This window comes from Oncorhynchus nerka, linkage group LG12, assembly GCF_034236695.1.
Source record: "Oncorhynchus nerka isolate Pitt River linkage group LG12, Oner_Uvic_2.0, whole genome shotgun sequence".
NCBI lineage: Eukaryota > Metazoa > Chordata > Actinopteri > Salmoniformes > Salmonidae > Oncorhynchus > Oncorhynchus nerka.
The window spans coordinates 93,624,368-93,768,546 of NC_088407.1; the positions used below are offsets into that span (position 1 = coordinate 93,624,368).

General features: G+C 47.7%; 1 protein-coding gene across 3 annotated transcripts; it reads right to left on the minus strand.

The window, feature by feature from the left end:
* Nucleotides 1-58,833: 58,833 nt before the first annotated feature.
* On the minus strand, nt 58,834-93,634 carry letm1 (leucine zipper-EF-hand containing transmembrane protein 1). 3 transcript variants are annotated; one of them, XM_029647343.2, is made up of 13 exons: nt 93,338-93,634; nt 84,239-84,296; nt 79,119-79,635; nt 77,254-77,397; nt 76,425-76,562; nt 76,032-76,235; nt 75,314-75,433; nt 73,691-73,822; nt 72,632-72,865; nt 70,563-70,697; nt 69,741-69,934; nt 64,929-65,085; nt 58,834-64,805 (listed from the first exon to the last, which is right to left on the minus strand). In XM_029647343.2, exons 1-13 carry the CDS (start codon nt 93,414-93,416, stop codon nt 64,665-64,667), a joined length of 2,253 nt encoding a protein of 750 aa, XP_029503203.1. In that variant the 5' UTR covers nt 93,417-93,634; the 3' UTR covers nt 58,834-64,664. The 3 variants fall into 3 exon arrangements, with proteins under 3 accessions (XP_029503203.1, XP_029503205.1, XP_029503202.1); XM_029647345.2 differs by having other exon boundaries at nt 64,929-65,067; nt 79,119-79,638; nt 93,338-93,633; XM_029647342.2 differs by having other exon boundaries at nt 79,119-79,638; nt 93,338-93,633.
* Nucleotides 93,635-144,179: the final 50,545 nt, after the last annotated feature.

The window sequence follows — 144,179 nt, forward strand, 5'->3', positions numbered from 1 at the left end:
GACCACCACCTATCAAACACCAGGTTACCCTGACCAGCCCAGACCACCCCTCAGCCCAGACCACCACTACCCTGACCAGCCCAGACCACCACCTATCAAACACCAGGTTACCCTGACCAGCCCAGACAACCACCTATCAAACACCAGGTTACCCTGACCAGCCCAGACCACCACTACCCTGACCAGCCCAGACAACCACCTATCAAACACCAGGTTACCCTGACCAGCCCAGACCACCGCCTATCAAACACCAGGTTACCCTGACCAGCCCAGACAACCACCTATCAAACACCAGGTTACCCTGACCAGCCCAGACCACCACCTATCAAACACCAGGTTACCCTGACCAGCCCAGACCACCACTACCCTGACCAGCCCAGACAACCACTACCCTGACCAGCCCAGACAACCACCTATCAAACACCAGGTTACCCTGACCAGCCCAGACCACCACTACCCTGACCAGCCCAGACCACCACTACCCTGACCAGCCCAGACAACCACCAGGTTACCCTGACCAGCCCAGACCACCACCTATCAAACACCAGGTTACCCTGACCAGCCCAGACAACCACCTATCAAACACCAGGTTACCCTGACCAGCCCAGACAACCACCTATCAAACACCAGGTTACCCTGACCAGCCCAGACCACCACTACCCTGACCAGCCCAGACAACCACCTATCAAACACCAGGTTACCCTGACCAGCCCAGACAACCACCTATCAAACACCAGGTTACCCTGACCAGCCCAGACAACCACCTATCAAACACCAGGTTACCCTGACCAGCCCAGACCACCACCTATCAAACACCAGGTTACCCTGACCAGCCCCCACTACCCTGACCAGCCCAGACAATCAAACACAGGTTACCCTGACCAGCCCAGACACTACCTGACCAGCCCAGACCACCACTACCCTGACCAGCCCAGACCACCACTACCCTGACCAGCCCAGACAACACTACCCTGACCAGCCCAAACAACCACTACCCTGACCAGCCCAGACAACGACTACCCTGACCAGCCCAGACCACCACTACCCTGACCAGCCCAGACAACCACCTATCAAACACCAGGTTACCCTGACCAGCCCAGACCACCACTACCCTGACCAGCCCAGACCACCACTACCCTGACCAGCCCAGACCACCACCTATCAAACACCAGGTTACCCTGACCAGCCCAGACCACCACTTCCCTGACCAGCCCAGACAACCACCTATCAAACACCGGTTTACCCTGACCAGCCCAGACCACCACCTATCAAACACCAGGTTACCCTGACCAGCCCAGACCACCACCTATCAAACACCAGGTTACCCTGACCAGCCCAGACCACCACTACCCTGACCAGCCCAGACCACCACTACCCTGACCAGCCCAGACAACCACTACCCTGACCAGCCCAGACCAACACCTATCAAACACCAGGTTACCCTGACCAGCCCAGACCACCACTACCCTGACCAGCCCAGACAACCACCTATCAAACACCAGGTTACCCTGACCAGCCCAGACAACCACCTATCAAACACCAGGTTACCCTGACCAGCCCAGACAACCATCTATCAAACACCAGGTTACCCTGACCAGCCAAGACAACCACCTATCAAACACCAGGTTACCCTGACCAGCCCAGACCACCACCTATCAAACACCAGGTTACCCTGACCAGCCCAGACCACCACTACCCTGACCAGCCCAGACAACCACAGGTTACCCTGACCAGCCCAGACCACCACTACCCTGACCAGCCCAGACAACCACTACCCTGACCAGCCCAGACCACCACTACCCTGACCAGCCCAGACAACCACTACCCTGACCAGCCCAAACAACCACTACCCTGACCAGCCCAGACAACCACTACCCTGACCAGCCCAGACCACCACTACCCTGACCAGCCCAGACAACCACCTATCAAACACCAGGTTACCCTGACCAGCCCAGACCACCACTACCCTGACCAGCCCAGACCCACCACTACCCTGACCAGCCCAGACAACCACCTATCAAACACCAGGTTACCCTGACCAGCCCAGACCACCACCTATCAAACACCAGGTTACCCTGACCAGCCCAGACCACCACTTCCCTGACCAGCCCAGACAACCACCTATCAAACACCGGTTTACCCTGACCAGCCCAGACCACCACCTATCAAACACCAGGTTACCCTGACCAGCCCAGACCACCACCTATCAAACACCAGGTTACCCTGACCAGCCCAGACCACCACTACCCTGACCAGCCCAGACCACCACTACCCTGACCAGCCCAGACAACCACTACCCTGACCAGCCCAGACCAACACCTATCAAACACCAGGTTACCCTGCCAGCCCAGACCACCACTACCCTGACCAGCCCAGACAACCACCTATCAAACACCAGGTTACCCTGACCAGCCCAGACAACCACCTATCAAACACCAGGTTACCCTGACCAGCCCAGACCACCACCTATCAAACACCAGGTTACCCTGACCAGCCCAGACCACCATCTATCAAACACCAGGTTACCCTGACCAGCCCAGACAACCACCTATCAACCACCAGGTTACCCTGACCAGCCCAGACCACCACTACCCTGACCAGCCCAGACCACCACTACCCTGACCAGCCCAGACCACCACCTATCAAACACCAGGTTACCCTGACCAGCCCAGACAACCACCTATCAAACACCAGGTTACCCTGACCAGCCCAGACCACCACCTATCAAACACCAGGTTACCCTGACCAGCCCAGACAACCACCTATCAATCACCAGGTTACCCTGACCAGCCCAGACCACCACCTATCAACCACCAGGTTACCCTGACCAGCCCAGACCACCACCTATCAAACACCAGGTTACCCTGACCAGCCCAGACAACCACCTATCAACCAACAGGTTACCCTGACCAGCCCAGACCACCACTACCCTGACCAGCCCAGACCACCACCTATCAAACACCAGGTTACCCTGACCAGCCCAGACCACCACTACCCTGACCAGCCCAGACCATCAAACACTACCTGACCAGCCCAGAGACAATCCACCAGGTTACCCTGACCAGCCCAGACCACCACCTATCAAACACCAGGTTACCCTGACCAGCCCAGACAACCACCTATCAAACACCAGGTTACCCTGACCAGCCCAGACCACCACTACCCTGACCAGCCCAGACAACCACCTATCAAACACCAGGTTACCCTGACCAGCCCAGACCACCACCTATCAAACACCAGGTTACCCTGACCAGCCCAGACAACCACCTATCAAACACCAGGTTACCCTGACCAGCCCAGACCACCACCTATCAAACACCAGGTTACCCTGACCAGCCCAGACCACCACTACCCTGACCAGCCCAGACAGCACCACAAACACCAGGTTACCCTGACCAGCCCAGACAACCACCTATCAAACACCAGGTTACCCTGACCAGCCCAGACCACCACTACCCTGACCAGCCCAGACCACCACTACCCTGACCAGCCCAGACAACCACCTATGACCAGCCCAGACCACCACCACCAGGTTACCCTGACCAGCCCAGACCACCACCTATCAAACACCAGGTTACCCTGACCAGCCCAGACAACCACCTATCAAACACCAGGTTACCCTGACCAGCCCAGACAACCACCTATCAAACACCAGGTTACCCTGACCAGCCCAGACCATCCACAGGTTACCCTGACCAGCCCAGACCACCACTACCCTGACCAGCCCAGACAACCACCTATCAAACACCAGGTTACCCTGACCAGCCCAGACCACCACAGGTTACCCTGACCAGCCCAGACAACCACCTATCAAACACCAGGTTACCCTGACCAGCCCAGACAACCACCTATCAAACACCAGGTTACCCTGACCAGCCCAGACCACCACTACCCTGACCAGCCCAGACAACCACCTATCAAACACCAGGTTACCCTGACCAGCCCAGACAACCACCTATCAAACACCAGGTTACCCTGACCAGTCCAGACAACCACCTATCAAACACCAGGTTACCCTGACCAGCCCAGACCACCACCAGATTACCCTGACCAGCCCAGACAACCACCTATCAAACACCAGGTTACCCTGACCAGCCCAGACCACCACCAGGTTACCCTGACCAGCCCAGACAACCACCTATCAAACACCAGGTTACCCTGACCAGCCCAGACAACCACCTATCAAACACTAGGTTACCCTGACCAGCCCAGACCACCACCAGGTTACCCTGACCAGCCCAGACAACCACCTATCAAACACCAGGTTACCCTGACCAGCCCAGACCACCACCAGGTTACCCTGACCAGCCCAGACAACCACCTATCAACCACCAGGTTGCCCTGACCAGCCCAGACCACCACCTATCAACCACCAGGTTACCCTGACCAGCCCAGACCACCACCAGGTTACCCTGACCAGCCCAGACAACCACCTATCAACCACCAGGTTACCCTGACCAGCCCAGACCACCACCTATCAACCACCAGGTTACCCTGACCAGCCCAGACCACCACCTATCAAACACCAGGTTACCCTGACCAGCCCAGACCCCCACTACCCTGACCAGCCCAGACCACCACCTATCAACCACCAGGTTACCCTGACCAGCCCAGACAACCACCTATCAACCACCAGGTTACCCTGACCAGCCCAGACCCCCACTACCCTGACCAGCCCAGACCACCACCTATCAAACACCAGGTTACCCTGACCAGCCCAGACAACCACCTATCAACCACCAGGTTACCCTGACCAGCCCAGACCACCACTACCCTGACCAGCCCAGACCACCACTACCCTGACCAGCCCAGACCACCACCTATCAAACACCAGGTTACCCTGACCAGCCCAGACCACCACCTATCAAACACCAGGTTACCCTGACCAGCCCAGACAACCACCTATCAATCACCAGGTTACCCTGACCAGCCCAGACCACCACCTATCAACCACCAGGTTACCCTGACCAGCCCAGACCACCACCTATCAAACACCAGGTTACCCTGACCAGCCCAGACAACCACCTATCAACCAACAGGTTACCCTGACCAGCCCAGACCACCACTACCCTGACCAGCCCAGACCACCACTACCCTGACCAGCCCAGACCACCACCTATCAAACACCAGGTTACCCTGACCAGCCCAGACCACCACTACCCTGACCAGCCCAGACCACCACCTATCAAACACCAGGTTACCCTGACCAGCCCAGACAACCACCTATCAAACACCAGGTTACCCTGACCAGCCCAGACCACCACCTATCAAACACCAGGTTACCCTGACCAGCCCAGACCACCACCTATCAAACACCAGGTTACCCTGACCAGCCCAGACCACACTACCCTGACCAGCCCAGACCAGCACCTATCAAACACCAGGTTACCCTGACCAGCCCAGACCACCACCTATCAAACACCAGGTTACCCTGACCAGCCTAGACAACCACCTATCAAACACCAGGTTACCCTGACCAGCCCAGACCACCACTACCCTGACCAGCCCAGACCACCACCTATCAAACACCAGGTTACCCTGACCAGCCCAGACCACCACTACCCTGATCAGCCCAGACCACCACTACCCTGACCAGCCCAGACCACCACCTATCAAACACCAGGTTACCCTGACCAGCCCAGACAACCACCTATCAAACACCAGGTTACCCTGACCAGCCCAGACCACCACTACCCTGACCAGCCCAGACAACCACCTATCAAACACCAGGTTACCCTGACCAGCCCAGACCACCGCCTATCAAACACCAGGTTACCCTGACCAGCCCAGACAACCACCTATCAAACACCAGGTTACCCTGACCAGCCCAGACCACCACCTATCAAACACCAGGTTACCTTGACCAGCCCAGACCACCACTACCCTGACCAGCCCAGACAACCACTACCCTGACCAGCCCAGACAACCACCTATCAAACACCAGGTTACCCTGACCAGCCCAGACCACCACTACCCTGACCAGCCCAGACCACCACTACCCTCACCAGCCCAGACAACCACTACCCTGACCAGCCCAGACCACCACCTATCAAACACCAGGTTACCCTGACCAGCCCAGACCACCACTTCCCTGACCAGCCCAGACAACCACCTATCAAACACTAGGTTACCCTGACCAGCCCAGACCACCACCAGGTTACCCTGACCAGCCCAGACAACCACCTATCAAACACCAGGTTACCCTGACCAGCCCAGACCACCACCAAGTTACCCTGACCAGCCCAGACAACCACCTATCAACCACCAGGTTGCCCTGACCAGCCCAGACCACCACCTATCAACCACCAGGTTACCCTGACCAGCCCAGACCACCACCAGGTTACCCTGACCAGCCCAGACAACCACCTATCAACCACCAGGTTACCCTGACCAGCCCAGACCACTACCTATCAACCACCAGGTTACCCTGACCAGCCCAGACCACCACCTATCAAACACCAGGTTACCCTGACCAGCCCAGACAACCACCTATCAACCACCAGGTTACCCTGACCAGCCCAGACCACCACTACCCTGACCAGCCCAGACCACCACTACCCTGACCAGCCCAGACCACCACCTATCAAACACCAGGTTACCCTGACCAGCCCAGACAACCACCTATCAAACACCAGGTTACCCTGACCAGCCCAGACCACCACCTATCAAACACCAGGTTACCCTGACCAGCCCAGACAACCACCTATCAATCACCAGGTTACCCTGACCAGCCCAGACCACCACCTATCAACCACCAGGTTACCCTGACCAGCCCAGACCACCACCTATCAAACACCAGGTTACCCTGACCAGCCCAGACCACACTACCCTGACCAGCCCAGACCAGCACCTATCAAACACCAGGTTACCCTGACCAGCCCAGACCACCACCTATCAAACACCAGGTTACCCTGACCAGCCTAGACAACCACCTATCAAACACCAGGTTACCCTGACCAGCCCAGACCACCACTACCCTGACCAGCCCAGACCACCACCTATCAAACACCAGGTTACCCTGACCAGCCCAGACCACCACTACCCTGATCAGCCCAGACCACCACTACCCTGACCAGCCCAGACCACCACCTATCAAACACCAGGTTACCCTGACCAGCCCAGACAACCACCTATCAAACACCAGGTTACCCTGACCAGCCCAGACCACCACTACCCTGACCAGCCCAGACAACCACCTATCAAACACCAGGTTACCCTGACCAGCCCAGACCACCACCTATCAAACACCAGGTTACCCTGACCAGCCCAGACAACCACCTATCAAACACCAGGTTACCCTGACCAGCCCAGACCACCACCTATCAAACACCAGGTTACCTTGACCAGCCCAGACCACCACTACCCTGACCAGCCCAGACAACCACTACCCTGACCAGCCCAGACAACCACCTATCAAACACCAGGTTACCCTGACCAGCCCAGACCACCACTACCCTGACCAGCCCAGACCACCACTACCCTCACCAGCCCAGACAACCACTACCCTGACCAGCCCAGACCACCACCTATCAAACACCAGGTTACCCTGACCAGCCCAGACCACCACTTCCCTGACCAGCCCAGACAACCACCTATCAAACACTAGGTTACCCTGACCAGCCCAGACCACCACCAGGTTACCCTGACCAGCCCAGACAACCACCTATCAAACACCAGGTTACCCTGACCAGCCCAGACCACCACCAGGTTACCCTGACCAGCCCAGACAACCACCTATCAACCACCAGGTTGCCCTGACCAGCCCAGACCACCACCTATCAACCACCAGGTTACCCTGACCAGCCCAGGCCACCACCAGGTTACCCTGACCAGCCCAGACAACCACCTATCAACCACCAGGTTACCCTGACCAGCCCAGACCACTACCTATCAACCACCAGGTTACCCTGACCAGCCCAGACCACCACCTATCAAACACCAGGTTACCCTGACCAGCCCAGACAACCACCTATCAACCACCAGGTTACCCTGACCAGCCCAGACCACCACTACCCTGACCAGCCCAGACCACCACTACCCTGACCAGCCCAGACCACCACCTATCAAACACCAGGTTACCCTGACCAGCCCAGACAACCACCTATCAAACACCAGGTTACCCTGACCAGCCCAGACCACCACCTATCAAACACCAGGTTACCCTGACCAGCCCAGACAACCACCTATCAATCACCAGGTTACCCTGACCAGCCCAGACCACCACCTATCAACCACCAGGTTACCCTGACCAGCCCAGACCACCACCTATCAAACACCAGGTTACCCTGACCAGCCCAGACAACCACCTATCAACCAACAGGTTACCCTGACCAGCCCAGACCACCACTACCCTGACCAGCCCAGAGCACCACTACCCTGACCAGCCCAGGCCACCACCTATCAAACACCAGGTTACCCTGACCAGCCCAGACCACCACTACCCTGACCAGCCCAGACCACCACCTATCAAACACCAGGTTACCCTGACCAGCCCAGACAACCACCTATCAAACACCAGGTTACCCTGACCAGCCCAGACCACCACCTATCAAACACCAGGTTACCCTGACCAGCCCAGACCACCACCTATCAAACACCAGGTTACCCTGACCAGCCCAGACCACACTACCCTGACCAGCCCAGACCAGCACCTATCAAACACCAGGTTACCCTGACCAGCCCAGACCACCACCTATCAAACACCAGGTTACCCTGACCAGCCTAGACAACCACCTATCAAACACCAGGTTACCCTGACCAGCCCAGACCACCACTACCCTGACCAGCCCAGACCACCACCTATCAAACACCAGGTTACCCTGACCAGCCCAGACCACCACTACCCTGATCAGCCCAGACCACCACTACCCTGACCAGCCCAGACCACCACCTATCAAACACCAGGTTACCCTGACCAGCCCAGACAACCACCTATCAAACACCAGGTTACCCTGACCAGCCCAGACCACCACTACCCTGACCAGCCCAGACAACCACCTATCAAACACCAGGTTACCCTGACCAGCCCAGACCACCACCTATCAGGTTACCCTGACCAGCCCAGACAACCACCTATCAAACACCAGGTTACCCTGACCAGCCCAGACCACCACCTATCAAACACCAGGTTACCTTGACCAGCCCAGACCACCACTACCCTGACCAGCCCAGACAACCACTACCCTGACCAGCCCAGACAACCACTACCCTGACCAGCCCAGACCACCACTACCCTCACCAGCCCAGACAACCACTACCCTGACCAGCCCAGACCACCACCTATCAAACACCAGGTTACCCTGACCAGCCCAGACCACCACTTCCCTGACCAGCCCAGACAACCACCTATCAAACACCGGTTTACCCTGACCAGCCCAGACCACCACCTATCAAACACCAGGTTACCCTGACCAGCCCAGACCACCACCTATCAAACACCAGGTTACCCTGACCAGCCCAGACCACCACTACCCTGACCAGCCCAGACCACCACTACCCTGACCAGCCCAGACAACCACTACCCTGACCAGCCCAGACCAACACCTATCAAACACCAGGTTACCCTGACCAGCCCAGACCACCACCTATCAAACACCAGGTTACCCTGACCAGCCCAGACAACCACCTATCAAACACCAGGTTACCCTGACCAGCCCAGACAACCACCTATCAAACACCAGGTTACCCTGACCAGCCAAGACAACCACCTATCAAACACCAGGTTACCCTGACCAGCCCAGACCACCACCTATCAAACACCAGGTTACCCTGACCAGCCCAGACCACCACTACCCTGACCAGCCCAGACAACCACTACCCTGACCAGCCCAGACCACCACTACCCTGACCAGCCCAGACAACCACTACCCTGACCAGCCCAGACCACCACTACCCTGACCAGCCCAGACAACCACTACCCTGACCAGCCCAAACAACCACTACCCTGACCAGCCCAGACAACCACTACCCTGACCAGCCCAGACCACCACTACCCTGACCAGCCCAGACAACCACCTATCAAACACCAGGTTACCCTGACCAGCCCAGACCACCACTACCCTGACCAGACCAGACCACCACTACCCTGACCAGCCCAGACAACCACCTATCAAACACCAGGTTACCCTGACCAGCCCAGACCACCACCTATCAAACACCAGGTTACCCTGACCAGCCCAGACCACCACTTCCCTGACCAGCCCAGACAACCACCTATCAAACACCGGTTTACCCTGACCAGCCCAGACCACCACCTATCAAACACCAGGTTACCCTGACCAGCCCAGACCACCACCTATCAAACACCAGGTTACCCTGACCAGCCCAGACCACCACTACCCTGACCAGCCCAGACCACCACTACCCTGACCAGCCCAGACAACCACTACCCTGACCAGCCCAGACCAACACCTATCAAACACCAGGTTACCCTGACCAGCCCAGACCACCACTACCCTGACCAGCCCAGACAACCACCTATCAAACACCAGGTTACCCTGACCAGCCCAGACAACCACCTATCAAACACCAGGTTACCCTGACCAGCCCAGACCACCACCTATCAAACACCAGGTTACCCTGACCAGCCCAGACCACCATCTATCAAACACCAGGTTACCCTGACCAGCCCAGACAACCACCTATCAAACACCAGGTTACCCTGACCAGCCAAGACAACCACCTATCAAACACCAGGTTACCCTGACCAGCCCAGACCACCACCTATCAAACACCAGGTTACCCTGACCAGCCCAGACCACCACTACCCTGACCAGCCCAGACAACCACCTATCAAACACCAGGTTACCCTGACCAGCCCAGACAACCACCTATCAAACACCAGGTTACCCTGACCAGCCCAGACAACCACCTATCAAACACCAGGTTACCCTGACCAGCCAAGACAACCACCTATCAAACACCAGGTTACCCTGACCAGCCCAGACCACCACCTATCAAACACCAGGTTACCCTGACCAGCCCAGACCACCACTACCCTGACCAGCCCAGACAACCACTACCCTGACCAGCCCAGACCACCACTACCCTGACCAGCCCAGACAACCACTACCCTGACCAGCCCAGACCACCACTACCCTGACCAGCCCAGACAACCACTACCCTGACCAGCCCAAACAACCACTACCCTGACCAGCCCAGACAACCACTACCCTGACCAGCCCAGACCACCACTACCCTGACCAGCCCAGACAACCACCTATCAAACACCAGGTTACCCTGACCAGCCCAGACCACCACTACCCTGACCAGCCCAGACCACCACTACCCTGACCAGCCCAGACAACCACCTATCAAACACCAGGTTACCCTGACCAGCCCAGACCACCACCTATCAAACACCAGGTTACCCTGACCAGCCCAGACCACCACTTCCCTGACCAGCCCAGACAACCACCTATCAAACACCGGTTTACCCTGACCAGCCCAGACCACCACCTATCAAACACCAGGTTACCCTGACCAGCCCAGACCACCACCTATCAAACACCAGGTTACCCTGACCAGCCCAGACCACCACTACCCTGACCAGCCCAGACCACCACTACCCTGACCAGCCCAGACAACCACTACCCTGACCAGCCCAGACCAACACCTATCAAACACCAGGTTACCCTGACCAGCCCAGACCACCACTACCCTGACCAGCCCAGACAACCACCTATCAAACACCAGGTTACCCTGACCAGCCCAGACAACCACCTATCAAACACCAGGTTACCCTGACCAGCCCAGACCACCACCTATCAAACACCAGGTTACCCTGACCAGCCCAGACCACCATCTATCAAACACCAGGTTACCCTGACCAGCCCAGACAACCACCTATCAACCACCAGGTTACCCTGACCAGCCCAGACCACCACTACCCTGACCAGCCCAGACCACCACTACCCTGACCAGCCCAGACCACCACCTATCAAACACCAGGTTACCCTGACCAGCCCAGACCACCACCTATCAAACACCAGGTTACCCTGACCAGCCCAGACCACCATCTATCAAACACCAGGTTACCCTGACCAGCCCAGACAACCACCTATCAACCACCAGGTTACCCTGACCAGCCCAGACCACCACTACCCAGACCAGCCCAGACCACCACTACCCTGACCAGCCCAGACCACCACCTATCAAACACCAGGTTACCCTGACCAGCCCAGACAACCACCTATCAAACACCAGGTTACCCTGACCAGCCCAGACCACCACCTATCAAACACCAGGTTACCCTGACCAGCCCAGACAACCACCTATCAATCACCAGGTTACCCTGACCAGCCCAGACCACCACCTATCAACCACCAGGTTACCCTGACCAGCCCAGACCACCACCTATCAAACACCAGGTTACCCTGACCAGCCCAGACAACCACCTATCAACCAACAGGTTACCCTGACCAGCCCAGACCACCACTACCCTGACCAGCCCAGACCACCACCTATCAAACACCAGGTTACCCTGACCAGCCCAGACCACCACCTATCAAACACCAGGTTACCCTGACCAGCCCAGACCACACTACCCTGACCAGCCCAGACCAGCACCTATCAAACACCAGGTTACCCTGACCAGCCCAGACCACCACCTATCAAACACCAGGTTACCCTGACCAGCCTAGACAACCACCTATCAAACACCAGGTTACCCTGACCAGCCCAGACCACCACTACCCTGACCAGCCCAGACCACCACCTATCAAACACCAGGTTACCCTGACCAGCCCAGACCACCACTACCCTGATCAGCCCAGACCACCACTACCCTGACCAGCCCAGACCACCACCTATCAAACACCAGGTTACCCTGACCAGCCCAGACAACCACCTATCAAACACCAGGTTACCCTGACCAGCCCAGACCACCACTACCCTGACCAGCCCAGACAACCACCTATCAAACACCAGGTTACCCTGACCAGCCCAGACCACCGCCTATCAAACACCAGGTTACCCTGACCAGCCCAGACAACCACCTATCAAACACCAGGTTACCCTGACCAGCCCAGACCACCACCTATCAAACACCAGGTTACCCTGACCAGCCCAGACCACCACTACCCTGACCAGCCCAGACAACCACTACCCTGACCAGCCCAGACAACCACCTATCAAACACCAGGTTACCCTGACCAGCCCAGACCACCACTACCCTGACCAGCCCAGACAACCACCTATCAAACACCAGGTTACCCTGACCAGCCCAGACCACCACCTATCAAACACCAGGTTACCCTGACCAGCCCAGACCACCACTACCCTGACCAGCCCAGACAACCACTACCCTGACCAGCCCAGACCACCACTACCCTGACCAGCCCAGACAACCACTACCCTGACCAGCCCAAACAACCACTACCCTGACCAGCCCAGACAACCACTACCCTGACCAGCCCAGACCACCACTACCCTGACCAGCCCAGACAACCACCTATCAAACACCAGGTTACCCTGACCAGCCCAGACCACCACTACCCTGACCAGCCCAGACCACCACTACCCTGACCAGCCCAGACAACCACCTATCAAACACCAGGTTACCCTGACCAGCCCAGACCACCACCTATCAAACACCAGGTTACCCTGACCAGCCCAGACCACCACTTCCCTGACCAGCCCAGACAACCACCTATCAAACACCGGTTTACCCTGACCAGCCCAGACCACCACCTATCAAACACCAGGTTACCCTGACCAGCCCAGACCACCACCTATCAAACACCAGGTTACCCTGACCAGCCCAGACCACCACTACCCTGACCAGCCCAGACCACCACTACCCTGACCAGCCCAGACAACCACTACCCTGACCAGCCCAGACCAACACCTATCAAACACCAGGTTACCCTGACCAGCCCAGACCACCACTACCCTGACCAGCCCAGACAACCACCTATCAAACACCAGGTTACCCTGACCAGCCCAGACAACCACCTATCAAACACCAGGTTACCCTGACCAGCCCAGACCACCACCTATCAAACACCAGGTTACCCTGACCAGCCCAGACCACCATCTATCAAACACCAGGTTACCCTGACCAGCCCAGACAACCACCTATCAACCACCAGGTTACCCTGACCAGCCCAGACCACCTACCTGACCAGCCCAGACCACCACTACCCTGACCAGCCCAGACCACCACCTATCAAACACCAGGTTACCCTGACCAGCCCAGACCACCACCTATCAAACACCAGGTTACCCTGACCAGCCCAGACCACCATCTATCAAACACCAGGTTACCCTGACCAGCCCAGACAACCACCTATCAACCACCAGGTTACCCTGACCAGCCCAGACCACCACTACCCAGACCAGCCCAGACCACCACTACCCTGACCAGCCCAGACCACCACCTATCAAACACCAGGTTACCTGACCAGCCCAGACAACCAGCTATCAAACACCAGGTTACCCTGACCAGCCCAGACCACCACCTATCAAACACCAGGTTACCCTGACCAGCCCAGACAACCACCTATCAATCACCAGGTTACCCTGACCAGCCCAGACCACCACCTATCAACCACCAGGTTACCCTGACCAGCCCAGACCACCACCTATCAAACACCAGGTTACCCTGACCAGCCCAGACAACCACCTATCAACCAACAGGTTACCCTGACCAGCCCAGACCACCACTACCCTGACCAGCCCAGACCACCACCTATCAAACACCAGGTTACCCTGACCAGCCCAGACCACCACCTATCAAACACCAGGTTACCCTGACCAGCCCAGACCACACTACCCTGACCAGCCCAGACCAGCACCTATCAAACACCAGGTTACCCTGACCAGCCCAGACCACCACCTATCAAACACCAGGTTACCCTGACCAGCCCAGACAACCACCTATCAAACACCAGGTTACCCTGACCAGCCCAGACCACCACTACCCTGACCAGCCCAGACCACCACCTATCAAACACCAGGTTACCCTGACCAGCCCAGACCACCACTACCCTGATCAGCCCAGACCACCACTACCCTGACCAGCCCAGACCACCACCTATCAAACACCAGGTTACCCTGACCAGCCCAGACAACCACCTATCAAACACCAGGTTACCCTGACCAGCCCAGACCACCACTACCCTGACCAGCCCAGACAACCACCTATCAAACACCAGGTTACCCTGACCAGCCCAGACCAACCTATCAAACACCAGGTTACCCTGACCAGCCCAGACAACCACCTATCAAACACCAGGTTACCCTGACCAGCCCAGACCACCACCTATCAAACACCAGGTTACCCTGACCAGCCCAGACCACCACTACCCTGACCAGCCCAGACAACCACTACCCTGACCAGCCCAGACAACCACCTATCAAACACCAGGTTACCCTGACCAGCCCAGACCACCACTACCCTGACCAGCCCAGACAACCACCTATCAAACACCAGGTTACCCTGACCAGCCCAGACCACCACCTATCAAACACCAGGTTACCCTGACCAGCCCAGACCACCACTACCCTGACCAGCCCAGACAACCACTACCCTGACCAGCCCAGACCACCACTACCCTGACCAGCCCAGACAACCACTACCCTGACCAGCCCAGACAACCACTACCCTGACCAGCCCAGACAACCACTACCCTGACCAGCCCAGACAACCACTACCCTGACCAGCCCAGACAACCACTACCCTGACCAGCCCAGACAACCACTACCCTGACCAGCCCAGACAACCACTACTCTGACCAGCCCAGACCACCACTACCCTGACCAGCCCAGACAACCACCTATCAAACACCAGGTTACCCTGACCAGCCCAGACCACCACTACCCTGACCAGCCCAGACCACCACTACCCTGACCAGCCCAGACCACCACTACCCTGACCAGCCCAGACAACCACCTATCAAACACCAGGTTACCCTGACCAGCCCAGACAACCACCTATCAAACACCAGGTTACCCTGACCAGCCCAGACCACCACCTATCAAACACCAGGTTACCCTGACCAGCCCAGACAACCACCTATCAAACACCAGGTTACCCTGACCAGCCCAGACCACCACTACCCTGACCAGCCCAGACAACCACCTATCATACACCAGGTTACCCTGACCAGCCCAGACCACCACCTATCAAACACCAGGTTACCCTGACCAGCCCAGACAACCACCTATCAAACACCAGGTTACCCTGACCAGCCCAGACCACCACCAGGTTACCCTGACCAGCCCAGACAACCACCTATCAACCACCAGGTTACCCTGACCAGCCCAGACAACCACCTATCAACCACCAGGTTACCCTGACCAGCCCAGACCACCACCAGGTTACCCTGACCAGCCCAGACAACCACCTATCAACCACCAGGTTACCCTGACCAGCCCAGACCACCACCTATCAACCACCAGGTTACCCTGACCAGCCCAGACAACCACCTATCAACCACCAGGTTACCCTGACCAGCCCAGACCACCACCTATCAAACACCAGGTTACCCTGACCAGCCCAGACAACCACCTATCAAACACCAGGTTACCCTGACCAGCCCAGACCACCACCTATCAAACACCAGGTTACCCTGACCAGCCCAGACAACCACTACCCTGACCAGCCCAGACCACCACCTATCAACCACCAGTTTACCCTGACCAGCCCAGACAACCACCTATCAAACACCAGGTTACCCTGACCAGCCCAGACAACCACCTATCAAACACCAGGTTACCCTGACCAGCCCAGACCACCACTACCCTGACCAGCCCAGACAACCACTACCCTGACCAGCCCAGACAACCACCTATCAAACACCAGGTTACCCTGACCAGCCCAGACCACCACTACCCTGACCAGCCCAGACCACCACTACCCTGACCAGCCCAGACAACCACCAGGTTACCCTGACCAGCCCAGACCACCACCTATCAAACACCAGGTTACCCTGACCAGCCCAGACAACCACCTATCAAACACCAGGTTACCCTGACCAGCCCAGACAACCACCTATCAAACACCAGGTTACCCTGACCAGCCCAGACCACCACTACCCTGACCAGCCCAGACAACCACCTATCAAACACCAGGTTACCTTGACCAGCCCAGACAACCACCTATCAAACACCAGGTTACCCTGACCAGCCCAGACAACCACCTATCAAACACCAGGTTACCCTGACCAGCCCAGACCACCACCTATCAAACACCAGGTTACCCTGACCAGCCCAGACCACCACTACCCTGACCAGCCCAGACAACCACTACCCTGACCAGCCCAGACAACCACTACCCTGACCAGCCCAGACAACCACTAACCTGACCAGCCCAGACAACCACTACCCTGACCAGCCCAGACCACCACTACCCTGACCAGCCCAGACAACCACCTATCAAACACCAGGTTACCCTGACCAGCCCAGACCACCACTACCCTGACCAGCCCAGACAACCACCTATCAAACACCAGGTTACCCTGACCAGCCCAGACCACCACCTATCAAACACCAGGTTACCCTGACCAGCCCAGACAACCACCTATCAAACACCAGGTTACCCTGACCAGCCCAGACCACCACTACCCTGACCAGCCCAGACAACCACCTATCAAACACCAGGTTACCCTGACCAGCCCAGACCACCACCTATCAAACACCAGGTTACCCTGACCAGCCCAGACCACCACTACCCTGACGAGCCCAGACAACCACCTATCAAACACCAGGTTACCCTGACCAGCCCAGACAACCACCTATCAAACACCAGGTTACCCTGACCAGCCCAGAGAACCACCTATCAAACACCAGGTTACCCTGACCAGCCCAGACCACCACCTATCAAACACCAGGTTACCCTGACCAGCCCAGACAACCACCTATCAAACACCAGGTTACCCTGACCAGCCCAGACCACCACTACCCTGACCAGCCCAGACAACCACTACCCTGACCAGCCCAGACCACCACTACCCTGACCAGCCCAGACAACCACTACCCTGACCAGCCCAGACAACCACTACCCTGACCAGCCCAGACAACCACTACCCTGACCAGCCCACACAACCACTACCCTGACCAGCCCAGACCACCACTACCCTGACCAGCCCAGACAACCACCTATCAAACACCAGGTTACCCTGACCAGCCCAGACCACCACTACCCTGACCAGCCCAGACCACCACTACCCTGACCAGCCCAGACAACCACTACCCTGACCAGCCCAGACCACCACTACCCTGACCAGCCCAGACAACCACTACCCTGACCAGCCCAGACAACCACTACCCTGACCAGCCCAGACAACCACTACCCTGACCAGCCCAGACAACCACTACCCTGACCAGCCCAGACCACCACTACCCTGACCAGCCCAGACAACCACTACCCTGACCAGCCCAGACAACCACTACCCTGACCAGCCCAGACAACCACTACCCTGACCAGCCCACACAACCACTACCCTGACCAGCCCAGACCACCACTACCCTGACCAGCCCAGACAACCACCTATCAAACACCAGGTTACCCTGACCAGCCCAGACCACCACTACCCTGACCAGCCCAGACCACCACTACCCTGACCAGCCCAGACAACCACTACCCTGACCAGCCCAGACCACCACTACCCTGACCAGCCCAGACAACCACTACCCTGACCAGCCCAGACAACCACTACCCTGACCAGCCCAGACAACCACTACCCTGACCAGCCCAGACAACCACTACCCTGACCAGCCCAGACCACCACTACCCTGACCAGCCCAGACAACCACCTATCAAACACCAGGTTACCCTGACCAGCCCAGACCACCACTACCCTGACCAGCCCAGACCACCACTACCCTGACCAGCCCAGACCACCACTACCCTGACCAGCCCAGACAACCACTACCCTGACCAGCCCAGACAACCACCTATCAAACACCAGGTTACCCTGACCAGCCCAGACAACCACCTATCAAACACCAGGTTACCCTGACCAGCCCAGACCACCACTACCCTGACCAGCCCAGACAACCACCTATCAAACACCAGGTTACCCTGACCAGCCCAGACAACCACCTATCAAACACCAGGTTACCCTGACCAGCCCAGACAACCACTACCCTGACCAGCCCAGACCACCACCTATCAACCACCAGTTTACCCTGACCAGCCCAGACAACCACCTATCAAACACCAGGTTACCCTGACCAGCCCAGACAACCACCTATCAAACACCAGGTTACCCTGACCAGCCCAGACCACCACTACCCTGACCAGCCCAGACAACCACTACCCTGACCAGCCCAGACAACCACCTATCAAACACCAGGTTACCCTGACCAGCCCAGACCACCACTACCCTGACCAGCCCAGACCACCACTACCCTGACCAGCCCAGACAACCACCAGGTTACCCTGACCAGCCCAGACAACCACCTATCGAACACCAGGTTACCCTGACCAGCCCAGACCACCACCTATCAAACACCAGGTTACCCTGACCAGCCCAGACAACCACTACCCTGACCAGCCCAGACCACCACCTATCAACCACCAGTTTACCCTGACCAGCCCAGACAACCACCTATCAAACACCAGGTTACCCTGACCAGCCCAGACAACCACCTATCAAACACCAGGTTACCCTGACCAGCCCAGACCACCACTACCCTGACCAGCCCAGACCACCACTACCCTGACCAGCCCAGACAACCACTACCCTGACCAGCCCAGACAACCACTACCCTGACCAGCCCAGACAACCACTAACCTGACCAGCCCAGACAACCACTACCCTGACCAGCCCAGACCACCACTACCCTGACCAGCCCAGACAACCACCTATCAAACACCAGGTTACCCTGACCAGCCCAGACCACCACTACCCTGACCAGCCCAGACAACCACCTATCAAACACCAGGTTACCCTGACCAGCCCAGACCACCACCTATCAAACACCAGGTTACCCTGACCAGCCCAGACAACCACCTATCAAACACCAGGTTACCCTGACCAGCCCAGACCACCACTACCCTGACCAGCCCAGACAACCACCTATCAAACACCAGGTTACCCTGACCAGCCCAGACCACCACCTATCAAACACCAGGTTACCCTGACCAGCCCAGACCACCACTACCCTGACGAGCCCAGACAACCACCTATCAAACACCAGGTTACCCTGACCAGCCCAGACAACCACCTATCAAACACCAGGTTACCCTGACCAGCCCAGAGAACCACCTATCAAACACCAGGTTACCCTGACCAGCCCAGACCACCACCTATCAAACACCAGGTTACCCTGACCAGCCCAGACAACCACCTATCAAACACCAGGTTACCCTGACCAGCCCAGACCACCACTACCCTGACCAGCCCAGACAACCACTACCCTGACCAGCCCAGACCACCACTACCCTGACCAGCCCAGACAACCACTACCCTGACCAGCCCAGACAACCACTACCCTGACCAGCCCAGACAACCACTACCTGACCAGACAACCACACAAAACCACTACCCTGACCAGCCCAGACCACCACTACCTGACCAGCCCAGACAACCACCTATCAAACACCAGGTTACCCTGACCAGCCCAGACCACCACTACCCTGACCAGCCCAGACCACCACTACCCTGACCAGCCCAGACAACCACTACCCTGACCAGCCCAGACCACCACCACCCCTGACCAGCCCAGACAACCACTACCCTGACCAGCCCAGACACCACTACCCTGACCAGCCCAGACAACCACTACCCTGACCAGCCCAGACAACCACTACCCTGACCAGCCCAGACCACCACCCTGACCAAAGACACCACTACCCTGACCAGCCCAGACCACCACACCTGACCAGCCCAGACAACCACTACCCTGACCAGCCCACACAACCACTACCCTGACCAGCCCAGACCACCACTACCCTGACCAGCCCAGACAACCACCTATCAAACACCAGGTTACCCTGACCAGCCCAGACCACCACTACCCTGACCAGCCCAGACCACCACTACCCTGACCAGCCCAGACAACCACTACCCTGACCAGCCCAGACCACCACTACCCTGACCAGCCCAGACAACCACTACCCTGACCAGCCCAGACAACCACTACCCTGACCAGCCCAGACAACCACTACCCTGACCAGCCCAGACAACCACACCCTGACCAGCCCAGACCACCACTACCCTGACCAGCCCAGACAACCACCTATCAAACACCAGGTTACCCTGACCAGCCCAGACCACCACTACCCTGACCAGCCCAGACCACCACTACCCTGACCAGCCCAGACCACCACTACCCTGACCAGCCCAGACAACCACTACCCTGACCAGCCCAGACAACCACCTATCAAACACCAGGTTACCCTGACCAGCCCAGACAACCACCTATCAAACACCAGGTTACCCTGACCAGCCCAGACCACCACTACCCTGACCAGCCCAGACAACCACCTATCAAACACCAGGTTACCCTGACCAGCCCAGACAACCACCTATCAAACACCAGGTTACCCTGACCAGCCCAGACCACCACCTATCAAACACCAGGTTACCCTGACCAGCCCAGACAACCACTACCCTGACCAGCCCAGACCACCACCTATCAACCACCAGTTTACCCTGACCAGCCCAGACAACCACCTATCAAACACCAGGTTACCCTGACCAGCCCAGACAACCACCTATCAAACACCAGGTTACCCTGACCAGCCCAGACCACCACTACCCTGACCAGCCCAGACAACCACTACCCTGACCAGCCCAGACAACCACCTATCAAACACCAGGTTACCCTGACCAGCCCAGACCACCACTACCCTGACCAGCCCAGACCACCACTACCCTGACCAGCCCAGACAACCACCAGGTTACCCTGACCAGCCCAGACAACCACCTATCAAACACCAGGTTACCCTGACCAGCCCAGACCACCACCTATCAAACACCAGGTTACCCTGACCAGCCCAGACAACCACTACCCTGACCAGCCCAGACCACCACCTATCAACCACCAGTTTACCCTGACCAGCCCAGACAACCACCTATCAAACACCAGGTTACCCTGACCAGCCCAGACAACCACCTATCAAACACCAGGTTACCCTGACCAGCCCAGACCACCCTGACCAGCCCAGACCACCACTACCCTGACCAGCCCAGACAACCACTACCCTGACCAGCCCAGACAACCACACCCTGACCAGCCCAGACAAACCTGACCAGGTTAACCTGACCAGCCCAGACCACCACTACCCTGACCAGCCCAGACCACCACTACCCTGACCAGCCCAGACACCTATCAAACACCAGGTTACCCTGACCAGCCCAGACCACCCACCCTGACCAGCCCAGACAACCACCTATCAAACACCAGGTTACCCTGACCAGCCCAGACCACCACCTATCAAACACCAGGTTACCCTGACCAGCCCAGACAACCACCTATCAAACACCAGGTTACCCTGACCAGCCCAGACCACCACTACCCTGACCAGCCCAGACAACCACCTATCAAACACCAGGTTACCCTGACCAGCCCAGACCACCACCTATCAAACACCAGGTTACCCTGACCAGCCCAGACCACCACTACCTGACGAGCCCAGACAACCACCTATCAAACACCAGGTTACCCTGACCAGCCCAGACAACCACCTATCAAACACCAGGTTACCCTGACCAGCCCAGAGAACCACCTATCAAACACCAGGTTACCCTGACCAGCCCAGACCACCACCTATCAAACACAAGGTTACCCTGACCAGCCCAGACAACCACCTATCAAACACCAGGTTACCTGACCAGCCCAGACCACCACTACCTGACCAGCCCAGACAACCACTACCTGACCAGCCCAGACCACCACTACCTGACCAGCCCAGACAACCACTACCTGACCAGCCCAGACAACCACTACCCTGACCAGCCCAGACAACCACTACCTGACCAGCCCAGACACCACTACCTGACCAGCCCAGACCACCACTACCCTGACCAGCCCAGACAACCACCTATCAAACACCAGGTTACCCTGACCAGCCCAGACCACCACTACCCTGACCAGCCCAGACCACCACTACCCTGACCAGCCCAGACCACCACTACCCTGACCAGCCCAGACAACCACCTATCAAACCCTGACCAGCCCAGACAACCACCCTGACCAGCCCAGACACCACCTGACCAAGACCACCAGGTTACCTGACCAGCCCAGACAACCACTACCCTGACCAGCCCAGACAACCACTACCTGACCAGCCCAGACAACCACCCTGACCAGCCCAGACCACCACCTGACCAGCCCAGACCACCACTACCCTGACCAGCCCAGACAACCACCTATCAAACACCAGGTTACCCTGACCAGCCCAGACCACCACTACCTGACCAGCCCAGACCACCACTACCCTGACCAGCCCAGACAACCACACCTGACCAGCCCAGACCACCACTCAAACAGCCCAGACAACCACTACCCTGACCAGCCCAGACAACCACTACCCTGACCAGCCCAGACACCACACCTGACCAGCCCAGACAACCACTACCTGACCAGCCCAGACCACCACTACCCTGACCAGCCCAGACAACCACCTATCAAACACCAGGTTACCCTGACCAGCCCAGACCACCACTACCCTGACCAGCCCAGACTACCACTACCTGACCAGCCCAGACCACCACTACCCTGACCAGCCCAGACAACCACTACCCTGACCAGCCCAGACAACCACCTATCAAACACCAGGTTACCTGACCAGCCCAGACAACCACCATCAAACACCAGGTTACCTGACCAGCCCAGACCACCACTACCCTGACCAGCCCAGACCACCTATCAAACACCAGGTTACCCTGACCAGCCCAGACAACCACCTATCAAACAGGTTACCCTGACCAGCCCAGACCACCACCTATCAAACACCAGGTTACCCTGACCAGCCCAGACAACCACTACCCTGACCAGCCCAGACCACCACCTATCAACCACCAGGTTACCCTGACCAGCCCAGACAACCACCTATCAAACACCAGGTTACCCTGACCAGCCCAGACAACCACCTATCAAACACCAGGTTACCCTGACCAGCCCAGACCACCACTACCCTGACCAGCCCAGACCACCACTACCCTGACCAGCCCAGACAACCACCTATCAAACACCAGGTTACCCTGACCAGCCCAGACACCACCACCTGACCAGCCCAGACCACCACTACCCTTACCACCAGGTTACCTGACCAGCCCAGACAACCACCTATCAAACACCAGGTTACCCTGACCAGCCCAGACACCACCTATCAAACACCAGGTTACCCTGACCAGCCCAGACAACCACTACCCTGACCAGCCCAGACCACCACCTATCAACCACCAGTTTACCCTGACCAGCCCAGACAACCACCTATCAAACACCAGGTTACCCTGACCAGCCCAGACAACCACCTATCAAACACCAGGTTACCCTGACCAGCCCAGACCACCACTACCCTGACCAGCCCAGACAACCACTACCCTGACCAGCCCAGACAACCACCTATCAAACACCAGGTTACCCTGACCAGCCCAGACCACCACTACCTGACCAGCCCAGACCACCACTACCCTGACCAGCCCAGACAACCACCAGGTTACCCTGACCAGCCCAGACCACCACCTATCAAACACCAGGTTACCCTGACCAGCCCAGACAACCACCTATCAAACACCAGGTTACCCTGACCAGCCCAGACAACCACCTATCAAACACCAGGTTACCCTGACCAGCCCAGACCACCACTACCCTGACCAGCCCAGACAACCACCTATCAAACACCAGGTTACCTTGACCAGCCCAGACAACCACCTATCAAACACCAGGTTACCCTGACCAGCCCAGACAACCACCTATCAAACACCAGGTTACCTGACCAGCCCAGACCACCACCTATCAAACACCAGGTTACCCTGACCAGCCCAGACCACCACTACCCTGACCAGCCCAGACAACCACTACCCTGACCAGCCCAGACCACCACTACCTACAACCCTGACCAGCCCAGACAACCACTACCTGACCAGCCCAGACAACCACTAACCTGACCAGCCCACCCTGACCAGCCCAGACCACCACTACCCTGACCAGCCCAGACAACCACCTATCAAACACCAGGTTACCCTGACCAGCCCAGACCACCACTACCCTGACCAGCCCAGACCACCACCTATCAAACACCAGGTTACCCTGACCAGCCCAGACAACCACCTATCAAACACCAGGTTACCCTGACCAGCCCAGACAACCACCTATCAAACACCAGGTTACCCTGAGCCCAGCCCAGAGCCCAGACAACCACCTATCAAACACCAGGTTACCTGACCAGCCCAGACAACCACCTATCAAACACCAGGTTACCCTGACCAGCCCAGACAACCACCTATCAAACACCAGGTTACCCTGACCAGCCCAGACCACCACCTATCAAACACCAGGTTACCCTGACCAGCCCAGACCACCACCTATCCAGCCCAGACAACCACTACCCTGACCAGCCCAGACCACCACTACCCTGACCAGCCCAGACCACCACCTGACCAGCCCAGACACCAGGTTACCCTGACCAGCCCAGACCACCACTACCCTGACCAGCCCAGACAACCACCTATCAAACACCAGGTTACCCTGACCAGCCCAGAGACCAGCCCAGACAACCACCTATCAAACACCAGGTTACCCTGACCAGCCCAGACCACCACCTATCAAACACCAGGTTACCCTGACCAGCCCAGACAACCACCTATCAAACACCAGGTTACCCTGACCAGCCCAGACCACCACTACCTGACCAGCCCAGACAACCACCTATCAAACACCAGGTTACCCTGACCAGCCCAGACCACCACCACAAACACCAGGTTACCCTGACCAGCCCAGACCACCACTACCCTGACCAGCCCAGACAACCACCTATCAAACACCAGGTTACCCTACCCTGACCAGCCCAGACAACCACCTATCAAACACCAGGTTACCCTGACCAGCCCAGAACCACCTATCAAACACCAGGTTACCCTGACCAGCCCAGACCACCACCTATCAAACACCAGGTTACCCTGACCAGCCCAGACAACCACCTATCAAACACCAGGTTACCCTGACCAGCCCAGACCACCACTACCCTGACCAGCCCAGACAACCACTACCTGACCAGCCCAGACACCACTACCCTGACCAGCCCAGACAACCACACCTGACCAGCCCAGACACCAACCTGACCAGCCCAGACAGTTACCCCTGACCAGCCCAGACCACCACTACCCTGACCAGCCCAGATCACCACTACCCACCAGCCCAGTTACCCTGACCAGCCCAGACCACCACTACCCTGACCAAACACCACTACCTGACCAGCCCAGACCACCACTACCTATCAGCCCAGACACCACTACCCTGACCAGCCCAGACCACCACTACCTGACCAGCCCAGACAACCACTACCCCTGACCAGCCCAGACCACCACTACCTGACCAGCCCAGACACCTATCAAACACCAGGTTACCCTGACCAGCCCAGACAACCACTACCCTGACCAGCCCAGACAACCACTACCTGACCAGCCCAGACCACCTGACCAGCCCACACCACCAGACACCACCCTGACCAGCCCAGACAACCACCTATCAAACCCTGACCAGCCCAGACCACCAGGTTACCCTGACCAGCCCAGACAACCACCTATCAAACACCAGGTTACCCTGACCAGCCCAGACCACCACTACCCTGACCAGCCCAGACAACCACACCAGGTTACCCTGACCAGCCCAGACAACCACTACCCTGACCAGCCCAGACCACCACTACCCTGACCAGCCCAGACAACCACTACCCTGACCAGCCCAGACCAACCACTACCCTGACCAGCCCAGACAACCACTACCCTGACCAGCCCAGACAACCACTACCCTGACCAGCCCAGACCACCACTACCCTGACCAGCCCAGACCACCACCTATCAAACACCAGGTTACCCTGACCAGCCCAGACCACCACTACACCCCTGACCAGCCCAGACCACCTATCCACTACCCTGACCAGCCCAGACAACCACCTATCAAACACCAGGTTACCCTGACCAGCCCAGAGATCAAACACCAGGTTACCCTGACCAGCCCAGACCACCACCTATCAAACACCAGGTTACCCTGACCAGCCCAGACAACCACCTATCAAACACCAGGTTACCCTGACCAGCCCAGACCACCACTACCCTGACCAGCCCAGACAACCACCTATCAACTACCCACCAGCCCAGACACCACCTATCAAACACCAGGTTACCCTGACCAGCCCAGACCACCACCCTGATCATCAAACACCAGGTTACCTGACCAGCCCAACCACCACAGGTTACCTGACCAGCCCAGACCACAAACACCTACCCTGACCAGCCCAGACAACCACCTATCAAACACCAGGTTTGACCAGCCCAGACAACCACCTATCAAACACCAGGTTACCCTGACCAGCCCAGACCACCACAGGTTACCCTGACCAGCCCAGACAACCACCTATCAACCACCAGGTTACCCTGACCAGCCCAGACAACCACCTATCAAACACCAGGTTACCCTGACCAGCCCAGACCACTACCTGACCAGCCCATCACCACTACCTGACCAGCCCAGTTACCCTGACCAGCCCAGACCACCACTACCTGACCAGCCCAGACCACCACTACCCTGACCAGCCCAGACCACCACCCTGACCAGCCCAGACCACTACCCTGACCAGCCCAGACAACCACTACCCTGACCATCAGACACCAGGTTACCCTGACCAGCCCAGACAACCAGGTTACCCCCAGACCACTACCCTGACCAGCCCAGACCACCACTACCCTGACCAGCCCAGACAACCACCTATCAAACACCAGGTTACCCTGACCAGCCCAGACCACCACCTATCAAACACCAGGTTACCCTGACCAGCCCAGACAACCACCCTGACCAGCCCAGACAACCACCTATCAAACACCAGGTTACCCTGACCAGCCCAGACAACCACCTATCAAACACCAGGTTACCCTGACCAGCCCAGACAACCACCTATCAACCACTACCTGACCAGCCCAGCCCAGACAGACCACCTATCAACCACCAGGTTACCCTGACCAGCCCAGACAACCACCTATCAAACACCAGGTTACCCTGACCAGCCCAGACAACCACCTATCAAACACCAGGTTACCCTGACCAGCCCAGACCACCACTACCCTGACCAGCCCAGACAACCACTACCCTGACCAGCCCAGACAACCACCTATCAAACACCAGGTTACCCTGACCAGCCCAGACCACCACTATCCCTGACCAGCCCAGACCACCACTACCCTGACCAGCCCACAACCACCAGGTTACCCTGACCAGCCCAGACAACCACCTATCAAACACCAGGTTACCCTGACCAGCCCAGACCACCAATCCACCAGGTTACCCTGACCAGCCCAGACAACCACTACCCTGACCAGCCCAGACCACCACCTATCAACCACCAGGTTACCCTGACCAGCCCAGACAACCACCTATCAAACACCAGGTTACCCTGACCAGCCCAGACAACCACCTATCAAAAACCAGGTTACCCTGACCAGCCCAGACCACCACTACCCTGACCAGCCCAGACAACCACTACCCTGACCAGCCCAGACAACCACCTATCAAACACCAGGTTACCCTGACCAGCCCAGACCACCACTACCCTGACCAGCCCAGACCACCACTACCCTGACCAGCCCCCAGACAACCACCAGGTTACCCTGACCAGCCCAGACAACCACCTATCAAACACCAGGTTACCCTGACCAGCCCAGACAACCACCTATCAAACACCAGGTTACCCTGACCAGCCCAGACCACCACTACCCTGACCAGCCCAGACAACCACCTATCAAACACCAGGTTACCCTGACCAGCCCAGACAACCACCTATCAAACACCAGGTTACCCTGACCAGCCCAGACAACCACCTATCAAACACCAGGTTACCCTGACCAGCCCAGACACCACTACCTGACCAGCCCAACACCACTACCCTGACCAGCCCAGACAACCACCCCTGACCAGCCCAGACAACCACCTATCAAACACCAGGTTACCCTGACCAGCCCAGACAACCACCTATCAAACACCAGGTTACCCTGACCAGCCCAGACCACCCTACCTGAGCCCAGACACCACCTATCAAACACCAGGTTACCCTGACCAGCCCAGACAACCACCTATCAAACACCAGGTTACCCTGACCAGCCCAGACCACCACTACCCTGAGAGCCCAGACAACCACCTATCAAACACCAGGTTACCCTGACCAGCCCAGACAACCACCTATCAAACACCAGGTTACCCTGACCAGCCCAGACAACCACCATCAAACACCAGGTTACCCTGACCAGCCCAGACCACCACCTATCAAACACCAGGTTACCCTGACCAGCCCAGACAACCACCTATCAAACACCAGGTTACCCTGACCAGCCCAGACCACCACTACCCTGACCAGCCCAGACACCACTACCTGACCAGCCCAGACCACCACTACCCTGACCAGCCCAGACAACCACTACCCTGACCAGCCCAGACAACCACCTATCAAACACCAGGTTACCCTGACCAGCCCAGACCACCACTACCTGACCAGCCCAGACAACCACCATACCCTGACCAGCCCAGACCAACCTATCACCAGGTTACCCTGACCAGCCCAGACAACCACCTATCAAACACCAGGTTACCCTGACCAGCCCAGACCACCACTACCTGACCAGCCCAGACAACCACCTATCAAACACCAGGTTACCCTGACCAGCCCAGACCACCACCTATCAAACACCAGGTTACCCTGACCAGCCCAGACCACCACTACCCTGAGACCACCACCTATCAAACACCAGGTTACCCTGACCAGCCCAGACAACCACCTATCAAACACCAGGTTACCCTGACCAGCCCAGACCACCACTACCTGACCAGCCCAGACAACCACTACCCTGACCAGCCCAGCCCAAACACCAGGTTACCTGACCAGCCCAGACCACCACCCTGACCAGCCCAAACAACCACTACCCTGACCAGCCCAGACAACCACCTATCAAACACCAGGTTACCCTGACCAGCCCAGACCACCACTACCCTGACCAGCCCAGACCACCACCACCTGACCAGCCCAGACAACCACCTACCACCAGGTTACCCTGACCAGCCCAGACCACCACCTATCAAACACCAGGTTACCCTGACCAGCCCAGACAACCACCTATCAAACACCAGGTTACCCTGACCAGCCCAGACAACCACCTATCAAACACCAGGTTACCCTGACCAGCCCAGACCACCACTACCCTGACCAGCCCAGACAACCACCTATCAAACACCAGGTTACCCTGACCAGCCCAGACAACCACCTATCAAACACCAGGTTACCCTGACCAGCCCAGACAACCACCTATCAAACACCAGGTTACCCTGACCAGCCCAGACAACCACCTATCAAACACCAGGTTACCCTGACCAGCCCAGACCACCACTACCCTGACCAGCCCAGACAACCACTACCCTGACCAGCCCAGACCACCACTACCCTGACCAGCCCAGACAACCACTACCCTGACCAGCCCAGACAACCAGCCCAGACAACCACTAACCTGACCAGCCCAGACCACCACCTGACCAGACCACCAGGTTACCCTGACCAGCCCAGACCACCACCTATCAAACACCAGGTTACCCTGACCAGCCCAGACCACCACTACCCTGACCAGCCCAGACCACCACCTATCAAACACCAGGTTACCCTGACCAGCCCAGACAACCACCTATCAAACACCAGGTTACCCTGACCAGCCCAGACAACCACCTATCAAACACCAGGTTACCCTGACCAGCCCAGACCACCACTACCCTGACCAGCCCAGACAACCACCTATCAAACACCAGGTTACCCTGACCAGCCCAGACCACCACCTATCAAACACCAGGTTACCCTGACCAGCCCAGACCACCACTACCCTGACCAGCCCAGACCACCACCTATCAAACACCAGGTTACCCTGACCAGCCCAGACAAACACCAGGTTACCCTGACCAGCCCAGAGAACCACCTATCAAACACCAGGTTACCCTGACCAGCCCAGACCACCACCTATCAAACACCAGGTTACCCTGACCAGCCCAGACAACCACCTATCAAACACCAGGTTACCCTGACCAGCCCAGACCACCACTACCCTGACCAGCCCAGACAACCACTACCCTGACCAGCCCAGACCACCACTACCCTGACCAGCCCAGACAACCACTACCCTGACCAGCCCAGACAACCACCTATCAAACACCAGGTTACCCTGACCAGCCCAGACCACCACTACCCTGACCAGCCCAGACCACCACTACCCTGACCAGCCCAGACAACCACCAGGTTACCCTGACCAGCCCAGACCACCACCTATCAAACACCAGGTTACCCTGACCAGCCCAGACCACCACTACCCTGACGAGCCCAGACAACCACCTATCAAACACCAGGTTACCCTGACCAGCCCAGACAACCACCTATCAAACACCAGGTTACCCTGACCAGCCCAGAGAACCACCTATCAAACACCAGGTTACCCTGACCAGCCCAGACCACCACCTATCAAACACCAGGTTACCCTGACCAGCCCAGACAACCACCTATCAAACACCAGGTTACCCTGACCAGCCCAGACCACCACTACCCTGACCAGCCCAGACAACCACTACCCTGACCAGCCCAGACCACCACTACCCTGACCAGCCCAGACAACCACTACCCTGACCAGCCCAGACAACCACCCTATCACCAACCCTGACCAGCCCAGACCACCACTACCCTGACCAGCCCAGACAACCACCACAAACACCAGGTTACCCTGACCAGCCCAGACCACCACTACCCTGACCAGCCCAGACCACCACTACCTGACCAGCCCAGACACCACCACTACCCTGACCAGCCCAGACCACCACTACCCTGACCAGCCCAGACCACCACCTATCCTGACCAGCCCAGACAACCACTACCCTGACCAGCCCAGACAACCACTACCCTGACCAGCCCAGACAACCACTATCCACCAGCCCAGACCACCACTACCCTGACCAGCCCAGACAACCACCTATCAAACACCAGGTTACCCTGACCAGCCCAGACCACCACTACCCTGACCAGCCCAGACAACCACTACCCTGACCAGCCCAGACCACCACTACCCTGACCAGCCCAGACAACCACTACCCTGACCAGCCCAGACAACCACCTATCAAACACCAGGTTACCCTGACCAGCCCAGACAACCACCTATCAAACACCAGGTTACCCTGACCAGCCCAGACCACCACTACCCTGACCAGCCCAGACAACCACCTATCAAACACCAGGTTACCCTGACCAGCCCAGACCACCACCTATCAAACACCAGGTTACCCTGACCAGCCCAGACAACCACCTATCAAACACCAGGTTACCCTGACCAGCCCAGACCACCACCAGGTTACCCTGACCAGCCCAGACAACCACCTATCAACCACCAGGTTACCCTGACCAGCCCAGACAACCACCTATCAACCACCAGGTTACCCTGACCAGCCCAGACCACCACCTATCAACCACCAGGTTACCCTGACCAGCCCAGACAACCACCAGGTTACCCTGACCAGCCCAGACCACCACCTATCAAACACCAGGTTACCCTGACCAGCCCAGACAACCACCTATCAAACACCAGGTTACCCTGACCAGCCCAGACCACCACCTATCAAACACCAGGTTACCCTGACCAGCCCAGACACCACTACCCTGACCAGCCCAGACAACCACCTATCAAACACCAGGTTACCCTGACCAGCCCAGACAACCACCTATCAAACACCAGGTTACCCTGACCAGCCCAGACAACCACCTATCAAACACCAGGTTACCCTGACCAGCCCAGACAACCACTACCCTGACCAGCCCAGACCACCACCTATCAACCACCAGGTTACCCTGACCAGCCCAGACAACCACCTATCAAACACCAGGTTACCCTGACCAGCCCAGACAACCACCTATCAACCACCAGGTTACCCTGACCAGCCCAGACCACCACTACCCTGACCAGCCCAGACAACCACTACCCTGACCAGCCCAGACAACCACCTATCAAACACCAGGTTACCCTGACCAGCCCAGACCACCCTACCTGACCAGCCCAGACCACCACTACCCTGACCAGCCCAGACAACCACCAGGTTACCCTGACCAGCCCAGACCACCACCTATCAAACACCAGGTTACCCTGACCAGCCCAGACAACCACCTATCAAACACCAGGTTACCCTGACCAGCCCAGACAACCACCTATCAAACACCAGGTTACCCTGACCAGCCCAGACCACTACCCTGACCAGCCCAGCCCACCTATCCACCAGGTTACCCTGACCAGCCCAGACAACCACCTATCAAACACCAGGTTACCCTGACCAGCCCAGACAACCACCTATCAAAACCAGGTTACCTGACCAGCCCAGACCACCACTACCCTGACCAGCCCAGACCACCACACCTGACCAGCCCAAACCACCAGGTTACCCTGACCAGCCCAGACCACCACCTGATCAAGACACCAGGTTACCCTGACCAGCCCAGACCTACCACAGGTTACCCTGACCAGCCCAGACAACCACCTATCAAACACCAGGTTACCCTGACCAGCCCAGACCACCACCAGGTTACCTACCTGACCAGCCCAGACAACCACCTATCAAACACCAGGTTACCCTGACCAGCCCAGACAACCACCTATCAAACACCAGGTTACCCTGACCAGCCCAGACCACCACTACCCTGACCAGCCCAGACAACCACTACCCTGACCAGCCCAGACCACCACTACCCTGACCAGCCCAGACAACCACCCTGACCAGCCCAGACAACCACTACCCTGACCAGCCCAGACCACCACCTATCAAACACCAGGTTACCCTTACCCTGACCAGCCCAGACCACCACCTACCCTGACCAGCCCAGACAACCACCTATCCACCAGGTTACCCTGACCAGCCCAACCACCTATCAAACACCAGGTTACCCTGACCAGCCCAGACCACCACCTATCAAACACCAGGTTACCCTGACCAGCCCAGACAACCACCTACAAACACCTACCCTGACCAGCCCAGACCACACCAGGTTACCCTGACCAGCCCAGACAACCACCTATCAAACACCAGGTTACCCTGACCAGCCCAGACAACCACCTATCAACCACCAGGTTACCCTGACCAGCCCAGACCACCACCAGGTTACCCTGACCAGCCCAGACAACCACCTATCAACCACCAGGTTACCCTGACCAGCCCAGACCACCACCTATCAACCACCAGGTTACCCTGACCAGCCCAGACAACCACCTATCAACCACCAGGTTACCCTGACCAGCCCAGACCACCACCTATCAAACACCAGGTTACCCTGACCAGCCCAGACAACCACCTATCAAACACCAGGTTACCCTGACCAGCCCAGACCACCACCTATCAAACACCAGGTTACCCTGACCAGCCCAGACAACCACTACCCTGACCAGCCCAGACCACCACCTATCAACCACCAGTTTACCCTGACCAGCCCAGACAACCACCTATCAAACACCAGGTTACCCTGACCAGCCCAGACAACCACCTATCAAACACCAGGTTACCCTGACCAGCCCAGACCACCACTACCCTGACCAGCCCAGACAACCACTACCCTGACCAGCCCAGACAACCACCTATCAAACACCAGGTTACCCTGACCAGCCCAGACCACCACTACCCTGACCAGCCCAGACCACCACTACCCTGACCAGCCCAGACAACCACCAGGTTACCCTGACCAGCCCAGACCACCACCTATCAAACACCAGGTTACCCTGACCAGCCCAGACAACCACCTATCAAACACCAGGTTACCCTGACCAGCCCAGACAACCACCTATCAAACACCAGGTTACCCTGACCAGCCCAGACCACCACCTATCAAACACCAGGTTACCCTGACCAGCCCAGACCACCACTACCCTGACCAGCCCAGACCACCACTACCCTGACCAGCCCAGACAACCACTACCCTGACCAGCCCAGACCACCACCTATCAAACACCAGGTTACCCTGACCAGCCCAGACCACCACCTATCAAACACCAGGTTACTCTGACCAGCCCAGACCACCACTACCCTGACCAGCCCAGACAACCACCTATCAAACACCAGGTTACCCTGACCAGCCCAGACAACCACCTATCAAACACCAGGTTACCCTGACCAGCCCAGACAACCACCTATCAAACACCAGGTTACCCTGACCAGCCCAGACACCACCACCTGACCAGCCCAGACAACCACTACCCTGACCAGCCCAGACCACCACCTATCAAACACCAGGTTACCCTGACCAGCCCAGACAACCACCTATCAAACACCCTGACCAGCCCAGACCACCACCACCAGCCCAGACCACCACTACCCTGACCAGCCCAGACCACCACTACCCTGACCAGCCCAGACCACCAACCCTGACCAGCCCAGACAACCACTACCCTGACCAGCCCAGACCACCACCTATCAAACACCAGGTTACCCTGACCAGCCCAGACCACCACTACCCTGACCAGCCCAGACCACCACTACCCTGACCAGCCCAGACCACCACCTATCAAACACCAGGTTACCCTGACCAGCCCAGACAACCACCTATCAACCACCAGTTTACCCTGACCAGCCCAGACAACCACCTATCAAACACCAGGTTACCCTGACCAGCCCAGACCCCCACTACCCTGACCAGCCCAGACCACCACTACCCTGACCAGCTCAGACCACCACTACCCTGACCAGCCCAGACAACCACCTATCAAACACCAGGTTACCCTGACCAGCCCAGACAACCACCTATCAAACACCAGGTTACCCTGACCAGCCCAGACAACCACCTATCAAACACCAGGTTACCCTGACCAGCCCAGACCACCACTACCCTGACCAGCGCAGACCACCACTACCCTAACCAGCCCAGACCACCACTACCCTGACCAGCCCAGACCACCACTACCCTGACCAGCCGAGACCACCACCTATCAAACACCAGGTTACCCTGACCAGCCCAGACCACCACCTATCAAACACCAGGTTACCCTGACCAGCCCAGACCACCACTACCCTGACCAGCCCAGACAACCACCTATCAAACACCAGGTTACCCTGACCAGCCCAGACAACCACCTATCAAACACCAGGTTACCCTGACCAGCCCAGACCACCACTACCCTGACCAGCCCAGACCACCACTACCCTAACCAGCCCAGACCACCACTACCCTGACCAGCCCAGACCACCACTACCCTGACCAGCCGAGACCACCACCTATCAAACACCAGGTTACCCTGACCAGCCCAGACCACCACCTATCAAACACCAGGTTACCCTGACCAGCCCAGACCACCACTACCCTGACCAGCCCAGACAACCACCTATCAAACACCAGGTTACCCTGACCAGCCCAGACCACCACCTATCAAACACCAGGTTACCCTGACCAGCCCAGACCACCACTTCCCTGACCAGCCCAGACAACCACCTATCAAACACCAGATTACCCTGACCAGCCCAGACCACCACCTATCAAACACCAGGTTACCCTGACCAGCCCAGACCACCACCTATCAAACACCAGGTTACCCTGACCAGCCCAGACCACCACTACCCTGACCAGCCCAGACCACCACTACCCTGACCAGCCCAGACCACCACTACCCTGACCAGCCCAGACCACCACTACCCTGACCAGCCCAGACAACCACTACCCTGACCAGCCCAGACCACCACCTATCAAACACCAGGTTACCCTGACCAGCCCAGACCACCACCTATCAAACACCAGGTTACCCTGACCAGCCCAGACCACCACTACCTGACCAGCCCAGACAACCACCTATCAAACACCAGGTTACCCTGACCAGCCCAGACAACCACCTATCAAACACCAGGTTACCCTGACCAGCCCAGACAACCACCTATCAAACACCAGGTTACCCTGACCAGCCCAGACCACCACTACCCTGACCAGCCCAGACAACCACTACCCTGACCAGCCCAGACCACCACCTATCAAACACCAGGTTACCCTGACCAGCCCAGACAACCACCTATCAAACACCAGGTTACCCTGACCAGCCCAGACCACCACTACCCTGACCAGCCCAGACCACCACTACCCTGACCAGCCCAGACCACCACTACCCTGACCAGCCCAGACAACCACTACCCTGACCAGCCCAGACCACCACCTATCAAACACCAGGTTACCCTGACCAGCCCAGACCACCACCTATCAAACACCAGGTTACTCTGACCAGCCCAGACCACCACTACCCTGACCAGCCCAGACAACCACCTATCAAACACCAGGTTACCCTGACCAGCCCAGACAACCACCTATCAAACACCAGGTTACCCTGACCAGCCCAGACAACCACCTATCAAACACCAGGTTACCCTGACCAGCCCAGACCACCACTACCCTGACCAGCCCAGACAACCACTACCCTGACCAGCCCAGACCACCACCTATCAAACACCAGGTTACCCTGACCAGCCCAGACAACCACCTATCAAACACCAGGTTACCCTGACCAGCCCAGACCACCACTACTCTGACCAGCCCAGACCACCACTACCCTGACCAGCCCAGACCACCACTACCCTGACCAGCCCAGACCACCACTACCCTGACCAGCCCAGACAACCACTACCCTGACCAGCCCAGACCACCACCTATCAAACACCAGGTTACCCTGACCAGCCCAGACCACCACTACCCTGACCAGCCCAGACCACCACTACCCTGACCAGCCCAGACCACCACCTATCAAACACCAGGTTACCCTGACCAGCCCAGACAACCACCTATCAACCACCAGTTTACCCTGACCAGCCCAGACAACCACCTATCAAACACCAGGTTACCCTGACCAGCCCAGACCCCCACTACCCTGACCAGCCCAGACCACCACTACCCTGACCAGCTCAGACCACCACTACCCTGACCAGCCCAGACAACCACCTATCAAACACCAGGTTACCCTGACCAGCCCAGACAACCACCTATCAAACACCAGGTTACCCTGACCAGCCCAGACAACCACCTATCAAACACCAGGTTACCCTGACCAGCCCAGACCACCACTACCCTGACCAGCGCAGACCACCACTACCCTAACCAGCCCAGACCACCACTACCCTGACCAGCCCAGACCACCACTACCCTGACCAGCCGAGACCACCACCTATCAAACACCAGGTTACCCTGACCAGCCCAGACCACCACCTATCAAACACCAGGTTACCCTGACCAGCCCAGACCACCACTACCCTGACCAGCCCAGACAACCACCTATCAAACACCAGGTTACCCTGACCAGCCCAGACAACCACCTATCAAACACCAGGTTACCCTGACCAGCCCAGACCACCACTACCCTGACCAGCCCAGACCACCACTACCCTAACCAGCCCAGACCACCACTACCCTGACCAGCCCAGACCACCACTACCCTGACCAGCCGAGACCACCACCTATCAAACACCAGGTTACCCTGACCAGCCCAGACCACCACCTATCAAACACCAGGTTACCCTGACCAGCCCAGACCACCACTACCCTGACCAGCCCAGACAACCACCTATCAAACACCAGGTTACCCTGACCAGCCCAGACCACCACCTATCAAACACCAGGTTACCCTGACCAGCCCAGACCACCACTTCCCTGACCAGCCCAGACAACCACCTATCAAACACCAGATTACCCTGACCAGCCCAGACCACCACCTATCAAACACCAGGTTACCCTGACCAGCCCAGACCACCACCTATCAAACACCAGGTTACCCTGACCAGCCCAGACCACCACTACCCTGACCAGCCCAGACCACCACTACCCTGACCAGCCCAGACCACCACTACCCTGACCAGCCCAGACCACCACTACCCTGACCAGCCCAGACAACCACTACCCTGACCAGCCCAGACCACCACCTATCAAACACCAGGTTACCCTGACCAGCCCAGACCACCACCTATCAAACACCAGGTTACCCTGACCAGCCCAGACCACCACTACCCTGACCAGCCCAGACAACCACCTATCAAACACCAGGTTACCCTGACCAGCCCAGACAACCACCTATCAAACACCAGGTTACCCTGACCAGCCCAGACAACCACCTATCAAACACCAGGTTACCCTGACCAGCCCAGACCACCACTACCCTGACCAGCCCAGACAACCACTACCCTGACCAGCCCAGACCACCACCTATCAAACACCAGGTTACCCTGACCAGCCCAGACAACCACCTATCAAACACCAGGTTACCCTGACCAGCCCAGACCACCACTACCCTGACCAGCCCAGACCACCACTACCCTGACCAGCCCAGACCACCACCTATCAAACACCAGGTTACCCTGACCAGCCCAGACAACCACCTATCAACCACCAGTTTACCCTGACCAGCCCAGACAACCACCTATCAAACACCAGGTTACCCTGACCAGCCCAGACAACCACCTATCAAACACCAGGTTACCCTGACCAGCCCAGACCACCACTACCCTGACCAGCCCAGACCACCACTACCCTAACCAGCCCAGACCACCACTACCCTGACCAGCCCAGACCACCACTACCCTGACCAGCCCAGACAACCACTACCCTGACCAGCCCAGACCACCACCTATCAAACACCAGGTTACCCTGACCAGCCCAGACCACCACTACCCTGACCAGCCCAGACCACCACTACCCTGACCAGCCCAGACCACCACCTATCAAACACCAGGTTACCCTGACCAGCCCAGACAACCACCTATCAACCACCAGTTTACCCTGACCAGCCCAGACAAACACCTATCAAACACCAGGTTACCCTGACCAGCCCAGACAACCACCTATCAAACACCAGGTTACCCTGACCAGCCCAGACCACCACTACCCTGACCAGCCCAGACCACCACTACCCTAACCAGCCCAGACCACCACTACCCTGACCAGCCCAGACCACCACTACCCTGACCAGCCCAGACCACCACCTATCAAACACCAGGTTACCCTGACCAGCCCAGACAACCACCTATCAACCACCAGTTTACCCTGACCAGCCCAGACAACCACCTATCAAACACCAGGTTACCCTGACCAGCCCAGACCCCCACTACCCTGACCAGCCCAGACCACCACTACCCTGACCAGCTCAGACCACCACTACCCTGACCAGCCCAGACAACCACCTATCATTCACCAGGTTACCCTGACCAGCCCAGACAACCACCTATCAAACACCAGGTTACCCTGACCAGCCCAGACAACCACCTATCAAACACCAGGTTACCCTGACCAGCCCAGACCACCACTACCCTGACCAGCCCAGACCACCACTACCCTAACCAGCCCAGACCACCACTACCCTGACCAGCCCAGACCACCACTACCCTGACCAGCCCAGACCACCACCTATCAAACACCAGGTTACCCTGACCAGCCCAGACCACCACCTATCAAACACCAGGTTACCCTGACCAGCGCAGATAACCACCTATCAAACACCAGGTTACCCTGACCAGCCCAGACAACCACCTATCAAACACCAGGTTACCCTGACCAGCCCAGACCACCACCTATCAAACACCAGGTTACCCTGACCAGCCCAGACCAACACCAGGTTACCCTGACCAGCCCAGACCACCACTACCCTGACCAGCCCAGACCACCACCAGGTTACCCTGACCAGCCCAGACCAACACCAGGTTACCCTGACCAGCCCAGACAACCACCTATCAAACACCAGGTTACCCTGACCAGCCCAGACCACCACCTATCAAACACCAGGTTACCCTGACCAGCCCAGACCACCACTACCCTGACCAGCCCAGACAACCACTACCCTGACCAGCCCAGACCAACACCAGGTTACCCTGATCAGCCCAGACAACTACTACCCTGACCAGCCCAGACAACCACTACCCTGACCAGCCCAGACCACCACCAGGTTACCCTGACCAGCCCAGACAACTACTACCCTGACCAGCCCAGACAACCACTACCCTGACCAGCCCAGACAACTACTACCCTGACCAGCCCAGACAACCACTACCCTGACCAGCCCAGACCACCACCAGGTTACCCTGACCAGCCCAGACCACCACTACCCTGACCAGCCCAGACCAACACCAGGTTACCCTGACCATTCCAGACAACTACTACCCTGACCAGCCCAGACAACCACTACCCTGACCAGCCCAGACCACCACCACAGCATTCTCTCTCGACTAACCATCACCACGTGACCAACAGAACACTCTTCTCCCCCACTCTTTTAACAACACCTATAAACCTTGCACATAATTGTAACAACGAGCTTTAAAATCTCCAGTATTGTAAATTCCTAAAGACCTGTGATAATAAGTGTGACAGATCAGCCATGCTGAAAAACAACACTGCTTCTGGATGAGTTGTTTCTCACCGTCAATATTTCTATGGAGTTTGTCCCTGTTGGTTCAGTTCAGTAAGAATATTGATGGAAGGGATTTTAATGAGTGGATAAACTGCTAGATTATAGTGAACAAAGAGAAGGGCGAGGCAAGGAGCGAGAGTCAACATTTACTCATTTTAACAGCAGAGCAACACAGCTCAAGGAACAGAACAGAGTGAAACAGCAGCTAGGTTCATTTGATCCGAAGACGATGATGACGATGATGATGATGACTAAGAATTAGATCACACCAGATATAGATGTTTTAAATATGATCACAACAGACAGCACACACAGAGGATATATAATTACTGTCAGATGGTTATGTTCATACCTATAGAAATAACACTTTAATACCATGTATTCACCATCTGCAATAATGTTACCATCATTCAGCCAATAAGAGGTGAGAACTCAATTTGTGCTGAAGGCTGGGAGCACTATGCTGCTGTCTCATACTTCCATCTAGTGTCTCAAGACAGTCATTGCACTCTGCTTTCAAATGGCTAAAGCCAGTCACTAAACTCTGCCATCTAGTGGTGAAAGACAGTCAATGCCCTCTGCTCTCCTGAATTTGGCATTTTATTAGCGAGAGCAGCAGCTACTTTTCCTGGGGTCCACACAGAATATGAAACATGACATAATATAGACAAAACGAAATAACACATTGTGTTTATGCACAATGTAGTACTACAAACACACAAACTATCTAGGTCAAATAAGAGAGAGGCGTTTGTGCCATGCAGCGTTACTTTGTCTGTTTTTGAAACCAGGTTTGCTGTTCATTTAAGCAATATGAGATGGGAGTTCCATGCAATAAAGTCTCTATATAATAATGTATTCTTTTTTTAATTTGTTCTGTATTTGCAGACTGTGAAAAGACCCCTGGTGGCATGTATGGTGGGGTAAGCTGACACACCACATGTATGGTGTGTCAGAGCTGTGTGTATTTTATTTACCCTATTTACCCTAAGAGAGCCCTGTACCCGAAGAGAATTCATCTGGGAATTTCTTTTTTTGAGCTCACCACTCATTATAATGGCTGTCTATGGGAATATCAAAGGGATACCTCCCAGATTGCAGTTCCTAGGGCTTCCAGTAGATGTCAACAGTCTTTAGAAAGAGTTTCAGGCTTGTTTTTTGAAAAATGAATTAGAATTTGTAGTATTTCTAAGTGACTCCCAGTTTGGCGCGCGTCGGTGAGGGTGCGCACTTCGTTATTTATCTCCGGACAACCACCTACCTAATAAACATACTATTCTCCGTCTTAAATTGTATCGTTTATTTACATATCCTGAGGATTAGAAATGTTGTTTGACTTGTTTGGACAAAGTTTTTCGGTAACCTTCGGGATTCATTTGTATGCATTTTGAACAAGGGAAACTGGTGGGTTGAATCAAGCTCGCCAACTAAACTTACTTTTTTGGGATATAAAGGACTTTATCGAACAAAACAACCATTTGTTGTGTAGCTGGGACCCTTGTGATGGCAAACAGAGGAAGATCTTCAAAGGTAAGTGATTGATTTTATCATTATTTCTGACTTCCGTGATGCCTCTGCTTGGTTGGAAAATGTTTGTAATGCTTTTGTATGTGGGGCACTGTCCTCAGATAATCGCATGGTATGCTTACGCCCTAAAGCCTTTTTGAAATCTAACAAAGTGGCTGGATTAACAAGAAGTTAAGCTTTTGAACAATGTAAGACACTTGTATTTTCATGAATGTTTAATATTACGATTTTGTATTTTGAATTTGGCGAGCTCCGATTTCACCGGATGTTGTCGAATTTGATCCCGGTAACGGGATTTCCGCTCTTTAAGAGTTCCAGTGACTTCATCAGCTGTGGTTGCTGATGCGTATATGGTTGAATCATCAGCATACATGGACACACATGCTTTGTTCAATGCCAGTGGCAGGTCATTGGTAAAAATAGAAAAGAGTAGAGGGCCTAGAGAACTGCCCTGCGGTACACCACACTTTACATGTTTGACATTAGAGAAGCTTCAATTAAAGAAAACCCTTTGAGTTCAATTAGAAAGATATCTCTGAATCCACGATATGGCAGAGGTTGAAAAGCCATAACACATACATTTTTTCAACAACAGGTTATGGTCAATAATATAAAAAGGTTGCACTGAAATCTAACAGTACAGCTCCCACAATCTTCTTATTAGCAATTTCTTTCAGCCAATCATCAGTCATTTGTGTCAGTGCAGTACATGTTGAGTGCCCTTCTCTATAAGCATGCTGAAAGTCTGTTGTTAATTTGTTTACAGAGAAATAGCATTGTATTTGGTCAAACTCAATGGCAGCAAGCTGATAGGTCTGCTGTTAGAACCAGTAAAAACCGCTTTACCACTCTTGGGTAGCGGATTTCTTTGGCTTCCCTCCAGGACTGAGGACAAAGACTTCCCTCTAGGCTCAGATTAAATATATGACAGATAGGACTGGCTATAGAGTCAGCTACCATCCTCAGTAGCTTTCCATCTAAGTTGTCAATGCCATTAGGTTTGTCATTATTGATCGATAACAATAATTTTTCCACCTCTCCCACACTAACTTTACAAAATTCAAACTTGAAATGCTTTTCCTTCATTATTCTTTTTTTTGTTGCATGAATACGAAGGCTCACTGTTTGTTGTTGCATGAATACGAAGGCTCACTGTTTGTTGTTGCATGAATACGAAGGCTCACTGTTTGTTGTTGCATGAATACAAAGGCTCACTGTTTGTTGTTGCATGAATACGAAGGCTCACTGTTTGTTGTTGCATGAATACAAAGGCTCACTGTTTGTTGTTGCATGAATACGAAGGCTCACTGTTTGTTGTTGCATGAATACGAAGGCTCACTGTTTGTTGTTGCATGAATACGAAGGCTCACTGTTTGTTGTTGCATGATTATGAAAGGCTCACTGTTTGTTGTTGCATGAATACGAAGGCTCACTGTTTGTTGTTGCATGAATACGAAGGCTCACTGTTTGTTGTTGCATGAATACGAAGGCTCACTGTTTGTTGTTGCATGAATACGAAGGCTCACTGTTTGTTGTTGCATGAATACGAAGGCTCACTGTTTGTTGTTGCATGAATACGAAGGCTCACTGTTTGTTGTTGCATGAATACGAAGGCTCACTGTTTGTTGTTGCATGATTACGAAGGCTCACTGTTTGTTGTTGCATGAATACGAAGGCTCACTGTTTGTTGTTGCATGAATACGAAGGCTCACTGTTTGTTGTTGCATGAATACGAAGGCTCACTGTTTGTTGTTGCATGAATACGAAGGCTCACTGTTTGTTGTTGCATGAATACGAAGGCTCACTGTTTGTTGTTGCATGAATACGAAGGCTCACTGTTTGTTGTTGCATGAATACGAAGGCTCACTGTTTGTTGTTGCATGAATACGAAGGCTCACTGTTTGTTGTTGCATGAATACGAAGGCTCACTGTTTGTTGTTGCATGAATACGAAGGCTCACAGTTTGCTGTTTGCTTTTCCTGCCGAAGTTTAATTCATTGGAAAGGTGAGCCAGAGACAGCAATGGGGTCAAACTGTAGAACCCAGTTCTTACATTTTAATGATTTTATTTAACAAAACAATGCTACATTCTATCTCTGGGTGACAAAACAATGCTACATTCTATCTCTGGGTGACAAAACAATGCTACATTCTATCTCTGGGTGACAAAACAATGCTACATTCTATCTCTGAGACCCTCAGGATAACAAATCAGAGCAAGATTACTGAATGTAAGTACATTATTTACCTTCAGAGGTGAATGTTTCAAACCAGTTGCCGTGAAAAAAAAGTGTTTTGTTTTTGTGCACTATTCTCAAACAATAGCATGATATTTATTTTGCTCTAATAGCTACTGTAAATTGGACACTGCAGTTAGATTAACAAGAATTTACGCTTTCTGCCCCGGAATTGTCTGTTTATTACAACATCTTTCTAGTCACATTATCGCATATTGAGCTACAACTGTTTTTCAATTCCTCATCAATCCATTGAGCCTTAACAGTTCTAACCATCTGTTTCTTAACAGGTGCATGTGGGCTATTTATGGGCTATTTTCAGCCCTTTCCTGGGTAGCTTATCAGAGATCAGATATATGGAAAAGAGCAAACAAAGTGAGAAAATATCCATTCAGCAGTCCATTAATCAGTTGGTGTGTGTGTGTGTGTGTGTGCTGCGGGTTGAAGCTACGAACCCTTAGGTTTGGTTCTCTGATCCCTTCCAGGCTGGTGGAAATCACCCCAACTACCTCGTACCTCGGTACACTGACTCGGAACCGGTACTCCTTGTATGTAGCCTGTATATAGCCACGTTATTGTTATTTTATTGTGTTACTATTTTCTTTTTATCGATTTGTTAATTGTCTTACTTTTTAACCTCATTGTTGGGAAAGGGCTCCTAAGTAAGCATTTCATGCTAAAGTCTACACTTTTGTATTCGGTGGATTTGACAAATAACATTTGATTTGATTTTAGGTAACAGAGTAATATGAGAAGGTTCATGTAGAACAAACAACCCTTTAGATTACACCATAGAATCAGTTTTCTGCTAATATATATATATAACAATGTGCACACTTCATCTTTCATTGTCATCCCCAGCCGATACAGATACTGTGCCTATCAGCATTTTGTCTGGTGGTAATGTGGTTACCATGGTAACATGTCAGTGTGGTCATACCTTCCTGTCTGATGGTAACGGGGTTACCATGGTAACATGTCAGTGTGGTCATACCTTCCTGTCTGGTGGTAATGGGGTTACCATGGTAACATGCCAGAGTGGTCATACCTTCCTGTCTGGTGGTAACGGGGTTACCATGGTAACATGTCAGTGTGGTCATACCTTCCTGTCTGATGGTAATGGGGTTACCATGGTAACATGTCAGAGTGGTCATACCTTCCCGTCTGATGGTAATGCGGCTACCATGGTAACATGTCAGTACCATGTTTTACAGTAGCCAGACAGTGGGAGTGGTATGCCATTATCCAGTCTGTATATTGGTACTGTAGGATTCCAGTTCCATGTTTTACAGTAGCCAGACAGTGGGAGTGGTATGCCATTATCCAGTCTGTATATTGGTACTGTAGGATTCCAGTTCCATGTTTTACAGTAGCCAGACAGTGGGAGTGGTATGCCATTATCCAGTCTGTATATTGTTACTGTAGGATTCCAGTTCCATGTTTTACAGTAGCCAGACAGTGGGAGTGGTATGCCATTATCCAGTCTGTATATTGGTACTGTAGGATTCCAGTTCCATGTTTTACAGTAGCCAGACAATGGGAGTGGTATGCCATTATCCAGTCTGTATATTGGTACTGTGGGATTCCAGTTCCATGTTTTACAGTAGCCAGACAATGGGAGTGGTATGCCATTATCCAGTCTGTATATTGGTACTGTAGGATTCCAGTTCCATGTTTTACAGTAGCCAGACAATGGGAGTGGTATGCCATTATCCAGTCTGTATAGTGGTACTGTGGGATTCCAGTTCCATGTTTTACAGTAGCCAGACAGTGGGAGTGGTATGCCATTATCCAGTCTGTATATTGGTACTGTGGGATTCCAGTTCCATGTTTTACAGTAGCCAGACAGTGGGAGTGGTATGCCATTATCCAGTCTGTATATTGGTACTGTGGGATTCCAGTACCATGTTTTACAGTAGCCAGACAATGGGAGTGGTATGCCATTATCCAGTCTGTATATTGGTACTGTAGGATTCCAGTTCCATGTTTTACAGTAGCCAGACAATGGGAGTGGTATGCCATTATCCAGTCTGTATATTGGTACTGTGGGATTCCAGTTCCATGTTTTACAGTAGCCAGACAGTGGGAGTGGTATGCCATTATCCAGTCTGTATATTGGTACTGTGGGATTCCAGTTCCATGTTTTACAGTAGCCAGACAGTGGGAGTGGTATGCCATTATCCAGTCTGTATATTGGTACTGTGGGAATTTTTAATTTGTTTTTTATTTCACCTTTATTTAACCAGGTAGACTAGTTGAGAACAAGTTCTCATTTACAACTGAGACCTGGCCAAGATAAAGCAAAGCAGTTTGACACATACAACAACACAGAGTTACACATGGAGTAAAACAAACATACAGTCAATAATACAAAGAAAAACAAGTCGATATACAGTGTGTGCAATAAATAGGCCATGGAGGTGAAGTAATTGCAATTTAGTATTAATACTGGAATGGTAGCTGTGCAGAAGATCAATGTGCAAGTAGAGATAATGGGGTGCAAAGGAAAAAGATAAATAAATAAATACAGTATGGGGATGAGGTAGTTGGATGGGCTATTTACAGATGGGCTATGTGCTGTATGTGAGCTGCTCTGACAGCTGGTGCTTAAAGCTAGTGAGGGAGATATGAGTCTCCAGCTTCAGTGATTTTTGCAGTTCGTTCCAGTCATTGGCAGCAGAGAACTGGAAGGAAAGACGACCAAAGGAGGAATAGGCTTTGGGGGTGACCAGTGAGACATACCTGCTGGAGCGCGTGCTACGGGTGGGTGCTGCTATGGTGACCAGTGAGATGAGATAAGGGGCTTTACCTAGCAGAGACGTGTAGATGACCTGGAGCCAGTGGGTCTGGCGATGAGTATGAAGCGAGGGCCAGCCGACGAGAGCATTCAGGTCGCAGTGGTGGGTAGTGTATGGGGCTTTGGTGACAAAACGGATGGCACTGTGATAGACTGCATCCAATTTGTTGAGTAGAATGTTGGAGGCTGTTATAAATGACATCGGATGGTCAGTTTTACGAGGGTGTTTGGCAGCATGAGTGAAGGATTGAGGATTCCAGTTCCATGTTTTACAGTAGCAAGACAGTGGGATGCCATGTGAACCATGTAATACCAGCATCCTTCTGACTGAAGGTAAACTAAAGTATTCAAACCCCAGACCTCAGTTACTATAAACATAATCTAAACAGAGGAACGTTACAAAGCACTGAGGTTCCGAACTACGTTTTAGACGAGACTGACTTTGTGATCCTATTTCCACTTTGAAAACCATTTGGACACCAGAATAAATGTTTCTGATTTATATAAATGCCACAGTCCGTTTTCAGTTGCTCTTTAAAAAGGTCATGTTCCTGCATTTGCGGAAACTGCATTCATGGTAAATGCTGCATATTTCAGCTCAAACGGAAATTATGTTTACATTTCAATCGTGCAATTAACGCGGATCTTCAGCATTACGGATTGAATCAAGCCCCAGAAAGGGAGTTTTATGGGGAAGAATTAAACACACAGGATAAGGTTGTGTTAGTTGTTTTATTGCATCGTAAAGCCAACAGTAAGCATCAAGACATTTCAGAGCAGAACAAGACATTCAGTCTTATGTTTGAAGGTGGAGCTGTAAGCATCAAGACATTTCAGAGCAGAACAAGACATTCAGTCTTATGTTTGAAGGTGGAGCTGTAAGCATCAAGACATTTCAGAGCAGAACAAGACATCCAGTCTTATGTTTGAAGGTGGAGCTGTAAGCATCAAGACATTTCAGAGCAGAACAAGACATTCAGTCTTATGTTTGAAGGTGGAGCTGTAAGCATCAAGACATTTCAGAGCAGAACAAGACATCCAGTCTTATGTTTGAAGGTGGAGCTGTAAGCATCAAGACATTTCAGAGCAGAACAAGACATCCAGTCTTATGTTTGAAGGTGGAGCTGTAAGCATCAAGACATTTCAGAGCAGAACAAGACATCCAGTCTTATGTTTGAAGGTGGAGCTGTAAGCATCAAGACATTTCAGAGCAGAACAAGACATCCAGTCTTATGTTTGAAGGTGGAGCTGTAAGCATCAAGACATTTCAGAGCAGAACAAGACATCCAGTCTTATGTTTGAAGGTGGAGCTGTAAGCATCAAGACATTTCAGAGCAGAACAAGACATTCAGTCTTATGTTTGAAGGTGGAGCTGTAAGCATCAAGACATTTCAGAGCAGAACAAGACATCCAGTCTTATGTTTGAAGGTGGAGCTGTAAGCATCAAGACATTTCAGAGCAGAACAAGACATTCAGTCTTATGTTTGAAGGTGGAGCTGTAAGCATCAAGACATTTCAGAGCAGAACAAGACATCCAGTCTTATGTTTGAAGGTGGAGCTGTAAGCATCAAGACATTTCAGAGCAGAACAAGACATCCAGTCTTATGTTTGAAGGTGGAGCTGTAATCATCACTGTACAGAGCATATGAATACAGAGGGGCTTGTTCATATCAAAGGTCTCAGAGTAGCTCAGGTCCCTCCTGTCCATAACAGCTTATTAAGTGTGATCTGAAAGGCAATATAGATCCTAAAACGGTACTCCTACTCCGACAACTTTGATACATATGGACCAAAACAGGGAGGAAAAGGAGAGACCGACAGAAACCTGTATGGTTTCACAGGTAAATGATGCCAACTGTGAAATGGACCTCAGTGGAGATATTATAGATATAGAGCAGACCAGTTATGATCTAATAATAATAATAAGTCATTTAGCAGACGCTTTTATCCAAAGTGACTTACGTTTTATGTATGGGTGGTCCTGGGAATTGAACCATGGCTGTGCAAGCACCATGCAATACCAACTGAACCATATATATTATCCAGGTCATGAGATGGAACAATGATAACAATTATTTTAGCAGTTAAGATGACTAAGAACACATTCTCATTTACTGAAATGACCTGGGGAATAGTTAAAGGGGAGAAGAAGGGGAATGAAACAATTGGAACAATGCATTATCAGGAATCCAGCAACCAATATCAGAGTATAGATTATACAGCATGGTTAACATTATGTAGAGTAATATACAGCATGGTTAACATTATGTAGAGTAATATACAGCATGGTTAACACTATGTAGAGTAATATACAGCATGGTTAACATTATGTAGAGTAATATACAGCATGGTTAACACTATGTAGAGTAATATACAGCATGGTTAACACTATGTAGAGTAATATACAGCATGGTTAACATTATGTAGAGTAATATACAGCATGGTTAACACTATGTAGAGTAATATACAGCATGGTTAACACTATGTAGAGTAATATACAGCATGGTTAACACTATGTAGAGTAATATACAGCATGGTTAACACTATGTACATTATACAGCATGGTTAACATTATGTAGAGTATTATACAGCATGGTTAACACTATGTAGAGTAATATACAGCATGGTTAACATTATGTAGAGTAATATACAGCATGGTTAACACTATGTAGAGTAATATACAGCATGGTTAACACTATGTAGAGTAATATACAGCATGGTTAACACTATGTAGAGTAATATACAGCATGGTTAACATTATGTACATTATACAGCATGGTTAACACTATGTAGAGTAATATACAGCATGGTTAACACTATGTAGAGTAATATACAGCATGGTTAACACTATGTAGAGTAATATACAGCATGGTTAACATTATGTACATTATACAGCATGGTTAACACTATGTAGAGTAATATACAGCATGGTTAACACTATGTAGAGTAATATACAGCATGGTTAACATTATGTACATTATACAGCATGGTTAACACTATGTAGAGTAATATACAGCATGGTTAACACTATGTAGAGTAATATACAGCATGGTTAACACTATGTAGAGTAATATACAGCATGGTTAACATTATGTAGAGTAATATACAGCATGGTTAACATTATGTAGAGTAATATACAGCATGGTTAACATTATGTACATTATACAGCATGGTTAACACTATGTAGAGTAATATACAGCATGGTTAACACTATGTAGAGTAATATACAGCATGGTTAACATTATGTAGAGTAATATACAGCATGGTTAACATTATGTACATTATACAGCATGGTTAACACTATGTAGAGTAATATACAGCATGGTTAACACTATGTAGAGTAATATACAGCATGGTTAACACTATGTAGAGTAATATACAGCATGGTTAACACTATGTAGAGTAATATACAGCATGGTTAACACTATGTACATTATACAGCATGGTTAACACTATGTACATTATACAGCATGGTTAACACTATGTAGAGTAATATACAGCATGGTTAACATTATGTACATTATACAGCATGGTTAACACTATGTAGAGTATTATACAGCATGGTTAACATTATGTACATTATACAGCATGGTTAACACTATGTACATTATACAGCATGGTTAACACTATGTACATTATACAGCATGGTTAACACTATGTACATTATACAGCATGGTTAACACTATGTAGAGTAATATACAGCATGGTTAACATTATGTACATTATACAGCATGGTTAACACTATGTAGAGTAATATACAGCATGGTTAACACTATGTAGAGTAATATACAGCATGGTTAACATTATGTAGAGTAATATACAGCATGGTTAACACTATGTAGAGTAATATACAGCATGGTTAACACTATGTAGAGTAATATACAGCATGGTTAACATTATGTAGAGTAATATACAGCATGGTTAACATTATGTACATTATACAGCATGGTTAACACTATGTACATTATACAGCATGGTTAACACTATGTAGAGTAATATACAGCATGGTTAACATTATGTAGAGTAATATACAGCATGGTTAACACTATGTAGAGTAATATACAGCATGGTTAACACTATGTAGAGTAATATACAGCATGGTTAACACTATGTACATTATACAGCATGGTTAACACTATGTAGAGTAATATACAGCATGGTTAACACTATGTAGAGTAATATACAGCATGGTTAACATTATGTAGAGTAATATACAGCATGGTTAACATTATGTAGAGTAATATACAGCATGGTTAACATTATGTACATTATACAGCATGGTTAACACTATGTAGAGTAATATACAGCATGGTTAACATTATGTACATTATACAGCATGGTTAACACTATGTAGAGTAATATACAGCATGGTTAACACTATGTAGAGTAATATACAGCATGGTTAACACTATGTAGAGTAATATACAGCATGGTTAACATTATGTAGAGTAATATACAGCATGGTTAACTATGTAGAGTACTATGTTAACACATTATACAGCATGGTTAACACTATGTACATTATACAGCATGGTTAACACTATGTACATTATACAGCATGGTTAACATTATGTAGAGTATTATACAGCATGGTTAACATTATGTAGAGTAATATACAGCATGGTTAACATTATGTAGAGTAATATACAGCATGGTTAACACTATGTAGAGTAATATACAGCATGGTTAACACTATGTACATTATACAGCATGGTTAACACTATGTACATTATACAGCATGGTTAACACTATGTAGAGTAATATACAGCATGGTTAACACTATGTAGAGTAATATACAGCATGGTTAACACTATAGAGTAATTAACATTATGTAGTTAACAGTAATATACAGCATACAGGTTAACATTATGTAGAGTAATATACAGCATGGTTAACATATATGTTAACATTATACAGCATGGTTAACACTATGTAGAGTAATATACAGCATGGTTAACATTATGTTACTATGTACAGTAATATACAGCATGGTTAACATTATGTACATAATATACAGCATGGTTAACACTATACAGCATAGAGTAATATACAGCATGGTTAACACTATGTAGAGTAATATACAGCATGGTTAACATGGTTTATGTAGAGTAATATACAGCATGGTTAACATTATGTAGAGTAATATACAGCATGGTTAACATTATGTAGAGTAATATAATATACAGCATGGTTAACACTATGTAGAGTAATATACAGCATGGTTAACACTATGTAGAGTAATATACAGCATGGTTAACATTATGTAGAGTAATATACAGCATGGTTAACACTATGTACATTATACAGCAGTAATATACAGCATGGTTAACACTATATACAGCATGGTTAATATATACAGCATGGTTAACACTATACAGCATGGTTAACACTAGTAATATACAGCATGGTTAACATTATGTGGTTAACACTATTATACAGCATGGTTAACATTATGTACATTATACAGCATGGTTAACACTATGTACATTATACAGCATGGTTAACATTATGTAGAGTAATATACAGCATGGTTAACATTATGTAGAGTAATATACAGCATGGTTAACACTATGTAGAGTAATATACAGCATGGTTAACACTATGTACATTATACAGCATGGTTAACACTATGTAATATACAGCATGGTTAACACTATGTAGAGTAATATACAGCATGGTTAACATTATGTAGAGTAATATACAGCATGGTTAACACTATGTAGAGTAATATACAGCATGTTTAACACTATGTAGAGTAATATACAGCATGGTTAACACTATGTAGAGTAATATACAGCATGGTTAACACTATGTAGAGTAATATACAGCTATGGTTAACAGCATGGTTATGTAGAGTAATATACAGCATGGTTAACACTATGTAGAGTAATATACAGCATGGTTAACACTATGTAATATACAGCAGTTAACATTAGTAATATACAGCATGGTTAACACTATGTAGAGTAATATACAGCATGGTTAACACTATGTAGAGTAATATACAGCATGGTTAACACTATGTAATTATACAGCATGGTTAACAGAGTAATATACAGCATGGTATGTAGAGTAATATACAGCATGGTTAACATTATGTAGAGTAATATACAGCATGGTTAACACTATGTAGAGTAATATACAGCATGGTTAACACTATGTAGAGTAATATACAGCATGGTTAACATTATGTAGAGTAATATACAGCATGGTTAACACTATGTACATTATACAGCATGGTTAACACTATGTAGAGTAATATACAGCATGGTTAACACTATGTAGAGTAATATACAGCATGGTTAACACTATGTAGAGTAATATACAGCATGGTTAACACTATGTAGAGTAATATACAGCATGGTTAACACTATGTAGAGTAATATACAGCATGGTTAACATTATGTACAGTTATACAGCATATACAGTAATATACAGCATGGTTAACATTATGTAACATTATATACAGCATGGTTAACATTATGTAGAGTAATATACAGCATGGTTAAGACTATGTAGAGTAATATACAGCATGGTTAACATTATGTAGAGTAATATACAGCATAGGTTAACACTATGTAGAGTAATATACAGCATGGTTAACATTATGTAGTAATTATACAGCATGGTTAACACTATGTAGAGTAATATACAGCATGGTTAACACTATGTAGAGTAATATACAGCATGGTTAACACTATACATAATATACAGCATGGTTAACACTATGTAGAGTAATATACAGCATGGTTAACACTATGTACATTATACAGCATGGTTAACACAGAGTAATATACAGCATGGTTAACACTAGAGTAATATACAGCATGGTTAACATTATGTACATTATACAGCATGGTTAACACTATGTAGAGTAATATACAGCATGGTTAACATTATGTTAACATTATACAGCATGGTTAACACTATGTAGAGTAATATATGGTTCTAGTATATTCTATGTACATAATATACAGCATGGTTAACACTATGTGTTAACAGCATGGCTATGTGTAATATACAGCATGGTTAACACTATGTAGAGTAATATACAGCATGGTTAACACTAGTGTTATACAGCATGCTGTATATTAGCATGGTTAACACTATGTAGAGTAATATACAGCATGGTTAACACTATGTGTTAACAGCATGCTGTATATTACTCTACATAGTGTTAACATTATGTAATATACAGCATGGTTGTAGTAATAATGTACTATGTATTATACAGCATGGTTAACCTATGCTGTATATTACTATGTAGAGTAATATACAGCATGGTTAACACTATGTAGAGGTACATGGTTAATGTTAACAGCATGTTAACTGTATATTACTCTACATAGTGTTAACCATGCTGTATAATGTACATAATGTTAACCATGCTGTATATTACATGGTTAACATTATGTACATAATGTTAACCATGCTGTATATTACTCTACATAGTGTTAACCATGCTGTATATTACATAATGTTCTACATAATGTTAACCATGCTGTATATTACTCTACATAATGTTAACCATGCTGTATATTACATCTACATAGTGTTAACCATGCTGTATATTACTCTACATAGTGTTAACCATGCTGTATATTACTCTACATAATGTTAACCATGCTGTATATTACTCTACATAGTGTTAACCATGCTGTATATTACTCTACATAGTGTTAACCATGCTGTATATTACTCTACATAATGTTAACCATGCTGTATATTACTCTACATAGTGTTAACCATGCTGTATATTACTCTACATAGTGTTAACCATGCTGTATATTACTCTACATAGTGTTAACCATGCTGTATATTACTCTACATAATGTTAACCATGCTGTATATTACTCTACATAGTGTTAACCATGCTGTATATTACTCTACATAATGTTAACCATGCTGTATATTCTATACTCTGATATTGGTTGCTGCTGTATAACATTATGTACATTATACAGCATGGTTAACATTATGTAGAGTAATATACAGCATGGTTAACATTGAATCAGATTGCTCCTTCATCACAAAGCCCACTGATATTGATATTGACAACTACTTTAATCTTTCATTGGCAAGATAAGCAAATTTAGGGATGACGTGCCAGCAACAAACGCTGACACTACACATCAAGTATATCTGACCAAATTATGACAGACAAGAATTCTAATTGTCAATTCTGTAAAGTCAGTTTGGAAGAGGTGAGAAAATGATTGTTGTCTATCAACAATGACAAGGCACCGGGGTCTGACAGTCTGGACTGAAAATTACTGAGGATAATAGCGGACGATATTGCCACTCCTATTTGCCTTATCTTAACACTAGCATCAGTAGCAGTACTAGGATCAGTAGCAGTACTAGCATCAGTACTAGCGTCAGTAGCAGTACTAGCATCAGTACAAGCATCAGTACTCGCATCAGTAGCAGTACTAACATCAGTACTAGCATCAGTAGCTGTACTAGCATCAGTACTAGGATCAGTAGCAGTACTAGCACTAGTACTAGCGTGAGTAGCAGTACTAGCACTAGTACTAGCATCAGTAGCAGTGCTAGCACTAGTACTAGCATCAGTAGCATTACTAGAATCAGTAGCAGTACTAGCATCAGTACCAGCATCAGTAGCAGTACTAGCATCAGTAGCAGTACTAGCACTAGTACTAGCATCAGTAGCACTACTAGCATGAGTAGCACTACTAGCATCAGTAGCACTACTAGAATCAGTAGCAATACTAGCATCAGTACCAGCATCAGTACTAGCATCAGTAGCAGTACTAGCATCAGTACTAGCATCAGTAGCAGTACTAGCATCAGTAGCAGTACTAGCACTAGCATCAGTAGCACTACTAGCATGAGTAGCACTACTAGCATCAGTAGCAATACTAGCATCAGTACCAGCATCAGTACTAGCATCAGTAGCAGTACTAGCACTACTAGCGTCAGTAGCACTACTAGCGTCAGTAGTACTACTAGCATCAGTAGTACTAGCATCAGTAGCAGTACTAGCATCAGTAGCAGTACTAGCATCAGTAGCATAAAAAAAAGTAGCATGGATAAAGTAATCCCTCTCACCCCCCCTCCCCCTGAAAAGATTTAGATGCACTACTGTTCCACTGGAGGTCATAAGGTGAATGCACCAATTTGTAAGTCGCTCTGGATAAGAGCGTCTGCTAAATGACTTAAATGTAAAATGTAAATGTAGCAGTACTAGCATCAGTAGCAGTACTAGCATCAGTAGCAGTACTAGCATCAGTAGCAGTACTAGCATCAGTAGCAGTACTAGCATCAGTAGCAGCACTAGCATCAGTAGCAGCACTAGCATCAGTAGCAGTACTAGCATCAGTAGCAGTACTAGCATCAGTAGCAGTACTAGCATCAGTAGCAGCACTAGCATCAGTAGCAGCACTAGCATCAGTAGCAGTACTAGCATCAGTAGCAGTACTAGCATCAGTAGCAGCACTAGCATCAGTAGCAGTACTAGCATCAGTAGCAGTACTAGCATCAGTAGCAGTACTAGCACCAGTAGCAGTACTAGCACCAGTAGCAGTACTAGAACCAGTAGCAGTACTAGCATCAGTAGCAGTACTAGCATCAGTAGCAGTACTAGAATCAGTAGCAGTACTAGCATCAGTAGCAGTACTAGCATCAGTAGCAGTACTAGCATCAGTAGCAGTACGAGAAGAACAATAGAGGAGCGATAGAGAACCCATTAGGAAAGGCCCACCCCCTTTCCTAATGGGTTCTGTACTTTACTATTTATATTTTTTACAACATTTACTACATTTTACTACATTTCTAATGAAAAATGTACTTTTTACTCCAGACATTTTCCCTTACATTTTGAATGCGTTGGTTAGCAGGACAGGAAAATGGTCCAATTTACCCACTTAAGAGAACATTCCTGGTCAAACTTAATCCTTTGTAAATGGATGTCTGAGTGTTAGTGTGTGCCCCTGGCTATCTAAAAATACAAAATAAAATATTTTAAAAAATGTCAATGGTGCCGTCTGGTTTGCTTAATACAAGGAATATGAAATTATTTATACCTTTACTTTTGATAATTAAGTATATTTAAAGCTATACTTTTAGAATTTTACTCAAGTAGTATTTTACTGGGTGACTTTTTGTCTTTATGTCTACTGGAGACCTTTTCTATTAAGGGACAGTGTCTTTATGTCTACTGGAGTCCTTTTCTATTAAGGGACCGTGTCTTTATGTCTACTGGAGACCTTTTCTATTAAGGGACAGTGTCTTTATGTCTACTGGAGTCCTTTTCTATTAAATGGACAGTATCTCTACTTTCCTCAAGTAAGACAATTGAGTTATTTTTCCACAACTGCTGGTAAGGCAGGAGGGATAGGGGTTAGGGGTTAAGGTTGGGGTGATTAAGGTTATGGTTGGAGTTGGGGGTTAAGGTTGGGGTGATTAAGGTTATGGTTGGAGTTGGGGGTTAAGGTTGGGGTGGTTACGGTTATGGTTGGAGTTGGGGGTTAAGGTTGGGGTGGTTACGGTTATGGTTGGAGTTGGGGGTTAAGGTTGGGGTGGTTAAGATTATGGTTGGAGTTGGGGGTTAAGGTTGGGGTGGTTAAGGTTATGGTTGGGGGTAGGGGTGGTTAGGGTTATTGTATCAGCTTTGTGAATGATCATTCCATGACGCTTGCATGAGAAATAAAAAATCAACAAAAAATGAACACAATCATTCAGGATCAACCAAAGTTTATTCAAACACTTGTGCCATTTTATGTAAAAGTTAATTATTTACATAAAGATTTGATTTCTGACAAAAAAGCTCAGATTTGGACTAATGTTGACGTAAACTATCGCTACCAAGTCATCTGAATCATGTTCAAAATGTTATTCAACTTTTCAGTTTGATTAAATAAACATTAAATAAACAGAATTATACAATATCTTCAATATAAGGTTATTAAGAACAGTGGATTTATTTTCATTAACATTTTAAGTAGTGAATGTCATTATACTGCAACGTCTTGCCTCTCAAACCTAATTTAATCCTCTAACCAGAGTTTGGTGCGATGGTCATTAAAAACATAAAACAATAGCAGTGCATAATATCATATATGATACGAACCGAGCTCTAGTAACTAGCCTTCTACAGTATAGATAGAAGAGTAGAACAGACTTCAATAGAACTATTACAGAATTCTCTTCTAGAACTTAGATTGGAGTCAGTTCTGTCTGTTGTCCCGGTCCTCCTCCATCATACTGCCAATCTGATGCTATACAATTTATAGGTTACTATAGGTTACTGCTAGCCTGCTGCCAGTCAGGATGGACAGTTACTCACCCTAACATGCTGCCAGTCAGGATGGACAGTTACTCACCCTAACATGCTGCCAGTCAGGATGGATAGTTACTCACCCTAACATGCTGCCAGTCAGGATGGATAGTTACTCACCCTAACATGCTGCCAGTCAGGATGGATAGTTACTCACCCTAACATGCTGCCAGTCAGGATGGATAGTTACTCACCCTAACATGCTGCCAGTCAGGATGGATAGTTACTCACCCTAACATGCTGCCAGTCAGGATGGACAGTTACTCACCCTAACATGCTGCCAGTCAGGATGGACAGTTACTCACCCTAACATGCTGCCCACCAGCCTCTAGATGTGCAGATGACTTCAACTTTAAAAACAATCCCAATCTGAAACACTATCCACTAAAATAGCATTTCATCAGATGATAAATTAGCTATTACAATGTACGCCCTCTCTCTCTCAAAAAAAGCATATTGTACACTTCATTTTTCTCCAATAATAACTATGAATGACTTATTGCTTCAAATATTGTCTTCTCTAGTATCGCAGAACCAGGGTACACAGTCAGATACGCCCTGAGTCCACATGGACAACAAACATGGATTTGATTATTAGACTAATAGACTATAGTGCAATTACAAACTCCATGAAATAATTTCCCCCTTGCGGTTAGAGGCCAGCCAGCAGCCGGAGGGTTGCCAGTTTCAATCCCGGACCGACCAGAAGAATCTGTCGGGAAGTCAGCTGGAAGGTTGCTGGTATCAAATCCTACCACTACATGCCATTGAGCAAGGCACTTAACCCCCCACAACAACAGCTCCCTGGACGCACAGTGTAGCCCCTGCACCACTCCAATACCTGTATATAGAATGTGTCTCTTCCAGAGGAGTTGGGTTAAAAGCATAAGTCAAATTTTGGTTGGACCTTGTGTGCAATTGACTCCTCCTCTACACCTTCCTCTGTCCTCAAGTTACCATAGTCCTCCAGAACAGCTGACTCAGTCACATTATGAAGTTACCATAGTCCCCCAGAACAGCTGACCCAGTCACATTATGACGTTACCATAGTCCCCCAGAACAGCTGACCCAGTCACATTATGAAGTTACCATAGTCCTCCAGAACAGCTGACCCAGTCACATTATGAAGTTACCATAGTCCCCCAGAACAGCTGACCCAGTCACATTATGAAGTTACCATAGTCCCCCAGAAAAGCTGACCCAGTCACATTATTTTACATTATGAAGTTACCATAGTCCTCCAGAACAGCTGACCCAGTCACATTATGAAGTTACCATAGTCCCTAGCTATCTAAAGTGGCTAAATTAATAAGGTAAGGGGGGCATCATACTGTGTTTGCTTTCTGCCATGATTAAGTTGTCAAAGCCCTTTGGATCAGTTCTGCACAGCTGCCACTGCCCGCTCTTGATTTCCTTTCATTTTTTCTCCTCTCGTCTGCTCCACCTTCTAAGCAGAGCAGGCAGGCCCGTTGCCCTAGCGACCCCAGACTCCACACAGATACGGCATGTAGACATAGTGCTCCAGAGTCAGTACTGTGCTCCAGAGTCAGTACTGTGCTCCAGAGTCAGTACTGTGCTCCAGAGTCAGTACTGTGCTCCAGAGTCAGTACTGTGCTCCAGAGTCAGTACTGTGCTCCAGAGTCAGTACTGTGCTCCAGAGTCAGTACTGTGCTCCAGAGTCAGTACTGTTCATTTGCACAATGTCTCTCGTTCACATGCACTTGTAAATGTACAAACTCAACAAAAATTACATTCGGTAGTGCCTACCTATATACGTAGAATTTTATGCGCTGGACTGCCCGTCTTTGCAATTAACTTATTTTTGTCTGCGCTCGTTAGCATATTTAGGTAGCAGCCTCCATGCCATTACTTGTGCTAATTTTGTTAGCATTCTACTAATAAGACGCCCAATGGGATTTTTTTGGTGTCCACTTGTGTACTAAACCGGTAATACTGTAAATCCCGGGATAAGAGGACAGTCTGATATGAAAATATGGATACCGCCAGTTCCTAGTGTGAGCTGATCATATATCAGACGACAGCCAACCCTCCAGCGTCACAGCAAACCCCAATGTGTTCCAGGAATGGATTAAAGGTAACAGCTCAATACCCTTCTCACCCTAGCCCTCCGAACCAGCCCTTCTCACCCTAGCCCTCCGAACCAGCCATTCTCACCCTAGCCCTCCGAACCAGCAACAGGCTCGTACACTTCTCTGCCTAGAGCTCAGAAATAAGGAAGGTTCTGAAATCAACATGTATGAGACAGACATACCTTCTGATGTCCAATACAACTCAACCAAACTAACTCTATATACACACACCTCCGTGGATTTAGTAACAGACTCAAGTCAAAGTGGGCAGAATATTATATATTCATCAAAAACAACAATACTTCTTTGACAGTATCCGTAATGTCTGGTTCTATTCAAGGCCAAGATGCTGATTGGTCAGACTCACCCTGTGCTCCATGCAGCTCAACACAACCGATTATTGATTTCATTACATTTGATTGCTTCTTTAGTCAGTTAGAATGGGTTTGAAAATGATAAGGTTCTGGTCAAATAGAGAGACCGGGCAGGTCTGTCTCTCCTAACATCAGGTATAGTCTACAGTAGAACTTTGACAGGTCATAAACTCCTATGGATCCTATAAGTGGGGTCCCTTTGGTGACGAACCCTAAAGCCTCTAGAATATCTACATCTTTATGTTACATTCAACACAATAAATAGCAACAACTCAGTTAACACGTATTAACATCAGGAGCTTTAAAATAAAAACTAAAATAAAGTTCAATCAAAAGCTAAATTGGGCTGAATGGAATAAATGAATGAGATTTAGTGTGCAAAGTCGAGGAGTGATCTCGAAGAACGAATCATTCCTTTGATGGTTGAATGAATAGAAGGCAAGCTGGTTCATCTCAAACCAGAGCCATTATACAGGTTGTAACGTATGGCTATATACACTGAATGTACAAAACATTAGGAACACCTGCTCTTTCCATGACAGACTGATCAGGTGAATCCAGGTGTAAGCTATGATACCTAGTTGAGGTCACTTGTTAAATCCACTTCAATCAGTGTAGATGAAGGGGAGGAGACGGGTTAAAGGACTTTAAAGCTTTGAGATAATTGAGACGTGTTGTGTGCCATTCAGAGGGTGAATGGGCAAGACAGAATATTTAAGTGCCTTTGAACGGGGTAGTAGGTGCCTTTGAACGGGGTCTGGTAGTAGGTGGTAGTATGGTATGGTAGTAGGTGCCTTTGAACAGGGTATGGTAGTAGGTGTCTTTGAACGGGGTATGGTAGTAGGTGTCTTTGAACGGGGTATGGTAGTAGGTGTCTTTGAACGGGGTATGGTAGTAGGTACCTTTGAACGGGGTATGGTAGTAGGTACCTTTGAACGGGGTAGTAGGTGCCTTTGAACGGGGTCTGGTAGTAGGTGGTAGTATGGTATGGTAGTAGGTGCCTTTGAACAGGGTAGTAGGTGCCTTTGAACGGGGTCTGGTAGTAGGTGGTAGTATGGTATGGTAGTAGGTGCCTTTGAACAGGGTATGGTAGTAGGTGCCTTTGAACGGGGTATGGTAGTAGGTGCCTTTGAACGGGGTATGGTAGTAGGTGTCTTTGAACGGGGTATGGTAGTAGGTGTCTTTGAACGGGGTATGGTAGTAGGTGTCTTTGAACGGGGTATGGTAGTAGGTGTCTTTGAACGGGGTATGGTAGTAGGTGTCTTTGAACGGGGTATGGTAGTAGGTGTCTTTGAACGGGGTATGGTAGTAGGTGTCTTTGAACGGGGTAGTAGGTGTCTTTGAACGGGGTAGTAGGTGTCTTTGAACGGGGTAGTAGGTGTCTTTGAACGGGGTAGTAGGTGTCTTTGAACGGGGTAGTAGGTGTCTTTGAACGGGGTAGTAGGTGTCTTTGAACGGGGTATGGTAGTAGGTGCCTTTGAACGGGGTAGTAGGTGTCTTTGAACGGGGTATGGTAGTAGGTGTCTTTGAACGGGGTATGGTAGTAGGTGTCTTTGAACGGGGTATGGTAGTAGGTGTCTTTGAACGGGGTATGGTAGTAGGTGCCTTTGAACGGGGTATGGTAGTAGGTGTCTTTGAACGGGGTATGGTAGTAGGTGTCTTTGAACGGGGTAGTAGGTGTCTTTGAACGGGGTAGTAGGTGTCTTTGAACGGGGTAGTAGGTGTCTTTGAACGGGGTAGTAGGTGTCTTTGAACGGGGTAGTAGGTGTCTTTGAACGGGGTATGGTAGTAGGTGTCTTTGAACGGGGTATGGTAGTAGGTGTCTTTGAACGGGGTAGTAGGTGCCAGAAGCAGCGGTTTGTGTCAAGAACCGCAACGCTGCTGAGTTTCACGAGTGTATCAAGATTGGTCCACCACCCAAAGGACATGCAGACGAATTGACACAATTGTGGGAAGCATTGGAGTAAACAACGGCCAGCATCCCTGTGGAAAGCTTTGGACACCTTGTAGAGTCCATGCCGTGCCAAATTGAGGCTGTTCTGAGAGCCAAAGGGGGTGGAACGCCATATCAGGATGGTGTCCTTAATGTTTTGTAAACTGTAGCTGTGAGATAGGAGACCCTGTTATATCATATCATTGTTGCCTCGGCCTTATTACGTACCTGTTGAAGGCCTAGATCAGGGGTGTCAAACTCATTCCACGTAAGGTCAAGTGTCTGCAGGTTTTTGGTTTTTCCTTTCAATTAAGACCTAGACACCCAGGTGAGGCGAGTTCCTTATTAAATAGTACAAGTGTGGAGCGGAAACCCAGACACTCGCCCTTCCCTGGAATGAGTTTCACACATGGCTGAGATAAAGCATATCTAACCCAGTACTACCATGAGATAGCTAGGGTCCCAGTACTACCATGAGATAGCTAGCTTGGGTCCCAGTACTACCATGAGATAGCTAGGGTCCCAGTACTACCATGAGATAGCTAGCTTGGGTCCCAGATACATCATTTGTTTCTAAGACTATGTTGTTTGAGTATAATTTTGGGGTACTTTGGGATAATGTTCATAAGGGCACAAAAGCCTTTCTGAAACAAATTTCTGAACAAAAAGTCAGCCTCTAAATTCTATTGGAAGAAACTGTTTAGAGTGGGTGGGTGGTAGCTCATGGTGCCGGTCGACTGGTCAGGGTATACGGAGGTCTGGGGTCCAGAGATGAGCTCCAGTTAGGTCATCTCGGAGGCGGTTTCCTCCCCCAAGCAGAGCCTCTTCTGTGGGCTAGTTATTTAACTTAGCAGCCTGCTCCTTCTGGGCCTTCTCCTTCTCTTGCAGCTTCTCCTCCTTCTGCAGCATCACCATGATTTCTGCTACCTGGCTGGTGTTGATGTCAATGTCCTCCTTGTCAATCAACTCCACCAACTAGAATAACACACACAACGAGACACACATTGGGTTAGCGTTCATTCGTTGTCAACACCTGTCTGTCTGTCTTTCATTCAGCTGATTGGCTGAGAAGACACAGCCAGAGGTCCCAACACATACCTTGATGACATCATCAATGTCGATCTTCCCGTCCTTGTTGTCATCGAGAGCGTCAGCGATGCTCTGCAGCTTGTGCTCTGGAATGTTCTGGATCTGCCTCATGACAGTGATGAGCTCGTTGATACTGATCAGGTTCTCCCTAAAGGTAAACAGAAGGCTACATACAGGAGGCATGTTACTGGCTCACACAGGTCACATGGTGGGGGAGGAGGAGCCAACGCTGTTGCCATGCAGGATCAAAAGTCCCAGAAGTCCCAGCACACCAATCAGATCAAACCAAATTACATTTTAGGGAATATTTTATCAGTGAAGTGCAATTAAGAACAAGCTAAAATTAAAAAATATTTAAAAGCCTTTCCTAGGAATTGCATCTTTTGCGAAAAATCATAGAAAATGATTGTGATCTTTAATTTAGCAAATGAGAGTTAGCATTATTGTGAAGAAAAAAAAGCAGTAGCCTTAATAAATAACGTTCAGGTGTATTATGCTATAGTCACTATATAGCAACAGTTTAAATGACATATGGACTTTACTAGTGGTTCTCAACCGGTGCAGCACACATTCCATTACTTTAGATTGGTGTGTATTGTTGTGAAATTGTTAGATTTTACTACAATGTTGGAGCTAGAAACACAAGCATTTCACTACACCCACAATAACATCTGCTAAACATGTGTATGTGACCAGTAAAATTTAATTTGAGGTGTGCTGCTTGAGGAACTCTCAGGTGTGCTGCAAAACTTTTCCTAATCTTGACTAATTTTTTGAACCCTCACTTATAAACATGTAAAGTTGACTTGGGAGCACTAGAGTTGGTCAGATAACACATTCAATGGTTACACATGGTTCTATCTGTACAGTTGGTTCCAGTCCAGTGTGCTCAGGCTGTTGTTACATGTATCACCTGAGGGGTGCGCAGCCCCAGCAAAGTCATTAGTATCATTTTACTTTTGTCTATAAAAACAGTTAGCACAACTAAGTCTGATAGGGTTTAGTCATTTATTTCTTAATATATGTCTCTGGGCTTAGCTATACCACAGCCTCTGCTCTAGAAACAAACAGAGTGGCTTCGTGTCCATGGTTGCACCTTTACAATACAGAAAGCCACTCCTCTGTAGCCCAAACTGTTCAAAACTAAAACATTTTACCAGAGCTAAAAAAAAGATCCATATTATTTGGGGAGCAGATTTGCGGGTCGCTCTTAAAGGGGCGGGTGCCTTTCCAGTTTGATGGACTAAATGGTTGAAACTCCAACACATTGTTAACATCTGACACGTAGTAGATGAATGAGGTCGCAGCTTTTACCAACATTTAGCTTAACTTTTAGCGACGCCATATTTCTCAATGAATAATCGGAATAGTAAGAACAATTTAAATGTGTTAGCATCTGATCCTAGAAAATTATCAAGATTTCTTGTTTTGAGAAGGCCTCAGTGTCAGAATGGTAAAACTATTGTAAGTCTGTCTGCTTGTTTAAATAAGGGTTAACTCTAACCCAGACTGGCTTCTCAGGAAGTCTACATTAGAACAGACACCATACTGATGAATAAGGGTTAGGGTTAACTCTAACCCAGACTGGCTTCTCAGGAAGTCTACATTAGAACAGACACCATACTGATGAATAAGGGTTAGGGTTAACTCTAACCCAGACTGGCTTCTCAGGAAGTCTACATTAGAACAGACACCATCAATAACAACATAGTTTGCCATTCCAAATGAAGAATGACTTTAAAAAGGTCAAAGAACAGAGACTTACTAAAAGACCATGCTTCTCCTTAAAGGAAATACACTATTTTAAAATGGAGACAGCCCTTAATGGCGCTGCCCATGCTGTCACAGGAGCTGCTATTATGAGGAGCTCTCTAACATAATCTAGTATAAAGCCCCACCCCAGAGAATGAAGGCCAGTATAAAGCCCCACCCCAGAGAATGAAGGCCAGTATAAAGCCCCACCCCAGTGAATGGAGGCCAGTATAAAGCCCCACCCCAGAGAATGGAGGCCAGTATAAAGCCCCACCCCAGTGAATGGAGGCCAGTATAAAGCCCCACCCCAGTGAATGGAGGCCAGTATAAAGCCCCACCCCAGTGAATGAAGGCCAGTATAAAGCCCCACCCCAGTGAATGAAGGCCAGTATAAAGCCCCACCCCAGTGAATGAAGGCCAGTATAAAGCCCCACCCCAGTGAATGAAGGCCAGTATAAAGCCCCACCCCAGCGAATGAAGGCCAGTATAAAGCCCCACCCCAGAGAATGGAGGCCAGTATAAAGCCCCACCCCAGCGAATGAAGGCCAGTATAAAGCCCCACCCCAGTGAATGGAGGCCAGTATAAAGCCCCACCCCAGTGAATGAAGGCCAGTATAAAGCCCCACCCCAGAGAATGAAGGCCAGTATAAAGCCCCACCCCAGTGAATGAAGGCCAGTATAAAGCCCCACCCCAGTGAAATGAAGGCCAGTATAAAGCCCCACCCCAGTGAAATGAAGGCCAGTATAAAGCCCCACCCCAGTGAAATGAAGGCCAGTATAAAGCCCCACCCCAGTGAAATGAAGGCCAGTATAAAGCCCCACCCCAGTGAAATGAAGGCCAGTATAAAGCCCCACCCCAGTGAAATGAATGGACCTATTCCATCCGATTGAACCAGGCACAACTGCTGAGGGCAGAGTGCCCTGCTCAGATGGAACAGTAAACTACCGCCACCAAGCAGGGTTTCATTGAGCCGGTATTAGCCGGCTTTTGGACACTATTTTTTTTAGGAAAGCCGATAAAAATCTGCACCGGCCGGTTGTCCGGTTAGGGAATAAAACATTTAGTCTCGTCATCGATGTAAATACATTTGACCTGTCATGCTTATTAGTCTCTAGGTTAATTTGCATAATTGAACAGAATTAAATTGGTGTGTGTATATTCATTATGTAACTTATTTGTGACTCGTTTCAGTAAGGTAGGCGTATGATGGACGTCACTACTTCACAGGAGAGGCATATTAACTTTGTTTGTTTGTTGCAGAAATGCCTTCTGGGACATGTGAACTTTCAAGTGCCTTAATAACAAACCCTTATGTCATATGTAAATACGAATACAATTGTTAAGTTACGAGCCTGGTTGGTTTAGACAGGAACTTTCCCGCTAGCCACGATTGGCTGAGATAATGGATGGACACACCGAGACATGAGTTCGGATTGATCTGCCATGTAACATACTTCTGTCTATAACATGAGCTGTTCTCAGTAAGTGTGGATACTTGCTACCGCAGCTTTTTTTGAAAGATGTAACGTTAACCGTGGAGAATGCAAAGTGATGCTACTGCTCTCAACAATGCTGCCCTGAATTTATCAGACGCCGTCGACAAAGATCAGAGGGACAAAAGGTTGTGATGGACTACTTCCTGGAGGACGATCGTGCCACGCTGAATCTCTCCGACTGAACATTATTCAGACGATGAGGAAATCCCTGACTTAGGTAAAAGCATTTTCATTGAACCATCTTCCGATGACAGCGATTGGGAAGAAACGACGATCAATAGCGTTGTTGTCGCGGAAGAAGTTGACCATCAGTAGAATGCCTGGTGGAAGCAGAGTATGATAAGGAGATAAATAGAATTCTGCCGATTGATTACAAATGCAGAGGGAGTGGAAAAGAGAACAAGGCTGTAGTGTAAAACTTCTGTCTCCGGATTACATCTTCAAACTATGGGCAACTATGGCATCCGCGACAGAGAAGGAGAAAGACTGGATGATCATGGCATTGCACACGGTCAGTGTGAACCAGAGTGACTGGACACAATGGGCCAAGCAAGCTGTACAAACAAAATGAAAACGACACAGGGCACACAAGGCATCATATTAGCATCTCATGCTAGTTGATGATAATCCTAGTCATATTAGCATCTCATGCTAGTTGATGATATTCCTAGTCATATTAGCATCTCATGCTAGTTGATGATAATCCTAGTCATATTAGAAACCCATGCTAGTTTATGATAATCCTAGTCATATTAGCATCTCATGCTAGTTGATGATAATCCTAGTCATATTAGCAACCCATGCTAGTTGATGATAATCCTAGTCATATTAGCAACCCATGCTAGTTGATGATAATCCTAGTCATATTAGCAACCCATGCTAGTTGATGATAATCCTAGTCATATTAGCATCTCATGCTAGTTGATGATAATCCTAGTCATATTAGCAACCCATGCTAGTTGATGATAATCCTAGTTATATTAGCATCTCATGCTAGTTGATGATAATCCTAGTCATATTAGCATCTCATGCTAGTTGATGATATTCCTAGTCATTTTAGCATCCCATGCTAGTTGTTGATAATCCTAGTCATATTAGCATCCCATACTAGTTAATGATAATCCTAGTCATATTAGCATCCCATGCTAGTTGATGATAATCCTAGTCATATTAGCATCCCGTGCTAGTCATATTAAATAAAATCAAATGTATTTATATAGCCCTTCTTACATCAGATGATATATCAAAGTACTGTACAGAAATCCAGCCTAAAACCCCAAACAACAGGTGTAGAAGCACGGTGGCTAGGAAAAACTCCCTAGAGAGGCCAAAACATAGGAAGAAACCTAGAGAGGAACCAGGCTATGAGCATCTCATGCTAGTTGTTGCATATTAGATCTCCCCTCTTTCTAAATTTCCAACTGATATTTTCATCCACTTCACATGAAACCGCTGGCTTTTGACAACAGTGTGGCGCGTATCCTACTGCCTTGTGCGTATTGCTGCATTTGACGTCCATATCCTGTTCCAGTCTGATCGAACAGAGTGGTTCTATGATGACTGATTTCTTACCCAATAGGAGGAGTGGATGGTCTGTCCATCTGTCCGTCGAGGACCACCTTGTCCTGCTCCAGCTCTGTGATGATCTTGCCTATCCTACTGATCATCCCGTTGACCCTCTTAGAGAGCCGCTGAGAGGCCTTACTCTCCTGCACGGCCTTCTCCTGGCCAGTCTTAGATAACTCCTTCTTTATCTCCTTTAGGTCCTGGACAAAAACACACACATCCCCCGTCAGTAGTGACGAGATCCCACCCGACCCCCCGTCAGTAGTGACGAGATCCCGCCCCAGTAGTGACGAGATCCCGCCCCAGTAGTGACGAGATCCCGCCCCAGTAGTGACGAGATCCCGCCCCAGTAGTGACGAGATCCCGCCCCAGTAGTGACGAGATCCCGCCCCAGTAGTGATGAGATCCCACCCCAGTAGTGATGAGATCCCACCCCAGTAGTGATGAGATCCCACCCGACCCCCAGTCAGTAGTGACGAGATCCCACCCAGGAGTGATGAGATCCCACCCGACCCCCAGTCAGTAGTGACGAGATCCCACCCCAGTAGTGATGAGATCCCACCCCAGTAGTGATGAGATCCCTCCCCAGTAGTGATGAGATCCCACCCCAGTAGTGATGAGATCCCACCCCAGTAGTGATGAGATCCCACCCGACCCCCAGTCAGTAGTGACGAGATCCCACCCCAGTAGTGACGAGATCCCACCCCAGTAGTGACGAGATCCCACCCCAGTAGTGACGAGATCCCACCCCAGTAGTGACGAGATCTCACCCCAGTAGTGACGAGATCCCACCCGACCCCCGTCAGTAGTGACGAGATCCCTCCTTACCTCGCTGTACTCCTGCACGTCATCTTTCAGGTCCTCTAGCTCCTCCTTTTCCAGAGTGAGTAACTTCTTCTGTTCCTTCAGCTGGGTACATGCATCACTCAACATGTCTATCTCTTCCTTAGTGATCTCCTCTCCCTGTAGGGGACAATATATACTAGATTATTATACAGTTTGGTACAGAACAATGTATACTAGATTATACAGCAGGGTAAAGGACAATATATAGGACAGGTGTTGGTCTGTGTGTTACCCTGATGCCCTCTAGGACAGGTGTAGGTCTGTGTGTTACCCTGATGTCCTCTAGGACAGGTGTTGGTCTGTGTGTTACCCTGATGTCCTCTAGGAAACGTGTCTGTGTGTTACCCTGATGCCCTCTAGGAAACGTGTCTGTGTGTTACCCTGATGCCCTCTAGGACAGGTGCCTGTGCGGTACCCTGATGTCCTCTAGGACAGGTGTTGGTCTGTGTGTTACCCTGATGCCCTCTAGGACAGGTGTAGGTCTGTGCGGTACCCTGATGCCCTCTAGGACAGGTGTAGGTCTGTGCGGTACCCTGATGCCCTCTAGGACAGGTGTAGGTCTGTGCGGTACCCTGATGCCCTCTAGGACAGGTGTAGGTCTGTGCGGTACCCTGATGCCCTCTAGGACAGGTGTAGGTCTGTGCGGTACCCTGATGCCCTCTAGGACAGGTGTAGGTCTGTGCGGTACCCTGATGCCCTCTAGGACAGGTGTAGGTCTGTGCGGTACCCTGATGCCCTCTAGGACAGGTGTAGGTCTGTGCGGTACCCTGATGCCCTCTAGGACAGGTGTAGGTCTGTGCGGTACCCTGATGCCCTCTAGGACAGGTGTAGGTCTGTGCGGTACCCTGATGCCCTCTAGGACAGGTGTAGGTCTGTGCGGTACCCTGATGCCCTCTAGGACAGGTGTAGGTCTGTGCGGTACCCTGATGCCCTCTAGGACAGGTGTAGGTCTGTGCGGTACCCTGATGCCCTCTAGGACAGGTGTAGGTCTGTGCGGTACCCTGATGCCCTCTAGGACAGGTGTAGGTCTGTGCGGTACCCTGATGCCCTCTAGGACAGGTGCCGGTCTGTGCGGTACCCTGATGCCCTCTAGGACAGGTGCCGGCCTGTGCGGTACCCTGATGCCCTCTAGGACAGGTGCCTGTGCGGTACCCTGATGCCCTCTAGGACAGGTGCCTGTGCGGTACCCTGATGCCCTCTAGGACAGGTGCCTGTGCGGTACCCTGATGCCCTCTAGGACAGGTGCCTGTGCGGTACCCTGATGCCCTCTAGGACAGGTGCCTGTGCGGTACCCTGATGCCCTCTAGGACAGGTGCCTGTGCGGTACCCTGATGCCCTCTAGGACAGGTGCCTGTGCGGTACCCTGATGCCCTCTAGGACAGGTGCCTGTGCGGTACCCTGATGCCCTCTAGGACAGGTGCCTGTGCGGTACCCTGATGCCCTCTAGGACAGGTGCCTGTGCGGTACCCTGATGCCCTCTAGGACAGGTGCCTGTGCGGTACCCTGATGCCCTCTAGGACAGGTGTTGGTCTGTGCGTTACCTTGATGCCCTCTTGGACAGGTGTTGGTCTGTGTGTTACCCTGATGCCCTCTTGGACAAGTGTTGGTCTGTGCGTTACCCTGATGCCCTCTTGGACAGGTGTTGGTCTGTGCGTTACCCTGATGCCCTCTTGGACAGGTGTTGGTCTGTGCGTTACCCTGATACCCTCTAGGACAGGTGTTGGTCTGTGCGTTACCTTGATGCCCTCTTGGACAGGTGTTGGTCTGTGCGTTACCTTGATGCCCTCTAGGACAGGTGTCTGTGTGTTACCTTGATGCCCTCTAGGACAGGTGTCTGTGTTACCTTGATGCCCTCTAGGACAGGTGCCTGTGCGTTACCTTGATGCCCTCTAGGACAGGTGCCTGTGTGTTACCCTGATGCCCTCTAGGACAGGTGCCTGTGTGTTACCCTGATGCCCTCTAGGACAGGTGCCTCTGTGTTACCCTGATGCCCTTTAGGACAGGTGCCTGTGTGTTACCCTGATGCCCTCTAGGACACGTGTCTGTGTTACCTTGATGCCCTCTAGGACAGGCGCTGTGTCTCGTAGTGTCTCTGAGTGTACAGCCATGTCCACACTAGTGAGGGAGTATTCTGTCCTCTCTGCTGCGTCCGCCAGCCTCTCCATCTCTCGGTCCTTGTTATCCTGACGTATCGCTGCCTCCTCCTGCAGCGTGGCTTCCAGCTTGGTCTTGTTGTCCACCTGGGACAGCTCCATCTCAGCCACCTTAACCTGGGCCTCCTTAGCCTGGAGAGAGAGAGAGAGACACCACCAAGTCATATAAACCTCTAACTGACTTCTAACCCGACACCGTGTCAGAGACACTGACCTCTAACCCGACACCGTGTCAGAGACACTGACCTCTAACCCGACACCGTGTCAGAGACACTGACCTCTAACCCGACACCGTGTCAGAGACACTGACCTCTAACCCGACACCGTGTCAGAGACACTGACCTCTAACCCGACACCGTGTCAGAGACACTGACCTCTAACCCGACACCGTGTCAGAGACACTGACCTCTAACCCGACACCGTGTCAGAGACACTGACCTCTAACCCCGACACCGTGTCAGAGACACTGACCTCTAACCCGACCGTGTCAGAGACACTGACCTCTAACCCGACACCGTGTCAGAGACACTGACCTCTAACCCGACACCGTGTCAGAGACACTGACCTCTAACCCGACACCGTGTCAGAGACACTGACCTCTAACCCGACACCGTGTCAGAGACACTGACCTCTAACCCGACACCGTGTCAGAGACACTGACCTCTAACCCGACACCGTGTCAGAGACACTGACCTCTAACCCGACACCGTGTCAGAGACACTGACCTCTAACCCGACACCGTGTCAGAGACACTGACCTCTAACCCGACACCGTGTCAGAGACACTGACCTCTAACCCGACACCGTGTCAGAGACACTGACCTCTAACCCGACACCGTGTCAGAGACACTGACCCTGGGCCTCTAACCCCAGGCCTCTGTGAAATGGAGGTAGTATACACCAACCCTATAAAATAGTTTGTACCAGTATTTCCAGGTGGAACTAAACTCATACATACCACTATGTCAGGCAGATTCTGCAGGGTGGTCTTGAGCTGGTCTGCAGGAGAGAGAGTATCCGGGAGGAACATGGCTCTGGAGAGGAGGAGGAGTGAGGTGGGGATGTGCTGGTTCAGGTGCAGCTCCAACCACTGGAGAAGAGGAACACACACAACTTACTACTCAACAACTCACTACCCCAGGTTACATCTAATCACAGTGAAGAAGAAGTCTTCTGGTTTACCAGGTTACATCTAATCACAGTGAAGAAGAGGTCTTCTGGTTTACCAGGTTACATCTAATCACAGTGAAGAAGAGGTCTTCTGGTTTACCAGGTTACATCTAATCACAGTGAAGAAGAAGTCTTCTGGTTTACCAGGTTACATCTAATCACAGTGAAGTTACATCTAATCACAGTGAAGAAGAAGTCTTCTGGTTTACCAGGTTACATCTAATCACAGTGAAGAAGAAGTCTTCTGGTTTACCAGGTTACATCTAATCACAGTGAAGAAGAAGTCTTCTGGTTTACCAGGTTACATCTAATCACAGTGAAGAAGAAGTCTTCTGGTTTACCAGGTTACATCTAATCACAGTGAAGAAGAAGTCTTCTGGTTTACCAGGTTACATCTAATCACAGTGAAGAAGAAGTCTTCTGGTTTACCAGGTTACATCTAATCACAGTGAAGAAGAAGTCTTCTGGTTTACCAGGTTACATCTAATCACAGTGAAGAAGAAGTCTTCTGGTTTACCAGGTTACATCTAATCACAGTGAAGAAGAAGTCTTCTGGTTTACCAGGTTACATCTAATCACAGTGAAGAAGAAGTCTTCTGGTTTACCAGGTTACATCTAATCACAGTGAAGAAGAGGTCTTCTGGTTTACCAGGTTACATCTAATCACAGTGAAGAAGAAGTCTTCTGGTTTACCAGGTTACATCTAATCACAGTGAAGAAGAGGTCTTCTGGTTTACCAGGTTTTAATCACAGGTTACATCTAATCACAGTGAAGAAGAAGTCTTCTGGTTTACCAGGTTACATCTAATCACAGTGAAGAAGAGGTCTTCTGGTTTACCAGGTTACATCTAATCACAGTGAAGAAGAGGTCTTCTGGTTTACCAGGTTACATCTAATCACAGTGAAGAAGAGGTCTTCTGGTTTACCAGGTTACATCTAATCACAGTGAAGAAGAAGTCTTCTGGTTTACCAGGTTACATCTAATCACAGTGAAGAAGAGGTCTTCTGGTTTACCAGGTTACATCTAATCACAGTGAAGAAGAGGTCTTCTGGTTTACCAGGTTACATCTAATCACAGTGAAGAAGAGGTCTTCTGGTTTACCAGGTTACATCTAATCACAGTGAAGAAGAAGTCTTCTGGTTTACCAGGTTACATCTAATCACAGTGAAGAAGAGGTCTTCTGGTTTACCAGGTTACATCTAATCACAGTGAAGAAGAGGTCTTCTGGTTTACCAGGTTACATCTAATCACAGTGAAGAAGAGGTCTTCTGGTTTACCAGGTTACATCTAATCACAGTGAAGAAGAGGTCTTCTGGTTAAAGTGTTTAGTAGGTTTAATGTAGGCTGTCTCAGTCTCTCCACCATTAGGACACTGATAAGTTAATATGTAATAATAGGAGTGGTTTTTACCTGCTGGAGCTGTTCTCTCAGCCTCTCCTCCGTGACTCCCAGAGCTCTCATCCCTCTGGCTCGACAGGCTGCCTGGAGCTCATTCACACTCAGAGTGTCCACCCCCTCTTCAGCTATCAACTGTACTGACCGAGAGAACAGTATTCAGTAGTATTGATTCAACACGGACGACAGATGATTTATCTTCATTCAGGTGAGTGATCAGGGTTAAAAGGTCAGGGTGTCTAATGTCTGACCTTGTCGTCACCACAGATAGCTCATATTTTATTTAACTAGGCAAGTCAGTTAAGGACAAACTCTTATTTTACAATGATGGCCTACCCCAGCCAACTAACTAACCAGGACGACTCTGGGCCAATTGTGCGTCGCCCTATGGGACTCCCAATCACAGCCAGTTGTGATACGGCCTGGAATCGATCCAGGGTCTGTAGTGACGCTTCTAGCACTGAGATGCAGTGCCTTAGACCGCTGCGCCACTCGGGAGCCCAAGGTCGTAGCTAGAGGTCAGGGGTCAGAGGTTACGGATGATCACAGACACTTATTTTTTTTACTTGCCTAGTTAAATAAAGGTTCAATAAAAAAGTATACGTTGGAAGGCTTAGGGGTTAAAGGTCAGGGGTTACAGACCTTGTCATCAGTGCAGATAGCTCATAGCTTCGTGAGGAGTTGAAAGGGTTAGGGGTTAAAGGTCAGGGGTTAGAGGTCAGGGGTTACAGACCTTGTCGTCAGCGCGGATTGCTCGTAGCTTCATGATGAGTTGAAAGCGGAGGAAGTTGTTGGTTCCTATAGACTGTAGCTCCAACAGACGACACAGAGCAACCAGCTGAGGACGAGTCAGGTTGTCCAGAGTCAACTCATCTTCAAACAGCTTAGAGAACCTGATGATCTGCTCATTACTGGGACGCTCCCCTGAGTCACGGATCTAAAGGGGAAGAGACCGAGACACAGGGGGAGGGGGCAGAGATGGGGAGGGGGCAGAGAAGGTTAGGGAGAAATTTGGGGACAGAGGAACAGGGGGAACAGAGACCGAGACAGAGTCCAAGACGGACGGGAGGGGGGGGGGGGGGGGGGGGACAGAAGCATTTTGACTGTAGCGATAGATGGATGGTACCTTCTGAAAGAAGGTAGAGAACTCCTCAGTGACGTTTCCCTTGGCAACCTTGTTCCTCAGAGCGATCTCCTCTACAGTGTCCTGGAGGAATTTAGCCATCTCCAGCTTCACACGCAGCTCCGTCTTCAGCCTCTCCTCCTGGAACACACACACATTAGATCAGGGAGGTATAAGGTCAGCGGCAGGGCTAGATTAAAGGGGAGATCAGAGGTATGGCGAGGAACCTAAAGAAGGCTATGGCTGGTGTGACGACCCTCCCACTTTGTCTTGACGAATTCTCTCTTTGCTCTTCTTTTCCTTAATAGGATGTTGGTGGGCGGAGCCGGGAGAGTTGTCAGTGAAATGGGACACACCTGGGCTCGGGTATATCTTTAGCTCTATCTTTGTAGTGACTGGGTGTATTGATACACCATCCGAAGTGTAATTAATAACTTCACCATGCTCAAAGGGATATTCAATGTCTGCTTTTAAAATGTTTACCCATCTACCAATAGGTGCCCTTCCTTGCGACGCATTGGAAAACCTCCCTGGTCTTTGAATCTGTTTGAAATTCCCTGCTAGACTGAGGGACCTTACAGATAATTGTATGTGTTGGGGTACAGAGATGAGGGACCTGACAGATAATTGTATGTGTGGGGTACAGAGATGAGGGACCTTGCAGATAATTGTATGTGTGGGGTACAGAGATGAGGGACCTTACAGTATGTGTTGGGGTACAGAGATGAGGGACCTAACAGTATGTGTGGGGAACAGAGATGAGGGACCTAACAGTATGTGTGGGGAACAGAGATGAGGGACCTAACAGTAAGGGTTAAGGAGGAGGTCCTACCTTCTTGGACTGCGTCTCAAAGGTTGAGGGCAGCATGTTGGGGAAGAGCTTCAGTGCCACAGGAAGCAGGAACTCCATGAATGGCACAATGATGAACACCAGGAAGGGAAGGAGTCGAAAGACATCGGCACAAGTTCTTAGGAACTGAGGAGGAAAACAGACATTATTTAGTTAAAAGCAGTTTATGTATGCATTTGTATTTATTATGGATCCCCGTTACTCTTCCTGCGGTCTGGAAAAATGTTAAAACATCACAATACTCCATAACAAAAATCCATCAAAAATCTGTCAGTTTAAGCTAGAGATATGTCCACCAATAGCAGCCTGCCACATCAGCAGAGGAAAGTGGCAGAGTTAGTGCTAGGGATGAACTCCAGTAACCGGGATCCATCTGCAAAAATATGACTCCAGTTTGCCAAATACCTGTGACTTACAGTGCCTTGCGAAAGTATTCGGCCCCCTTGAACTTTGCGACCTTTTGCCACATTTCAGGCTTCAGAGAGTGGCTGAGGGGGTGGGATTAAAGAGCTGAGGTCTATGGTGATAGGTGGGATGGGCTGAGAGGCTGAGGGGGTGGGATTAAAGAGCTGAGGTCCATGGTGATAGGTGGGATGGGCTGAAAGGGTGGGATTAAAGAGCTGAGGTCCATGGTGATAGGTGGGATGGGCTGAGAGGTTGAGGGGGTGGGATTAAAGAGCTGAGGTCTATGGTGATAGGTGGGATGGGCTGAGAGGCTGAGGGGGTGGGATTAAAGAGCTGAGGTCCATGGTGATAGGTGGGATGGGCTGAGAGGGTGGGATTAAAGAGCTGAGCTCTATGGTGATAGGTGGGATGGGCTGAGAGGCTGGGATTAAAGAGTTGAGGTCCATGGTGATAGGTGGGATGGGCTGAGAGGCTGAGGGGGTGGGATTAAAGAGCTGAGGTCCATGGTGATAGGTGGGATGGGCTGAGGGGGTGGGACTAAAGAGCTGAGGTCCATGGTGATAGGTGGGATGGGATTAAAGAGTTGAGGTCCATGGTGATAGGTGGGATGGGCTGAGAGGCTGAGGGGGTGGGATTAAATAGCTGAGGTCCATGGTGATAGGTGGGATGGGCTGAGGGGTGGGATTAAAGAGCTTGTTTGGTAATGTATTAATGTTGTGATTGTTGTATAGAAAAGTACCATGATTGTACAGCGCCTATGGAAAGTATTCAGACCTCTTGACAGGGACTGGGAGACTAGTCAGGACTAGTCAGGATCAATGCAAAGATGAACAGAGTAAAGTACAGAGAGATCCTTGATGAAAACCTACTCTAGAGTGCTCAGGACCTCAGACTGAGGCGAAGGTTCACCTTCCAACAGGATAATGACCCTAGGCACACAGCCAAGACAACGCAGGAGTGGCTTCGGGACAAGTATCTGAATGTCCTTGGGTGGCCCAGCCAGAGCACGGACTTGAACCCGATCGAACATCTTTGGAGAGACCTGAAAATAGCTGTGCAGCGATACTCCCCATCCAACCTGACAGAGTTTGAGAGGATCTGCAGAGAAGAATGGGAGAAACGCCAAATGCCAAGCTTGTAGCATCATACCCAAGACGAGAGGCTGTAAATCACTGCCAAAGGTGCTTCAACAAAGTACTGGGTAAAGGGTCTGAATACTTACGTAAATGTGATATGTTTTTTATTTTTAATAAATTAGCAAACATTTCTAAAAACCTGGGGGGGGGGGGGGGGGGTGTAAATTGAGGAGGAAAAAAATGCTGTTACCTAACAAACGTGGAAAAAGTCAAAGGGTCTGAATATTTTCCGAAGGCGCTGTATATGTAGCAGGAAAGGGTTAATAAAATCAATGAAAGACCACATGGGATCCCTGATCTCCTCACCTGTCTCCTCTCCCGTCGGGACAGGGGGTGCCCGTTGAGGACCTGCCACAGCATACGTCCAGCGATGGTGGTGTCGATCCACAGCAGCCGGAAGCCGTGGTAGTAGTGTTTAACCTCGTCTAGAACACGTTGTCCTATAGTTCTCCTGACTATGGTATGGTCTACTGTAGGACTGTACACCGGCCCGCCCTCCTCTAGCTTCTTGTTCTTATCCTTCAGAGAGCGGAGAGACTTCTCTACTTTAGAGTCGTCACGGAGACATCTGGAGGTGTGGATCCACCGTACCCCGACCACGTTCCCCCTCCCTCGCCAGGATGCTGTCCACTGTGGGTACCCACCTCCCAGGTGGTACAGAGAGGTGGTGGTGGAGGAGCCTTCCACTACAGCAGAGTACAGCCTCATAGAAGGGGCGTGGCCTGGAACCCTGTAGCTGTCTGATGCCGTATGCAGAGAGGGGCCTAGGAAGGAGGGCGGAGCCAAGCTCCCACCTCGGACCACCAGCCTATCACCATCCAGTCTACTGAAAACACAGAAACACTCAATAACAACATGAACAACAGAACTATTGTAAAAAAAATACTGTGCCCTTAAAATGTATATAGTATGTATAAGCTGGGAGTAGAAGCCTAAGTGTTGTTGTCCAATAGTTTACTCTAATTAGGGAAGGGGTGGTAGGGTTAGGGGAAACTATATATATTTTTTAAATAATACGCAGACAATTACATTGATGGAAGCCACAATCTGCAAAATTAAAGGCGATCTACCCCCTAAAAAAAATGAAATATGAACAGCACACTCAATAACATTAACAACAAAAACACCAGTCAAACCCTAATGACGCTGGGCCAATTGTGGGTCACCCTATGGGACTCCCAATCACGACAGGTTGGGATACAACCTGGAATCGAACCAGGGTCTGTAGTGACACATCTAGCACTGAGATGCAGTGCCTCAGACTGCTGCGCTACTCGGGAGCCCAGGAAAGAACTTCTGCCAGCAATGGAAGCTGCCAGAGCGAGTGGGGACATTGCTTACATCTGCTATGACAGGCTCATTGTCCACCCTCCCTCCCAGAAGACTGGAAGGGATGAGAGAGCCAAGCCTATGGGTTCATGGCTTCAACCCCCCAACGCGCACACACACACACACACCTGAATGTGTATTTTTTGTATCTTGCTTTGTTTGCTCTTTTCAGTATTAAGTCCATCTCTGATGAGCTCCCCAGGAAAGGGCTGAAAATAGCCCATATTAATATATGTAGCCTTAGAAATAAAGTTCATGAAATCAATAACTTGCTGACATCAGATAACATTCATATATTAGACATTTCTGAAACTCTTAGATAATTCATTCTGATGATACAGCAGTAGAAACAAGGATATAGGACACAAATAAATGTTTATAGGGGAGGTGTTGCTGTATATATTCAGAGCCATATCCCTGTAATGTTTATAGGGGAGGTGATGCTGTATATATTCAGAGCCATATCCCTGTAATGTTTATAGGGGAGGTGATGCTGTATATATTCAGAGCCATATCCCTGTAATGTTTATAGGGGAGGTGTTGCTGTATATATTCAGAGCCATATCCCTGTAATGTTTATAGGGGAGGTGTTGCTGTATATATTCAGAGCCATATCCCTGTAATGTTTATAGGGGAGGTGTTGTTGTATATATTCAGAGCCATATCCCTGTAATGTTTATAGGGGAGGTGTTGCTGTATATATTCAGAGCCATATCCCTGTAATGTTTATAGGGGAGGTGTTGCTGTATATATTCAGAGCCATATCCCTGTAATGTTTATAGGGGAGGTGTTGTATATATTCAGAGCCATATCCCTGTAATGCTTATAGGGGAGGTGTTACTGTATATATTCAGAGCCATATCCCTGTAATGTTTATGGGGGAGGTGTTGCTGTATATATTCAGAGCCATATCCCTGTAATGTTTATAGGGGAGGTGTTGTATATATTCAGAGCCATATCCCTGTAATGTTTATAGGGGAGGTGTTGCTGTATATATTCAGAGCCATATCCCTGTAATGTTTATAGGGGAGGTGTTGTATATATTCAGAGCCATATCCCTGTAATGTTTATAGGGGAGGTGTTGCTGTATATATTCAGAGCCATATCCCTGTAATGTTTATAGGGGAGGTGTTGTTGTATATATTCAGAGCCATGTCCCTGTAATGTTTATAGGGGAGGTGTTGTTGTATATATTCAGAGCCATATCCCTGTAATGTTTATAGGGGAGGTGTTGCTGTATATATTCAGAGCCATATCCCTGTAATGTTTATAGGGGAGGTGTTGCTGTATATATTCAGAGCCATATCCCTGTAATGTTTATAGGGGAGGTGTTGTTGTATATATTCAGAGCCATATCCCTGTAATGTTTATAGGGGAGGTGTTGTATATATTCAGAGCCATATCCCTGTAATGTTTATAGGGGAGGTGTTGCTGTATATATTCAGAGCCATATCCCTGTAATGTTTATAGGGGAGGTGATGCTGTATATATTCAGAGCCATATCCCTGTAATGTTTATAGGGGAGGTGTTGTATATATTCAGAGCCATATCCCTGTAATGTTTATAGGGAGGTGTTGCTGTATATATTCAGAGCCATATCCCTGTAATGTTTATAGGGGAGGTGTTGCTGTATATATTCAGAGCCATATCCCTGTAATGTTTATAGGGGAGGTGTTGTATATATTCAGAGCCATATCCCTGTAATGTTTATAGGGGAGGTGTTGCTGTATATATTCAGAGCCATATCCCTGTAATGTTTATAGGGGAGGTGTTGTATATATTCAGAGCCATGTCCCTGTAATGTTTATAGGGGAGGTGTTACTGTATATATTCAGAGCCATATCCCTGTCAAGGGTTACTGAAGTGTTGTGGTTGTAGCTTCACCTGACTCATCTAAAGCCTTTTATTTTGGGGTGTTGCTACAGGCCACCAAGTGTAGTCAGTATCTAAATAATATGTGTGAAATGCTTGATAGTGGATGTGATGTAAACAGAGAGGTCTACTTTCTCAGGGACCTGAATATTGACTGGTTTTCATCAAGCTGTCCGCTCAAGAGGAAGCTTCTCACTGCAACCAGTGTCTGTAATCTGGTTCAGGTTATTAATCAACCCACTCAACAGGAAGCTTCTCACTGCAACCAGTGCCTGTAATCTGGTTCAGGTTATTAATCAACCCACTCAACAGGAAGCTTCTCACTGTAACCAGTGTCTGTAATCTGGTTCAGGTTATTAATCAACCCACTCAACAGGAAGCTTCTCACTGTAACCAGTGTCTGTAATCTGGTTCAGGTTATTAATCAACCCACTCAACAGGAAGCTTCTCACTGTAACCAGTGCCTGTAATCTGGTTCAGGTTATTAATCAACCCACTCAACAGGAAGCTTCTCACTGTAACCAGTGCCTGTAATCTGGTTCAGGTTATTAATCAACCCACTCAACAGGAAGCTTCTCACTGTAACCAGTGCCTGTAATCTGGTTCAGGTTATTAATCAACCCACTCAACAGGAAGCTTCTCACTGTAACCAGTGCCTGTAATCTGGTTCAGGTTATTAATCAACCCACTCAACAGGAAGCTTCTCACTGTAACCAGTGTCTGTAATCTGGTTCAGGTTATTAATCAACCCACTCAACAGGAAGCTTCTCACTGTGACCAGTGCCTGTAATCTGGTTCAGGTTATTAATCAACCCACTCAACAGGAAGCTTCTCACTGTAACCAGTGTCTGTAATCTGGTTCAGGTTATTAATCAACCCACTCAACAGGAAGCTTCTCACTGTAACCAGTGTCTGTAATCTGGTTCAGGTTATTAATCAACCCACTCAACAGGAAGCTCCTCACTGTAACCAGTGCCTGTAATCTGGTTCAGGTTATTAATCAACCCACTCAACAGGAAGCTTCTCACTGTAACCAGTGTCTGTAATCTGGTTCAGGTTATTAATCAACCCACTCAACAGGAAGCTTCTCACTGTAACCAGTGCCTGTAATCTGGTTCAGGTTATTAATCAACCCACTCAACAGGAAGCTTCTCACTGTAACCAGTGCCTGTAATCTGGTTCAGGTTATTAATCAACCCACTCAACAGGAAGCTTCTCACTGTAACCAGTGTCTGTAATCTGGTTCAGGTTATTAATCAACCCACTCAACAGGAAGCTTCTCACTGTAACCAGTGTCTGTAATCTGGTTCAGGTTATTAATCAACCCACTCAACAGGAAGCTTCTCACTGTAACCAGTGCCTGTAATCTGGTTCAGGTTATTAATCAACCCACTCAACAGGAAGCTTCTCACTGTAACCAGTGTCTGTAATCTGGTTCAGGTTATTAATCAACCCACTCAACAGGAAGCTTCTCACTGTAACCAGTGTCTGTAATCTGGTTCAGGTTATTAATCAACCTACCAGGGTGTTTACAAACACTACAGGAACAAGATCATCAACATGTATTGATCAAATTGTTACTAACACTGTAGAACTTTGTTCTACAGCTGTATCCGTACCCATTTGATGCAGTGATCACAATAGTGGCTATATCCAGGAAAGACAATGTTCCAACAGCTGGGCCTAAAATAGTGTAGAACAGATCCTATAAAAGATGGACTTTTAAGTGGAGGATGTTAAACATCTTCGTTGAAGTGATTAATGAGGAGCATCCAGACGCTGCATTTGATGAATTTATGAAATTGCTCCTTCCAATTATTGATACACATTAGACAGAGCCATTATAGCATGGAACTCTGTTCCATCTCGTATTGCTCAAAATGAACAACAAACCTGTTTTTTTTTAAACCCAGACACGGCACAACGCCTCCCCCCCCGTTTGACCTAAATGGTTTGTGTGTATGTATGTGTAGGCTGTGTGCCTTCTGGAAAACTATTTTTATTTTATTGATTTAGTTCTGACCTTGAGCTGTTCTTGTCTATTAAATGGTCTGTATTCTCATGTTTCATCTTTTATATATATATATGCTTTTGCAACAGCTAATGGGGATCCTAATAAAATCCCCCAAAAAACAATAACCACACCACACTCATTGACAATATGAACAGAAGAACCCCAGCATGGTGATTCATTTGACTGTTACTTTGTATCAGTTAGAAACTACCTTTGACTGGAGAGTCTGAGAGATGTACAGCTGAAACAGGAGCCATCTTGAAGCTTCCCTGAAAACACAGAGAGAAACAGATATATTGACCTATAAAGGCAGGCTGCAACAGAATAGTACATGACAGGGCAGAGAGTCAGTTTACAGTATGCCACTCATTCATCATCCAGGATGGATACTACAGCCAGCTTGGGTCCATCGGGCCCCACTGCCCTTTGGTCCGCGAGGGGTTTGCGAAACCACCCAAGGCAAAAGAACAGCCAGACCTCCTCAGCCATTGCACAAGTTGTCTTCATCAGCAGCTCTATTGTAAGAACCCTGTGCTATCCTGGAGCACAAGTACAGGACATTACAAAGCTGCTTCCGGCCGTTCTATGACCTTTGCCGGGAACTGTCGTAGTCCACGTGGGGTCAAACGACATCAGGAGAGCTAGCTCAGAACTTCTGCTAAATGACTTAAATGTAATGTAAATGAAAAATTATTTTAAAGAACTGATTCTAGCACTGAAAGATTACAAAAAGCAGCCAATCAATTCAGGTCCGGTATCATCATTGGGCCGCGGGTGTGAAGGATTCAGCAGGCTACTGGCATTACACGCCTGGCTAAAAGAATACTGTAACTCTGTCGGACTGACTTCTATAGATACTAAACCTATATAAACACCTACACCTATAAACACCTCTATAAACACCTACACCTCTATAAACACCTACACCTCTATAAACACCTCTATAAACACCTACACCTCTATAAACACCTCTATAAACACCTCTATAAACACCTCTATAAACACCTCTATAAACACCTCTATAAACACCTACACCTCTATAAACACCTACACCTCTATAAACACCTCTATAAACACCTCTATAAACACCTCTATAAACACCTCTATAAACACCTCTATAAACACCTCTATAAACACCTCTATAAACACCTACACCTCTATAAACACCTACACCTCTATAAACACCTCTATAAACACCTCTATAAACACCTCTATAAACACCTACACCTCTATAAACACCTCTATAAACACCTAGACCTCTATAAACACCTACACCTCTATAAACACCTCTATAAACACCTCTATAAACACCTCTATAAACACCTACACCTCTATAAACACCTCTATAAACACCTCTATAAACACCTCTATAAACACCTCTATAAACACCTCTATAAACACCTCTATAAACACCTCTATAAACACCTACACCTCTATAAACACCTCTATAAACACCTACACCTCTATAAACACCTCTATAAACACCTCTATAAACACCTACACCTCTATAAACACCTCTATAAACACCTACACCTCTATAAACACCTCTATAAACACCTCTATAAACACCTCTATAAACACCTCTATAAACACCTACACCTCTATAAACACCTCTATAAACACCTAGACCTCTATAAACACCTCTATAAACACCTAGACCTCTATAAACACCTCTATAAACACCTAGACCTCTATAAACACCTCTATAAACACCTCTATAAACACCTCTATAAACACCTCTATAAACACCTACACCTATATAAACACCTACACCTCTATAAACACCTAGACCTCTATAAACACCTCTATAAACACCTACACCTCTATAAACACCTACACCTCTATAAACACCTAGACCTCTATAAACACCTACACCTCTATAAACACCTCTATAAACACCTCTATAAACACCTCTATAAACACCTCTATAAACACCTCTATAAACACCTCTATAAACACCTAGACCTCTATAAACACCTACACCTCTATAAACACCTACACCTCTATAAACACCTCTATAAACACCTCTATAAACACCTAGACCTCTATAAACACCTCTATAAACACCTACACCTCTATAAACACCTACACCTCTATAAACACCTAGACCTCTATAAACACCTACACCTCTATAAACACCTCTATAAACACCTCTATAAACACCTCTATAAACACCTCTATAAACACCTCTATAAACACCTACACCTCTATAAACACCTCTATAAACACCTACACCTCTATAAACACCTACACCTCTATAAACACCTCTATAAACACCTCTATAAACACCTAGACCTCTATAAACACCTCTATAAACACCTCTATAAACACCTAGACCTCTATAAACACCTCTATAAACACCTCTATAAACACCTCTATAAACACCTCTATAAACACCTCTATAAACACCTAGACCTCTATAAACACCTCTATAAACACCTACACCTCTATAAACACCTCTATAAACACCTCTATAAACACCTAGACCTCTATAAACACCTCTATAAACACCTCTATAAACACCTAGACCTCTATAAACACCTACACCTCTATAAACACCTAGACCTCTATAAACACCTCTATAAACACCTCTATAAACACCTCTATAAACACCTACACCTCTATAAACACCTAGACCTCTATAAACACCTCTATAAACACCTCTATAAACACCTACACCTCTATAAACACCTCTATAAACACCTCTATAAACACCTAGACCTCTATAAACACCTCTATAAACACCTACACCTCTATAAACACCTACACCTCTATAAACACCTACACCTCTATAAACACCTACACCTCTATAAACACCTAGACCTCTATAAACACCTCTATAAACACCTCTATAAACACCTAGACCTCTATAAACACCTACACCTCTATAAACACCTACACCTCTATAAACACCTACACCTCTATAAACACCTAGACCTCTATAAACACCTCTATAAACACCTCTATAAACACCTCTATAAACACCTAGACCTCTATAAACACCTCTATAAACACCTCTATAAACACCTACACCTCTATAAACACCTAGACCTCTATAAACACCTAGACCTCTATAAACACCTCTATAAACACCTACACCTCTATAAACACCTACACCTCTATAAACACCTACACCTCTATAAACACCTACACCTCTATAAACACCTACACCTCTATAAACACCTCTATAAACACCTACACCTCTATAAACACCTACACCTCTATAAACACCTACACCTCTATAAACACCTAGACCTCTATAAACACCTAGACCTCTATAAACACCTACACCTCTATAAACACCTAGACCTCTATAAACACCTACACCTCTATAAACACCTAGACCTCTATAAACACCTCTATAAACACCTCTATAAACACCTCTATAAACACCTAGACCTCTATAAACACCTCTATAAACACCTAGACCTCTATAAACACCTCTATAAACACCTCTATAAACACCTACACCTCTATAAACACCTCTATAAACACCTAGACCTCTATAAACACCTCTATAAACACCTCTATAAACACCTCTATAAACACCTCTATAAACACCTCTATAAACACCTCTATAAACACCTACACCTCTATAAACACCTAGACCTCTATAAACACCTCTATAAACACCTCTATAAACACCTCTATAAACACCTCTATAAACACCTACACCTCTATAAACACCTCTATAAACACCTCTATAAACACCTCTATAAACACCTCTATAAACACCTCTATAAACACCTCTATAAACACCTAGACCTCTATAAACACCTAGACCTCTATAAACACCTCTATAAACACCTCTATAAACACCTCTATAAACACCTAGACCTCTATAAACACCTCTATAAACACCTCTATAAACACCTCTATAAACACCTCTATAAACACCTCTATAAACACCTACACCTCTATAAACACCTCTATAAACACCTAGACCTCTATAAACACCTACACCTCTATAAACACCTACACCTCTATAAACACCTAGACCTCTATAAACACCTCTATAAACACCTCTATAAACACCTCTATAAACACCTCTATAAACACCTAGACCTCTATAAACACCTCTATAAACACCTCTATAAACACCTAGACCTCTATAAACACCTCTATAAACACCTAGACCTCTATAAACACCTACACCTCTATAAACACCTACACCTCTATAAACACCTCTATAAACACCTACACCTCTATAAACACCTACACCTCTATAAACACCTCTATAAACACCTACACCTCTATAAACACCTACACCTCTATAAACACCTACACCTCTATAAACACCTACACCTCTATAAACACCTACACCTCTATAAACACCTACACCTCTATAAACACCTAGACCTCTATAAACACCTCTATAAACACCTCTATAAACACCTCTATAAACACCTAGACCTCTATAAACACCTAGACCTCTATAAACACCTACACCTCTATAAACACCTAGACCTCTATAAACACCTAGACCTCTATAAACACCTCTATAAACACCTCTATAAACACCTAGACCTCTATAAACACCTCTATAAACACCTCTATAAACACCTAGACCTCTATAAACACCTCTATAAACACCTCTATAAACACCTCTATAAACACCTCTATAAACACCTCTATAAACACCTAGACCTCTATAAACACCTCTATAAACACCTACACCTCTATAAACACCTCTATAAACACCTCTATAAACACCTAGACCTCTATAAACACCTCTATAAACACCTCTATAAACACCTAGACCTCTATAAACACCTACACCTCTATAAACACCTAGACCTCTATAAACACCTCTATAAACACCTCTATAAACACCTCTATAAACACCTACACCTCTATAAACACCTAGACCTCTATAAACACCTCTATAAACACCTCTATAAACACCTACACCTCTATAAACACCTCTATAAACACCTCTATAAACACCTAGACCTCTATAAACACCTCTATAAACACCTACACCTCTATAAACACCTACACCTCTATAAACACCTACACCTCTATAAACACCTACACCTCTATAAACACCTAGACCTCTATAAACACCTCTATAAACACCTCTATAAACACCTAGACCTCTATAAACACCTACACCTCTATAAACACCTACACCTCTATAAACACCTAGACCTCTATAAACACCTAGACCTCTATAAACACCTCTATAAACACCTCTATAAACACCTCTATAAACACCTAGACCTCTATAAACACCTCTATAAACACTCTATAAACACACACCTCTATAAACACCTAGACCTCTATAAACACCTAGACCTCTATAAACACCTCTATAAACACCTACACCTCTATAAACACCTACACCTCTATAAACACCTACACCTCTATAAACACCTACACCTCTATAAACACCTACACCTCTATAAACACCTCTATAAACACCTACACCTCTATAAACACCTACACCTCTATAAACACCTACACCTCTATAAACACCTAGACCTCTATAAACACCTAGACCTCTATAAACACCTACACCTCTATAAACACCTAGACCTCTATAAACACCTACACCTCTATAAACACCTAGACCTCTATAAACACCTCTATAAACACCTCTATAAACACCTCTATAAACACCTAGACCTCTATAAACACCTCTATAAACACCTAGACCTCTATAAACACCTCTATAAACACCTCTATAAACACCTACACCTCTATAAACACCTCTATAAACACCTAGACCTCTATAAACACCTCTATAAACACCTCTATAAACACCTCTATAAACACCTCTATAAACACCTCTATAAACACCTACACCTCTATAAACACCTAGACCTCTATAAACACCTCTATAAACACCTCTATAAACACCTCTATAAACACCTCTATAAACACCTACACCTCTATAAACACCTCTATAAACACCTCTATAAACACCTCTATAAACACCTCTATAAACACCTCTATAAACACCTCTATAAACACCTAGACCTCTATAAACACCTAGACCTCTATAAACACCTCTATAAACACCTCTATAAACACCTCTATAAACACCTAGACCTCTATAAACACCTCTATAAACACCTCTATAAACACCTCTATAAACACCTCTATAAACACCTCTATAAACACCTCTATAAACACCTCTATAAACACCTACACCTCTATAAACACCTACACCTCTATAAACACCTACACCTCTATAAACACCTAGACCTCTATAAACACCTCTATAAACACCTCTATAAACACCTCTATAAACACCTCTATAAACACCTAGACCTCTATAAACACCTCTATAAACACCTCTATAAACACCTAGACCTCTATAAACACCTCTATAAACACCTAGACCTCTATAAACACCTACACCTCTATAAACACCTACACCTCTATAAACACCTCTATAAACACCTACACCTCTATAAACACCTACACCTCTATAAACACCTCTATAAACACCTACACCTCTATAAACACCTACACCTCTATAAACACCTACACCTCTATAAACACCTACACCTCTATAAACACCTACACCTCTATAAACACCTACACCTCTATAAACACCTAGACCTCTATAAACACCTCTATAAACACCTCTATAAACACCTCTATAAACACCTAGACCTCTATAAACACCTAGACCTCTATAAACACCTAGACCTCTATAAACACCTACACCTCTATAAACACCTAGACCTCTATAAACACCTCTATAAACACCTCTATAAACACCTAGACCTCTATAAACACCTCTATAAACACCTAGACCTCTATAAACACCTACATAAATGTTCAAATTCATGCAATAAACAACCCAATCAATGAGTAAACATGTCATGAACAGATCTAATGGACTGATTGTTGATGAAATTGAGAGAATTGAGACTGCTGGCATGTCCCTGCTACTCCCTCACAACACGTCTCCACGCTTCACCACACGTCTCCACGCTTCACCACACGTCTCCACGCTTCACCACACGTCTCCACGCTTCACCACACGTCTCCACGCTTCACCACACGTCTCCACGCTTCACCACACGTCTCCACGCTTCACCACACGTCTCCACGCTTCACCACACGTCTCCACGCTTCACCACACGTCTCCACGACACGTCTCCACGCTTCACGACACGTCTCCACGCTTCACCACACGTCTCCACGCTTCACCACACGTCTCCACGCTTCACCACACGTCTCCACGCTTCACGACACGTCTCCACGACACGTCTCCACACGTCTCCACGCTTCACGACACGTCTCCACGCTTCACCACACGTCTCCACGCTTCACCACACGTCTCACCACACGTCTCCACGCTTCACCACACGTCTCCACGCTTCACGACACGTCTCCACGCTTCACGACACGTCTCCACACGTCTCCACGCTTCACCACACGTCTCCACGCTTCACCACACGTCTCCACGCTTCACCACACGTCTCCACGCTTCACGACACGTCTCCACGCTTCACGACACGTCTCCACACGTCTCCACGCTTCACCACACGTCTCCACGACACGTCTCCACGACACGTCTCCACGCTTCACGACACGTCTCCACGCTTCACCACACGTCTCCACGCTTCACCACACGTCTCCACGCTTCACAACACGTCTCCACGCTTCACAACACGTCTCCACGCTTCACCACACGTCTCCACGCTTCACAACACGTCTCCACGCTTCACAACACGTCTCCACGCTTCACAACACGTCTCCACGCTTCACAACACGTCTCCACAACTTCCAGACCGACTAAATGGGTTTTGCTCTGGTGGTTTATACCAGGTTTAACTTGCCATGTAAAACAGGTCTGTCTCGGGGGTGCTGAGATATATACAGGGAAACGGCCCCATAGCAGGCCAGGGAAACGGCACCATAGCAGGCCAGGGAAACGGCACCATAGCAGGCCAGGGAAACGGCACCATAGCAGGCCAGGGAAAGGGAAACAGGCCAGGGAAACGGCACCATAGCAGGCCAGGGAAACGGCATCATAGCAGGCCAGGGAAACGGCACCATAGCAGGCCAGGGAAACGGCACCATAGCAGGCCAGGGAAACGGCACCATAGCAGGCCAGGGAAACGGCCCCATAGCAGGCCAGGGAAACGGCACCATAGCAGGCCAGGGAAACGGCACCATAGCAGGCCAGGGAAACGGCACCATAGCAGGCCAGGGAAACGGCACCATAGCAGGCCAGGGAAACGGCACCATAGCAGGCCAGGGAAACGGCACCATAGCAGGCCAGGGAAACGGCACCATAGCAGGCCAGGGAAACGGCACCATAGCAGGCCAGGGAAACGGCACCATAGCAGGCCAGGGAAACGGCACCATAGCAGGCCAGGGAAACGGCACCATCCCTATGAACGAACCTGCCCTCGAATGACGTCTCCTCCCATTACTACATTCGCAAGGTGTGGTGCCTTAAGCGATCACATTTCCGACCACGATACACCGCCAAAAATACATACAGGACGTGTTTATAGATATAACAGCATAACAAAATACATTGGAATGGAAATTGACTGAAAGCTGTCGAGGATCTGAAACCTGATGCTTTGTATAGTTAGTGGATGCGCCAGACTAGAGAGCTTTATTAGAATAATGACCGTCGCATAAACACCAACCGGGGAGCCTGATGATAGGGAGATGTGACAACTAACGTTAGTTGTATCTACGTCTTCTAGGCCTCACGGACCGTCCCCCCCCCAGAACCCTGCCATTAGTCTTGGCCTTAGATGACCTGACAATGTAATCACAACCTCTGCAACAGAAACACGTTCAATGCCCACGTTGAACCGCTTAGTTAACGTTGTAGTTAATAGATGAGCTGGAATCGGTCTAGAAGTTGCTGCCGCGCTGTCATACCCGGTGTAATAGAGCAACAAAGGCCGGGACGGGACCATGCCACAACACACGTTTCTGGAACCGGTATACACCGTTACCGGCGGAGCTACTGCTAGTTGCTAACTATAATAACTTATTAACAGAAATAGCCCGTATAGTTAGCTGACGTTACCATTATCTCAGTGAAACAACTAGTTAACCTCTACACGGTCATAAAACACGTTTAGTTATGAACATTTATCTTTCTACAAAGCCAAGGGTTTTACTAACGTTATAGTTATTTAACTGTCTGAACCAGCTAATCTAGTTTAACTACGGTTTCCTCATTAACCAACAATGACATTCACAGCTAAACAGCATTGGCAGTCTAGCTACAATGTTAAAACAAGCTAATACAAATCGAAACATGAACTACAACAAAAGACTTCAACACGTATCGACAGTCGACATGAAGAATCCTTCTCACCGTTGCGGAAATCGCTCTGTAACGAGCGAGATGTTTTCATCAGCGGAGTGCGAGACCTCGTCAACAAGATTAACGCCATGCTCCTGGCTCTGATAACGGCTTTTAGTCGGTCAAACGAATGGAAAACTAACGTGCTGCGCTGCTAGCTACTTTAATATGGCACTAGCTGAACTAGCCCCATGTCCTTGCTTTCTCCGTGGGTGAGTGCGGCGAGGTGGATGAACTGCGGATTATATTGGCTTCCGTCTTCGTCGTTCTTCTTCTTCTTCTTCTTTAAAGTTTAATGGCAGTCCACACCTATTGGTGAATCGCCGCCACCTACTGTACCGGGTACATAACATAACATACTCAATTGCGGGAAGGGGGGATCGGAGATAATAAAACAAATCAATCAAACAACCATCCCACTCCTTCAGTCATATTCAAATCACATCTCTACACAGGTGCCTGTGAGGACGGAGCATTCATCGACAGGATTCATTGTAATGCCTCTGCAGAGAAGTCCCTGAGTCCCAAAAACCGCTCAGCTGCACTCCTCGTACCTGAGAAGCCCACTTCTCATTATTCTTACTGACGCCACCTCACCCAACACAACCACCATTTTAATAGAGAATTCAAAACAGATCTCTCTGGTAACAACATCGATTCAAAACCCTTATTCCAACCAAAAAAAAGACTAAGAACTAAGTTTGGATTTACTAGTTTCCACCACCAATTTAGTTCTCTTATTCCCTTCTGCATTCTCCACTGTAAATCAATTCCTCTCACTCTCTTGTCCACTCCACACGAAATCTGATTCAAACAGAACATCCACTTCCGCCATTTTCCCGTTGATTTATGTCTTCCTGGAGACCGATTTGAGTAGATTACCGTTCTCCTGGCAGCAGGATATAATGGCAGCAACATGAATGCAGAATTGTTTTTGTTTTTTTCAAAATAAGAGTAAAATCAATCAAATGTTATTGTCACATTCGCCGAATAGAGCAGGTGTGGACTTTACCGTGAAACGTTTACCTTCCAACAATTCTGAGTCAAAAAGTAAGAAACATTTGCAAAAGAGGAAATAGTAATACAATAAAACAACAATAATGAGAATATACAGTGTCAGTCAGAAGTTTTAGACCACCTACTCATTCAAGGGTTTCTCTTTATTTTAACTATTTTCTACATTGTAGAATATTTGTAAGTTTGAGTTTGAGTTTATTTTTTATTTTTACAGGGATAGTGCACATTAATCAACATTTCAGTAAAAAGTGCCGGTTTTAGCCAGCCAGCTAATTTTCAACCGCAGTCCCTGGGCAGGTTATTAAAAACCATTACAATAACAATACGGACAATCATCAGTGAGCACATGCAGAGAAACATGGGACAAACAAGATGTAGCATGCAGAGAAACATGGGACAAACAAGATGTAGCATGCAGAGAAACATGGGACAAACAAGATGTAGCATGCAGAGAAACATAGGACAAACAAGATGTAGCATGCAGAGAAACATGGGACAAACAAGATGTAGCATGCAGAGAAACATGGGACAAACAAGATGTAGCATGCAGAGAAACATAGGACAAACAAGATGTAGCATGCAGAGAAACATGGGACAAACAAGATGTAGCATGCAGAGAAACATAGGACAAACAAGATGTAGCATGCAGAGAAACATGGGACAAACAAGATGTAGCATGCAGAGAAACATGGGACAAACAAGATGTAGCATGCAGAGAAACATAGGACAAACAAGATGTAGCATGCAGAGAAACATGGGACAAACAAGATGTAGCATGCAGAGAAACATAGGACAAACAAGATGTAGCATGCAGACAGAGAAACATGGGACAAACAAGATGTAGCATGCAGAGAAACATAGGACAAACAAGATGTAGCATGCAGAGAAACATGGGACAAACAAGATGTAGCATGCAGACAGAGAAACATGGGACAAACAAGATGTAGCATGCAGAGAAACATAGGACAAACAAGATGTAGCATGCAGAGAAACATAGGACAAACAAGATGTAGCATGCAGACAGAGAAACATGGGACAAACAAGATGTAGCATGCAGAGAAACATAGGACAAACAAGATGTAGCATGCAGAGAAACATGGGACAAACAAGATGTAGCATGCAGAGAAACATGGGACAAACAAGATGTAGCATGCAGAGAAACATGGGACAAGCAAGATGTAGCATGCAGAGAAACATGGGACAAGCAAGATGTAGCATGCAGAGAAACATGGGACAAACAAGATGTAGCATGCAGAGAAACATGGGACTAACAAGATGTAGCATGCAGAGAAACATGGGACTAACAAGATGTAGCATGCAGAGAAACATGGGACAAGCAAGATGTAGCATGCAGAGAAACATGGGACTAACAAGATGTAGCATGCAGAGAAACATGGGACTAACAAGATGTAGCATGCAGAGAAACATAGGACAAACAAGATGTAGCATGCAGACAGAGAAACATGGGACAAACAAGATGTAGCATGCAGAGAAACATAGGACAAACAAGATGTAGCATGCAGAGAAACATGGGACAAACAAGATGTAGCATGCAGAGAAACATGGGACAAACAAGATGTAGCATGCAGAGAAACATGGGACAAGCAAGATGTAGCATGCAGAGAAACATGGGACAAGCAAGATGTAGCATGCAGAGAAACATGGGACAAACAAGATGTAGCATGCAGAGAAACATGGGACTAACAAGATGTAGCATGCAGAGAAACATGGGACTAACAAGATGTAGCATGCAGAGAAACATGGGACAAACAAGATGTAGCATGCAGAGAAACATAGGACAAACAAGATGTAGCATGCAGACAGAGAAACATGGGACAAACAAGATGTAGCATGCAGAGAAACATAGGACAAACAAGATGTAGCATGCAGAGAAACATGGGACAAACAAGATGTAGCATGCAGACAGAGAAACATGGGACAAACAAGATGTAGCATGCAGAGAAACATAGGACAAACAAGATGTAGCATGCAGAGAAACATAGGACAAACAAGATGTAGCATGCAGACAGAGAAACATGGGACAAACAAGATGTAGCATGCAGACAGAGAAACATGGGACAAACAAGATGTAGCATGCAGAGAAACATAGGACAAACAAGATGTAGCATGCAGAGAAACATGGGACAAACAAGATGTAGCATGCAGAGAAACATGGGACAAACAAGATGTAGCATGCAGAGAAACATGGGACAAGCAAGATGTAGCATGCAGAGAAACATGGGACAAGCAAGATGTAGCATGCAGAGAAACATGGGACAAACAAGATGTAGCATGCAGAGAAACATGGGACTAACAAGATGTAGCATGCAGAGAAACATGGGACTAACAAGATGTAGCATGCAGAGAAACATGGGACAAGCAAGATGTAGCATGCAGAGAAACATGGGACTAACAAGATGTAGCATGCAGAGAAACATGGGACTAACAAGATGTAGCATGCAGAGAAACATAGGACAAACAAGATGTAGCATGCAGACAGAGAAACATGGGACAAACAAGATGTAGCATGCAGAGAAACATAGGACAAACAAGATGTAGCATGCAGAGAAACATGGGACAAACAAGATGTAGCATGCAGAGAAACATGGGACAAACAAGATGTAGCATGCAGAGAAACATGGGACAAGCAAGATGTAGCATGCAGAGAAACATGGGACAAGCAAGATGTAGCATGCAGAGAAACATGGGACAAACAAGATGTAGCATGCAGAGAAACATGGGACTAACAAGATGTAGCATGCAGAGAAACATGGGACTAACAAGATGTAGCATGCAGAGAAACATGGGACAAGCAAGATGTAGCATGCAGAGAAACATGGGACTAACAAGATGTAGCATGCAGAGAAACATGGGACAAACAAGATGTAGCATGCAGAGAAACATGGGACTAACAAGATGTAGCATGCAGAGAAACATGGGACTAACAAGATGTAGCATGCAGAGAAACATGGGACTAACAAGATGTAGCATGCAGAGAAACATGGGACAAGCAAGATGTAGCATGCAGAGAAACATGGGACAAGCAAGATGTAGCATGCAGAGAAACATGGGACAAGCAAGATGTAGCATGCAGAGAAACATGGGACAAGCAAGATGTAGCATGCAGAGAAACATTGGACAAGCAAGATGTAGCATGCAGAGAAACATGGGACAAACAAGATGTAGCATGCAGAGAAACATGGGACTAACAAGATGTAGCATGCAGAGAAACATGGGACTAACAAGATGTAGCATGCAGAGAAACATGGGACAAGCAAGATGTAGCATGCAGAGAAACATGGGACTAACAAGATGTAGCATGCAGAGAAACATGGGACAAACAAGATGTAGCATGCAGAGAAACATGGGACTAACAAGATGTAGCATGCAGAGAAACATGGGACTAACAAGATGTAGCATGCAGAGAAACATGGGACAAACAAGATGTAGCATGCAGAGAAACATAGGACAAACAAGATGTAGCATGCAGAGAAACATGGGACAAACAAGATGTAGCATGCAGAGAAACATAGGACAAACAAGATGTAGCATGCAGACAGAGAAACATGGGACAAACAAGATGTAGCATGCAGAGAAACATAGGACAAACAAGATGTAGCATGCAGAGAAACATGGGACAAACAAGATGTAGCATGCAGAGAAACATAGGACAAACAAGATGTAGCATGCAGACAGAGAAACATGGGACAAACAAGATGTAGCATGCAGACAGAGAAACATGGGACAAACAAGATGTAGCATGCAGAGAAACATAGGACAAACAAGATGTAGCATGCAGACAGATAAACATGGGACAAACAAGATGTAGCATGCAGAGAAACATGGGACAAACAAGATGTAGCATGCAGAGAAACATGGGACAAGCAAGATGTAGCATGCAGAGAAACATAGGACAAACAAGATGTAGCATGCAGAGAAACATGGGACAAACAAGATGTAGCATGCAGAGAAACATAGGACAAACAAGATGTAGCATGCAGACAGAGAAACATGGGACAAACAAGATGTAGCATGCAGACAGAGAAACATGGGACAAACAAGATGTAGCATGCAGAGAAACATAGGACAAACAAGATGTAGCATGCAGACAGAGAAACATGGGACAAACAAGATGTAGCATGCAGAGAAACATGGGACAAACAAGATGTAGCATGCAGAGAAACATAGGACAAACAAGATGTAGCATGCAGAGAAACATGGGACAAACAAGATGTAGCATGCAGAGAAACATGGGACAAACAAGATGTAGCATGCAGAGAAACATAGGACAAACAAGATGTAGCATGCAGAACAACATGGGACAAACAAGATGTAGCATGCAGAGAAACATGGGACAAACAAGATGTAGCATGCAGAGAAACATGGGACAAACAAGATGTAGCATGCAGAGAAACATGGGACAAACAAGATGTAGCATGCAGAGAAACATGGGACAAACAAGATGTAGCATGCAGAGAAACATGGGACAAACAAGATGTAGCATGCAGAGAAACATGGGACAAACAAGATGTAGCATGCAGAGAAACATGGGACAAACAAGATGTAGCATGCAGAGAAACATGGGACAAACAAGATGTAGCATGCAGAGAAACATGGGACAAACAAGATGTAGCATGCAGAGAAACATGGGACAAACAAGATGTAGCATGCAGAGAAACATAGGACAAACAAGATGTAGCATGCAGAGAAACATGGGACAAACAAGATGTAGCATGCAGAGAAACATAGGACAAACAAGATGTAGCATGCAGAGAAACATGGGACAAACAAGATGTAGCATGCAGAGAAACATGGGACAAACAAGATGTAGCATGCAGAGAAACATGGGACAAACAAGATGTAGCATGCAGAGAAACATGGGACAAACAAGATGTAGCATGCAGAGAAACATGGGACAAACAAGATGTAGCATGCAGAGAAACATGGGACAAACAAGATGTAGCATGCAGAGAAACATGGGACAAACAAGATGTAGCATGCAGAGAAACATGGGACAAACAAGATGTAGCATGCAGAGAAACATGGGACAAACAAGATGTAGCATGCAGAGAAACATGGGACAAACAATATGTAGCATGCAGAGAAACATGGGACAAACAAGATGTAGCATGCAGAGAAACATGGGACAAACAAGATGTAGCATGCAGAGAAACATGGGACAAACAAGATGTAGCATGCAGAGAAACATGGGACAAACAAGATGTAGCATGCAGAGAAACATGGGACAAACAAGATGTAGCATGCAGAGAAACATGGGACAAACAAGATGTAGCATGCAGAGAAACATGGGACAAACAAGATGTAGCATGCAGAGAAACATGGGACAAACAAGATGTAGCATGCAGAGAAACATGGGACAAACAAGATGTAGCATGCAGAGAAACATGGGACAAACAAGATGTAGCATGCAGAGAAACATGGGACAAACAAGATGTAGCATGCAGAGAAACATGGGACAAACAAGATGTAGCATGCAGAGAAACATGGGACAAACAAGATGTAGCATGCAGAGAAACATGGGACAAACAAGATGTAGCATGCAGAGAAACATGGGACAAACAAGATGTAGCATGCAGAGAAACATGGGACAAACAAGATGTAGCATGCAGAGAAACATGGGACAAACAAGATGTAGCATGCAGAGAAACATAGGACAAACAAGATGTAGCATGCAGAGAAACATGGGACAAACAAGATGTAGCATGCAGAGAAACATGGGACAAACAAGATGTAGCATGCAGACAGAGAAACATAGGACAAACAAGATGTAGCATGCAGAGAAACATAGGACAAACAAGATGTAGCATGCAGACAGAGAAACATAGGACAAACAAGATGTAGCATGCAGACAGAGAAACATAGGACAAACAAGATGTAGCATGCAGACAGAGAAACATAGGACAAACAAGATGTAGCATGCAGACAGAGAAACATAGGACAAACAAGATGTAGCATGCAGACAGAGAAACATAGGACAAACAAGATGTAGCATGCAGAGAAACATGGGACAAACAAGATGTAGCATGCAGAGAAACATGGGACAAACAAGATGTAGCATGCAGAGAAACATGGGACAAACAAGATGTAGCATGCAGAGAAACATGGGACAAACAAGATGTAGCATGCAGAGAAACATGGGACAAACAAGATGTAGCATGCAGACAGAGAAACATAGGACAAACAAGATGTAGCATGCAGAGAAACATAGGACAAACAAGATGTAGCATGCAGACAGAGAAACATAGGACAAACAAGATGTAGCATGCAGACAGAGAAACATAGGACAAACAAGATGTAGCATGCAGACAGAGAAACATAGGACAAACAAGATGTAGCATGCAGACAGAGAAACATAGGACAAACAAGATGTAGCATGCAGACAGAGAAACATAGGACAAACAAGATGTAGCATGCAGACAGAGAAACATAGGACAAACAAGATGTAGCATGCAGACAGAGAAACATAGGACAAACAAGATGTAGCATGCAGACAGAGAAACATAGGACAAACAAGATGTAGCATGCAGACAGAGAAACATAGGACAAACAAGATGTAGCATGCAGACAGAGAAACATAGGACAAACAAGATGTAGCATGCAGACAGAGAAACATAGGACAAACAAGATGTAGCATGCAGACAGAGACACATAGGACAAACAAGATGTAGCATGCAGAGAAACATGGGACAAACAAGATGTAGCATGCAGAGAAACATGGGACAAACAAGATGTAGCATGCAGAGAAACATGGGACAAACAAGATGTAGCATGCAGACAGAGAAACATAGGACAAACAAGATGTAGCATGCAGAGAAACATAGGACAAACAAGATGTAGCATGCAGACAGAGAAACATAGGACAAACAAGATGTAGCATGCAGACAGAGAAACATAGGACAAACAAGATGTAGCATGCAGACAGAGAAACATAGGACAAACAAGATGTAGCATGCAGACAGAGAAACATAGGACAAACAAGATGTAGCATGCAGACAGAGAAACATAGGACAAACAAGATGTAGCATGCAGAGAAACATGGGACAAACAAGATGTAGCATGCAGAGAAACATGGGACAAACAAGATGTAGCATGCAGAGAAACATGGGACAAACAAGATGTAGCATGCAGAGAAACATGGGACAAACAAGATGTAGCATGCAGAGAAACATGGGACAAACAAGATGTAGCATGCAGACAGAGAAACATAGGACAAACAAGATGTAGCATGCAGACAGAGAAACATAGGACAAACAAGATGTAGCATGCAGACAGAGAAACATAGGACATTTACATTTACATTTTACATTTAAGTCATTTAGCAGACGCTCTTATCCAGAGCGACTTACAAATTGGTGCATTCACCTTATGACCTCCAGTGGAACAGTAGTGCATCTAAATCTTTTCAGGGGGAGGGGGGGTGAGAGGGATTACTTTATCCTATCCTAGGTATTCCTTAAAGAGGTGGGGTTTCAGGTGTCTCCGGAAGGTGGTGATTGACTCCGCTGTCCTGGCGTCGTGAGGGAGTTTGTTCCACCATTGGGGGGCCAGAGCAGCGAACAGTTTTGACTGGGCTGAGCGGGAACTGTACTTCCTCAGTGGTAGGGAGGCGAGCAGGCCAGAGGTGGATGAACGCAGTGCCCTTGTTTGGGTGTAGGGCCTGATCAGAGCCTGGAGGTACTGAGGTGCCGTTCCCCTCACAGCTCCGTAGGCAAGCACCATGGTCTTGTAGCGGATGCGAGCTTCAACTGGAAGCCAGTGGAGGGAGCGGAGGAGCGGGGTGACGTGAGAGAACTTGGGAAGGTTGAACACCAGACGGGCTGCGGCGTTCTGGATGAGTTGTAGGGGTTTAATGGCACAGGCAGGGAGCCCAGCCAACAGCGAGTTGCAGTAATCCAGACGGGAGATGACAAGTGCCTGGATTAGGACCTGCGCCGCTTCCTGTGTGAGGCAGGGTCGTACTCTGCGGATGTTGTAGAGCATGAACCTACAGGAACGGGCCACCGCCTTGATGTTAGTTGAGAACGACAGGGTGTTGTCCAGGATCACGCCAAGGTTCTTAGCGCTCTGGGAGGAGGACACAATGGAGTTGTCAACCGTGATGGCGAGATCATGGAACGGGCAGTCCTTCCCGGGAGGAAGAGCAGTTCCGTCTTGCCGAGGTTCAGCTTGAGGTGGTGATCCGTCATCCACACGGATATGTCTGCCAGACATGCAGAGATGCGATTCGCCACCTGGTCATCAGAAGGGGGAAAGGAGAAGATTAATTGTGTGTCGTCTGCATAGCAATGATAGGAGAGACCATGTGAGGTTATGACAGAGCCAAGTGACTTGGTGTATAGCGAGAATAGGAGAGGGCCTAGAACAGAGCCCTGGGGGACACCAGTGGTGAGAGCACGTGGTGTGGAGACGGATTCTCGCCACGCCACCTGATAGGAGCGACCTGTCAGGTAGGGACGCAATCCAAGCGTGGGCGCGCCGGAGATGCCCAACTCGGAGAGGGTGGAGAGGAGGATCTGATGGTTCACAGTATCGAAGGCAGCCGATAGGTCTAGAAGGATGAGAGCAGAGGAGAGAGAGTTAGCTTTAGCAGTGCGGAGCGCCTCCGTGATACAGAGAAGAGCAGTCTCAGTTGAATGACTAGTCTTGAAACCTGACTGATTTGGATCAAGAAGGTCATTCTGAGAGAGATAGCGGGAGAGCTGGCCAAGGACGGCACGTTCAAGAGTTTTGGAGAGAAAAGAAAGAAGGGATACTGGTCTGTAGTTGTTGACATCGGAGGGATCGAGTGTAGGTTTTTCAGAAGGGGTGCAACTCTCGCTCTCTTGAAGACGGAAGGGACGTAGCCAGCGGTCAGGGATGAGTTGATGAGCGAGGTGAGGTAGGGGAGGAGGTCTCCGGAAATGGTCTGGAGAAGAGAGGAGGGGATAGGGTCAAGCGGGCAGGTTGTAGGGGCGGCCGGCCGTCACAAGACGCGAGATTTCATCTGGGAGAGAGGGAGAAAGAGGTCAGAGCACAGGGTAGGGCAGTGTGAGCAGAACCAGCGGTGTCGTTTGACTTAGCAAACGAGGATCGGATGTCGTCGACCTTCTTTTCAAAATGGTTGACGAAGTCATCTGCAGAGAGGGAGGAGGGGGGGGGAGGGGGAGGAGGATTCAGGAGGGAGGAGAAGGTTGCAAAGAGCTTCCTAGGGTTAGAGGCAGATGCTTGGAATTTAGAGTGGTAGAAAGTGGCTTTAGCAGCAGAGAGAGAAGAGGAAAATGTAGAGAGGAGGGAGTGAAAGGATGTCAGGTCCGCAGGGAGGCGAGTTTTCCTCCATTTCCGCTCGGCTGCCCGGAGCCCTGTCTTGTTTGTCCTATGTTTCTCTGTCTGCATGCTACATCTTGTTTGTCCTATGTTTCTCTGAGAGAAACATAGGACAAACAAGATGTAGCATGCAGACAGAGAAACATAGGACAAACAAGATGTAGCATGCAGACAGAGAAACATAGGACAAACAAGATGTAGCATGCAGACAGAGAAACATAGGACAAACAAGATGTAGCATGCAGACAGAGAAACATAGGACAAACAAGATGTAGCATGCAGACAGAGAAACATAGGACAAACAAGATGCAGCATGCAGACAGAGAAACATAGGACAAACAAGATGTAGCATGCAGACAGAGAAACATAGGACAAACAAGATGTAGCATGCAGACAGAGAAACATAGGACAAACAAGATGTAGCATGCAGACAGAGACACATAGGACAAACAAGATGTAGCATGCAGACAGAGAAACATAGGACAAGCAAGATGTAGCATGCAGACAGAGAAACATAGGACAAGCAAGATGTAGCATGCAGACAGAGAAACATGGGACAAGCAAGATGTAGCATGCAGAGAAACATAGGACAAACAAGATGTAGCATGCAGAGAAACATGGGACAAACAAGATGTAGCATGCAGAGAAACATAGGACAAACAAGATGTAGCATGCAGACAGAGAAACATAGGACAAACAAGATGTAGCATGCAGACAGAGAAACATAGGACAAGCAAGATGTAGCATGCAGACAGAGAAACATAGGACAAGCAAGATGTAGCATGCAGACAGAGAAACATAGGACAAGCAAGATGTAGCATGCAGACAGAGAAACATAGGACAAACAAGATGTAGCATGCAGACAGAGAAACATAGGACAAGCAAGATGTAGCATGCAGACAGAGAAACATAGGACAAGCAAGATGTAGCATGCAGACAGAGAAACATAGGACAAGCAAGATGTAGCATGCAGACAGAGAAACATAGGACAAGCAAGATGTAGCATGCAGACAGAGAAACATAGGACAAGCAAGATGTAGCATGCAGACAGAGAAACATAGGACAAACAAGATGTAGCATGCAGACAGAGAAACATAGGACAAGCAAGATGTAGCATGCAGACAGAGAAACATAGGACAAGCAAGATGTAGCATGCAGAGAAACATAGGACAAACAAGATGTAGCATGCAGAGAAACATAGGACAAGCAAGATGTAGCATGCAGACAGAGAAACATAGGACAAGCAAGATGTAGCATGCAGAGAAACATAGGACAAACAAGATGTAGCATGCAAACAGAGAAACATAGGACAAACAAGATGTAGCATGCAGAGAAACATAGGACAAACAAGATGTAGCATGCAGACAGAGAAACATAGGACAAACAAGATGTAGCATGCAGACAGAGCAACATAGGACAAGCAAGATGTAGCATGCAGACAGAGCAACATAGGACAAACAAGATGTAGCATGCAGAGAAACATGGGACAAACAAGATGTAGCATGCAGACAGAGAAACATAGGACAAACAAGATGTAGCATGCAGACAGAGAAACATAGGACAAACAAGATGTAGCATGCAGAGAAACATGGGACAAACAAGATGTAGCATGCAGAGAAACATGGGACAAACAAGATGTAGCATGCAGACAGAGCAACATAGGACAAGCAAGATGTAGCATGCAGACAGAGAAACATAGGACAAACAAGATGTAGCATGCAGAGAAACATGGGACAAACAAGATGTAGCATGCAGACAGAGCAACATAGGACAAGCAAGATGTAGCATGCAGACAGAGAAACATAGGACAAACAAGATGTAGCATGCAGACAGAGAAACATAGGACAAACAAGATGTAGCATGCAGAGAAACATAGGACAAACAAGATCTAGCATGCAGAGAAACATGGGACAAACAAGATGTAGCATGCAGAGAAACATGGGACAAGCAAGATGTAGCATGCAGAGAAACATAGGACAAGCAAGATGTAGCATGCAGACAGAGAAACATAGGACAAGCAAGATGTAGCATGCAGACAGAGAAACATGGGACAAACAAGATGTAGCATGCAGAGAAACATAGGACAAACAAGATGTAGCATGCAGAGAAACATGGGACAAACAAGATGTAGCATGCAGAGAAACATGGGACAAACAAGATGTAGCATGCAGAGAAACATGGGACAAGCAAGATGTAGCATGCAGAGAAACATAGGACAAGCAAGATGTAGCATGCAGACAGAGAAACATAGGACAAGCAAGATGTAGCATGCAGACAGAGAAACATGGGACAAACAAGATGTAGCATGCAGAGAAACATAGGACAAACAAGATGTAGCATGCAGACAGAGAAACATGGGACAAACAAGATGTAGCATGCAGAGAAACATAGGACAAACAAGATGTAGCATGCAGACAGAGAAACATAGGACAAACAAGATGTAGCATGCAGACAGAGAAACATGGGACAAACAAGATGTAGCATGCAGAGAAACATAGGACAAACAAGATGTAGCATGCAGAGAAACATAGGACAAACAAGATGTAGCATGCAGACAGAGAAACATGGGACAAACAAGATGTAGCATGCAGAGAAACATAGGACAAACAAGATGTAGCATGCAGACAGAGAAACATAGGACAAGCAAGATGTAGCATGCAGACAGAGAAACATGGGACAAACAAGATGTAGCATGCAGAGAAACATAGGACAAACAAGATGTAGCATGCAGACAGAGAAACATAGGACAAGCAAGATGTAGCATGCAGAGAAACATAGGACAAACAAGATGTAGCATGCAGAGAAACATAGGACAAGCAAGATGTAGCATGCAGACAGAGAAACATGGGACAAGCAAGATGTAGCATGCAGACAGAGAAACATAGGACAAACAAGATGTAGCATGCAGAGAAACATAGGACAAACAAGATGTAGCATGCAGACAGAGAAACATAGGACAAACAAGATGTAGCATGCAGACAGAGAAACATAGGACAAACAAGATGTAGCATGCAGAGAAACATAGGACAAGCAAGATGTAGCATGCAGAGAAACATGGGACAAGCAAGATGTAGCATGCAGACAGAGAAACATGGGACAAACAAGATGTAGCATGCAGAGAAACATGGGACAAACAAGATGTAGCATGCAGACAGAGAAACATAGGACAAGCAAGATGTAGCATGCAGAGAAACATAGGACAAACAAGATGTAGCATGCAGAGAAACATAGGACAAGCAAGATGTAGCATGCAGAGAAACATAGGACAAGCAAGATGTAGCATGCAGACAGAGAAACATAGGACAAACAAGATGTAGCATGCAGAGAAACATAGGACAAACAAGATGTAGCATGCAGACAGAGAAACATAGGACAAACAAGATGTAGCATGCAGACAGAGAAACATGGGACAAACAAGATGTAGCATGCAGAGAAACATAGGACAAACAAGATGTAGCATGCAGAGAAACATAGGACAAACAAGATGTAGCATGCAGACAGAGAAACATGGGACAAACAAGATGTAGCATGCAGAGAAACATAGGACAAACAAGATGTAGCATGCAGACAGAGAAACATAGGACAAGCAAGATGTAGCATGCAGACAGAGAAACATGGGACAAACAAGATGTAGCATGCAGAGAAACATAGGACAAACAAGATGTAGCATGCAGACAGAGAAACATAGGACAAGCAAGATGTAGCATGCAGAGAAACATAGGACAAACAAGATGTAGCATGCAGAGAAACATAGGACAAGCAAGATGTAGCATGCAGACAGAGAAACATGGGACAAGCAAGATGTAGCATGCAGACAGAGAAACATAGGACAAACAAGATGTAGCATGCAGAGAAACATAGGACAAACAAGATGTAGCATGCAGACAGAGAAACATAGGACAAACAAGATGTAGCATGCAGACAGAGAAACATAGGACAAACAAGATGTAGCATGCAGAGAAACATAGGACAAGCAAGATGTAGCATGCAGAGAAACATGGGACAAGCAAGATGTAGCATGCAGACAGAGAAACATGGGACAAACAAGATGTAGCATGCAGAGAAACATGGGACAAACAAGATGTAGCATGCAGACAGAGAAACATAGGACAAGCAAGATGTAGCATGCAGAGAAACATAGGACAAACAAGATGTAGCATGCAGAGAAACATAGGACAAGCAAGATGTAGCATGCAGAGAAACATAGGACAAGCAAGATGTAGCATGCAGACAGAGAAACATGGGACAAGCAAGATGTAGCATGCAGACAGAGAAACATGGGACAAGCAAGATGTAGCATGCAGAGAAACATAGGACAAGCAAGATGTAGCATGCAGACAGAGAAACATGGGACAAGCAAGATGTAGCATGCAGACAGAGAAACATGGGACAAGCAAGATGTAGCATGCAGACAGAGAAACATAGGACAAACAAGATGTAGCATGCAGAGAAACATGGGACAAACAAGATGTAGCATGCAGACAGAGCAACATAGGACAAGCAAGATGTAGCATGCAGAGAAACATAGGACAAACAAGATGTAGCATGCAGAGAAACATAGGACAAGCAAGATGTAGCATGCAGAGAAACATAGGACAAGCAAGATGTAGCATGCAGACAGAGAAACATGGGACAAGCAAGATGTAGCATGCAGACAGAGAAACATGGGACAAGCAAGATGTAGCATGCAGAGAAACATAGGACAAGCAAGATGTAGCATGCAGACAGAGAAACATGGGACAAGCAAGATGTAGCATGCAGACAGAGAAACATGGGACAAGCAAGATGTAGCATGCAGACAGAGAAACATAGGACAAGCAAGATGTAGCATGCAGACAGAGAAACATGGGACAAGCAAGATGTAGCATGCAGACAGAGAAACATGGGACAAGCAAGATGTAGCATGCAGACAGAGAAACATAGGACAAGCAAGATGTAGCATGCAGACAGAGAAACATAGGACAAGCAAGATGTAGCATGCAGACAGAGAAACATAGGACAAACAAGATGTAGCATGCAGACAGAGAAACATAGGACAAGCAAGATGTAGCATGCAGACAGAGAAACATAGGACAAGCAAGATGTAGCATGCAGAGAAACATAGGACAAACAAGATGTAGCATGCAGAGAAACATAGGACAAGCAAGATGTAGCATGCAGACAGAGAAACATAGGACAAGCAAGATGTAGCATGCAGAGAAACATAGGACAAACAAGATGTAGCATGCAGACAGAGAAACATAGGACAAACAAGATGTAGCATGCAGAGAAACATAGGACAAACAAGATGTAGCATGCAGACAGAGAAACATAGGACAAACAAGATGTAGCATGCAGACAGAGCAACATAGGACAAGCAAGATGTAGCATGCAGACAGAGAAACATAGGACAAACAAGATGTAGCATGCAGAGAAACATGGGACAAACAAGATGTAGCATGCAGACAGAGAAACATAGGACAAACAAGATGTAGCATGCAGACAGAGAAACATAGGACAAACAAGATGTAGCATGCAGAGAAACATGGGACAAACAAGATGTAGCATGCAGAGAAACATGGGACAAACAAGATGTAGCATGCAGACAGAGCAACATAGGACAAGCAAGATGTAGCATGCAGACAGAGAAACATAGGACAAACAAGATGTAGCATGCAGAGAAACATGGGACAAACAAGATGTAGCATGCAGACAGAGCAACATAGGACAAGCAAGATGTAGCATGCAGACAGAGAAACATAGGACAAACAAGATGTAGCATGCAGACAGAGAAACATAGGACAAACAAGATGTAGCATGCAGAGAAACATAGGACAAACAAGATCTAGCATGCAGAGAAACATGGGACAAACAAGATGTAGCATGCAGAGAAACATGGGACAAGCAAGATGTAGCATGCAGAGAAACATAGGACAAGCAAGATGTAGCATGCAGACAGAGAAACATAGGACAAGCAAGATGTAGCATGCAGACAGAGAAACATGGGACAAACAAGATGTAGCATGCAGAGAAACATAGGACAAACAAGATGTAGCATGCAGAGAAACATGGGACAAACAAGATGTAGCATGCAGAGAAACATGGGACAAACAAGATGTAGCATGCAGAGAAACATGGGACAAGCAAGATGTAGCATGCAGAGAAACATAGGACAAGCAAGATGTAGCATGCAGACAGAGAAACATAGGACAAGCAAGATGTAGCATGCAGACAGAGAAACATGGGACAAACAAGATGTAGCATGCAGAGAAACATAGGACAAACAAGATGTAGCATGCAGACAGAGAAACATGGGACAAACAAGATGTAGCATGCAGAGAAACATAGGACAAACAAGATGTAGCATGCAGACAGAGAAACATAGGACAAACAAGATGTAGCATGCAGACAGAGAAACATGGGACAAACAAGATGTAGCATGCAGAGAAACATAGGACAAACAAGATGTAGCATGCAGAGAAACATAGGACAAACAAGATGTAGCATGCAGACAGAGAAACATGGGACAAACAAGATGTAGCATGCAGAGAAACATAGGACAAACAAGATGTAGCATGCAGACAGAGAAACATAGGACAAGCAAGATGTAGCATGCAGACAGAGAAACATGGGACAAACAAGATGTAGCATGCAGAGAAACATAGGACAAACAAGATGTAGCATGCAGACAGAGAAACATAGGACAAGCAAGATGTAGCATGCAGAGAAACATAGGACAAACAAGATGTAGCATGCAGAGAAACATAGGACAAGCAAGATGTAGCATGCAGACAGAGAAACATGGGACAAGCAAGATGTAGCATGCAGACAGAGAAACATAGGACAAACAAGATGTAGCATGCAGAGAAACATAGGACAAACAAGATGTAGCATGCAGACAGAGAAACATAGGACAAACAAGATGTAGCATGCAGACAGAGAAACATAGGACAAACAAGATGTAGCATGCAGAGAAACATAGGACAAGCAAGATGTAGCATGCAGAGAAACATGGGACAAGCAAGATGTAGCATGCAGACAGAGAAACATGGGACAAACAAGATGTAGCATGCAGAGAAACATGGGACAAACAAGATGTAGCATGCAGACAGAGAAACATAGGACAAGCAAGATGTAGCATGCAGAGAAACATAGGACAAACAAGATGTAGCATGCAGAGAAACATAGGACAAGCAAGATGTAGCATGCAGAGAAACATAGGACAAGCAAGATGTAGCATGCAGACAGAGAAACATGGGACAAGCAAGATGTAGCATGCAGACAGAGAAACATGGGACAAGCAAGATGTAGCATGCAGAGAAACATAGGACAAGCAAGATGTAGCATGCAGACAGAGAAACATGGGACAAGCAAGATGTAGCATGCAGACAGAGAAACATGGGACAAGCAAGATGTAGCATGCAGACAGAGAAACATAGGACAAACAAGATGTAGCATGCAGAGAAACATGGGACAAACAAGATGTAGCATGCAGACAGAGCAACATAGGACAAGCAAGATGTAGCATGCAGAGAAACATTTACATTACATTTAAGTCATTTAGCAGACACTCTTATCCAGAGCGACTTACAAATTGGTGCTTTCACCTTATGACATCCAGTGGAACAGCCACTTTACAATAGTGCATCTAGGTCTTTAAGGGGGGGGAGGGGGAGAAGGATTACTTTATCCTATCCTAGGTATTCCTTAAAGAGGTGGGGTTTCAGGTGTCTCCGGAAGGTGGTGATTGACCCGCTGTCCTGGCGTCGTGAGGGAGTTTGTTCCACCATTGGGGGCCAGAGCAGCGAACAGTTTTGACTGGGCTGAGCGGAACTGTACTTCCTCAGTGGTAGGGAGGCGAGCAGGCCAGAGGTGGATGAACGCAGTGCCCTTGTTTGGGTGTAGGGCCTGATCAGAGCCTGGAGGTAGTGAGGTGCCGTTCCCTCACAGCTCCGTAGGCAAGCACCATGGTCTTGTAGCGGATGCGAGCTTCAACTGGAAGCCAGTGGAGAGAGCGGAGGAGCGGGGTGACGTGAGAGAACTTGGGAAGGTTGAACACCAGACGGGCTGCGGCGTTCTGGATGAGTTGTAGGGGTTTAATGGCACAGGCAGGGAGCCCAGCCAACAGCGAGTTGCAGTAATCCAGACGGGAGATGACAAGTGCCTGGATTAGGACCTGCGCCGCTTCCTGTGTGAGGCAGGGTCGTACTCTGCGGATGTTGTAGAGCATGAACCTACAGGAACGGGCCACCGCCTTGATGTTATTTGAGAACGACAGGGTGTTGTCCAGGATCACGCCAAGGTTCTTAGCGCTCTGGGACGAGGATACAATGGAGTTGTCAACCGTGATGGCGAGATCATGGAACGGGCAGTCCTTCCCGGGAGGAAGAGCAGCTCCGTCTTGCCGAGGTTCAGCTTGAGGTGATGATCCGTCATCCACACTGATATGTCTGCCAGACATGCAGAGATGCGATTCGCCACCTGGTCGTCAGAAGGGGGAAAGGAGAAGATTAATTGTGTGTCGTCTGCATAGCAATGATAGGAGAGACCATGTGAGGTTATGACAGAGCCAAGTGACTTGGTGTATAGCGAGAATAGGAGAGGGCCTAGAACAGAGCCCTGGGGGACACCAGTGGTGAGAGCACGTGGTGAGGAGACGGATTCTCGCCACGCCACCTGGTAGGAGCGACCTGTCAGGTAGGACGCAATCCAAGCGTGGGCCGCGCCGGAGATGCCCAACTCGGAGAGGGTGGAGAGGAGGATCTGATGGTTCACAGTATCGAAGGCAGCCGATAGGTCTAGAAGGATGAGAGCAGAGGAGAGAGAGTTAGCTTTAGCAGTGCGGAGCGCCTCCGTGATACAGAGAAGAGCAGTCTCAGTTGAATGACTAGTCTTGAAACCTGACTGATTTGGATCAAGAAGGTCATTCTGAGAGAGATAGCGGGAGAGCTGGCCAAGGACGGCACGTTCAAGAGTTTTGGAGAGAAAAGAAAGAAGGGATACTGGTCTGTAGTTGTTGACATCGGAGGGATCGAGTGTAGGTTTTTTCAGAAGGTGCAACTCTCGCTCTCTTGAAGACGGAGGGACGTAGCCAGCGGTCAGGGATGAGTTGATGAGCGAGGTGAGGTAAGGGAGAAGGTCACCGGAGATGGTCTGGAGAAGAGAGGAGGGGATAGGGTCAAGCGGGCAGGTTGTTGGGCGGCCGGCCGTCACAAGACGTGAGATGTCATCTGGAGAGAGAGGGGAGAAAGAGGTCAGAGCACAGGGTAGGGCAGTGTGAGCAGAACCAGCGGTGTCGTTTGACTTAGCAAACGAGGATCGGATGTCGTCGACCTTCTTTTCAAAATGGTTGACGAAGTCATCTGCAGAGAGGGAGGAGGGGGGAGGGGGAGGAGGATTCAAGAGGGAGGAGAAGGTGGCAAAGAGCTTCCTAGGGTTAGAGGCAGATGCTTGGAATTTAGAGTGGTAGAAAGTGGCTTTAGCAGCAGAGACAGAGGAGGAAAATGTAGAGAGGAGGGAGTGAAAGGATGCCAGGTCTGCAGGGAGGCGAGTTTTCCTCCATTTCCGCCTCGGCTGCCCGGAGCCCTGTTCTGTGAGCTCGCAATGAGTCGTCGAGCCACGGAGCGGGAGGGGAGGACCGAGCCGGCCTGGAGGATAGGGGACATAGAGAGTCAAAGGATGCAGAAAGGGAGGAGAGGAGGGTTGAGGAGGCAGAATCAGGAGATAGGTTGGAGAAGGTTTGAGCAGAGGGAAGAGATGATAGGATGGAAGAGGAGAGAGTAGTGGGGGAGAGAGAGCGAAGGTTGGGACGGCGCGATACCATCCGAGTAGGGGCAGTGTGGGAAGTGTTGGATGAGAGCGAGAGGGAAAAGGATACAAGGTAGTGGTCGGAGACTTGGAGGGGAGTTGCAATGAGGTTAGTGGAGGAACAGCATCTAGTAAAGATGAGGTCGAGCGTATTGCCTGCCTTGTGAGTAGGGGGAAGGTGAGAGGGTGAGGTCAAAAGAGGAGAGGAGTGGAAAGAAGGAGGCAGAGAGGAATGAGTCAAAGGTAGACGTGGGGAGGTTAAAGTCGCCCAGAACTGTGAGAGGTGAGCCGTCCTCAGGAAAGGAGCTTATCAAGGCATCAAGCTCATTGATGAACTCTCCGAGGGAACCTGGAGGGCGATAAATGATAAGGATGTTAAGCTTGAAAGGGCTGGTAACTGTGACAGCATGGAATTCAAAGGAGGCGATAGACAGATGGGTAAGGGGAGAAAGAGAGAATGACCACTTGGGAGAGATGAGGATCCCGGTGCCACCACCCCGCTGACCAGAAGCTCTCGGGTGTGCGAGAGCACGTGGGCGGACGAAGAGAGAGCAGTAGGAGTAGCGGTGTTGTCTGTGGTGATCCATGTTTCCGTCAGAGCCAAGAAGTCGAGGGACTGGAGGGAGACATAGGCTGAGATGAACTCTGCCTTGTTGGCCGCAGATCGGCAGTTCCAGAGGCTACCGGAGACCTGGAACTCCACGTGGGTCGTGCGCGCTGGGACCACCAGATTAGGGTGGCTGCGGCCATGCGGTGTGGAGCGTTTGTATGGTCTGTGCAGAGAGGAGAGAACAGGGATAGACAGACACATAGTTGACAGGCTAGAGAAGAGGCTACGCTAATGCAGAGGAGATTGAATGACAAGTGGACTACACGTCTCGAATGTTCAGAAAGTTAAGCTTACGTAGCAAGAATCTAATTGACTAAAATGATTAAAATGATAGAGTACTGCTGGGGTAGGCTAGCTGCGTTGTTGACACTACCCTAATCAAGTCGTACCGTTGAGTGTGAAGTTTCTACAATGCTGCTTATCGGGAGCTAGCTGGCTAGCTAGCAGTGTTGGTTACGTTACGTTGCGTAGGAGAACGACAATAGCTGGCTAACTAACCTAGAAAATCGCTCTAGACTACACAATTATCTTTGAAACAAAGACGGCTAAACATAGGACAAACAAGATGTAGCATGCAGAGAAACATAGGACAAGCAAGATGTAGCATGCAGAGAAACATAGGACAAGCAAGATGTAGCATGCAGACAGAGAAACATGGGACAAGCAAGATGTAGCATGCAGACAGAGAAACATGGGACAAGCAAGATGTAGCATGCAGAGAAACATAGGACAAGCAAGATGTAGCATGCAGACAGAGAAACATGGGACAAGCAAGATGTAGCATGCAGACAGAGAAACATGGGACAAGCAAGATGTAGCATGCAGACAGAGAAACATAGGACAAGCAAGATGTAGCATGCAGACAGAGAAACATGGGACAAGCAAGATGTAGCATGCAGACAGAGAAACATGGGACAAGCAAGATGTAGCATGCAGACAGAGAAACATAGGACAAGCAAGATGTAGCATGCAGACAGAGAAACATAGGACAAACAAGATGTAGCATGCAGACAGAGAAACATAGGACAAACAAGATGTAGCATGCAGACAGAGAAACATAGGACAAGCAAGATGTAGCATGCAGACAGAGAAACATAGGACAAACAAGATGTAGCATGCAGACAGAGAAACATAGGACAAGCAAGATGTAGCATGCAGACAGAGAAACATGGGACAAGCAAGATGTAGCATGCAGAGAAACATAGGACAAGCAAGATGTAGCATGCAGACAGAGAAACATGGGACAAGCAAGATGTAGCATGCAGACAGAGAAACATGGGACAAGCAAGATGTAGCATGCAGACAGAGAAACATAGGACAAACCAGATGTAGCATGCAGAGAAACATGGGACAAACAAGATGTAGCATGCAGACAGAGCAACATAGGACAAGCAAGATGTAGCATGCAGAGAAACATAGGACAAACAAGATGTAGCATGCAGAGAAACATAGGACAAGCAAGATGTAGCATGCAGAGAAACATAGGACAAGCAAGATGTAGCATGCAGACAGAGAAACATGGGACAAGCAAGATGAGCATGCAGACAGAGAAACATGGGACAAGCAAGATGTAGCATGCAGAGAAACATAGGACAAGCAAGGACAAGCAAGATGTAGCATGCAGACAGAGAAACATGGGACAAGCAAGATGTAGCATGCAGACAGAGAAACATAGGACAAGCAAGATGTAGCATGCAGACAGAGAAACATGGGACAAGCAAGATGTAGCATGCAGACAGAGAAACATGGGACAAGCAAGATGTAGCATGCAGACAGAGAAACATAGGACAAGCAAGATGTAGCATGCAGACAGAGAAACATAGGACAGGACAAACAAGATGTAGCATGCAGACAGAGAAACATAGGACAAACAAGATGTAGCATGCAGACAGAGAAACATAGGACAAGCAAGATGTAGCATGCAGACAGAGAAACATAGGACAAACAAGATGTAGCATGCAGACAGAGAAACATAGGACAAGCAAGATGTAGCATGCAGACAGAGAAACATAGGACAAGCAAGATGTAGCATGCAGACAGAGAAACATAGGACAAGCAAGATGTAGCATGCAGACAGAGAAACATAGGACAAACAAGATGTAGCATGCAGACAGAGCAACATAGGACAAACAAGATGTAGCATGCAGACAGAGCAACATAGGACAAACAAGATGTAGCATGCAGACAGAGAAACATAGGACAAGCAAGATGTAGCATGCAGACAGAGCAACATAGGACAAACAAGATGTAGCATGCAGACAGAGAAACATAGGACAAACAAGATGTAGCATGCAGACAGAGCAACATAGGACAAACAAGATGTAGAATGCAGACAGAGAAACATAGGACAAACAAGATGTAGCATGCAGACAGAGCAACATAGGACAAACAAGATGTAGCATGCAGACAGAGAAACATAGGACAAGCAAGATGTAGCATGCAGACAGAGCAACATAGGACAAGCAAGATGTAGAATGCAGACAGAGAAACATAGGACAAGCAAGATGTAGCATGCAGACAGAGAAACATAGGACAAGCAAGATGTAGCATGCAGACAGAGCAACATAGGACAAACAAGATGTAGCATGCAGACAGAGAAACATAGGACAAACAAGATGTAGCATGCAGACAGAGAAACATAGGACAAGCAAGATGTAGAATGCAGACAGAGCAACATAGGACAAGCAAGATGTAGCATGCAGACAGAGAACATAGGACAAACAAGATGTAGCATGCAGACAGAGAAACATAGGACAAACAAGATGTAGCATGCAGACAGAGCAACATAGGACAAACAAGATGTAGCATGCAGACAGAGAAACATAGGACAAGCAAGATGTAGCATGCAGACAGAGCAACATAGGACAAGCAAGATGTAGCATGCAGACAGAGAAACATAGGACAAGCAAGATGTAGCATGCAGACAGAGAAACATAGGACAAACAAGACGTAGCATGCAGACAGAGCAACATAGGACAAGCAAGATGTAGCATGCAGAGAAACATAGGACAAACAAGATGTAGCATGCAGAGAAACATAGGACAAGCAAGATGTAGCATGCAGAGAAACATAGGACAAGCAAGATGTAGCATGCAGACAGAGAAACATGGGACAAGCAAGATGTAGCATGCAGACAGAGAAACATGGGACAAGCAAGATGTAGCATGCAGAGAAACATAGGACAAGCAAGATGTAGCATGCAGACAGAGAAACATGGGACAAGCAAGATGTAGCATGCAGACAGAGAAACATGGGACAAGCAAGATGTAGCATGCAGACAGAGAAACATAGGACAAACAAGATGTAGCATGCAGACAGAGAAACATGGGACAAGCAAGATGTAGCATGCAGACAGAGAAACATGGGACAAGCAAGATGTAGCATGCAGACAGAGAAACATAGGACAAGCAAGATGTAGCATGCAGACAGAGAAACATATGACAAACAAGATGTAGCATGCAGACAGAGAAACATAGGACAAACAAGATGTAGCATGCAGACAGAGAAACATAGGACAAGCAAGATGTAGCATGCAGACAGAGAAACATAGGACAAACAAGATGTAGCATGCAGACAGAGAAACATAGGACAAGCAAGATGTAGCATGCAGACAGAGAAACATAGGACAAACAAGATGTAGCATGCAGACAGAGAAACATAGGACAAACAAGATGTAGCATGCAGACAGAGAAACATAGGACAAACAAGATGTAGCATGCAGACAGAGAAACATAGGACAAGCAAGATGTAGCATGCAGACAGAGCAACATAGGACAAACAAGATGTAGCATGCAGACAGAGAAACATAGGACAAACAAGATGTAGCATGCAGACAGAGCAACATAGGACAAACAAGATGTAGAATGCAGACAGAGAAACATAGGACAAACAAGATGTAGCATGCAGACAGAGCAACATAGGACAAACAAGATGTAGCATGCAGACAGAGAAACATAGGACAAGCAAGATGTAGCATGCAGACAGAGCAACATAGGACAAGCAAGATGTAGAATGCAGACAGAGAAACATAGGACAAGCAAGATGTAGCATGCAGACAGAGAAACATAGGACAAGCAAGATGTAGCATGCAGACAGAGCAACATAGGACAAGCAAGATGTAGCATGCAGACAGAGAAACATAGGACAAACAAGATGTAGCATGCAGACAGAGCAACATAGGACAAACAAGATGTAGCATGCAGACAGAGAAACATAGGACAAACAAGATGTAGCATGCAGACAGAGCAACATAGGACAAACAAGATGTAGCATGCAGACAGAGAAACATAGGACAAGCAAGATGTAGCATGCAGACAGAGAAACATAGGACAAGCAAGATGTAGCATGCAGACAGAGCAACATAGGACAAACAAGATGTAGCATGCAGACAGAGCAACATAGGACAAGCAAGATGTAGCATGCAGACAGAGCAACATAGGACAAGCAAGATGTAGCATGCAGACAGAGAAACATAGGACAAGCAAGATGTAGCATGCAGACAGAGCAACATAGGACAAGCAAGATGTAGAATGCAGACAGAGAAACATAGGACAAGCAAGATGTAGCATGCAGACAGAGAAACATAGGACAAGCAAGATGTAGAATGCAGACAGAGCAACATAGGACAAGCAAGATGTAGAATGCAGACAGAGCAACATAGGACAAGCAAGATGTAGAATGCAGACAGAGCAACATAGGACAAGCAAGATGTAGCATGCAGACAGAGAAACATAGGACAAGCAAGATGTAGAATGCAGACAGAGCAACATAGGACAAGCAAGATGTAGCATGCAGACAGAGAAACATAGGACAAGCAAGATGTAGCATGCAGACAGAGCAACATAGGACAAGCAAGATGTAGAATGCAGACAGAGCAACGTAGGACAAGCAAGATGTAGAATGCAGACAGAGAAACATAGGACAAGCAAGATGTAGAATGCAGACAGAGCAACATAGGACAAGCAAGATGTAGAATGCAGACAGAGAAACATAGGACAAGCAAGATGTAGCATGCAGACAGAGCAACACAGGACAAGCAAGATGTAGCATGCAGACAGAGCAACATAGGACAAGCAAGATGTAGCATGCAGACAGAGAAACATAGGACAAGCAAGATGTAGCATGCAGACAGAGAAACATAGGACAAGCAAGATGTAGAATGCAGACAGAGAAACATAGGACAAGCAAGATGTAGAATGCAGACAGAGAAACATAGCACAAAAAGCAACAGGACAAAATCCATAAAATCAACAAAGTGTTTCCACACCTCACAAGCTACAGACAACATGGAAAGCGGCAATACACAACTAGAGATTATGTTCACAAATCTGATTGACCTTTAGCCAGGTCTTCATGTTTTTTTGTGAAAGTGTGATAGGTGGTGCAGTTGTGTGTGTCTGATGGCAGTGTAAAGCTCTCACAGAGAAAGCAGATTGACTAAAGGTGTTTTTCCTTATTGGGATCGGTGTCCCTTCCATGGGACGGTTGAGCTAACGTAGGCTAATGCGATTAGCATAAGGTTGTAAGTAACAAGAACATTTCCCAGGACATAGACATATCTGATATTGGCAGAAAGCTTAAATGATTGTTAAACTAACTACACTGACACATTTACAGTAGCTATTACAGTGAAATAATACAATGCTATTGCTTGAGGAGAGTGCATAATTTTGAACATGAAAAGTTGTTAATAAACAAATTAGTCACATTTGGGCAGTCGTGATACAAAATTGTGAACAGAGATGCAATGGTTCATTGGATCAGTCTAACTTAGCAAATACACTTCTGCCATCTAGAGGCCAAAATCTAAATTACACCTGGGCTGGAATAATACATTATGGCCTTTCTCTTGCATTTCAAAGAAGATGGTACAATTTTTTTACAAAAGAACAGTTGTTTTTTTCTTTATATTGTCTTTTACTATATCTATTGTGTTATATTCTACAACATTCCATTCACTTTTCCACAAACTACAAAGTGGTACCAAGAATATGCATATCCTTGCTTCAGGTCCTGAGCAACAGGCAGTTAGATTTGGGTATGTCATTTTAGGAGAACATTTTAAAAATTGGGTGGATCCTCTCATGGCAGACCTTGTGGATCTGCTGCCATATGCTTGGGTTTTCGGTTTAACAAAAATACTGAGTGGAGGGGGAGCCAAGCCATTTAGGATCTTGAATACAAGACATGTGTCAGTGTATTGCACAAGATTTTTCCAACTCAGGAGCTCATGCTTTCTGAGGATGTAACAGTGATGATGGCTATTGGGCTTCGAATCAAGCACTTTGAGAGCCTGTTTGTAGACAGAATGAATGGGTTTTAACAGCAAACTTGGGCCCAACTAGTCAAGAAGTATGTTAAGTGGGGGAGTAAAGTTTTGCTAGTCAAATAATTGCGTATAAGTCAGAAATGAGCTAGGTTGAATTTGGTTATTTGTGTTACCTTTTTCACCTGCTTTTTAAAAGAGAAGTTGGAATCAAGTATGATGCCAAGGTACTAAAATCAGATACCACCTGGAGCTTCTCCCCTGACACATAAACATCTGGCTCGGTAGCATCAGATACCAGCTGGAGCTTCTCCCCTGACACATAGACATCTGGCTCAGTAACATCAGATACCACCTGGAGCTTCTCCCCTGACACATAGACATCTGGCTCAGTAACATCAGATACCACCTGGAGCTTCTCCCCTGACACACAGACACATAGACATCTGGCTCAGTAACATCAGATACCACCTGGAGCTTCTCCCCTGACACACAGACACACAGACATCTGGCTCAGTAACATCAGATACCACCTGGAGCTTCTCCCCTGACACACAGACACATAGACATCTGGCTCAGTAACATCAGTTGTCCTCTTTGTGAAGAACACGCAGACAGTTTTTTTCACATTGAGATGCAAATATGAGTCACTGAGCCACTTTGTAACCTGGACCATTACAGTAGTGAGTCACTGAGCCACTTTGTAACCTGGACCATTACAGTAGTGAGTCACTGAGCCACTTTGTAACCTGGACCATTACAGTAGTGAGTCACTGAGCCACTTTGTAACCTGGACCATTACAGTAGTGAGTCACTGAGCCATTTTGTAACCTGGACCATTACAGTAGTGAGTCACTGAGCCATTTTGTAACCTGGACCATTACAGTAGTGAGTCACTGAGCCACTTTGTAACCTGGACCATTACAGTAGTGAGTCACTGAGCCACTTTGTAACCTGGACCATTACAGTAGTGAGTCACTGAGCCACTTTGTAACCTGGACCATTACAGTAGTGAGTCACTGAGCCACTTTGTAACCTGGACCATTACAGTAGTGAGCCACTGAGCCACTTTGTAACCTGGACCATTATAGTAGTGAGTCACTGAGCCACTTTGTAACCTGGACCATTACAGTAGTGAGTCACTGAGCCACTTTGTAACCTGGACCATTACAGTAGTGAGTCACTGAGCCACTTTGTAACCTGGACCATTACAGTAGTGAGTCACTGAGCCACTTTGTAACCTGGACCATTACAGTAGTGAGTCACTGAGCCACTTTGTAACCTGGACCATTACAGTAGTGAGTCACTGAGCCACTTTGTAACCTGGACCATTACAGTAGTGAGTCACTGAGCCACTTTGTAACCTGGACCATTACAGTAGTGAGTCACTGAGCCACTTTGTAACCTGGACCATTACAGTAGTGAGCCACTGAGCCACTTTGTAACCTGGACCATTATAGTAGTGAGTCACTGAGCCACTTTGTAACCTGGACCATTACAGTAGTGAGTCACTGAGCCACTTTGTAACCTGGACCATTACAGTAGTGAGTCACTGAGCCACTTTGTAACCTGGACCATTACAGTAGTGAGTCACTGAGCCACTTTGTAACCTGGACCATTACAGTAGTGAGTCACTGAGCCACTTTGTAACCTGGACCATTACAGTAGTGAGCCACTGAGCCACTTTGTAACCTGGACCATTATAGTAGTGAGTTCTTGTTCAACTTGTTGTTTGCTCTTTGCATACACAATTATCACTGAATCACCTGCACACATCTGAACTTCAGACCCAGTACAGACAGAACGCAGGTTGCTGGGGCGGCAGGTAGCCCAGTGGTTAGAGCGTTGGACTAGTAACCGAAAGGTTGCAAGATCAAATCCCTGAGCCGACACGGTAAAAATCTGTTGTTCTACCCCTGAACAAGGCAATCAACCCACTGTTTCTGAGGCTGACACCTAACTTGCCTAGTTAAATAAAGATACAGTTAATGTACAGGCTGAACAGTATATTTATTTATCTAGGCAAGTCAGTTATTAAGAACAAGTTCTTATTTTCAATGACGGCCTAGGAACAGTGGGTTAACTGCCTGTTCAGGGGCGGAGGCGTTGCTAACATTTACCATAGCAAATTTAAATTCACCAAAAATATTAAACCACATTTTCGTCATTTGAGCTTCTAGTCATGAAATCTATGCAGCCTACCCAATCACTTTTTATAGCTACTGTTTACAGGCCTCCTGGGCCATATACAGCGTTCCTCACTGAGTTCCCTGAATTCCTATTGGACCTTGTAGTCATAGCAGATAATATTCTAATCCTTGGTGACTTTAATATTCACATGGAAAAGTCCACAGACCCACTCCAAAAGGCTTTCGGAGCCATCATCGACTCAGTGGGTTTTGTCCAACATGTCTCTGGACCCACTCACTGTCACAGTCATACGCTGGACCTAGTTTTGTCCCATGGAATAAATGTTGTGGATCTTAATGTTTTTCCGCATAACGGACCACCATTTTATTACGTTTGCAATCGCAACAAATAATCTGCTCAGACCCCAACCAAGGAGCATCAAAAGTCATGCTATACATTTTCAGACAACCCAAAGGTTCCTTGATGCCCTTCCAGACTACCTCTGCCTACCCAAGAACGTCAGAGAACAAAAATCAGTTAACCACCTAACTGAGGAACTCTATTTAACCATGCGCAATACCCTAGATGTAGTCGCAACCCTAAAAACAAAAAACATTTATCATAAGAAACTAGCTCCTGGTATAAAGAAAATACCCGAGCTCTGAAGCTTCCAGAGAATGGGAACAGAAATGGCGCCACACCAAACTGGAAGTCTTCCGACTAGCTTGGAAAGACAGAACCGTATCGAAGAGCCCTTACTGCTGCTCCACCAAACTGGAAGTCTTCCGACTAGCTTGGAAAGACAGCGCCGTGCAGTATCGAAGAGCCCTCACTGCTGCTCCACCAAACTGGAAGTCTTCCGACTAGCTTGGAAAGACAGCGCCGTGCAGTATCGAAGAGCCCTCACTGCTGCTCCACCAAACTGGAAGTCTTCCGACTAGCTTGGAAAGACAGCGCCGTGCAGTATCGAAGAGCCCTCACTGCTGCTCCACCAAACTGGAAGTCTTCCGACTAGCTTGGAAAGACAGTACCGTGCAGTATCGAAGAGCCCTTACTGCTGCTCCACCAAACTGGAAGTCTTCCGACTAGCTTGGAAAGACAGCGCCGTGCAGTATCGAAGAGCCCTCACTGCTGCTCCACCAAACTGGAAGTCTTCCGACTAGCTTGGAAAGACAGCGCCGTGCAGTATCGAAGAGCCCTCACTGCTGCTCCACCAAACTGGAAGTCTTCCGACTAGCTTGGAAAGACAGCGCCGTGCAGTATCGAAGAGCCCTCACTGCTGCTCCACCAAACTGGAAGTCTTCTGACTAGCTTGGAAAGACAGTGCCGTGCAGTATCGAAGAGCCCTCACTGCTGCTCCACCAAACTGGAAGTCTTCTGACTAGCTTGGAAAGACAGTACCGTGCAGTATCGAAGAGCCCTCACTGCTGCTCCACCAAACTGGAAGTCTTCCGACTAGCTTGGAAAGACAGTACCGTGCCGTATCGAAGAGCCCTCACTGCTGCTCCACCAAACTGGAAGTCTTCTGACTAGCTTGGAAAGACAGTACCGTGCAGTATCGAAGAGCCCTCACTGCTGCTCCACCAAACTGGAAGTCTTCTGACTAGCTTGTAAAGACAGTACCGTGCAGTATCGAAGAGCCCTTACTGCTGCTCCACCAAACTGGAAGTCTTCTGACTAGCTTGGAAAGACAGTACCGTATCGAAGAGCCCTCACTGCTGCTCCATCATCCTATTTTTCCAACTTAATTGAGGCAAAAATTACAATCCGAAATGTATTTTTGATACTGTCACAAAGCTAACTAAAAAGCAGCATTCCCCAAGAGAGGATGGCTTTCACTTCAGCAGTAATAAATTCATGAACTTCTTTGAGGGAAAGATCATGATCATTAGAAAGCAAATTACGGACTCCCCTTTAAATCTGCGTATTCCTCCAAAGCTCAGTTGTCCTGAGTCTGCACAACTCTGCCAGGACCTAGGATCAAGGGAGACACTCAAGTGTTTTAGTACTATATCTCTTGACACAATGATGAAAATAATCATGGCCTTTAAACCTTCAAGCTGCATACTGGACCCTATTCCAACTAAACTACTGAAAGAGCTGCTTCCTGTGCTTGGCCCTCCTATGTTGAACATAATAAATGGCTCTCTATCCTCGGAGGTGTACCAAACTCACTAAAAGTGGCAGTAATAAAGCCTCTCTTGAAAAAGCCAAACTATTTTAAAAACTATCGGCCTATATCGAATATCCCATTCCTTTCAACATTTTTAGAAAAAGCTGTTGCGCAGCAACTCACTGCCTTCCTGAAGACAAACAATGTATACGAAATGCTTCAGTCTGGTTTTAGACCCCATCATAGCACTGAGACTGCACTTGTGAAGGCAGTAAATTACCTTTTAATGGTGTCAGACCGAGGCTCTGCATCTGTCCTCGTGCTCGTAGACCTTAGTGCTGCTTTTGATACCATCAATCACCACATTCTTTTGGAGAGTTTGGAAACACAAATTGGTCTACACGGACAAGTTCTGGCCTCGTTTAGATCTTATTTGTTGGAAAGATATCAATTTGTCTCTGTGAATGGTTTGTCCTCTGACAAATCAACTATAAATGTTGGTGTTCCTCAAGGTTCGGTTTTAGGACCACTATTGGGTTCACTATATATTTGACCTTTTGGGGATGTCATTCGAAAACATAATGTTAACTTTCACTGCTATGCGGATGACACACAGCTGTACATTTGATTGAATCATAAATATATATAAAGCACTAAATAAACTTCAGTTAGTGCTAAATACGGCTGCTAGAATCCTGACTAGAACCCCAAAAATGTATCATATTACTCCAGGGCTAGCCTCCCTACACTGTCTTCCTGTTAAGGCAAGGGCTGATTTCAAGGTTTTACTGCTAACCTACAAAGCATTACATGGGCTTGCTCCTGCCTATCTTTCCGATTTGGTCCTACCATATATACCTACACATACACTACGGTCACAAGACGCAGGCCTCCTAATTGTCCCTAGAATTTCTAAGCAAAAAGCTGGAAGCAGGGCTTTCTCCGATAGAGCTCCATTTTTATGGAATGGTCTGCCTACCCATGTGAGAGACGCAGACTCGGTCTCAACCTTTAAGTCTTTACTGAAGACTCATCTCTTCAGTGGGTCATATGATTGAGTGTAGTCTGGCCCAGGAGTGTGAAGGTGAACGGAAAGGCTCTGGAGCAACTAACCGCCCTTGCTGTCTCTGCCTGGCCGGTTCCCCTCTCCCCACTGGGATTTTCTGCCTCTAACCCTAATACAGGGGCTGAGTCACTGGCTTACTGGTGCTCTTACATGCCGTCCCTAGGAGGTATGCGTCACTTGAGTGGGTTCAGTCGCTGACGTGGTCTTCCTGTCTGGGTTGGTGCCCCCCCTTGGGTTGTGCCGTGGCGGAGATCTTTGTGGGCTATACTCGGCCTTGTCTCAGGATGGTAAGTTGGTGGTTGGAGATATCCCTCTAGTGGTGTGGGGGCTGTGCTTCGGCAAAGTGGGTGGGGTTATATCCTGCCTGTTTGGCCCTGTCCGGGGGATCATCGGATGGGGCCACAGTGTCTCCTGACCCCTCCTGTCTCAGCCTCCAGTATTTAAGCTGCAGTAGTTTATGTGTCGGGGGGCTAGGGTCAGTCTGTTATATCTGTAGTATTTCTCCTGTCTTATCCGGTGTCCTGTCTAAATTTAAGTATGCTCTCTCTAATTCTCTCTTTCTCTCTTTCTTTCTTTCTCTCTCTCGGAGGACCTGAACCCTAGGACCACCCTCAGGACTATCTGGCATGATGACTCTTTGCTGTCCCCAGTCCACCTGGCCATGCTGATGTTCCAGTTACAACTGTTCTGCCTGCGGCTATGGAACCCTGACCTGTTCACCAGACGTGCTACTTGTCCCAGACCTGCTGTTTTCAACTCTCTAGAGACAGCAGGAGCGGTAGAGATACTCTCAATGATCGGCTATGAAAAGCCAACTGACATTTACTCCTGAGGTGCTGACTTGTTGCACCCTCGACAACCACTGTGATTATTATTATACGACCATGCTTGTCATTTATGAACATTTGAACATCTTGGCCATGTTCTGTTATAATCTCTACCCGGCACAGCCAGAAGAGGACTGGCCACCCCACACAGCCTGGTTCCTCTCTAGGTTTCTTCCTAGGTTTTGGCCTTTCTATGGAGTTTTTCCTAGCCACCATGCTTCTACACCTGCATTGCTTGCTGTTTGGGGTTTTAGGCTGGGTTTCTGTACAGCACTTTGAGATATCAGCTGATGTAAGAAGGGCTATATAAATACATTTGATTTGATTTGATATTGACATTAGGGAGAGGCATGCGTAGCCGAGTGATTATTGGGTCCAGTGAGTAGCTGGGCGAGCTGGAGACATGGCAATTCAGACAGCTAGCGGGGCGGGGCTAGCAGGCTAGCAGAAGGGCCTTAGAGGGACGTTGCGACGGAAGAAGTCATTTGTAGCCCCTTCGTGCGGTTACGTTGGCAGACCAGTCGTGATGGATCAGCAGGGCTCCATGTAGTAAAAGGGTCCAGGCCAATTGCCAAAATAGGTATAGTAGCCCCGCAAAAAATTGCCTGATGAACCTCTTCAGTTAACAGCTGAAAGAGAGAAGGGTGGGCTGGATGTTGATCCAGCTGCTCTGATTGGATAGAGCAAAGCTGTATTTCTCCATCCACACGCTTCACTTCATAATTTCATTTGATCACTTCTCGCATGTTTCGGTCTGTTCATTTAGATTGCTTCTGCTTCCTGTTAGCTGCTACTATGATAAATCAAATGGCGAGGACGTTTGCTAGTATCGCAAGTTATCAATGTGCATAATCTCTAACAAGCGGGGTGAGGGTAGTGAAAATACATGCACCAATGCGCATTCTGACTGAGTGACAGCCAGCTTGTCTGCCCCTTGCAATTTGAGGAAACAGAAACGCACACCCTTGTTGCTCCGTATCTTCAACCTGTTTTCTCTACCAAGGTGCAGGGAGAAAGATATTTTTCCCGATCACAAGTATCATCCGATCCGACGAACAATTGTCAATTTACCGATATGATTACGAATACGAGTATGGCCAAGTCGCCACACCCCTAGTATTTACGACTGGTCATTACAACCATTGTAAAAGCTGATGTTAGGATCGGCGGGAGAGATGAACAGAGGCGATAGGAGTGAGTTGGAAATGGTGGTGAGTAGTGAGGACAAAATGGAGGAAATTGAGAAAATGTTGGTGAAGCAACAGCTGTGCTGGAATGCGAACAATATGGGTGTCAGTTCTGATGGAGCGGGAGGATGAGGGTCAAGGACCGGAATGGTCTGTAGATGAAAGACATAGGAAGAAGAGAGATCATGATACTGAAAGCAGTGGAGCGTCTAGTAAAGAAAGCATAAAGAGCGTCAAGGTAGGAAGCAAGAGTAGTGATGTGTTGGAGTGGAAAGTGGTGATGGTGTTTGATGAGACCACAGGACCTCATTTTGACACTATCAGATGAACGAATGCCATAGAGAAAGAGCTAGGTGAAGTCAAATTAGCTTGTTTAATTGGAAATGGTAGATTGTTAATTTTTTGTGTTAGCCAGGCTCAGCAAGAGAAGATTCTGAAAATGGAAAATGGGAAGAAGATTAAAAGCCATATCCCTGGTGCTTATGCTAGAACAAGGGTTGTCATCACGGACCTATTTCTCTCCATATCCCCAGATTCCTACCGCAAACTCTGAACATTTTCATCTGGATCTTCGCAACTAGCTAACCACAATCCCGGGTGACCACTCCTGGCTAGCGTTTCCATCCTGGAGCAAGCACCAATTAGCCTGAAGCTAGCCCGGCCAGGGCTCCTAATTAGCCTGAAGCTAGCCCGGCCAGGGCTCCCAATTAGCCTGAAGCTAGCCCGGCCAGGGCTCCTATGCTACCACCGAAGCCCACTCCTGGGCTACAATATCTGGACCCCTTCTACTGCCGGTACGGGGTACGGAACCCTGCCGATCCTCTACGACTGGAATACCGACATAATCTGCCCGAGGATTCCAACAGGCCCCTCAGGCGCGACGTCCGCTGAAGGCCCATTCTGCTAACCTGCTAGGCCTACTAGCTACCTAGAGCTACTTGGAACCCTACTAATTCCATGACTGGTCTATCGACATCACCGCACGAAGAGGCAAAAACAGACTTTCCCCCATCGCGACGTCCCCCAAAGGCTAACTTGCTAGCCCCGGTCTGCTATCTGCTAGCTTGCCTGCCCCAGTCTGCTAACTATTAGCTTGCCTGCCCAGGTCTGCTAACTGCTAGCTTGCCTGCCCCAGTCTGCTAACTATTAGCTTGCCTGCCCAGGTCTGCTAACTATTAGCTTGCCTGCCCCAGTCTGCTAACTATTAGCTTGCCTGCCCCAGTCTGCTAACTATTAGCTTGCCTGCCCCAGTCTGCTAACTATTAGCTTGCCTGCCCCAGTCTGCTAACTATTAGCTTGCCTGCCCCAGTCTGCTAACTATTAGCTTGCCTGCCCAGGTCTGCTAACTGCTAGCTTGCCTGCCCAGGTCTGCTAACTGCTAGCTTGCCAGCCCCGGCCTACTAACTGTCTGAGTTCAACTGTTCTGCCTTATTATTATTCGATCCATGCTGGTCATTTATGAACATTTGAACATCTTGGCCATGTTCTGTTATAATCTCTGCCCGGCACAGCCAGAAGAGGACTGGCCACCCCACATATGCTCTCTCTAATTCTCTCTTTCTTTCTCTCTCTCGGAGGACCTGAGCCCTAGGACCATGCCCCAGGACTACCTGACATGATGACTCCTTGCTGTCCCCAGTCCACCTGGCCATGCTGCTGCTCCAGTTTCAACTGTTCTGCCTTATTATTATTCGACCATGCTGGTCATTTATGAACATTTGAACATCTTGGCCATGTTCTGTTATAATCTCCACCCGGCACAGCCAGAAGAGGACTGGCCACCCCACATAGCCTGGTTCCTCTCTAGGTTTCTTCCTAGGTTTTGGCCTTTCTAGGGAGTTTTTCCTAGCCACCGTGCTTCTACACCTGCATTGCTTGCTGTTTGGGGTTTTAGGCTGGGTTTCTGTACAGCACTTTGAGATATCAGCTGATGTACGAAGGGCTATATAAATACATTTGATTTGATTTGATTTGAATATGCCCTAACCAACCATGTTGTCCCACCTCCTTGCACATCTACGATTCCAGTCTTTAATTACTACTATTGTTATTATTATTATTATTATTATTATTACTTGTAATTACTTTGCCACCATGGCCTATTTATTGCCTTACCTCCCTTTTCCCTTATCTTAGGCAGGGTAGCCTAGTGGTTAGAGCATTGGACTAGTAACCGAAAGGTTGCAAGTTCAAATCCCCGAGCTGACAAGGTACAAAATCTGTCGTTCTGCCCTTGAACAGGCAGTTAACCCACTGTTCCTAGGCCGTCATTGAAAAGAAGAATTTGTTCTTAACTGACTTGCCTCGTTAAATAAAATTACCTCATTTGCACTCACTGTATATAGACTTTTTGTTTTCTTTTGTTCTACTGTATTATTGACTATCTTTTGTTTATTCCATGTTGTTGTATGTGTCAAATTGCTTTGCTTTATCTTGGCCAGCTCGCAGTTGCAAATGAGAACTTGTTCTCAACTAGCCTACCTGGTTAAATAAAGGTGAAATTAAAATAAAATAAAAATCACTGGTATCCCAAAACCTATGTCTACCGATGATATTAAAGAACATGTGAAGGGAGGAAAAGGCCTAAAGGTTGATCAGTATGAAAGATGGTCAAAGTAGTGAAAGCCTATCAGTGCTGCTGAAGTTAGAGAAGCTTATGCCTGGGAAAGTACAGGTAGGATTCCTTAGTTTCAATGTTAGAGTATGTGTCCCATATGCACTGCAGTGTTTTCATTGCCAAATAATGGGACATGTAGCTGCTCAGTGTAAAGGAATGAAAAGATGATGGTGAATGTAGGAGCAATGTGAAGGTTAAGTGTTGTAATTGTGGGAGGGAACATAGTGCAGAATTTGGTGGATGCCAGGTGAAGAGAGAGGCTAGAGAGGCTCAGAGATATAGAATTAGTCATGATGTATTGTATGCAGACTGCAGAGGCTGTAAGACAGATTTGTGGAACTACAGTGTGGAATGATGGAGCTCACATGGCAGGTGCTTCTGATGGTCTTGGAATGGTTTGGAGGCCTGTTCATGAATGTGCGACGTCAAAAGACACTTTGATAATGAATAAAGTTGACTTCATAGTTTTTATTGGTAAGGTTATCAATACGACTCAGGTTGTGGAAAGCAGAAATGCCAGGATAGAAGGGCATTGTGGAGAGGGCAAAAGAGATATTGAGGGTAGTAGATGTTACGGTTAAAATGGTTGTTGACATGCTGAACAATCCTAAGGCTGGAGTGTTCCCGCATGATATAGATAAAGTTTAATGGGGTTGGGGAGGGGTTTTGGGGGGAGGTTGTGGTTTAAGCTAGGGATTTATTTGGTTTTGAATTTTATTTTCATGGCAGATCATGATTGATCGTACATTCCAACACAGTAGGATGCGGCATGAACATAAACGATTGTTTTGCGGACCGCTATGATATTGTAGAAGAAGAAACAGCAGCAGCAGCAGCAGCAGCAGCAGAAGAAGAAGAAGCGTTACAGTTGCTCTCAACCAATCGGAAGTGAGTATTTTTCGCGCTGATTGGGACTCGAACTGAGTTTCCCCGCAAAGCTTTAAATTGAACGGAGTCGGCGTTTTCAAGATGATTCAAACTGACTATTTTCCAATTTGATAACTATTCGAGAAATTCAGCAGGTAATTTAACCAATTACTATGCGTATGAGAGGAGAACGCAACTGTGATCATCTTTCAATAAACGTGTCTGTAATTTAGCATGTCATAGGCACGTAGCTAGCTGAATGTCAATCACTAATCTCGCTAACTTGAACTCAGAAAGTAGCTAGTGTCACTGAGCGCCGGTTAATTCCGATCGTTTTCTGATTCGTTTCACTAGCTATGTGAAGTAACAGAACATTGTCATTCTATATCTGTCATGGTTTAGTTGATTTAGCCAATAGCCAGGGACCCTAACTACATAGCTAGCTACGTTAGCTAGCTGTAACTCACGCCAGTTTTTAGTTGTCGCGTCACTATCTCATGATTTCGAATATTTTACCAGAGTGAGAATGTGGCGTCTGATGTGCTTGGTAATGCCTACTACTACTACTGCTGTTGAAGTCTGTTAACTAGCTAGGCTTTCTCAAGTTTCCGCGGCTTTTCTCGGTGGATGATGCTGGCAGTTAGCGGTGGCTAATCAGTGAGTTATAACCATCTGGACCTTGCCTCTACTGATCAGTAATTATTGGGACATGGCAGTAGCAAGCGAGCCAACCAGAGTGCTTAGACAAATGTGTTTATAACTAACCCTCTCATTGTTCTGTGGCTTAGTGAGAACTTAACACGTTTTCTCGTTGCTAGTTAACGTTAGCTGCTACATTTTCAATCATGTGCGGGCGCCCACTAAGGCGCTTATCAGATCGGTTTGCGTTGGTTGATACGTTTGGTAGCTAGTCAGCAAGTTATCGCGTTAAGCTACTCATTTAAACTGTTCTGATTTGAATGTGGAGCCATTTTAGTGAGTTAACGATGTGGTTTAGCTCTTATTTTATCAGACTGATGTATCGTCTAGGTAGTTGTTTGTTGCGTCGCTGAAGTCGACAGCAGACTGGAATTCTGCCAGCAGCTCACACGATGACGTCACCTTTCTTATGGTAATGCTAAAACCTTCAAAATAAAAGGCCACGTTTCATGACATTGTAATTTGGATAACTCGTTGAAATCATATTGAATTTTAATCAATGGGCACTTTTATTGTGGCAAAAAGAAAATGCAGTAAGTCATTTGTGAAAACAAACAAAAAATATATGGTTTTAAAAATATCACTTTCGGCCGTGATTGGGACGTTTCATGACATTGTAACATAGGGCGGCGCGCAATTGGTCCAAGTGTAACCGGTGTGAAATGGCTAGTCAGTAGGGTGCGCGCTAATAGCGTTTCAATCTGTGACGTCACTCTTGGGCTGCCGTGGCTAAGGGTGACTGTTGTCTGTGCAGTGGGTCCCCAATTTGAGCCCAGAGGGATGGAAGCTATACTGTTACACCGGGGTAGGGCGTTATTGTAAATAAGATTTTTGTTCTTAACTGACTTGCCTAGTTCAATAAAGGTTACACACCACACTGACCAAAAAGTTATTTTGTTGGCATTTACACATGTCCCCATTACCAGTAAAACATAATCAAAACCTATTTATTTCACTTGCTGTGGTGTTTCGTTGTTTAGTCTTTCATTCTCAACCAGGATTTCATCATGCATGTCAAGCAGTGAAGTTTCAGTTCTGTCTGTCCGTGGCCTCTTCCTCGGTGTGCACTGTCACTGTGTCTGTTTCCATCTTGTCCAGCTCTGTCTGTCCCTGTCCTCTTCCTCGGTACACACTGTCACTGTGTCTGTTTCCATCTTGTACAGCTGTGTATGTAACATTTCACGTAAAACCTGTTTCTTGTCTGCATCGAAGTAGCAGTCCTTGTACCTAGCATCGAGCATGGTGGCGACACAGTAAAGAGAGAATGCCTGTTAAAGAAGTAGCAGTCCTTGTACCTAGCATCGAGCATGGTGGCGACACAGTAGACTCTAAGAGAGAATGCCTGTTAAAGAAGTAGCAGTCCTTGTACCTAGCATCGAGCATGGTGGCGACACGGTAAAGAGAGAATGCCTGTTAAAGAAGTAGCAGTCCTTGTACCTAGCATCGAGCATGGTGGCGACACGGTAAAGAGAGAATGCCTGTTAAAGAAGTAGCAGTCCTTGTACCTAGCATCGAGCATGGTGGCGACACGGTAAAGAGAGAATGCCACCGAATCGCTTGTTCACAGCCTGTTGGCAGTTTTGTTGAGCAGGTGTTTCAATGCCATGACCGAGGGTATCACGTCTGCTGCAGACACAGTTGATGAATGTTCGAATGGAGTTAGCTAATGTGTTCATGTGCCATTTGAAATGGCATCAGCGGTATGACAACCAGCACATTCATGAGCATGCAATACTACGACATCCTCGACGACCCACTGTGCTGTCAGACTCTGCATGCTCATGGTGCTGTTATCCCTGGTCCAAATGTCTGTCTCGAAGCTAATAGCAGCGATGCTATTACTGTTTAACTCCGGTAGGGCAACATCTGGTACACACACTTGGTAGTGTGTACCAGTGCTCGACCAGTCAGCGAAAGCCAACATCGCCCACGACAGAACGGTTTATTGTCAAGGGCAATGAATTCCATTATTTTGTCGTTAATGGATTTCGCCTTTGAGTTTGTCGCGCTGAAATGTTCTTACTCTTTCAATTGACTGCTGGACTTGTTGACTGCTCGATCCACGCAGCAGACATTGGGCTATGTTAGGAAGGCTGTGTTATATAGGTATCAGCTTTGACATCTGTGTTGCACATCGCCGTTAAACTAGACATCGGGTCGATGTCGGCATTTTTAGCTAATACCGGCCGATTCCAATATCCCTAACTGGTATAAATAATTTGTAATATTGTATGTCAAATCTTCCATTCATATTTCCAAACACTTGTACTGCACTAGAGTTCCAAAAAATGATCTGTATTTACAAAGTTGAATGCCTTTTTCAGGAGTGCTCTTAATAAAATGTAAATCCTATCGTGCTGCAGGAAGAAGGGTAATCTAGAACCGCTGTAGTTGTGAATGTTTTCACCTGTTAATCAAGCTTGTTGACAATTGTTTTGACTTTCTCGGTATTGTCATTCTGGAGTCTTTGTTTGAAAATTTCTATTTTGAGTCGATTAACAATGCCCCCTGGCTTTTCAAAATATTGTGCTGCTACACAGTGTATGAACCAAATAAAACGGGTTCATCAACATTTTAATGTCCGACGATGTGAAATCTTCTAGACCAGTGGTTCCCAACTTTTTCTGAACCGTGGAACACCTTGATGTGATTTACAGTTCTGCGGCGCACCTACAATTTCTCCGTGTATTTATTGATAATGACCTCCATCTCTCTCCGTGTATTTATTGATAATGACCTCCATCTCTCTCCGTGTATTTATTGATAATGACCTCCATCTCTCTTCGTGTATTTATTGATAATGACCTCCATCTCTCTTCGTGTATTTATTGATAATGACCTCCATCTCTCTTCGTGTATTTATTGATAATGACCTCCATCTCTCTTTGTGTATTTATTGATAATGACCTCCATCTCTCTTCGTGTATTTATTGATAATGACCTCCATCTCTCTTCGTGTATTTATTGATAATGACCTCCATCTCTCTTCGTGTATTTATTGATAATGACCTCCATCTCTCTTCGTGTATTTATTGATAATGACCTCCATCTCTCTTCGTGTATTTATTGATAATGACCTCCATCTCTCTTCGTGTATTTATTGATAATGACCTCCATCTCTCTTCGTGTATTTATTGATAATGACCTCCATCTCTCTTCGTGTATTTATTGATAATGACCTCCATCTCTCTTCGTGTATTTATTGATAATGACCACCTCTCTTCGTGCATTTATTGATAATGACCACCTCTCTTCGTGCATTTATTGATAATGACCACCTCTCTTCGTGCATTTATTGATAATGACCACCTCTCTTCGTGCATTTATTGATAATCTTGGGCTCCAAGTGGTGCATTGCCTTAGACCGCTGCATCTCATCGCAAGAGGCGTCACTAGTACCTCGTTCGAATCCAGGCGGCGTAACAATTGACCCAGCGTCGTCTGGATTTGGCCAGAGTAGGCCATCATTGTAAATAAGAATTTGTTCATAACTGTCTTGTCTAGTTAAAAAAGTATTTATTTGAAATATTTTCTTACGTCCTTACCCATGATGGTACACCTTTTAAGAGCGAATTAAAAAAAAAAAAATGTAGCTCTGGTAAAATGTTTTAGTTTTGAACAGTTTGGGCTACAGAGGAGTGGCTTTCTGTATTGTAAAGGTGCAACCATGGACACGAAGCCACTCTGTTTGTTTCTAGAGCAGAGGCTGTGGTATAGCTAAGCCCAGAGACATATATTAAGAAATAAATGACTAAACCCTATCAGACTTAGTTGTGCTAACTGTTTTTATGTAACAACAGCCTGAGCACACTGGACTGGAACCAACTGTACAGATGGAACCATGTGTAACCATTGAATGTGTTATCTGACCAACTCTAGTGCTCCCAAGTCAACTTTACATGTTTATAAGTGAGGGTTCAAAAAATTAGTCAAGATTAGGAAAAGTTTTGCAGCACACCTGAGAGTTCCTCAAGCAGCACACCGGTTGGAACCATTGGTATAAATTCAGGCACACACTTGTGTGTGTTTCCATTTCGCAGAGTAGATGTAAATATTATTTTGATAGTCTAGTTGATAGAACGACAACATTAAGTTTAATTTAATAATTAGACAGATCGAAACTGACTTTTAAAGTGGAAGTTTTTATTTAAGGTCCTTGTGCTTTGGACCATAAGGAGTAATTCATTATTTCTCTCCTTCCCCCTCTGTGCTGTAGCTGAGTGAGGTTGGATGGGATGGACAGTACCAGTAAGGGGCGGTCTGGGATGGACAGTACCAGTAAGGGACGGTCTGGGATGGACAGTACCAGTAAGGGGCGGTCTCTGCCCTCGATGCCAGAGGCCCTCAACCCAGTCAGCATGAATCAGCTGTCTGAAACCCTGGGGGGGAGGATGGGTCGGGGTGGGGGTGATCTGGGGGCGGACCCGGCCCTGCTGATGGACAAGGCAGCTGCCCAGTTGGCCGTGACACTCCAGGACAGTGTTCTCAACAACATGGCCGCCCATGGTCATAACCATAACAACCACAGGCATGAGAGGCTGAAGGACCTGACGTCCCTCGTGCTGAACGGCGACCAGGACAAGCTGCCCAAGCTGTGCCACCCTGAGCCCCCCACCCTGAAGGGTGCTGAGGCCCCCTCCCACCCCAGCCCCCAGAGGAAGGCCACCTCCCCCGAGATTAAACTGAAGATCACCAAGATGGTGTCCAAGGGGAAACCGCCACACTTCGAGCCGTGCTGTGGAGAGGGGCCCAACCTGCCTGCGGATACTGAGGGCCTCGTGGCTCTTGCCAGCAAGGAGGGGAGGAGAAAGAGAAGACCCATTAAACTCAAACACAGCTCTGCCTCTAAGCCTGTTCCTGTGGAGGTGTCTGCTGCCAGTCAGCCAGAGGGCACTGCTGCCCCACAACAGGTGGGGGAGCTCCACTTCTCTAGTTCAATACAATGTTATTCTGTAGTAGACCATAAAAGAGAACATGAACTGTATCTTTATCTGCCTTAACAAACACTTTGGATTATAGAAAGTCTTCTTGTTGCTCTATCAAGATGAACAGTAGATCAACTTCATCTTACACTCCTTGTGAGTCCTTGTTTCTGAGAGTCCTTCTGATTTCCAGCGTTGTTTTGGTTCTGACCGCGTGTTGTGGTTTCTCTCAGATCCAGCAGGCCAGTACTCTGGTGGAGGAGGAGGAGAGCCTGGAGGAGGAGAGCCTGGAGGAGGAGGAGGAGGATGAGGAGAGCCTGGAGGAGGATGAGGAGAGCCTGGAGGAGGATGAGGAGAGCCTGGGAGAGGAGAGCCTGAAGGAGGAGGAGGAGAGCCTGGAGGAGCAGTCTATCCCTGTCCATGCAGGGTTCTCCGTGGGTGATGTGGTGTGGACCAAGGTGCCAGGTTATCCCTGGTGGCCCTGCATGGTGTCCACTGATCCAGAACTCAACACACACCTCAAACACGGAGGTACTACACACCTCAAACACGGAGGTACTACACACCTCAAACACAATGCAGTGTTGTACTACACACCTCAAACACAATGCAGTGTTGTTCTACACACCTCAAACACAATGCAGTGTTGTTCTACACACCTCAAACACAATGCAGTGTTGTTCTACACACCTCAAACACGGAGGTACTACACGCCTCAAACACAATGCAGTGTTGTTCTACACACCTCAAACACAATGCAGTGTTGTTCTACACACCTCAAACACAATGCAGTGTTGTTCTACACACCTCAAACACAATGCAGTGTTGTTCTACACACCTCAAACACAATGCAGTGTTGTACTACACACCTCAAACACAATGCAGTGTTGTTCTACACACCTCAAACACAATGCAGTGTTGTTCTACACACCTCAAACACAATGCAGTGTTGTTCTACAGACACACTGATCTTCCAGGTTCTGATATGGTTTTGCTCCTTTTATTTCCTCAGCAATTAACAGCCGGACAGCTGGAGTCATGTACCACGTCCAGTATTTTGGAGACACCCTGGAGAGAGGCTACATCTTTGAGAAGAACATGGTGTCATTCAGGGGGGAGGAGCAATATGTCGAGCTCTGCCATGGTGACAAACAACCTGCCTCCCGGGTTGTCCACAGGAAGGTCAGATGTGATTTATTTGGATCCCCATTAGTCCACACCAATGGGGACAGCCTGTCTCACTGGGGGTCTCCATTAGTCCACACCAATGGGGACAGCTAGACTCACTGGGGTCTCCATTAGTCAACACCAATGGGGACAGCCTGTCTCACTGGGGTCTCCATTAGTCAACACCAATGGGGACAGCTAGACTCACTGGGGTCTCCATTAGTCCACACCAATGGGGACAGCTAGACTCACTGGGGTCTCCATTAGTCCACACCAATGGGGACAGCTAGACTCATTGGGGGTCTCCATTAGTCCACACCAATGGGGACAGCTAGTCTCATTGGGGGTCTCCATTAGTCAACACCAATGGGGACAGCTAGTCTCATTGGGGGTCTCCATTAGTCAACAGCAATGGGGACAGCTAGTCTCATTGGGGGTCTCCATTAGTCCACACCAATGGGGACAGCTAGACTCACTGGGGTCTCCATTAGTCAACACCAATGGGGACAGCTAGACTCACGGGGGTCTCCATTAGTTAACACCAATGGGGACAGCTAGTCTCATTGGGGGTCTCCATTAGTTAACACCAATGGGGACAGCTAGTCTCATTGGGTGTCTCCATTAGTCAACACCAATGGGGACAGCTAGTCTCATTGGGGGTCTCCATTAGTCCACACCAATGGGGACAGCTAGACTCACTGGGGTCTCCATTAGTCCACACCAATGGGGACAGCTAATCTCACTGGGGTCTCCATTAGTCCACACCAATGGGGACAGCTAATCTCACTGGAATCTCCATTAGTCCACACCAATGGGGACAGCAAGTCTCAACGGGAATCTCCATTAGTCAACACCAATGGGGACAGCTAGACTCACTGGGGTCTCCATTAGTCAACACCAATGGGGACAGCTAGACTCACTGGGGTCTCCATTAGTCAACACCAATGGGGACAGCTAGACTCACTGGGGTCTCCATTAGTCAACACCAATGGGGACAGCTAGACTCACTGGGGTCTCCATTAGTCAACACCAATGGGGACAGCTAGACTCACTGGGGTCTCCATTAGTCAACACCAATGGGGACAGCTAGACTCACTGGGGTCTCCATTAGTCAACACCAATGGGGACAGCTAGACTCACTGGGGTCTCCATTAGTCAACACCAATGGGGACAGCTAGACTCACTGGGGTCTGACACATAACGAAAAATACATTACAGACAAAAGACTTGACCATTTAAAAACAGGACCATGTAGTGTGCATCTATCAGTTCCACATACATGTCAGTTCATACACACACAAGTAGGTCACATGGGGGAGAGGCGTTGTGCCTTGAGGTGTTTGTCTTTTGAAACCGGGTTTGCTGTTCACCTGGGCCATATAAGATGGGAGTTCCATGCACTCATGGCTCTGTATAGTACTGTACGTTTCCTTGGTTTTGTTCTGGACCCGGGACTGAAAAGGCCCATGGTGGCATGTCTGGTGGGGTCAGTGCTTTGTGTAAGTTGACTATGCAAACAATTTGGTATTTCCAACATAATGTTTCTTATAAAAACAAGAAGTGACGTGGTCAGTATTCCCTCAACTCTTAGCCAAGACAGACTGACATGCATAGTATTAATCTCATCCCTCTGATTACAATGAAGAGCAAGACGTGCCGCTCTGTTCTGGGCCAGCTGCAGCTTAACTAGGTCTTTCCTTCAGAACTGGACCACACGACTGGACAATAGTCAAGATGAGATAAAACTAGAGACTGCAGGACTTTGGAGTGTGGTGTCAAAAAAAGCAGAGCATCTCTTTATTACGGCCAGACCACTTCCCATCTCTTTATTACGGCCAGACCACTTCCCATCTCTTTATTACGGCCAGACCACTTCCCATCTCTTTATTACGGCCAGACCTCTTCCCATCTCTTTATTACGACCAGACCACTTCCCATCTCTTTATTACGGCCAGACCACTTCCCATCTCTTTATTACGGCCAGACCACTTCCCATCTCTTTATTACGGCCAGACCTCTTCCCATCTCTTTATTACGGCCAGACCACTTCCCATCTCTTTATTACGGCCAGACCACTTCCCATCTCTTTATTACGGCCAGACCACTTCCCATCTCTTTATTACGGCCAGACCACTTCCCATCTCTTTATTACGGCCAGACCACTTCCCATCTCTTTATTACGGCCAGACCACTTCCCATCTCTTTATTACGGCCAGACCACTTCCCATCTCTTTATTACGGCCAGACCACTTCCCATCTCTTTATTACGGCCAGACCACTTCCCATCTTTACAACCACTGAATCTATATGTTTTGACCATGACAGTTTACAATCTAAGGTAACACCAAGTAATTTAGTCTCCTCAACTTGTTCAACAGCCACACCATTCATTACCAGATTCAGCTCTGGTCTAGAACTTAGGGAACAATTTCTACCAAATATATTGCTGTTAGTTTTAGATGTTCAGGACCAGTTTATTACTGGCCACCCATTCCAAAACAGACTGCAACTCTTTGTTAAGGGTTTCAGTGGCTTCATTAGCTGTTGTTGCTGATGTGTATATGGTTGAATCATCAGCATACATGGACACACATGCTTTGTTTAATGCCAGTGGCAGGTCATCGGTAACAATAGAAAAGAGTAGAGGGCCTAGAGCGCTGCCCTGCGGTACACCACGCATTATATGTTTGACATTAGAGAAGCTTCCATTAAAGAAAACCCTCTTTCTATTAGATAGATAGCTCTGAATCCACGATATGGCAGAGGTTGAAAAGCCATAACTCGTACACTTTTTTCAACAACAGTTTATGGTCAATAATATCAAAGGCTGCACTGAAATCTAACAGTATAGCTCCCACATTCTTCTTCTTAGCAATTTCTTTCAACCAATCATCAGTCATTTGTGTAAGTGCAGTACATGTTGAGTGCCCTTCTCTAGAAGCATGCTGAACGTCTGTTGTTAATTTGTTTACAGAGAAATAGCATTATATTTGATAAAACACTATTTCTTTCCCAACAGTTAGCTAAGAGTTGACAGCAAGCTGATTGGTCTGCTGTTAGAACCAGTAAAGGCTGCTTTACCACGCATGGGTAGCGGAATGACTTTGGCTTCCCTCCACGCCTGAGTGCAAAGTTTTCCAAATTCAAAATATATATATATATATATATATATATATTTTTTACCCTTATCTGCGTAAGTATTCAGACCCTTTGCTATGAGACTCGAAATTGAGCTCCGATGCTTCCTGTTTCCATTGGTCATCCTTGAGATGCTTCTATGACTTGATTGGAGTCCACCTGGGGTAAATTCAATTGATTGGACATGATTTGGGAAGGCACACACCTGTCTATATAATGTTCCACAGTTGACAGTGCATGTCAGAGCAAAAACCAAGCCATGAAGGCCTCCCGAGTGGTCCAGGCTCTGTCGCAGCTGGCCTCAACCGGGAGACTCATGGTGCGGCGCACAATTGGCCCAATGCCAATGTCGTTGTTAGGGGAGGGTTTGGCCGGCAGGGATGTCCTTGTTCCATCGCACGCTAGCGACTCCTGTGGTGGGCCGGGTGCAATGCACGCTGACATGGTCGCCAGGTGTATGGTGTTTCCTCCCACACATTGGTGCGGCTGGCTTCCGGGTTAAGTGGGCATTGTGTCAAGAAGCAGTGCGGCTTGGTTGGGTTGTGTTTCGGGGGACGCACGGCTCTCAAACTTCTCGCTCTCTAGTCGTCCGTATGGGAATTGGAGCGACGAGACAAGACTGGAACTAACAATTGGATACCAAGGAATTGGGGAGAAAAAGGGTTAAACACAGTGAAGAAGTTTGGAACCACCAAGACTTCCTGGAGCTGGCCGCCCGGCCAAACTGAACAATCGGGGGAGAAGGGCCTTGGTCAGGGAGGTGACCAACAACCCGATGGTCTCTCTGACAGAGATCTAGAGTTCCTCTGTGGAGATGGAAGAACATTCAAAAGGACAACCATCTCTGCAGCCCTCGACCAATCATAATTATGTTAGTGGCCAGACAGAAGTCTCTTCTCAGTAAAAGGCACATGACAGCCTGCTTGGAGTTTGCCAAAAGGCACCTAAAGGACTCGGACCATGAGAAACAAGAGTCTCTAGTTTGATGAAACTAAGATTAAATTATTTGGCCTGAATGCCAAGCGTCACATCTGGAGGAAACCTGGCACCATCCTTACGGCAAAGCATGGTTGCAGGCAGCATCATGCTGTGGGGATGTTTTTCAGCGCCAGGGACTGGGAGACTAGTCAGGATCGAGGGAAAGATGAACAGAGTAAATTACAGAGAGAACCTGCTCAGGACTTCATAAAAGGATATCAGACCGGGGCGCAGGTTCACCTTCCAACAGGACAACAACCCTACACACACATCCAAGACGATGCAGGCTTGGCTTTGGGACAAGTCTCTGAATGTTCTTGGGTGGCCCAGCCCAGCCCCTAACCCAGAGCCCGGACTTATGGACAATTCCATCGACCTCACGGCTTGTATTTTGCTCTGACATGCACTGTCAACTGTGGGACCTTTTATATAGACAGGTGTGTGGCTTTCTAAATGTCCCATCCATTGAATTTACCACAGGTGGACTCCAATCAAGTCATAGAAGCATCTGAAGGATGACCAATGGAAACAGGAAGCACCTGAGCTCAATATTGAGTCGCATAGCAAAGGGAATACTTATGTAAATAAGGTATTTCTGTTTTATTTTTAATACATTCACTAACATTTCTAAAAACCTGTTTTTGCATTGTCATTTTGTGGTATTTGTCTAGATTTCTGCCGGAAAACATGTATTTAATCTATGTTAGTATAAGGCTGTAACTAGATGTGGAAAAAGTCGAGGGTCAATTCTTTCTGATGGTAATACATTGATAACGAAGTAGAACACTTGATTCTTATGATACAGGTGTTTGGAACATTGCGCTAAAACATAGTTCATGTTAGGGCTGGACAAAATATCTTCCACTAGTAATTCAGAGCTCTACTGTCCTCTATCCCCAGAGTACCACTCCGTCCGTTCCTCGTAAGCTCCATGCCCAGTGGGTGGTGGGCATCACTCAGGCCAAGGAGGCTGCCAGCCTGGCCCTGGAGGAACGCCTGGTCAAGTACACCTTTACCCACGATAGTGGCGGACCACACCTCAACCCCCACGTGCTGGCTAAGCTTTACCCTGCTGAGCCTGGCCAATATCCTGTACCATCCAGTCGGAGCCCCCTGCCCCCCAGCCCTGCCAGCCCCCAGGCAGACAGCAGCACTTCCCTGGGGAAGAAGAGAGGAGGCCCCAGAAAAACAGATGGGAAACGGAAGCAGACTACTTTTACACAGAAAAAGAAAGCTAACATGGTGGTCTCCCCTAAAGGACCAACACAGATGCCGTTTCAGGTCTGGAATAACTAGCATATACTGCTTCTTACCTCACAGTTTATGGTCTATGTAGTATGTTATTTACAGACCAATGTATTGACAGGTATAAAATGGTGTTTTCTCTGGTGTTTCTGCTGATCTTTGTTGTCCTAAGTTTTGAAGTAACGTGTTTTGTAGGATGGCCTCTCCACCACCTCAGAGACTGAACTACTTGAATCTCAGAGCCAGAAGAGGTCCACACTGAGAACTGAGAGGAAGAGATCCAAAGTGGTTATTGTGACTACAGACATTCCAGAAACCCCGTCACCTGCACCCACAGCGATAGGTAAGTTAGGGTCATATCAACATGTCCTCTGTTTCTCTGTGGTCAGTTTATAGGTATTATTTAGCTTATTGAAACTGTGTGTTTTCTTCCTCTAGCTAAGAAGGTTCCAATACTAAAACACTTCCTATTTTTTGTCGTTCAGGTTTTGTCATTCTTTTGTTTACATCTGTTTGGTGTGTAATACATATTTCAGATTTTAGTTTTTCCTGTGAAGCACATTGCGTTGCATTCCATGTCTGAAATGTGCTGTTTATATAAAAAATGTATTTGATTAAAGAACAGCTAAAGGAAGGTGGGCTGTTGTTGATATCAACTCGGTCCATTATTTCCATAGGACCTCTTGTTGGGTTCTCAAAGAGTAAAAACTCAAACGGATGACTAGGAAAAGCTCAAACCAAGTTGATTCACCCACTGGTCAAAAAACCCTCTTACGTCGACCCGTCACGCATGCGTCCCAACTAGAGCTCTGGAAATGCAAATGCGCTACGCTAAATGCTAATAGTACTCGTTAAAACTCAAACGTTCATTAAAACACACATGCAGGGTACTGAAT

Bases quoted from the DNA above. Each gene is read 5' to 3' on its own strand.
- letm1 (XM_029647342.2), bottom strand. From the start codon at position 93,416: ATGGCGTTAATCTTGTTGACGAGGTCTCGCACTCCGCTGATGAAAACA. The intron at 75,434-76,031 runs GTCTGTAACCCC...CGGTCAGTACAG, and splicing joins CAATCCGCGCTGACGACAAG to TTGATAGCTGAAGAGGGGGT. The intron at 70,698-72,631 runs GTAACACAGACA...TGTCCCCTACAG, and splicing joins CTGTCCTAGAGGGCATCAAG to GGAGAGGAGATCACTAAGGA.